Here is a 144,179-nt window from a genome sequence, read left to right as displayed (position 1 = left end):
GTTGAAGGACTTCTGCTTGAACTGTTCTTTTACAAGACTTTCATTTGTTTATTATCAGTTTGGAATATAACCTCAATGTGCTTTACCTCTTGTTTTCCTTGCATTACCTTAGTAAAGTTACTTTAACAAAAGCCCTTCTTTGTTCTGTGTTTCCATTCTGGTATACTGAGTCCTACTCACCTCTTCACATCCTCTCCTTCTTTGTTCTGTGTTTCCATTCTGGTATACTGAGTCCTACTCACCTCTTCACATCCTCTCAGCTTAACTCAGCCATCACCTTGCACATGCTCCAAACTCCTGAACCTACTCAGCCGAGCATGACAGATTAAACTGCTAAGAATAGTAATACTTAACACACCACTCATATTTGGTGGCACAGTAGATTGCACGCGCAGTGCCCCAAATTTGAAGTAGGAGGACCGACCAAGCATCTTTTTCCATCTCCCGGTTCCTAAAAATTATCTCCGGGTTTCTAAAAACGATGCCATACCTGTACTTGATTGTGCAAAAGGAAGTCATGGCATATGGGGTCTTTCATGCTGTCGTGCCTGTTGATGGTCGGGGACCCTCGTATAAAAAGGCTGAAGGAGAACGACCTGTACTGGGTGTCCAAGCATCTTTTTCCATCTCCCGGTTCCTAAAATCCATGCCATATACACGTCCCCTGATAGGGGACACCGCAGTGGAAAATACCTGGCCACAATTTCTTTGCACAAAAGGCAATCCCGGACCCCAACCTGTACTCGATTGTGCAAAAAGAAGTAACCTTACCATGGGTAACAGACCGCACGTCTTGTAATTCTCTGTCTGTGAAATTATATATCTATCAAATCTATCTCTTTATCTATCAAATCTATCTAACTATGAATCGTATCTATCAAATGTATATTGCATCTATTGATCTATGTAATTTGTATCTATCAAATGTATATTGCATCTATTGATCTATGTAATTTGTATCTATCAAATGTATTTTGCATCTATTGATCTATGTAATTTGTATCTATAAAGGATCCTTTTGACTGATTTGAAGCAGCACCGGGAGAAACCAGCCCTGCACACGGGGAAAAGTGTTTTTTTGCCTATATTGCATCTATTGATCTATGTAATTCGTATCTATCAAATGTATATTGCATCTATTGATCTATGTAATTCGTATCTATCATATGTATATTGCATCTATTGATCTATGTAATTCGTATCTATCAAATGTATATTGCATCTATTGATCTATGTAAAAGAAAAAGAAGCGAACCAGGGTACGATTCAAGTGAAGATTTATTAACATAAAACACACGCAACTTACAATGTTGCACTTACTAGATTAAAAACAATAATGAGCCTGTAGATTTTGATTATCTTTGTGTGCGCTGGAACAGGAGATGACAAACGGTTCCTATCCGCCGGCCCAGGTAACTGCAAGGCGTCCGGACTGCCCTCTGCAATACCACACTGACCGTCCACAAAGAAAGACCAGGAGCAGTGTCCTTTTCCTCAACGCGTTTCCCCCGAACCTCGGTCGGGCTTTATCAAGAGGTGAATAAGTGCTGTTTAGTTTTGGCGCCCTTCGGCTTTTTAAATGTCTATACTTGACGAACACCCCCCCAGTCTTGCCGTGATCTGTATCATTTCGCTATATGACATTAAGCATGCAACAATATGGACAAGATGCATAACTTTGCAACATTGTATTTCCATTATGATATTATGCAGAATATGTCATTACGCAAGGGATAGTGTGTAAGTAATACGTATATTATTTTGCTTTGGCCTGTCACGAACCATTCACCAATCAAATGGGCAGGATACGTCACACCCACGGCAAGTCCTGGGGGTGTGTTCGTCAAGTATGGACATTTAAAAAGCCGAAGGGCGCCAAAACTAAACAGCACTTATTCACCTCTTGATAAAGCCCGACCGAGGTTCGGGGGAAACGCGTCGAGGAAAAGGACACTGCTCCTGGTCTTTCTTTGTGGACGGTCAGTGTGGTATTGCAGAGGGCAGTCCGGACGCCTTGCAGTTACCTGGGCCGGCGGATAGGAACCATTTGTCATCTCCTGTTCCAGCGCACACAAAGATAATCAAAATCTACAGGCTCATTATTGTTTTTAATCTAGTAAGTGCAACATTGTAAGTTGCGTGTGTTTTATGTTAATAAATCTTCACTTGAATCGTACCCTGGTGCGCTTCTTTTTCTTTTCTTTTACATATGGTCATGCAACAAGTCAAATAAGGATCCTTTTGACTGATTTGAAGCAGCACCGGGAGAAACCAGCCCTGCACACGGGGAAAAGTGTTTTTTTGCCTACATCAGCAAACAAGTTGTCAACAGACATTTGGATACTTTCAAAGGTACTGTTCCTAATTTCAAGGGTATTCTGAAAATTTGTTACCCCAACAGACTACTATTTTGGATTTTTTTTTTATCACCCACGGGTGAATTTGGACATTTTTTTTCAGTGGTGACAGTATTAGGATGTATTAGCATACTAGTAGTTACTATTGCAAACCTCTGTTTTAAGCGTGTAGCAGAACACTAAGATATTAACATTACTGTGACAATACCAGTCAGTTCTGCATGAGTGGCATATTTTGAAGCATTCACCGGTTTTGATTTGTTTTGTATTATTAATTGTTAGCTGTAAGCATCAACATTGTAAATTGTTATTTATGGACATCAACCTCTTGTCAAATTAGAAGGTAACATTAGTACTAGGAAAATATATATACAATATAACTTAATACAGGCACAGATAGTTAAGAGCAATATCATCATTTTTTAGTTATCTATTGATCTATGTAATCTATGTATCTATCTATCAAATCTTTCTATCTCGTGGCCGGACTGTTTTGTAACAGCCACTTGTGTTTCGGCCAAATTTGAAGTAGGAGGACCGACCAAGCATCTTTTTCCATCTTCCGGTTCCTAAAATCCATGCCATATACACCTCCCCCGATAGGGGGAGTAACAGGTATTAAACTGATCAGAATAGTACTACTTAACACACCACTGATATCTGGTGCCACAGTAGATTGCACGCGCAGTGCCCCAAATTTGAAGAAGGACCGACCAAGCATCTTTTTCCATCTCCCGGTACCTAAAATCCCTGCCATATACACGTCCCCTGGCGCCACAACTGCCTCTGGGAACCTTACCATGGGTCCCAGACCGCACGTCTTGTAATTCTCTGTCTGGGAAATTATATATCTATCAAATCTATCTATTTATCTATCAAATCTAACTATCAATCGTATCTATATTGCATCTATTGATCTATGTAATTCGTATCTATCAAATGTATACTGCATCTATTGATCTATGTAATTCGTATCTATAAAATGTATATTGCATCTATTGATCTATGTAATTCGTATCTATCAAATGTATATTGCATCTATTGATCTATGTAATTCCTATCTATCAAATGTATATTGCATTTATTGATCTATGTAATTCGTATCTATCAAATGTATATTGCATCTATTGATCTATGTAATTTGTATCTATCATATGTATATTGCATCTATTGATCAATGTAATTCGTATATATCAAATGTATATTGCATCTATTGATCTATGTAATCTATGTATCTATGTATCTATCTATCTATCTATCTATCTATCTATCTATCTATCTATCTATCTATCTATCTATCTATCTATCAAATCTATCTATCTCGTGGCCGGACTGTTTTGTGACAGCCACTTGTGTTTCGGCCAAATTTGAAGTAAAAGGACCGACCAAGCATCTTTTTTCATCTCCCGGTTCCTAAAAATTATCTCCGGGTTCCTAAAAACGATGCCATACCTGTACTCGATTGTGCAAAAGGAAGTCACGGCATATGGGGTCTTTCATGCTGTCTTGCCTGTTGAGGGTCGGGGACCCTCGTATAAAAAGGCTGAAGGAGAACGACCTGTACTGGGTGTCCAAGCATCTTTTTCCATCTCCCGGTACCTAAAATCTATGCCATATACACGTCCCCTGATAGGGGACACCGCAGTGGAAGGTACCCGGCCACAATTTTGCACAAAAGGCAATCCTGGACCCCAACCTGTACTCGATTGTGCAAAAGGAAGTAACCTTACCATGGGTCCCAGACTGCACGTCTTGTAATTCTCTGTCTGTGAAATTATATATCTATCAAATCTATCTCTTTATCTCTAACTATCAATCGTATCTATCAAATGTATATTGCATCTATTGATCTATGTAATTTGTATCTATCAAATGTATATTGCATCTATTGATCTATGTAATTCGTATCTATCAAATGTATATTGCATCTATTGATCTATGTAATCTATGTATCTATCTATCAAATCTATCTATGTCGTGGCTGGACTGTTTTGTGACAGCCACTTGTGTTTCGGCCAAATTTGAAGTAGGAGGACCGACCAAGCATCTTTTTCCATCTCCCGGTTCCTAAAATCCATGCCATATACACCTCCCCTGATAGGGGGAGTAACAGGTATTAAACTGATCAGAATAGTACTACTTAACACACCACTGATATCTGGTGCCACAGTAGATTGCACGTGCAGTGCCCCAAATTTGAAGTAGGAGGACCGACCAAGCATCTTTTTCCATCTCCCGGTTCCTAAAATCCCTGCCATATACACGTCCCCTGGCGCCTCAACTGCCACTGGGAACCTTACCATGGGTCCCAGACCGCACGTCTTGTAATTCTCTGTCTGGGAAATTATATATCTATCAAATCTATCTATTTATCTATCAAATCTATCTAACTATCAATTGTATCTATCAAATGTATATTGCATCTATTGATCTATGTAATTCGTATCTATCAAATGTATATTGCATCTATTGATCTATGTAATTTGTATCTATCAAATGTATATTGCATCTATTGATCTATGTAATCTATGTATCTGTCAGGAATATAGCCATTTCCTTATTCCAGTTACTGTATCTTTAACTATGGGATAACCTTCAGCTCCTCTCCTATAAAAGAACAGACTGACCTAGTACACATTGCTTGTTATTGAAACGTTTACCTCCCACTGGTAGCTAAACGTACTTGCCATTTCCGGATCTCTATCCTCCAGTGTAACTGATCTTTTTGCAACTGCAGTCTGCTTAAGCTTACAGCCGGATCTACACCGGATCACTCCGCGGTGACGTCACACGCCAACCACGGATCAACTGAGCTGCCGCTCTCCCCTGAACCACTCCGGTAATCTACCTGCTCTCTGGCTAAAACCTTGAACCGGATTCCTACTCCTCTCCAACAAGGGGTATTCACCCCATCCAGGTACTTCCAATTTACTAACTCCATACTCCGGTAAATTGTATATGTCAGCTATAGGAACTGGGACTTTAACTTACTTAACATGTTTGCTTAAAAGATGGAAAACACACTAAACTTATGTATACTTATAGTTTGAAGTTATGAGCTCAGTACTAAGTCTGCTATATCATACAATACTGTTAATGGTTAATGTGTGAGAACACTGCTACGATTATTTGGTGTATATTTGCACATGTGGTAGCTATAGTGTTACCTCACTAAGGCCTAGATTTGGAGTTCGGCGGTAAAAGGGCTGTTAACGCTCCGCGGGCTTTTTTCTGGCCGCACCATAAAATTAACTCTGGTATCGAGAGTTCAAACAAATGCTGCGTTAGGCTCCAAAAAAGGAGCGTAGAGCATTTTTACCGCAAATGCAACTCTCGATACCAGAGTTGCTTACGGACGCGGCCGGCCTCAAACGTGCTCGTGCACGATTCCCCCATAGGAAACAATGGGGCAGTTTGAGCTGGAAAAAAAACCTAACACCTGCAAAAAAGCAGCGTTCAGCTCCTAACGCAGCCCCATTGTTTCCTATGGGGAAACACTTCCTACGTCTGCACCTAACACTCTAACATGTACCCCGAGTCTAAACACCCCTAACCTTACACTTATTAACCCCTAATCTGCCGCCCCCGCTATCGCTGACCCCTGCATATTTTTTTTAACCCCTAATCTGCCGCTCCGTAAACCGCCGCCACCTAAGTTATCCTTATGTACCCCTAATCTGCTGCCCTAACACCGCCGACCCCTATATTATATTTATTAACCCCTAATCTGCCCCCCTCAACGTCGCCGACACCTGCCTACACTTATTAACCCCTAATCTGCCGAGCGGACCTGAGCGCTACTATAATAAAGTTATGAACCCCTAACCCGCCTCACTAACCCTATCATAAATAGTATTAACCCCTAATCTGCCCTCCCTAACATCGCCGACACCTAACTTCAATTATTTACCCCTAATCTGACGACCGGAGCTCACCACTATTCTAATAAATGTATTAACCCCTAAAGCTAAGTCTAACCCTAACACTAACACCCCCCTAAGTTAAATATAATTTTATTCTAACAAAATAAATTAACTCTTATTAAATAAATTATTCCTATTTAAAGCTAAATACTTACCTGTAAAATAAATCCTAATATAGCTACAATATAAATTATAATTATATTATAGCTATTTTAGGATTAATATTTATTTTACAGGCAACTTTGTATTTATTTTAACCAGGTACAATAGCTATTAAATAGTTAAGAACTATTTAATAGCTAAAATAGTTAAAATAATAACAAATTTACCTGTAAAATAAATCCTAACCTAAGATATAATTAAACCTAACACTACCCTATCAATAAAATAATTAAATAAACTACCTACAATTAACCTAACACTACACTATCAATAAATTAATTAAACACAATTGCTACAAATAAATACAATTAAATAAACTATCTAAAGTACAAAAAATAAAAAAGAACTAAGTTACAAAAAATAAAAAAATATTTACAAACATAAGAAAAATATTACAACAATTTTAAACTAATTACACCTACTCTAAGCCCCCTAATAAAATAACAAAGCCCCCCAAAAGAAAAAATTCCCTACCCTATTCTAAATTAAAAAAGTTACAAGCTCTTTTACCTTACCAGCCCTGAACAGGGCCCTTTGCGGGGCATGCCCCAAGAATTTCAGCTCTTTTGCCTGTAAAAGAATAAATACAATACCCCCCCCCCAACATTACAACCCACCACCCACATACCCCTAATCTAACCCAAACCCCCCTTAAATAAACCTAACACTAAGCCCCTGAAGATCTTCCTACCTTGTCTTCACCATCCAGGTATCACCGATCCGTCCTGGCTCCAACATCTTCATCCAACCCAAGCGGGGGTTGGCGATCCATAATCCGGTGCTGAAGAGGTCCAGAAGAGGCTCCAAAGTCTTCCTCCTATCCGGCAAGAAGAGGACATCCGGACCGGCAAACATCTTCTCCAAGCGGCATTTTCGATCTTCTTCCATCCGGAGCGAAGCGGCAGGATCTTGAAGACCTCCAGCGCGGAACATCCATCCGGACCGACGACTGAACGACGAATGACTGTTCCTTTAAGGGACGTCATCCAAGATGGCGTCCCTCGAATTCCGATTGGCTGATAGGATTCTATCAGCCAATTGGAATTAAGGTAGGAAAATTCTGATTGGCTGATGGAATCAGCCAATCAGAATCTAGTTCAATCTGATTGGCCGATCCAATCAGCCAATCAGATTGAGCTCGCATTCTATTGGCTGTTCCGATCAGCCAATAGAATGCGAGCTCAATCTGATTGGCTGATTGGATCGGCCAATCGGATTGAACTAGATTCTGATTGGCTGATTCCATCAGCCAATCAGAAAATTCCTACCTTAATTCCGATTGGCTGATAGAATCCTATCAGCCAATCGGAATTCGAGGGACGCCATCTTGGATGACGTCCCTTAAAGGAACAGTCATTCGTCGTTCAGTCGTCGGTCCGGATGGATGTTCCGCGCTGGAGGTCTTCAGGATCCTGCCACTTCGCTCCGGATGGAAGAAGATCGAAGATGCCGCTTGGAGAAGATGTTTGCCGGTCCGGATGTCCTCTTCTTGCCGGATAGGAGGAAGACTTTGGAGCCTCTTCTGGACCTCTTCAGCACCGGATTATGGATCGCCAACCCCCGCTTGGGTTGGATGAAGATGTTGGAGCCAGGACGGATCGGTGATACCTGGATGGTGAAGACAAGGTAGGAAGATCTTCAGGGGCTTAGTGTTAGGTTTATTTAAGGGGGGTTTGGGTTAGATTAGGGGTATGTGGGTGGTGGGTTGTAATGTTGGGGGGGGGTATTGTATTTATTCTTTTACAGGCAAAAGAGCTGAAATTATTGGGGCATGCCCCGCAAAGGGCCCTGTTCAGGGCTGGTAAGGTAAAAGAGCTTGTAACTTTTTTAATTTAGAATAGGGTAGGGAATTTTTTATTTTGGGGGGCTTTGTTATTTTATTAGGGGGCTTAGAGTAGGTGTAATTAGTTTAAAATTGTTGTAATATTTTTCTTATGTTTGTAAATATTTTTTTATTTTTTGTAACTTAGTTCTTTTTTATTTTTTGTACTTTAGCTAGTTTATTTAATTGTATTTATTTGTAGCAATTGTGTTTAATTAATTTATTGATAGTGTAGTGTTAGGTTAATTGTAGGTAATTGTAGGTAGTTTATTTAATTATTTTATTGATAGGGTAGTGTTAGGTTTAATTATATCTTAGGTTAGGATTTATTTTACAGGTAAATTTGTTATTATTTTAACTATTTTAGCTATTAAATAGTTCTTAACTATTTAATAGCTATTGTACCTGGTTAAAATAATTACAAAGTTGCCTGTAAAATAAATATTAATCCTAAAATAGCTATAATATAATTATAATTTATATTGTAGCTATATTAGGATTTATTTTACAGGTAAGTATTTATCTTTAAATAGGAATAATTTATTTAATAAGAGTTAATTTATTTCGTTAGATGTAAATTATATTTAAGTTAGGGGGGTGTTAGTGTTAGGGTTAGACTTAGCTTTAGGGGTTAATACATTTATTAGAATAGCGGTGAGCTCCGGTCGTCAGATTAGGGGTTAATAATTGAAGGTAGGTGTCGGCGATGTTAGGGAGGGCAGATTAGGGGGTTAATACTATTTATGATAGGGTTAGTGAGGCGGGTTAGGGGTTAATAACTTTATTATAGTAGCGCTCAGGTCCGCTCGGCAGATTAGGGGTTAATAAGTGTAGGCAGGTGTCGGCGACGTTGAGGGGGGCAGATTAGGGGTTAATAAATATAATATAGGGGTCGGCGGTGTTAGGGGTAGCAGATTAGGGGAACATAGGGATAACGTAGGTGGCGGCGCTTTGCGGTCGGAAGATTAGGGGTTAATTATTTTAAGTAGCTGGCGGCGATGTTGTGGGGGGCAGGTTAGGGGTTAATAAATATAATACAGGGGTCGGCGGGGTTAGGGGCAGCAGATTAGGGGTACATAAGTATAACGTAGGTGGCGGTCGGCAGATTAGGGGTTAAAAATTTTAATCGAGTGGCGGCGATGTGGGGGGAGCTCGGTTTAGGGGTACATAGGTAGTTTATGGGTGTTAGTGTACTTTAGGGTACAGTAGTTAAGAGCTTTATGAACCGGCGTTAGCCAGAAAGCTCTTAACTCCTGCTATTTTCAGGCGGCTGGAATATTGTCGTTAGAGCTCTAACGCTCACTTCAGAAACGACTCTAAATACCGGCGTTAGAAAGATCCCATTGAAAATATAGGCTACGCAAATGGCGTAGGGGGATCTGCGGTATGGAAAAGTCGTGGCTGAAAAGTGAGCGTTAGACCCTTTAATCACTGACTCCAAATACCAGCGGGCGGCCAAAACCAGCGTTAGGAGCCTCTAACGCTGGTTTTGACGGCTACCGCCGAACTCCAAATCTAGGCCTAACTAACCTAAAATCAATTTAGCTACCTGAATTATTTATTGCTTGACACTATCCTACTGGATATTCATGTTAAGTAATAGTAAGTCACTTGCTACAAACCAAATATTTAATTATAAACACATAGATAAATCTCAGCAGCTGAGGCTCCACTCTCACTCTATGATTTCTTATTTGAATATTTAGTGAACCAAACAGTTCCTGACAGAATAACAAGCCGTAAAACTACAATGGACCCAGCTGAGATGTCTGCTCACATGCAGACCTTGAGTCAAAGGGTAGATTTACTTACAGAGGGGTTAACTTCGCTAAAAGCTGAAAACGATGCCCTTAAGGCTTATATTAAGGACCATGTTGAACCTAAAATACATACACCTGAACCCCAAATAAGCTTGCCTGAGAAGTTTTCTGGGGACAGGTCCCAGTTTAGAGACTTTAAAAATGCCTGCCTTTTACTTTTTACACTTAGACCCCAATCATACCCCAATGATAGGATACGTGTGCTAACTGTAATTTCTTATCTAAGAGGGGAGCCCCGTACATGGGCCAATACTTTCTTTGAAACGAATGAAGTCATACTTAATTCACTGAATGATTTCTTTTTAGCAATGGGTCAGTTGTATGAAGATCCATTTAAGCAACAAACTGCTGAGACAGCACTTAGGGCTTTAAAACAAAAGAAACGAATTGTAGAGGAATACATCAGTGATTTCAAGAGATGGGCAAAAGATTCCCAGTGGAATGATGTATCTCTTAAAAACCAGTTTAGACTCGGCCTCTCAGACCCTATTAAGGATGAGTTGTCCCGCACAGAGATACCTCCCACTTTAGAAGGCCTTATCAATCTCAGTATCACAATAGATAGACGCCTTAGAGAGCGAATACATGAAAGATCCTATCAGGACACTCATTACAAAAAACACAGTACAAGCATTTCCCCTCATGCTCCCAGTAAGGCAGTAGTAGAACCCATGGACATAGGGTTCTTAAAGGGGCCTCTGACTACTCAAGAGAAAAACAGAAGAAGAGAGAACAACCTCTGTTTATACTGTGCCTCTGATGAGCATACCGTGAGGGACTGTCCTTCTCTGCAAAGACAACGAAAGGGTAAGATGGATTCTACCATATCCTGTTGTAATACCTATGATTCAACAACTGCATACTGTAAACTCGCTCTTCTATTACAGTGGATCTTCAACGAGTCAACGTTCCAGCACTTATTGACTCTGGTGCAACAGCCTGTTATATTGATAAAGAATTCACAAATAAAAATAAAATACCACTTGTGCAGAAAAAGTCTCCTATTCTTTTGCGTGGTATTGATGGTAAGGTTATTACATCAGGACCGGTTGAATATCAAACCATACCACTATTGGTTACCACAAGTGACCATCATAGAGAATATATCTCTTTTGATGTCATAACCTCACCAGTTTCTCCAATAATTCTAGGGTTAACTTGGTTAAGCTTACACAACCCTCACATCTCATGGTCCACCCTGTCGCTCACTTTTAACTCAGAATACTGCTCCACTACATGTTATCCTATAGGCATACTTCTTACCTCACAGTCTACAGCAGACATTCACATCCCCACTGAATATAGTGACTTTTCTGATTTATTCAATAAAACTGAATCTGAAAACTTGCCTCCGCACAGGAAGTATGACTGCCCTATAGACATACTTCCTGGAGCTGAGATACCCTGTGGGCACATTTTTCCCCTTTCCAAAACAGAACTCGAGCATCTAAAAACCTATCTTGAGGACAATCTCAGGAAGGGGTTTATACGTCCTTCTACATCGCCCGCGGGAGCCGGTATCTTTTTTGTGAAAAACAAAGACGGCTCCCTAAGGCCCATTATAGACTATAGACAACTGAATAAAATAACTGTGAAGAACAGGTACCCGTTGCCTCTAATTCCAGAGCTAATCGAGAGACTGGAAGGGGCAAAGTTCTTTACGAAGTTGGACCTCAGGGGGGCGTATAATCTGATCAGAGTAAGAAGTGGGGATGAGTGGCTGACGGCGTTCCGGACCCGATACGGCCACTATGAGTACACTGTTATGCCGTTCGGGCTCTGTAACGCCCCAGCCACCTTCCAACATTTAATTAATGATCTATTCAGAGACATTCTGGATATCTTCATTGTAATATATCTTGACGACATACTGATATATTCCAAGACACTTACCAAACACGTGCTACATGTCAGACAAGTCCTCTCTAGATTAAGAGATAACCACCTTTACCTCAAGCCTGAAAAATGTATATTTAATACACAGAGCATAGCTTTTCTTGGCTATATCATCACCTCTTCTGGAATCCATATGGAAGAGACAAAAGTGCAAACCATCAAAGATTGGCCTGCCCCTAGATCGCGAAAAGAAGTTCAACGATTTTTAGGTTTCGCGAACTTCTATCGAAAATTTATAAAAAACTTCTCTAAGCTTGCCAAACCTCTAACCACTTTAACAAAAACCACAGTACCATTTGTTTGGAATCAAGAGTCACAAAAAGCATTCGATTTTCTGAAAGTACAATTCACAACCGCACCAATACTTAGGTTCCCTAACCCCGAATGCCAATACATTCTGGAGGTGGATGCCTCAGATGTCGCCATTGGTGCAGTTCTCTCACAACGAGAAGCAATCAAACAACCACTACATCCAGTAGCTTTTTTTTCTCGATCCCTAAATGCAGCCGAACAGAATTACCCTATTGGGGATAAAGAACTGCTCGCCATTAAGATGTCCCTTGAACATTGGAGACATCTCCTAGAAGGTACTACTCTCCCGGTATTGATTTATACGGATCATAGAAACTTGCAGTACCTCAAAAGCACAAGAACTCTCTCCGCGAGACAAGTTCGCTGGAATTTGTTCCTCACAAGATTCAATTACCAAATAGTCTACCGACCAGCAAGCAAGAACCACAAAGCAGATGCTCTCTCTAGGTTACCCATTTTTGAACGTCATCGCACTCCTGACCGGAGCTTGATACCAGAAGAAAGATTTGTATTCTTTATCTGTAATTTTAAGTCACAATTCCTGCAGGAACAAACAGTGGATCAAACAAAACCGCTAACTCTTTTAAAAAGAAAAGAGGATGGGTTATACTACCATCAGGATCTATTGTACATCCCTCCTACCTGTAGACAGATGGTATTACAGACCTCCCATGACTCCTTGTTAGCTGGACACCCTGGGTTTAAAAAAACTCTAGAACTCATAAGAAGATCATACTGGTGGCCCACCATGTGTTCGGATATAAAGGATTATATCATGTCGTGTCATACATGCACAGTTTCAAAGTCCACAAAACAAGCACCTTATGGGCTACTGCTACCACTTACCACTCCATCAAAACCATGGTCTGAAATCGCTATTGATTTTATAGTCGATCTACCAAAATCAAACAACAACACCACCATTCTGGTAGTAGTAGACCTATTCAGCAAGATGTCTCATTTTATTGCATACCATAAATTACCCACTGCTATGGAAACCATACAACTACTTATAACACATGTATTCAAACTCCATGGTCTTCCAACTTCTATTCTTAGTGACAGAGGAAGTCAATTCTCTAGTAGATTATGGACAGAGTTCTGTAAAATATTTAACATCAACAAAAAACTTACAACAGCCTATCATCCTCAAAGTAACGGACAGACAGAGAGATGTAATCAATGGATCGAACAATATTTAAGACTCTATTGTTCAACCCAACAACATCTATGGTCCATACATCTCCCTTATGCTGAATACTCTTTTAACAATACTGTCCACTCAACAACTAAAACCACACCATTTTTTTCCAACTACGGTTTCCACCCCAGGTTTCACCTACTTCCAGATAAACAGAGTCTTTTTCCCAACATATCTGATCTCACAGATACTATATCATCCAACTTTGCTATCATACAAACAGCAATAGAAGAATCCAAGAAAACACAGAAAATCTACTATGACCGGAAAAGAAGGAAACCACCAACTTATGCTATTGGAGACCTTGTCTGGTTATCCACCAGGAATCTCAAACTTAATACACCCACAAAGAAGTTCTCACCCCTGTATATCGGACCCTATCCTATAACTCACGTCATAAATGTAAATGCAGTAAGACTCAAACTACCCGACACCATGAAAGTACATCCTACTTTCCATGTCTCCCTACTTAAGCCATACAAATCCTTGAGAGACATTCCTTCAGTTTCTGGTCCCCAGGTTTCCATAGATCCAAACACCGAATATGAAGTTCAAAGCATCCTGGACTCTCGGCGATTCCATGGAACCCTACAATATCTTGTTAGTTGGAAGGGTTACTCTTCAGAACACGATTCCTGGGAACCCGCTACTAACATCTCAGCCCCCAGATTGCTCTCATTGTTTCATCGCAGGAACCCAGATCGTCCTCGACCGTGAGCAGCGGTGTTGCTCTTTGAAGGGGGGATACTGTCAGGAATATAGCCATTTCCTTATTCCAGTTACTGTATCTTTAACTATGGGATAACCTTCAGCTCCTCTCCTATAAAAGAACAGACTGACCTAGTACACATTGCTTGTTATTGAAACGTTTACCTCCCACTGGTAGCTAAACGTACTTGCCATTTCCGGATCTCTATCCTCCAGTGTAACTGATCTTTTTGCAACTGCAGTCTGCTTAAGCTTACAGCCGGATCTACACCGGATCACTCCGCGGTGACGTCACACGCCAACCACGGATCAACTGAGCTGCCGCTCTCCCCTGAACCACTCCGGTAATCTACCTGCTCTCTGGCTAAAACCTTGAACCGGATTCCTACTCCTCTCCAACAAGGGGTATTCACCCCATCCAGGTACTTCCAATTTACTAACTCCATACTCCGGTAAATTGTATATGTCAGCTATAGGAACTGGGACTTTAACTTACTTAACATGTTTGCTTAAAAGATGGAAAACACACTAAACTTATGTATACTTATAGTTTGAAGTTATGAGCTCAGTACTAAGTCTGCTATATCATACAATACTGTTAATGGTTAATGTGTGAGAACACTGCTACGATTATTTGGTGTATATTTGCACATGTGGTAGCTATAGTGTTACCTCACTAACTAACCTAAAATCAATTTAGCTACCTGAATTATTTATTGCTTGACACTATCCTGCTGGATATTCATGTTAAGTAATAGTAAGTCACTTGCTACAAACCAAATATTTAATTATAAACACATAGATAAATCTCAGCAGCTGAGGCTCCACTCTCACTCTATGATTTCTTATTTGAATATTTAGTGAACCAAACAGTTCCTGACAGTATCTATCTATCAAATCTATCTATGTCGTGGCCGGACTGTTTTGTGACAGCCACTTGTGTTTCGGCCAAATTTGAAGTAAAAGGACCGACCAAGCATCTTTTTCCATCTCCCGGTTCCTAAAAATTATCTCCGGGTTCCTAAAAACGATGCCATACCTGTACTCGATTGTGCAAAAGGAAGTCACGGCACATGGGGTCTTTCATGCTGTCTTGCCTGTTGAGGGTCGGGGACCCTCGTATAAAAAGGCTGAAGGAGAACGACCTGTACTGGGTGTCCAAGCATCTTTTTCCATCTCCCGGTTCCTAAAATCTATGCCATATACACGTCCCCTGATAGGGGACACCGCAGTGGAAGGTACCCGGCCACAATTTTGCACAAAAGGCAATCCTGGACCCCAACCTGTACTCGATTGTGCAAAAGGAAGTAACCTTACCATGGGTCCCAGACTGCACGTCTTGTAATTCTCTGTCTGTGAAATTATATATCTATAAAATCTATCTCTTTATCTCTAACTATCAATCGTATCTATCAAATGTATATTGCATCTATTGATCTATGTAATTTGTATCTATCAAATGTATATTGCATCTATTGATCTATGTAATTCGTATCTATCAAATGTATATTGCATCTATTGTTCTATGTAATCTATGTATCTATCTATCAAATCTATCTATGTCGTGGCTGGACTGTTTTGTGACAGCCACTTGTGTTTCGGCCAAATTTGAAGTAGGAGGACCGACCAAGCATCTTTTTCCATCTCCCGGTTCCTAAAATCCATGCCATATACACCTCCCCCGATAGGGGGAGTAACAGGTATTAAACTGATCAGAATAGTACTACTTAACACACCACTGATATCTGGTGCCACAGTAGATTGCATGCGCAGTGCCCCAAATTTGAAGTAGGAGGACCGACCAAGCATCTTTTTCCATCTCCCGGTTCCTAAAATCCCTGCCATATACATGTCCCCTGGCGCCGCAACTGCCACTGGGAACCTTACCATGGGTCCCAGACCGCACGTCTTGTAATTCTCTGTCTGGGAAATTATATATCTATCAAATCTATCTATTTATCTATCAAATCTATCTAACTATTAATCGTATCTATCAAATGTATATTGCATCTATTGATCTATGTAATTCGTATCTATCAAATGTATATTGCATCTATTGATCTATGTAATTCGTATCTATCAAATGTATATTGCATCTATTGATCTATGTAATTTGTATCTATCAAATGTATATTGCATCTATTGATATATGTAATTCGTATCTATCAAATGTATATTGCATCTATTGATCTATGTAATTCGTATCTATCAAATGTATATTGCATCTATTGATCTATGTAATCTATGTATCTATCTATCAAATCTATCTATGTCGTGGCCGGACTGTTTTGTGACAGCCACTTGTGTTTCGGCCAAATTTGAAGTAGGAGGACCGACCAAGCATCTTTTTCCATCTCCCGGTTCCTAAAATCCATGCCATATACACCTCCCCCGATAGGGGGAGTAACAGGTAAGCTGCTAAGAATAGTACTACTTAACACACCACTCATATCTGGTGGCACAATAGATTGCACGCGCAGTGCCCCAAATTTGAAGCAGGAGGACCGACCAAGCATCTTTTTCCATCTCCCGGTTCCTAAAATCCATGCCATATACAAGTCCCCTGGCGCCGCAACTGCCTTCGGGAACCTTACCATGGGTCCCAGACCGCACGTCTTGTAATTCTCTGTCTGTGAAATTATATATCTATCAAATCTATCTCTTTATCTATCAAATCTATCTAACTATCAATCGTATCTATCAAATGTATATTGCATCTATTGATCTATGTAATTCGTATCTATCAAATGTATATTGCATCTATTGATCTATGTAATTCGTATCTATCAAATTTATATTGCATCTATTGATCTATGTAATTTGTATCTATCAAATGTATATTGCATCTATTGATCTATGTAATTCGTATCTATCAAATGTATATTGCATCTATTGATCTATGTAATTCGTATCTATCAAATGTATATTGCATCTACTGATCTATGTAATTCGTATCTATCAAATTTATATTGCATCTATTGATCTATGTAATTTGTATCTATCAAATGTATATTGCATCTATTGATCTATGTAATTCGTATCTATCAAATGTATATTGCATCTATTGATCTATGTAATTCGTATCTATCAAATTTATATTGCATCTATTGATCTATGTAATTTGTATCTATCAAATGTATATTGCATCTATTGATCTATGTATCTATCTATCAAATCTATCTATCTCGTGGTTGTGCAAATGGACTGTTTGCGGTTGTTTGCGGTGCGTTACACGGGGAGTTTGGTCTGTCACTGTGAAGCGGGCGTAACCCTTACACTACCTGATGTTTTAAAGCACGTTATTCCAAACAATTTAGGAATGTTAGGTGATTTATGCTCTTTATGGATTAAAACCAGACTCTGCATCAACTATGTAATTTTCCATGGGAGTTTTGCCATGGATCCCCCTCCGGCATGCCACAGTCCAGGTGTTAGTCCCCTTGAAACAACTTTTCCATCACTATTGTGGCCAGAAAGAGTCCCTGTGGGTTTTAAAGTTCGCCTGCCTATTGAAGTCAATGGCGGTTCACGAACAGTTACGGAAGTTCGAGTCCGCCGTTCGCGAACCGAAATTTTTAGGTTCGCGACATCACTATCTATTAGGTGGGGGATTTAGAGTGGCTACACTATCCAACCTCTAAATGTTAGGGCGTCCAAGGCTTTCTCTCGAGCGCTACCATTTTACTTGATACTTGTAATATGAACGCAAAAATGAGAGCGCTATTGATTTAACTTGAGCGGTGTTAGCGCTTATATTTTTGTGCTTCACTTGTAATCTAGGCCTAAAACAGGAGATTCATTTTTCTTTTATGTGAACATATTTGTATGCTGTTAAACACATGACATTATAGATGCTGTGTTATTGCACAGACTGTGATAAAATGTTTAACTTGATTTTATACTTTCATGGCATTGCACCTGAACCTACATCAACTGTGAAAACTCCATATAACAATTCCACTTTATTTTAAGTATTTACTTATCTAGGAATTGCACACACACACTCACACATGGTAAGACACATGAATAAAAGTCACTTACCCAACAACCATCCATAAATGTATCTGCCTTATACCTGACAATAGGCAAAAGTAAAGCGGGATATATGATTCTTGAGTACTTCCAAGGAATGCTGCATAAACATCAATAATGTACATAAAATCTCCTTTCACACACACACACAGCCATATGGTTTAGAGGGAAAGGAAAGTAATGGCTGGCAGATTGCCTTTACATCAAACAACTCAGTGACTTCCAACAAAGTGGACTAAACCATTCAACTGACAAGCCCCTCAGACAACTGAAAACTGGCAGAGAATATAATGTGTAGCTAGGCCAATATTTTTGCAAACCGAAATAAAGTCATATAAGTCAGTTCATACAGAGCAGGAGGACTTTCTACAAGTTTCTGATCCCTTTCCACTATGAGACAGTCAAAAGATGATCCTTCTTTTGATTCTAATCAAACACAGAGGTTCATTGTCAAAATTCCTAACTTTGGGCTAGATTATGATTGCAGTGCTAAGTGTATCATGCAAGCGGCTCTTTGTGCGTGTCGTAAATAGCATTCATATTAAGAGTTGAAAGTAAACGCATTCGCTTGAGCGCAATCAAATTTAACGCATGTCAGGTTAGTTCTGGCTAACTCTTACACGATACAAAACAGTGGCACAAAAAACATCAAAAATGCATTTAAAGGGACACTAAACCCAATTTTTTTCTTTCATGATTCAGGTAGAGAACACAATTATAAACACATTTCCAATTTAGTTCTATTATCTAATTTGCTTCATTCTTTAGATATTCTTTGCTGAAGAAATAGCAATGTACACGAGAGAGCCAATCACACGAGGCATCTATGTGCAGCATCCAATCAGCAGCTTCTAAGCCTATCTGGATATGCTTTTCAGCAAAGTATATCAAGAGAATGAAGCAAAATAGATAATAGAAGTAAATGAGAAAGTTGTTTAAAATTGCATGCTCTTTCTAAATCAGGAAAGAAAAAATTAGGGTCTCATGTCCCTTTAAGAGTAAAGTTACACTCATAATAACACTGTCAGATAAAAAAAAATATTTTTAAAAAATATTGCATTAAAAATTGCAAAGGGCTCAAAGATATGAGGTCTCAGGTGTTAGAAAAAAAAGGCATGCAAAGGACTTTAACATAGAGATGTATGCATATACAGTATGTGTGTACATATTTAGTCATGTATTTATATATTTTACTGTATATTTATAATACGTATTTCACATTCCAATGTTCTTTATATATATATATATATATATATATATATATATATATATATATATAAATGTAAATATTTGCATAGGAAATTAGCACATCTAGGCAAGTATCCCCGCTTGCTTTTCCCCAGAAATTCTTAATATGCAATGTTACCAATGCACAAAAGAATTGTGGGTAAGATATGCAAATTAGATATGCAAATTCTCTGTTTTTTTGCTTCAAAATACTGTTTTGACACAGCGATCCTTTTAACAGGATTATTACAGCAAACCAGAAATCACCAGAAGTAATGAGTGATTTCTGGTTTGCTGTAATAATCCTGTTAAAAGGATCGCTGTGTCAAAACAGTATTTTGAAGCAAAAAAACTGAGAATTTGCATATCTAATTTGCATATCTTACCCACAATTCTCTTGTGCATTGGTAACATTGCATATTAAGAATTTCTGGGGAAAAGCAAGCGGGGATACTTGCCTAGATGTGCTAATTTCCTATGCAAATATTTACATTGATTTAATTTTGAGACATGGAGGATTTTAATTTCAGTTTTTTATCTCCCCCCATAATTTTAATGAATTTTATATATATATATATATATATATATATATATATATATATATATATATATATATATATATATATATATATATATACTGTATATATAACATAAACAGTATCAGATGTATATAGAATTATATATTTAATAATAAAAAAGTTCATTATTTTCTATGTGAAGAACATAGGACGGGAGTGTAAAATATATGAGTTATTGAAATATTACATATAATAACATACTGTAAAATATTCTAATCAATATAATATGTCTATATATTTATATAGTGCAGTCTCATTGTATTTTTATTCATACCACAAACCACTTATTGTTCTATATGCATGATATCATCCAAACAATATGAATAAATAATATTCATTGTGCTCCCCACTAAATTCACATATCTGCAGATATTGCTAGCCTAAGGTTAGGAACTGTCACACCCAAAATTAGTCAAGTTGCCAGTTAGCATACAGCAACCTACCTAAAAAATATGAAAAAAACCAAACATTTTTTGTTCATTATCCTTTCCTACACTTGCATACACCTCTCTCTAAACCATGATGATGTAAATTATATGACCTCTTTGACGAAGTGTGCTTGCACACACGAAACGCGTAAGAGGACACTTGTTGCATATGTTTGGGTTATTTCACGTTTTGCACCACCCTAATATCAAACCAGCACCATTAAATTGCATTTCAACTGCCTCAAACCTGGTTTAATGTCTTCGTTTTTATTGTAAAAACTATATACAGAAGCACATAAATGTTGATCTGTATCCCCAGTATAATTTTTTCTTGCAGACTCTTCAAAGTGTATGGATTCAGTCTCTTTGTTTAGACATCTTCAAGGAGGATAGTAGCTGTTTACCAACTTCTGCCTAGACTAGGGATGCCCAAATGATGTCTCTAAGCCCAAATCCAGGCCTCCAAGTTTTTTTTTAGTGTGTCGTCCTCAGCACCACTAAGCAAAAAACGCCCACTTATCGAAAAATCGGTTCCATGCATCTTATCTGGTAATTAAACATGTATTTGTATCACATTTTGAAAATGTAATTAGTATACACAGATTCAGATAATGATGCAATTTAAAAAAAAAATCCAATATTACTTCCATTATCAAAAGTACATATTATTTTATATGCACACTTTCTGAGGCTCCAGCTCCTACTAATCATGTGCACAAGTGCACAGTATATAGGTTTATGCCTTTTGTGATTGGCTGATGGTTGTCACATAATACAGGGGGGTGGGGGAATTGGATTAACTTTAAATAGTGCCAGACAATATTCAAATGCTCATTTCAAATTCAAAGTAAGTTCTAATGTGTTTTGTTTTATTGTATATTTATCAATTATTTAATTCTACTGTATTTAGTGGTGCTTTAAATTTATAATAGGAACTAATTTCCTATGTAATCATAAAACTGTGATTATAATCTAATTTTATTGTGAGGAGTTATTTTTAGAGAACATAAGGAGTGATGTCATGTGCCCTCAGCCAATCCTAACATTAGTGACAGACTCTACATATAAGTTTGGATGTACCTGACCTAGATAGTGATAAGCCACAGCCTACATAACTGCATGGAATGATAGCAAAATTATAGCACAACATTCTAACAGGCAATCACTTGAATTAGTGTAAATGGCATATATAAGAAGGTACAAGAAGAAGTAGAATCACTGGTATATACTGTGTAGCTCAAGCTCCGTAAGTTTATCCCTAACATTGATCCCAATCAGCTGAGCAACAGTGATAACGATTATCTAACATACTTTGCAGCAATCCTGTAACTGTTCTTCTTTGAATGGAATTTGGGAAATGTGGGGATTTTGCCTATAGTGAAATGCTTTGTCAATTAAACAATATCTCTGTTAACTAATTTCTTGCCTTTTCCCAACTACACCATTTTTTCCCATTTATCACAACCACCCAATTTCTCTGTTTAAACTCCAATATTTCCATTAATTTTCTCTTTTTTTTTCTATTTTTTCCTAAACCCAAACATCTCTTTAACCTTTTTGTATGTCCTCAATAATTGGACTCGGTGGTTGAGTGTCAATCATGTCTATCAAGCTCTCATTGTTCATTACATCATGCATCAATAATGTCTCAGCGTGTATCTCATTTAATGGAGGCGCCTCACTGAATGGCATGTGATCGCTTGGAAATGCTGTCTCAGTGACCGCTTGACTGGGGTCGCCTCCATATAATTTTTTCTGGGATGCCTCATGCAGAAATAGCGCTTTCTCACTGTTTCTGGTGGGACACACGCTATTAAAGCCCTGGGAGTGTCGGCCATTGTCCTTAAGGGTTTAGAGACCACAGTGGCAATCACTAATGGGTCAAATCATAAATAATACAGATGATCATATTATATTTCTGAACATGTTTCAAAAAGTGTGATTTGATGATTTTTTTTTCTAATATTTTTTATTGAGGTTTAAAACAAAAAGCTACAGAAGTAAATAAAGCAGAACATTACAATCTTGTACATATGAACTATGCCACATATATCAGCACAGCTAAATCCAACATCAAAGATCAAACATATGCAAATATTTGTAGATCGATACAATCTTATACACATGTACCAAGCCATATACAGTCGCATGTCAATAGCTAATAGCAAAGCTCAAAATTACAAAGATTAAGGTTACTTTACAAGTACAACTGCGATATTAAAACAACGAAGGAGTGGAGCCAGCAGCGAACATGAATGATCGCACATCTTCAGAGCTCCCATTCTAACTACGCTAAAATCAGCTTAAATCAAGATTCCACTATGAAGTTAGTTTTCTTTTATTAGGGGATTGCATGATTGACTCATTATCAGCACTTGGAGATTGCTAATTGGTGCCGCAAATACACCAGATTTAAACAGAGACCGAAGACCTGCTTTAAATCGGAGAAGATGGTAGCCACCTTGTCACCCTCGTGGGTTTACAACAGATATGAAAAATGCTCACCAGATATTAACTGAACTCAGCAAACTCCTAACTTCTCACCAATTTATATTTATCACAGCTTTAAATAAAGGTATTGGCTATACAGAGGACAACAGGACCCAGGCAGAGGTTTATTTAAGCCCAGCTGATGTGAACACTGTTGGCAGGGATGCTTTGGGGCCCCAGCATCCACGGCTCATCCCTGATATAGTAACTGCTGAGGAGACGTTATACTAAGAGGCGGAAGGGATTACCAACGAGCTCCTGTCACTGAGTGCTATTGCTAGGAACCCAACCGGAGCTCATATAGATAACCCAGGAGGAGTTGGTGATTTGGATTCCCTGGTGCTCTCGGAATAGATGAATCCTGTTGACACAAACCATCGGCTGAGAGATTATAGTGTTTCTCACATAGTCCTGGTAGGAAGAATAATAAAGCCGGAGCGAACAGGGACAGCACCAGAGCGATCCCTCCTTTTTGTGGAAGCAATTTTGCCTGAACCACGCAGCCCTATACAAGAACAATGAGACAACCAGCACAGGGCTAGATCTTATGGATGTGGTGAATTCACAAAGGATGGGCATAGGATAGGGAATGGTATGTTACCACTTATGCTTTGCTGTTTGGACAGAATATGAAGGAACTCTACAACAATTTTAAAGCTGGACTTTCCGGATAAGTATTATGTGAACTTTTTCTTTTTGCCACACTAGTTATATTAGAGGCAATCCAGATTATTAACCGTTGCATATGAAGGCATAGCGCTAGAAACCAAACAACGGTCCTACAAGGACTTGCCTAAAGCCCAATTGCAAGTTAGATGCTTACTACTCTGTCTATACTTTACGACTCAAGAGCTTCATTAGCATTATGTGTTGAGTTTCATATTGACATTTGTTTATATGTTCCCCCAATAGCAGCATAGGTTAGTAAGTGCTTCTCCCAGTTTGGTTTAGGACTAAAATGTTGGGTGTTTTACTTATCCTTTTGATTGCACTTATGCTCCCTTTTCGTTTACCAGACGGTCACCGAGCGTAATCTTTATTTCAGTTACAGCAGTGAACCAGAATATGTTAAACCTCAATTGTGAGTGGTTTCTTGTCCAGTGGGTTAAATTTGTGCTAAGTTATATATTGTAAAATATATTTACAACAGCGACTCATGTTATGACAAACCCATCTCTCTCACTACCTATTTAGAGCACTTTAAATTAAACGTGCCTTGTTTATTAAGGTCACAATTATTATGCTCTATATACTGCCAATCCGACTGGAACAAAAGTTTATAGTTAAAATACAATGACAAAATTAAACACTATTTTTTATCATAACAATTAAAAAAGTTTGCAACAGTTCAGATAATTACTCCTACGTTTAATTGAAACTATTACTTAGTTTGAATCTTACTAATGCAACATATTCAATACCCAGGGTAGTTACCCTAAACTGCATTTAAAACCAGGATACACAACAGCCTATCCCTCAGGAGAATATTTAGCAGCCCTAATCTCCTATATATTCCAACTCTAGAATATTTTTCGCCCTAATTTAGTAACTCTCATTGTTCTATTAAAAACTGTATCTCAAAATTCAATCTCACTTTGTAAAGCTGCCTATAAAACTATCTTACTATAGGTCAGGTCTATTCTACAATAAGATTGGTACATATATAACCTAGCTACTTTTTTTAATATGCTCCTACCCCCCCCCCAACTATTAATATGCTCTGACACATTTATTTGTGCTTAGAGTATTATTTTGCGGTTCTCTTGTAACATACCGCATTTATAATTTTAACTATTCTCATAATTAAACAACTGTACATCAAACTTAGCGTTTCATTATAATAATAGATCTCATCATACTCAAAATATCAATCTAAGGTCTCACTTGCATACACTACCATTGCTATTCCATGGAGTATAGTGTGACCTTAATATGTATCTCTGGAGCAGAATGGAAAACTATAAGTACATTACTATACTGCAAAATATCTTAATCTACTTTTTGTGTTCTTTATACATGTGAATTATGTTTTCAAGTTGTTTCTTGTTCTAGAGCTCAATGAGGCTTTTTGTACGAGTTTGTCTATATGAACATTTTTGTGAATACTAACAATGCGAAAAATAGAGTTTTATAATGTTTGTAGATCCTTTTGTAACATCTGACAGGTAATCTGATTTGCATTGATTGTACCTGCATTGGCAATTTCATATATGTATTGATCTACCTTTTTCTGTACTCTGGATTATACTACCTCAATAAAAATATAAAAAAAAGAAAATAAAAAAAAAGGAAAAAAAGCAGCGCTAATGACATAAACAAAAAGTAAATAAATGAATAAATACAGATTAAATCCTACAATAAAATATAAAAGTAAAACAAAGACAAAGGAAATTAATCACCATATATCCATACTGTGGCCCCTAGTTATCAAGCCATCAACCTCAAATACGCTGGAATTCCGCAGCGTATTTGTGGCAAGGCTGATTCGCTGTAGTTATCAAGCACTACAGCCCGGCAAAAGTAGAATTTAGTGACGTAAGCTTCGATCCGCCGGACTCAGTCCGAGCTGATTCCTTTGGGGCATGCCCCCCAAAAGGCCCTTTTAAAGGCTGGTAAGGTAATAGAGCTGTTAACTTTTTAATGTAGAATAGGGTAGGGCATTTTTTTTATTTTGGGGGGCTTTGTTATTTTATTAGGGGGCTTAGATTAGGTGTAAGTAGTTTCAAATTGTTGTAATATTTTTTAAATGTTTGTAACTTATTTTTTTTTATTTTTTGTAACTTAGTTTTTTTTATTTTTGGTACTTTAGTTAGTTTATTTAATTGTATTTAATTGTAGTTATTTGTAGGTAATTTATTTAATTAATTTAATGATAGTGTAGTGTTAGGTTTAATTGTAACTTAGGTTAGGATTTATTTTACAGGTAATTTTGTATTTCTTTTAGCTAGGTAGTTATTAAATAGTTAATAACTATTTAATAACTATTCTAACTAGCTAAAATAAATACAAAGTTACCTGTAAAATAAATATAAATCCTAAAATAGCTACAATGTAATTATTAATTACATTGTAGCTATCTTAGGGTTTATTTTACAGGTAAGTATTTAGTTTTAAATAGGAATAATTTAGTTAATGATAGTGTAGTGTTAGGTGTAATTGTAACTTAGGTTAGTTTTTATTTTACAGGTAAATTTGTCTTTATTTTAACTAGGTAGCTATTAAATAGTTAATAACTATTTAATAGCTATTGTACCTAGTTAAAATAAATTGAAATTTGCCTGTAAAATAAAAATAAATCCTAAAATAGCTAGCTATATTAGGGTTTATTTTAAAGGTTAGTATTTAGTTTTAAATAGGATTAATTTAGTTAATAAGAGTTATAATATTTATATGTATTTAATTAATATTTAAGTTAGGGGGGTGTTAGGGTTAGACTTAGGTTTAGGGGTTAATAATTTTATTATAGTGGCGGCGGTGTAGGGGGGGCAGGATAGGGGTTAATAAATGTATAATAGGTGGCGACGGTGTAGGGGGGGCAGATTAGGGGTTAATAAGTTTAATATAGGTGGCGGCGGGGTCCGGGAGCGGCGGTTTAGGGGTTAAACAATTTATTTAGTTGCGGCGGGGTCCGGGATCGGCAGGATAGGGGTTAATAAATTTATTATAGGTGGCGGCGGTATAGGGGGGGCAGGATAGGGGTTACTAGGTATAATGTAGGTGGCGGTGGGCTCCGGGAGCGGCGGTTTAGGGGTTAATACATTTATTATAGTTGCGGCGGTTTAGAGGTTAATAACTTTATTTAGTTGCGGGGTGCTCCGGGGAGCCGGTATAGGGGGTAGAACAGTGTAGTTTAGTGTGGGTGCTTAGTGACAGGCTAGCAATAAAGCTGGGAAAAAGCCGAAGAGCAGCGAGATCGGATGAGTGATAACTATCACAGTCCGCTGCTCAACGCCCCGTACTTGGTGCACGGCTTTTTGACAGCTTTATTGATAACTTTGGCGAGATTATTCAGGTCCGCGGCGGTGATGGTAGGCGAGCTTAGGCTGGCATATTGGGCTGGCGAAGGCAGGTAAGTAGACACGTTGATAACTAGGCCTCTGTATGTCCTCTTCATATGTGCCACTGCTCCGTGTGGTAATGTTAGACATAGGAGAGCTACTGGTCTGTAACTTCAGGTTGCTGAAACCAAAGTAGTCGAGAGGCTGTAATAGAAATAGAGAAAAAAGACAGCGTGTCTCTGATTCAAGGGGAATTTCAAGGGGAATTTATTAACATTGGGTTAAAATGTGTATAAATATTACACGTACAAGATAAAACTGTATATTAGCATATACCAATCCACCCTACCGGTCCCTTATTACGAACATGTCCCACATTCCTCTCCTGCGTCCGAAGATGGTCGTACTGGACTACAAACCCCAGCAACATGCTGCTGCAGAGGAGAGTTAGGAGGAGCCGAAGATCATTTACGGGATAGGGGAGCAGACAAACACACTCTACGTGTTTCGTCTGGTAAACGTCCAGGCTTTTTCAAGAGTATCGTGTCTTCAGACGCAGGAGAGGAATGTGGAACATGTACGTGATAAGGGACCGGAAGAGTGTATTGGTATATGCTAATATACAGTTTTATCTTGTAAGTGCAATATTTATGCATATTTTAACCTGATAAAAAAATAAATTTCTCTTGAATCGGAGAGGCGCTGTCTTTTCCCCCTTTTTCTATTACAACTGTGATATTAAATCAATAATATTAACTACATTTTCAAACATTTGATGCAACTACAAGTTCAATAAACCTCTTTTTTATTATTATTTTAAGCAAAATGAGCTCCCCTAACAGCAGGAAATGGTCACTCATGGACCTCTTACAGAAGCATTTTAAACATAGAGGGGGTAACATAAATGAATGGTCTAATGTAGGCCCCACAGGGACCCTTAAAATATAGTTACCTTTATATTTTCATTTAGAAAAATTTAAATAAGAACCTCCTTGGTCCTATATGTATACACAGAGTTTGAAAGAGAATATTTATTATGTCTCAGGGCCACTCAAGGGCATTATTATTATTATTATCAGGTATGTGTAGAGCGCCAACAGATTCCGCAGAGCTGTAAACATAGTCGGTGTACAGGATGGCTTTTGTAGGGGTCAAGTGGGTAGAGGGCCCTGCCGAGAGTATCACTGTTGTAGTCGGCTCTTATGAAGCGATCTGTAAACAGCTGGGCCCATAGGCTTACAATCTAAGGGGTTCAAGGGGAAAGCAATGGCGTTAGGAAAGGTTAGTGTTGGTTGTATGCATCCCTGAATAGTAAAGTTTTTAGGGAGTGCTTGAAACTAGGGGAGAGTCTTATGGAGCGAGGCAGGGAATTCCACAAGATGGGGGCCAGTCTGGAGAAGTCCTGTAAACGTGAATGTGAGGAAGTAACAAGAGAGGAGGAGAGGAGGAGATCCTGAGCTGATCGAAGGGGACAGGAGGGAGAGTATATAGAGACAAGTTCTGAGATGTAGGGGGGAGCAGTGCAGTTGAGAGCTTTATATGTCAGGGTGAGGATTTTATGTTTAATCCTAGAGGCAAGAGGAAGCCAGTGAAGGGAATGGCAGAGAGGTGCAGCAGATGAAGAGGGACGAGTAAGGAAGATGAGTCTGGCAGAGGCATTCATAATGGATTGTAAAGGAGCTGTGCGGCAGCTAGGTAGACCAGAGAGGACGGAATAGCAGTAGTCGAGGCGGGAAAGGATGAGAGAGAGTGGATTAAAATCTTGGTTGTATCTTGTGTAAGGAAATGTCTAATTTTAGCAATGTTTTTAAGGTGGAAGCGGCAGGCTTTAGCCAAGGACTGGATGTGAGGAGTGAAGGAAAGATCTGAGTCAAGTGTGACCCCAAGACACCGGGCGAGCGGGGTAGGGGTAATGGTGGAATTATCAACAGTTATAGAAATTTTGGGGGTGGAGACATTGGAAGAAGGGGGAAAAATAAGGAGTTCAGTTTTGGAGAGATTTAACTTAAGGTAGTGAGAGGACATCCAAGATGAGATGTGAAAAAGACAGTTAGTGACACGGGTTAGTAAGGAAGGAGGTAGGTCTGGTGCAGAGAGGTAGATTTGGGTGTCATCGGCATACAAATGGTATTGAAACCCATGGGACTTTATTAAGGAACCTAGTGACGACGTGTAGATTGAGAAGAGAAGGGGACCAAGGACAGAGCCTTGAGGTACCCCAACAGAAAGTGGTAACGGGGCAGAGGATGCTCCGGAGAAGGCTACACTAAATGTAAGGTTAGTCAGATAGGAAGAGAACCACGAGAGAGCTGTGTCACAGATGCCAAAAGGATTGGAGGGTTTGGAGTAGAAGAGGGTGGTCAACAGTGTCAAAGGCTGCAGACAGGTCAAGGAGGATAAGCAGAGAGAAGTGGCCTTTGGATTTTGCTGCAAGTAGGTCATTGGTAACCTTGACAATTGCCGTCTCTGTAGAGTGATGGGAACGAAATCCAGATTGCAGTGGGTCAAGAAGAGAGTTTAGTGTAAGGAAATGCGATAGACGTGCGTAAACTAGCTTTTCGAGGAGCTTTGAGGCAAGAGGGAGTAGGGAAATAGGGCGGTAATTTGAAACATATAACATATTTAACTAGCATATATTCTAAACTAGACCCATGTAAGGTTCTTTTATATTTTAGAACATGTATTTGGATATCTAGAAGTATGAGCTCATCATTATCCTCTGTAATGGCCACATGTATTAGCAATAGCGTACACATAAGAGCTCTATAAATTATATAGTTGCTATTGCAGATATGCACAAGAGTATACTTTCACCTGGCATATGTCTATAATATCAGACTAGACAAGACTGAGCAGTATAGCAGTCAGCTCAAAATAAAATATATTCTTCTATATAAGTATTAGAAAAGATATTTTCCTAAATTGATTTTGGCTTATTATATAGATAGGTTGTAACATGCTGCCCCGGCCACAGATAGTACATCATTTATATATAATAAATTAGTACAACCAAACAATATAGAGTAAGTATAGTTGCTACATCTGATGCTTAAATGTCAGAGACCTAGCATGGATAAGAGTTTGGTGCATTAAATATACTCAAGACTGTAGTAGAAACATACATTGGGCACCATGTATTAAGCGGAGTGCAAACAAGCTTTTCAAATTGAGAAGTTGTCCGCACACCTTCGCTGCATACGGCATATGCTGCTTTGTACATGGAGCCAAATGAACTAAGTAGGAACAAATGAACTGGTAATCACATTTATGGAAATAAGCAAAGAAAAAAATCAGTGTATTTTAAAAGAATAAGTACAAGATTGTGCCAAATAATAAATATTAATGGCGTTTCGTTATTCAGCCACAGACTATGTAACAATAGCCCTTACAATAGCAATAACTCACTAGCTATGAAGTAAAGAGAGAATTTATGTAGAGCAAATGCTATTGGTCTAAACCAGTGGGGGACCAATAATGACCCACTGAAAGCTATATAGAAGCCCTGAACTGACTGTATTACTACTTATTAATCAGCTAGGTCAAAGCAGTTGTAATTAATAATTATACAGAGCTGGACAAAAATACTGTAGTTCTTATAAGCTCACCTAAAAGTAAACAATATCAGGTAATTACATTACTCTGTTACTCTGAGTCAAGCAGTATTAGCCATGGAATAATTATATATCAGATCTCTGGATCATTATGGAGATGGAGGCTTAAAGGGACATGAAACACAATTTTTTTTCTTTCCTGATTTAGATAAAGAAAATTAGAGAATGTGATTTAAAACAACTTTACAATTTTCTTAGTAGCGTTTGTAGAAGAAACAGCAACACACATGGGTGAGCCAATAGCATGAGGCATACATGTACAGCCATGAATCAACAGCTTCTGATATGCTTTTAAACAAAGAATACCAATAGAACAAAACAAATTAGATGATAGAAATTAGGGTTGCACCGATACCGATACTAGTATCGGTATCGGTACCGATACCAAGTACTTGCATGAGTACTTGTACTCGTGCAAATGCACCGATACTTAAACCGATACCTTCACTTACTACCCATATGCTATCTTGTGGTGTTTTTTTCAATCTGCATGTTCCCATTTCATTTAAAGCTGTAGTGGAGACTAAACTAAAAATTGTTTACTACTGTTCTGCCAGTACAAATTGCTTTTATTGTAGGAGAGATCACTGTACTGCGTTCAGACAAACCCCTGAAGTACTGGGCAGTTAATAAACTGAGATTTCCAGCTCTGGCTAAAATCGCCCAAAAATATCTTTCTGCCCCATGCAGTAGTGTGGAAAGTTGAACCTCCTTACTGATAGCAAAAACAGACTTATAGCTGAACATGCAGAGATGCTTCTGTTCTGTTCTGTTCCTTACATAGAACTTGCCACTAACTTTTGAAACATTATTCTAATTGCTAGATTGCCTTTTATACTGCTAGTTCTCATCTTGCACAATTATGTTCAAAACATACTGTACTCTGAGGAACATCTTATCTTATAAAATTGCAGGAAGAGTACTCATAGGAAAAATTAAGTTAAATCCAATGAATACTCATCCTGCAATTATAGGACTAGATTTAGATTACATTTGATTGGTAAGCTTTACCAATGCTCTGTTCACATTTCCAACTCCATAGCCTTTAATGGAGTAGGACAAGTAATGAGAGCATTGGTAAAGCTTACCAGTCAAATGTAATCTAGCCCATAGTGTTGTTCACCATGATTAAACAATATTCTGTTCTATTTTTTACTGTATGGCACTTTTAGTTGGTTGCAATTTTATATTTGTTATTTATTGTTGTTGTTAATATATTTTATTGTAATATTTTTATTTCTAAACATGTTCTGTGAACTTTGTGACAAATAAAACCTGTTTTATTATTTCATAATGTCTTTTGAGCTACAGTCCTTCATAATTATAAAGAAGGAATCTTAAATAATTAGTCCGTATTGTGCTTGGTAAACTGTCACATGACATTAAAAAAAAAGTATCGGTAATTGGTATCGGCGAGTATTTGAAAACAAGTATCGGTACTTGTACTCGGTCTTAAAAAAATTGTATCGGTGCAACCCTAATAGAAATAAATTGGAAAGTGGTTAAAATTGTATGCTTTCACTAAAACACAAAAGAAAAAAAAATGTGCTTCATGACCCTTTAAACTAAATCCAAGCACAGCTTATAATATCAATAATTCCATCTACAATTAACAGATTCCCAACTTGTGAAATGAAGTAGCCATATGTTATCCACAGTAGTTCCTACAATTGGATTGTTTAATCAAACAGGCTGCGATATCATCCAGTCAAAAATGGCCCAAAACAGAGCACTTTAATACACTGTCAACTCCAAGGGATAAAAGTAGAGCAGGCTTTTAACTTCTGGCAGCACCACAGAGCACTCACCCTCCAGCAGAGCTCCAGATATTGTGTAGGATGGTCAGCCAATTGTACAATCAGAGCTTGCGAGTTCAGTCCCATCTTGCATGTCTGCTCAGTCGCTGGGGCACTAGAATCAAGCTGTGGTGGGCCCATGATTATTGATAACCTCAGTATAGAACACTCCATCCTTGGCTCGTCATCAAAAACAGCCCTATCATGCCTCCTCTCTTCCTTTTATCTAATCTTTTCCTGTGAACAAATGTGAGAGTGTACGGCCATGTGTAAATCTCTGCCGATCACTGACATAGGAGTGGGGTTACTTTGGACAGAGCAAGTCCATCATGCTAGTCTCCAGTTCATTAAAACGTTGGAGCAGTATATTCTCTAAGTCCTTAAATAGGATTAATTTTATAGTCTCCATAGTTATAGATGTTACTCTTTATTCCTGCCCCCCCAACACTTTTCTCAATGATAAATAAGTATAGCTTGTCAAAACAGCACTATACCCTATTTACTAACCCAGTATACTGGGGGGGGGGGTTGTGCAGAAGCCCAGACACTACAAACAGCCGACTTCACAGAGTAAGCTACCACGCCATGCAATCAAACGTTGTGCCTCTTGGAGAACATAGGTAGGCCCTACGAACATGAAACAATCTCCCAGGCTCCCTTAAAGTCTCTCAGGGTATTTTAGCTCAAATTAATTCATCCAAAAATCAGACAAAAACTGGTTTGGAAAGTGTTTTCTACTGGATTGGAATACACCAAGGGATACTTTTCTTAAAGCACAGAAATTCCCTTTATTACCCATTCCCCAATTTTGCACAGCCAACACAGATAATACACTTTTTTACCTCTGTGATTACCTTGTATCTAAACATCTTCTGACAGCCCCCTGATAACATTTTATTTATTATCCATTGACTTGCAGTTAGTACTGTGTTGTGCTAAATCTTAAATAACTCCTCAGGTGTGAGCACAATGTTATCTATATGTCCCACATGAACTGTTGTGAAAAGCAAATAAAAAAGCATGTGATTAAGAGGCTGTCTATAGTGGCTTAGAAACAGGCTGAAATTTAGAGGTTTAAAGGTTATAAAGTATATTAATATAACAATGTTGATTGTGCAAAGCTGGGGAATGGGTAGTAAAGGTGTTACCTATCTTTTTAAACAATAACAAATTTAGTGTAGACTGTCCCTTTAATGCCTTCTGCTAACAGAAAAAGAGTTGTTACCATATTGGTCCTACAGAGAATGTTCTTTAAGTAGATTGTGATAACTTCTAATGATCCAACAAAATCAAGGTTTGTTTTATTCCATAAGCTTTCAAGACCTCACGGGTCTCTTCAGATGTAAAAGTTTGAAAAGGCAGCAGTAAAACATTACTTTTTGTAGTCCTATCTAGGCTCTTCCTAGGCTAGGAATGGCCAAGCATTACACAGAATTCTCAACTGAAGCTTGCAAGTATTAGCAATAATCACCTATTCTTATGCTGGTTATGTTCAGAGTAACTTTTGCCCAAACTAAACCTGAAGATGCAGCGTCAATTCAGGGCTAGACTTACTATTTAGCCCAAGTAGATTGCAGGTTATGGTCATGTAATTATTTTATGAGGTATGAAAGCAAACATGGATTGGTCAGCTTATATTTTTCACTGTTGGTTATATCCCTCTTAATAAATATATGTGCAATATTAAACTACACCAATGTATAGATTAAAGAGACTTGAGACCCACACTTTCATTCATGTAGAGCATACAATTTTAAACAACTTTCCAATTTACCTTTATTATAAAATTTGAGTTATTCACTTGGTATCCTTTGTTGAAGGTGCAGCAATGCACTATAGAAAATCAGGTGAGCTAATGACAAGAGGAATATATGTGCAGCCTGCAATCAGCAGCTCGCTCCCAGTAGTGCATTGCTGCCCTGAGCCCAGCTAGGTAAGAGAACAAAGCAAATTAGTAAATAGAAGTAAATTGGGAATAAGTTTTAAACTGCATTCTCTATCTGATTCATAAACATTTCATTTTGACTTTACTATCCCTTTAATTTCTGGATTTAAGTTCTAACACTGGATCCTACAAAACATAATTTATGCTTACCTGATAAATTCCTTTCTCCTGTAGTGTGATCAGTCCACGGGTCATCATTACTTCTGGGATATTAACTCCTCCCCAACAGGAAGTGCAAGAGGATCACCCAGCAGAGCTGCTATATAGCTCCTCCCCTCTACGTCACACCCAGTCATTCGACCAAGAACCAACGAGAAAGGAGAAGCTAAAGGGTGCAGTGGTGACTGGAGTATAATTTAAGAATTTAGACCTGCCATAAAAAACAGGGCGGGCCGTGGACTGATCACACTACAGGAGAAAGGAATTTATCAGGTAAGCATAAATTATGTTTTCTCCTGTTAAGTGTGATCAGTCCACGGGTCATCATTACTTCTGGGATACCAATACCAAAGCAAAAGTACACGGATGACGGGAGGGATAGGCAGGATCTTTATACAGAAGGAACCACTGCCTGAAGAACCTTTCTCCCAAAAATAGCCTCCGAAGAAGCAAAAGTATCAAATTTGTAAAATTTGAAAAAAGTATGAAGCGAAGACCAAGTTGCAGCCTTGCAAATCTGTTCAACAGAGGCCTCATTCTTAAAGGCCCAAGTGGAAGCCACAGCTCTAGTGGAATGAGCTGTAATTCTTTCAGGAGGCTGCTGTCCAGCAGTCTCATAGGCTAAACGTATTATGCTACGAAGCCAAAAAGAGAGAGAGGTAGCAGAAGCTTTTTGACCTCTCCTCTGACCAGAGTAAACGACAAACAGGGAAGATGTTTGTCGAAAATCCTTAGTTGCCTGTAAATAAAATTTTAGGGCACGAACTACATCTAGATTGTGCAGAAGTCGTTCCTTCTTTGAGGAAGGATTAGGACACAAGGATGGAACAACAATCTCCTGATTGATATTCCTGTTAGTGACTACCTTAGGTAAGAACCCAGGTTTAGTACGCAGAACTACCTTATCCGAGTGAAAAATCAGATAAGGAGAATCACAATGTAAGGCTGATAACTCAGAGACTCTTCGAGCCGAGGAAATAGCCATTAAAAATAGAACTTTCCAAGATAACAATTTTATATCAACGGAATGAAGGGGTTCAAACGGAACGCCCTGTAAAACGTTAAGAACAAGGTTTAAACTCCATGGCGGAGCAACAGTTTTAAACACAGGCTTAATCCTGGCCAAAGCCTGACAAAAAGCCTGAACGTCTGGAACTTCTGACAGACGTTTGTGTAACAAAATGGACAGAGCTGAGATCTGTCCCTTTAAAGAACTAGCGGATAAACCCTTTTCTAAACCCTCTTGTAGAAAAGACAATATCCTAGGAATCCTAACCTTACTCCAAGAGTAACCTTTGGATTCGCACCAATATAGATATTTACGCCATATTTTATGATAAATCTTTCTGGTAACAGGCTTCCTAGCCTGTATCAGGGTATCAATTACTGACTCAGAGAATCCACGTTTTGATAAAATCAAGCGTTCAATCTCCAGGCAGTCAGCTTCAGAGAAATTAGATTTTGATGTTTGAAAGGACCCTGAATCAGAAGGTCCTGTCTCAGAGGCAGAGACCAAGGTGGACAGGATGACATGTCCACTAGATCTGCATACCAGGTCCTGCGAGGCCACGCAGGCGCTATTAGAATTACTGATGCTCTCTCCTGTTTGATTCTGGCGATCAATCGAGGAAGCATCGGAAAGGGTGGAAACACATAAGCTCTCCCGAAGGTCCAAGGTGCTGTCAAAGCATCTACTAGGGCCACTCCCGGATCCCTGGATCTGGACCCGTAACGAGGAAGCTTGGCGTTCTGTCGAGACGCCATGAGATCTATCTCTGGTTTGCCCCAACGTCGAAGTATTTGGGCAAAGACCTCCGGATGAAGTTCCCACTCCCCCGGATGAAAAGTCTGACGACTTAGGAAATCCGCCTCCCAGTTCTCCACTCCCGGAATGTGGATTGCTGAGAGATGGCAAGAGTGAGACTCTGCCCAACGAATTATCTTTGATACTTCCATCATCGCTAGGGAGCTTCTTGTTCCTCCCTGATGGTTGATGTAAGCTACAGTTGTGATGTTGTCCGACTGAAATCTGATGAACCCCCGAGTTGTTAACTGGGGCCAAGCCAGAAGGGCATTGAGAACTGCTCTCAATTCCAGAATGTTTATTGGCAGGAGACTCTCCTCCTGAGTCCATGATCCCTGAGCCTTCAGGGAATTCCAGACAGCGCCCCAACCTAACAGGCTGGCGTCTGTTGTTACAATTGTCCAATTTGGCCTGCTGAATGGCATCCCCTTGGACAGATGTGGCCGAGAAAGCCACCACAGAAGAGAATTTCTGGTCTCTTGATCCAGATTCAGAGTGGGGGACAAATCTGAGTAATCCCCATTCCACTGACTTAGCATGCACAATTGCAGCGGTCTGAGGTGTAGGCGTGCAAAGGGGACTATGTCCATTGCCGCTACCATTAAGCCGATTACCTCCATACATTGAGCCACTGACGGGTGTTGAATGGAATGAAGGACACGGCAGGCGTTTTGAAGTTTTGTTAACCTGTCTTCTGTCAGGTAAATCTTCATTTCTACAGAATCTATAAGAGTCCCCAAGAAAGGAACTGTTGTGAGTGGAACGAGAGAACTCTTCTTTTCGTTTACCTTCCACCCATGCGATCTTAGAAATGCCAGTACAAACTCTGTATGAGACTTGGCAGTTTGAAAGCTTGAAGCTTGAATCAGAATGTCGTCTAGGTATGGAACTACCGAGATTCCTCGCGGTCTTAGTACCGCCAGAAGAGCCCCCAGAACCTTTGTGAAGATTCTTGGAGCCGTAGCCAACCCGAATGGAAGAGCTACAAAGTGGTAATGCCTGTCTAGGAAGGCAAACCTTAGATACCGGAAATGATCTCTGTGAATCGGTATGTGAAGGTAAGCATCCTTTAAATCCACTGTGGTCATGTACTGACCCTTTTGGATCATGGGTAGGATTGTCCGAATAGTTTCCATTTTGAACGATAGAACTCTTAGGAATTTGTTTAGGATCTTTAAATCCAAGATTGGTCTGAAGGTTCCCTCTTTCTTGGGAACCACAAACAGATTTGAGTAAAACCCCTGTCCGTGTTCCGACCGCGGAACCAGATAGATCACTCCCATTAGTAAAAGATCTTGTACACAGCGTAGAAACGCCTCTTTCTTTATTTGGTTTGTTGACAACCTTGACAGATGGAATCTCCCTTTTGGGGGAGAGGATTTGAAGTCCAGAAGATATCCCTGAGATATGATCTCTAACGCCCAGGGATCCTGGACATCTCTTGCCCAAGCCTGGGCGAAGAGAGAAAGTCTGCCCCCCACTAGATCCGTTCCCGGATCGGGGGCCCTCAATTCATGCTGTCTTAGGGGCAGCAGCAGGTTTTCTGGCCTGCTTGCCCTTGTTCCAGGACTGGTTAGGTCTCCAGCCTTGTCTGTAGCGAGCAACAGCTCCTTCCTGTTTTGGTGCAGAGGAAGTTGATGCTGCTCCTGTCTTGAAATTACGAAAGGAACGAAAATTAGACTGTCTAGCCTTCGGCTTGGCTCTGTCTTGAGGTAGGGCGTGGCCTTTACCTCCTGTAATGTCAGCGATAATTTCCTTCAAACCGGGCCCGAATAAGGTCTGCCCTTTGAAAGGTATGTTGAGTAACTTAGATTTAGAAGTAACATCAGCTGACCAGGATTTTAGCCACAGAGCTCTGCGTGCCTGAATGGCGAATCCGGAATTCTTAGCCGTAAGTTTAGTTAAATGTACAACGGCATCTGAAACAAATGAATTAGCTAGCTTAAGTGTTTTAAGCTTGTTTGAAATTTCCTCTATAGTTATTGAGTCAAGAGTCTCTTCCAGGGACTCGGACCAAAAGGCTGATGCGGCCGTGACAGACGCAATACATGCAAGAGGTTGTAATATAAAACCTTGTTGAACAAACATTTTCTTAAGGTAACCTTCTAATTTTTTATCCATTGGATCAGAAAAAGCACAGCTATCCTCCACCGGGATAGTGGTACGCTTAGCCATAAGTCCCGTGTGGTGGCGTCTATTGGAAACATTTTTCTAAATACAGAAGGGGGGGAAAAGGGCACACCGGGCCTATCCCACTCCTTAGTAATTATCTCTGTAAGCCTCTTAGGTATAGGAAATACGTCGGTACTCGCCGGTACCGCATAGTATCTATCCAGCCTACATAATTTCTCTGGAATTGCAACGGTGTTACAATCATTCAGAGCCGCTAATACCTCCCCTAACAGTACGCGGAGGTTTTCAAGCTTAAACTTAAAATTAGAAATGTCTGAATCCACTCTAATGGGATCAGAACCGTCACCTGCGGATTGAAGCTCTCCGTCCTCATGTTCCGCATACTGTGACCCAGTATCTGACATGGCCCTAGTATTATCAGCGCACTCTGTTCTCACCCCAGAGTGGTCCCGCTTCCCTCTAAGTTCTGGTAATTTTGACAAAACCTCAGTCATAACATTAGCCATGTCCTGCAATGTGATTTGTAATGGCCGCCCTGAAGTACCCGGCGTTACAATATCACGCACCCCCCGAGCGGGAGATGCAGGTACTGACACGTAAGGCGAGTTAGCCGGCATAACTTTCCTCTCGTTGTCTGGTGAAAGCTGTTCAATTTGTACAGATTGACTTTTATTTAAAGTAGCATCAATACAATTAGTACATAAATTTCTATTGGGCTCCACTTTGGCTTTAGCACATATAGCACAGAGATATTCCTCTGAGTCAGACATGTTTAACACACTAGCAAATTACCAGCAAACTTGGAAATACTTTTCAATTCACTTTTATAAATAGCATGCAAAAACGCACTGTGCCTTTAAGAAGCACAGAAAGATATGACAGTTGAGTACAATAAAACAGATAATTTTATGAAAACAAACTTTTTTCTCAGTAAAAATACAATTTTAGCAAAGGATTGCTCCCATTAGTAATGGATAACTAGCCCTTTAATAGCAGAAAAAAAGAACAGAATGTAACATTTTTTATCACAGTCAAGCACAAACTCACAGGTCTGCTGTGAGTGATTACCTCCCTCAAAATAACTTTTGAAGACCCCTGAGCTCTGTAGAGACGAACCGGATCATGCAGGGAAGAAGAACAGACTTGTGACTGAATTTCTGATGCGTAGTAAAAGCGCCAAATTCAGCCCCTCCCCCTCACACACAACAGTGAGGGAGATCAGTAAACTGTCATAAATCAAACAAAATGCCCGCCAAGTGGATAAAACTAATGCCCAAATAAGTTTTCACCCAGTACCTCAGAAAAATAAACGATTTCACATGCCAGCAAAAACGTTTAACATCAATAAATGTATTTGTCATAAAAAGCCTGCTGCAAGCCGTTTTAACTGCAAAATAGGCTAAAGTTTTATGTAAACAGTATTATTTCAGTGAAATGCCATTCCCCAGAATACTGAAGTGAAAATATACATACATGACAGCCTGATACCAGTTGCTACTACTGCATTTAAGGCTGAACTTACTTTATATAGGTATTTGCAGTATTTTCTAGTCAATTCCATTCTCAGAAAATAATATGCTGCTACATACCTCTTTGCAGGTGAACCTGCCTGCTGTCCCCTGATCTGAAGTTTACCTCACTCCTCAGATGGCCGAGAACAGCAACATGATCTTAACTACTCCGGTTAAAATCATACAGAAAAAACTCAGGTAGATTCTTCTTCAAATTCTCCCTGAGAAGGAACAACACACTCCGGTGCTGTTTTAAAATAACAAACTTTTGATTGAAGTTATAAAAACTAAGTAAAATCACCACAGTCCTCTCACACATCCTATCTATTAGTTGGGTGCAAGAGAATGACTGGGTGTGACGTAGAGGGGAGGAGCTATATAGCAGCTCTGCTGGGTGATCCTCTTGCACTTCCTGTTGGGGAGGAGTTAATATCCCAGAAGTAATGATGACCCGTGGACTGATCACACTTAACAGGAGAAATATATATTAATTTATAGCCATAGGTACAGGAGTTGTCCCCAAAGTCTATATAAGATCAAATAAAGGATGAAAATTGCTGGGGGGATAGTTCAGTTTATGCCCCATGGATATAATAGACTGATTCTATCTCTACCCTGCTATTTAATTATTCTGGCATTTAATTTAATTAGGTGAAATGTGCTGCATAAGGGCCATACAAATATGTTTATTAATAGAGCAGGCAAACTACATGTTGTATTGAGTTAGTTACATTAAAGGGACACTGAACCCAAATTATTTCTTTCGTGATTCAGATAGAGCATGCAATTTTAAGCAACTTTCTAATTTACTCCTATTATCAATTTTTCTTCATTCTCTTGCTATCTTTATTTGAAAAAGAAGGCATCTAAGCTTTTTTTTGGTTCAGACCTGTGGACAGCATTTTTTTATTGGTGGATGAATTTATCCACCAATCAGCAAGAACAACCCAGGTGTTCACCAAAAATGGTCCGGCATCTAAACTTACATTCTTGCATTTCAAATAAAGATACCAAGAGAATGAAGAAAATTTGATAATAGGAGTAAATTAGAAAGTTGCTTAAAATCTCATGCTCTATCTGAATCACAAATGAAAAAAAATTGGGTTTAGTGTCCCTTTAAGTTCATTCTATAATAAAACTAGTTGCAGGTGTATCTTTATTAACTAACTAGTGATAATACCGTGCTTCCATCATACTTTTCCCAGTCTATACACTGATCATTCTAGCTGTTCCTTCTGCTTTTCTTAAACAAGCCAGTTTTAAAATGTATGTACCTTGTAGTTTTTTTTGTATTTATTGTACAATATTGAACAATTGATACTTTGAAGATAACACTAGCGCCCTCTAGTGGTGTTTAACCAAAAGTACATGCAAACTTCAAAGACTTTTTGAGATGAAGGGTGGCACTGTATTGTTTTAGTCAATATGGTTCTTTATATTGCTAAATGGAATGGCTGAAAATGAAAGCCTTCATAATCGAAAATATAAAAAGGAGATTTTCTTTTAAGTACCACGGGCAAAATACAGGATTAAGGGATAGGTTTTGTCATTAATTGTGGAGTAAAAGTATAAGATCTAGATTAAACAAGTTTAATCATTTCTGCTAAAAGATAAAGACAAATATCTATACTTATGTGGATGGCTATATCAAAATATAAGTAAGAATTGATAATTAACAGATGTATCAGCTATTTTGTCTTAACTAATATTTGATTTAAAGGGACAGTCTACACCAGAATTTTTATTGTTTTAAAAGATAGATAATCCCTTTATTACCCATTCCCCAGTTTTGCATAACCAACACAGTTATAATAATATACTTTTAACCTCTGTGATTATCTTGTATCTAAGCCTCTGCAAACTGCCCCTTTATTTCAGTTCTTTTGACAGACTTGCAGTTTAGCCAATCAGTGCCTGCTCCCAGATAACTTCACGTGCACGAGCACAGTGTTATCTATATGAAATACGTGAACTAACACCCTCTAGTGGTGAAAAACTGTTAAAATGCATTCTGAAAAGAGGTGGCCTTCAAGGTCTAAGAAAACATAATTTATGCTTACCTGATAAATTTATTTCTCTTGTGGTGTATCCAGTCCACGGATCACCCATTACTTGTGGGATATTCTCCTTCCCAACAGGAAGATGCAAGAGGATCACCCACAGCAGAGCTGTCTATATAGCTCCTCCCCTAACTGCCACTACCAGTCATTCGACCGAAGACAAGCAAGAGAAAGGAGAAACTATAGGGTGCAGTGGTGACTGTAGTTTAAAAATAAAAAACACCTGCCTTAAAATGACAGGGCGGGCCGTGGACTGGATACACCACAAGAGAAATAAATTTATCAGGTAAGCATAAATTATGTTTTCTCTTGTAAGGTGTATCCAGTCCACGGATCATCCATTACTTGTGGGATACCAATACCAAAGCTATAGGACACGGATGAAGGGAGGGACAAGGCAGGCGCTTAAACGGAAGGCACCACTGCCTGCAAGACCTTTCTTCCAAAAATAGCCTCCGAAGAAGCAAAAGTATCAAATTTATAGAACTTTGAAAAAGTATGAAGCGAAGACCAAGTCGCCGCCTTACAAATCTGTTCAACAGAAGCCTCATTTTTAAAAGCCCATGTGGAAGCTACCGCTCTAGTAGAATGAGCTGTAATCCTTTCAGGAGGCTGCTGGCCAGCAGTCTCATAAGCTAAGCGTATTATACTCCTTAGCCAAAAAGAAAGAGAGGTTGCCGAAGCCTTTTGGCCTCTCCTCTGTCCAGAGTAGACAACAAACAATGCAGATGTTTGACGAAAATCTTTAGTAGCTTGTAAATAAAACTTTAAAGCATGAACCACGTCAAGATTGTGTAAAAGACGTTCCTTCTTTGAAGAAGGATTAGGACACAGTGACGGTACAACAATCTCCAGATTGATATTTTTATTAGATACCACCTTAGGTAAAAAAACAGGTTTGGTACCCTTGAAGAACCTTAATGTCATATCAGAGTTTGTTAGCAGTTGTTGTTGGAGTGGAATCATTGACAAGAGGCCACACCATAGGAAACTGCAATTTGATTTAACTATCAGTAGCAGTCTGAGTCTGAGAGAACAGACAAGACTGCTAGCAATAGTTGGTTAATTAAGGGTTAGCTGGCTAGCAGCTGATACCAATGTTGTGGGTAGATGTGAAAACATTATCTGAACACAGGGGCTGCCTTGAGATTAATGGAAAAATAAACAAACAATCTCTGTTTTAGATTAGTAGTTCATCAATAACAGTTAGAGACAAAGTTTGTTAATTGCAGTCCATTTAAGCAACAGGTTATAACAAGTTGATGATTAGTGTGTGTGCTGTTAGCAAAAAGAACTAGTAAGATTTGTTGTATTACATATTATAGCAAGCACAGACTTTGTGAGAGTTAATGAGCAGCACACATAAGCATAGATTGTAAGGGAAACAACTTATCTTATGGAAGGAATGCAGTCCTGTATAGGAGATCATAAGAGCAGTGATTGCCAGCAGTAATTCAGTAGTTAAGGTTAAAGGCTTTTCCAGACAGCAGGAGAGGAACAATGCAGCTTCAGTGTGGAGTGTCCTGCTGTTATAGAGAAACTGAAAGTGAATCCAGAAGCAGTGAAAAAGGCTGCAGCTCCTTTAAGTTAGCAGCTGATACAGACTGAGGAGCAACAGCAGTCTGTAGTTGATTGGCTTCAGTAAGTTGCACAGGAAGGAAACTCTCTGCAATTGAAGATACCTAAGCAGAGTGTTAGAGGAAGTGCTGGCTTAAATAGGCTGAAGGAGGAGGGCCATACTTAAAGGGGCAGTAAGTTAGAGCATTACAGGACCCCCCGAGTAAGGCAGACCTCAGGGCTGCGAGGGCTTGAGAGGGTAACGTTTGTGGAAGTCAGAACGAAGACGAGGGGCTCTCAGGTCAGAGACGGGAATCCAAGAATCTTCAGACGAGTCATAACCCTTCCATCTGACTAAGTATTGGAGTCTCCCTCTACACAATCTAGAGTCCAATATTTGATCAACCTCATATTCCAAATCACCATCTATCACAACTGGAGCAGGAGGAGGAAGAGATCTCCCAGGAAACTTGTTCTCTAGGTATGGTTTAAGGAGAGAAACATGGAAGGTTGGATGAATATGGAGATGTGCTGGGAGTGTCAAGCGTACAGCATTTTGGTTTATCACCTTAGCGATGGAGTAAGGACCAATGAATAAGGCGCTGAGTTTCTTTGAAGGAGTTCCAAGTTTTAAGTTCTTGGTTGATAACCAAACCCTGTCACCAACCTTAAAAGTTGGCGGATGGCGTCGATGTAGGTCAAAGTATCGTTTTTGTCTTAACTGTGCTATTTTAATATTTGAGCGTATAACTTCGAATCCGGATTTGATGTGTCAGAATATTACCATTATGCTGCTTTTCCTTTAAGGTGTTCTAACCAATCACAGGTTCACACCCCCTTTATATCACCTGCTCACACCTCTAAGCCTTGCTTAGTAATTTGTAAAACTCCCTGAGAGACATACTTGTTCCTGAGCTATCTACCAATTTAACTTTACTTTGAACAACCTAAGAATTTCAAAGTACTATTCAACTTTTTCTATCTGTGTGAGCAAACCTAATCTAATCCTTTCAGAGTGTTTAATTTTATTTCAGACTGAGTCAGCCTTTCTCTCTCATTTCTCCCTGAACCGGATGCCTGCAGTTTACACAGACTTCCAGCTGCACTCAGCTAATCAGACTGCAGCCTGTTCCACATTTTCACAGACTGATTTACCTAACTAAGGAGTGTAATATCCATTCTCATCTAAGGATCTCATCTCTGCATGTCAGCTGCAGCTTCAACTGAAGGGAGACAAGCATATCTGATCCGGTTAGTTAACTAAAGTATAAGATTTCTATGTCTAAAGACTGTATGACTACTACTTGCATTTATTCCTAAACTGCAAAGTACCTTGCTAATTTCCTGTGCTGTTTGTATCTGACTGTTAGCTAAACTGTTCAGATTCCTACCAATATTAAAAGGCTTAATTTACACCAAATCAACCTGGTGTCACTTCACATAGTGTTCACTTTCTGATTTGGTGTCACAAAACACAATTTTATTCTCATTAAAATTAACAGTTTCTCTAATTAATACGGTTATTGTTACATATTACTAAGCCTGAAAAAAAAAACAAAAAAAAACTGGTTACAGTTATGGATCCAGCTGAATTACCCCAGGTTGTTTATAATTTGAGTCAGAAAATCGACCAGATGGGGCAAGCTATTAGAGACTTACAAGTGGAGAATAAAGTGTTAAAGGATATGTTCAAGGACAATAGAGAACAAAGATTTCCTACACCTGAACCACAAGTGAGTTTGCCGGAAGCATTTTCTGGTGACAGAAGGAATTACAGACAGTTTAAAAATGCATGTTATCTATTGTACAACCTAAAGCCTCTCACTTATCCCACTGATAGAGTGAAGGTTCTTACCACTGTATCATATTTAAGAGCAGAGCCTAGGAAATGGGCTGATCAATTATTTGAAACCAATTCACCTATCCTAAATTCATTAACAGATTTTTTTAATGCATTGGATGAATTGTATACAGATACAGATGTACAACTAACAGCTGAACATAAAATGAGACAACTAAAGCAAGGGAAGAAGCCTATTGAAGATTACACCACAGAATTCAAGTTGTATGCTTCTGATTCCTCTTGGAGTATGATTTCTCTAAGAAATCAGTACAGGTTAGGATTATCCGAAAGTATTAAGGATGAACTCTCTCGTATAGAAATGCCCAATACTTTAGAAGCTATGATTAAGGTAGCCACACAGATAGACAGAAGACTGAGAGAAAGAAAGGCTGAAAGAATGCAGACAGAAACAACACCACAATCTCATGCATCTTCTTATTCTCCAACTACTACTATCAGTTCAGAAACCAGTACTCCTATGGAAATTGGAGTGATTAAAGGGCCGCTTACCCCAGAGGAAAGGATGAGAAGAAGATCTAAACAACTGTGCATGTACTGCGCCAGCCCTAACCATACAGTTTCTGAATGTCCAATTCTTCGCAAGAACAAGAAGAGTAAGTTAATCTTGTTACATAACTCACACTATAGTAACAATTCAACAGCTTACTGTAACCTCCCTCTTTTACTACAGTGGGACCTTAGAAGATTGGAGACAACCGCTATCATTGATTCGGGCGCTTTTGGCAATTTTATTGATGCTACTGTAGTAACCAAAAATAAAATTCCAACTGTATTGAAAAAGATACCAGTGTCCCTCAAAGTTATTGATGGTTCAACACTAACAGAAGGTCCAGTCACACACCATACTATCCCACTACTTGTACTTACACAGGAAGGACATACAGAATGCATCACCTTTGATGTCATACCTTCTCCTCATTTCCCAGTTATTTTAGGGGTTCATTGGTTACAACTTCATAATCCCACAATAGATTGGTCTACATTCAAATTATCATTACACTCTTCATATTGTAAGAATACTTGTTATCCACAACAATCTATCATGCTAACATCCACAGAAGAAGTTAACATTCCTAAGGTTTATAATGAGTTTGCAGATGTCTTTAGCAAAACTGAGGCTGATTCTTTACCTCCCCACAGGGTATACGATTGCCCTATAGAACTAATACCAGGTTCCACTTTACCAGTAGGCCATTTATACCCGTTAAGTCAAGCCGAACTCGATCATTTAAAACAGTACCTACAAGATAACCTTAAAAAAGGTTTCATCCGACCATCTTCATCACCAACAGCCGCAGGTATGTTTTTTGTGACAAATAAGGATTCCAGTCTAAGACCAATAATCGATTACAGAGAGCTAAATAAACGAACCGTAAAAAACCGATATCCGTTACCATTAATACCGGAATTAATTGAAAGACTTACCAATGCCACCATATTCACAAAACTCGACCTGCGCGGCGCATACAACCTAATTCGTATAAGAGAAGGCGACGAATGGCTCACTGCTTTCCGAACCAGGTATGGTTTATATGAATATTTAGTAATGACATTCGGCCTTTGTAATGCGCCCGCAGCGTTCCAACATTTTATCAATGACATTTTTCGTGACTTACTGGATATATGCATTGTCGTGTACCTAGACGACATTCTCATTTACTCTAATAATATTACAGATCACATCAAACATGTACGTTGGGTCCTTGCCAGACTAAAAGTACACAAACTGTATGCAAAATTGGAAAAATGTTCATTCCACAAATCTACAATTTCATTTCTTGGGTATACAATTTCCTCTTCAGGAGTTCAGATGCAAAGTGAAAAAGTGGATTCTGTTAAAGACTGGCCTGTACCAACGACTAAAAAAGAACTACAGAGATTCTTAGGCTTTACTAACTATTATCGCAAATTTATTAAAGATTTTTCTGGGTTAGTAAAACCACTCACACAACTCACAGGTTCCACAGTACCATACAATTGGACCCAGAAGCACACTGACATATTCCAACAATTAAAAAATCGATTCATTTCAGCTCCAATCTTAAAATTCCCAAATGAGAATTTACAATATGTGTTGGAGGTAGACTCATCAGACTACGCAATCGGAGCCATACTATCACAACGTACTTCTGAAAGTTCCCCACTTCACCCTGTATCCTTTTTCTCCAAGATTATGTCTCCTGCTGAAAAGAACTACACAATTGGTGACAAAGAACTATTAGCCATTAGGAGAGCATTAGAATTCTGGAGACATCTCTTGGAGGGAGCCCAGCATCCCATATTAATTTATACGGATCACAAGAATTTACAATACCTCCAAAACAATAAAACACTTTCCTCACGACAAGTGCGATGGAGTTTATATTTTTCCAGATTTGACTTCCACATCATGTATAGACCTGCTAACAAAAACGGAAAGGCTGATGCCCTCTCAAGACAACTACCCAAGATCGAAGACTCTCCAACCCCAACCACTATTATACCAGCAGAAAAATTCATTGGGCTCACTTCAGATTTTCTTACAGAAATAAGAAATTCCTCAACACCAGTTGAACCATCTCATAATAAAAACATCAAGCAACAAAATGGTGTTTTCTACTATAAGGATCGGATATTCTTACCATCTGACTTACGTTTAAGGATTTTAAGTGAACATCATGACAGTCCATTAGCAGGTTATCCAGGGGTAAAACGGACTTTGGAACTAATTACTAGGAATTACTGGTGGCCACACATGAAGGATACAGTTAAAGAGTACATCAAAAGTTGTGTAACATGTCAGATTTCAAAAACTGACAGATCAACACCATATGGACTACTTATGTCCCTCCCAATTTCAAATTCTCCTTGGCAACAGATCGGTATAGATTTTATTGTAGAGTTACCACCTTCGAATAACCAGACTACCATCATGGTTGTTATTGATACATTCACCAAAATGGCACATTTTTTACCATATCACAAAATTCCATCATCATCTGAAACTGCTACTCTCTTCTTGAATCACATTCTAAAATTACATGGGGTACCCTCCGTAATTATTTCTGATAGAGGCTCTCAGTTCACCTCCCGTTTCTGGAAAGACCTATGCAAAGTTCTAAAAATTCAGCACCATTATACAACATCATATCACCCTCAAGCAAATGGACAGACTGAGAGAGTAAATCAGTGGATTGATGAATACCTCCGCTGTTTCTGCTCAAGTCAACAACAAGATTGGATAACATTTTTACCTTATGCAGAATTTGCATATAACAACCTAACAAACACCTCTACAAATATGACACCGTTCTATGCAAACTATGGGTACCATCCCAGTTTCACTTCTTTATCATCAACACCAGCAGATTCACCTATGGTGGATGAACTAAAGAATACACTATTGGAAAATTTCCGAATCATCAAAGAAAACATTGAGAAGGCCCAAACCTCTCAGAAATTTTATTATGATCTGAGACATAGGAAACCACCAGATTATAGAATAGGTGATCACGTGTGGTTATCGACAAAGAATTTGAAGTTTCATCTGCCAAGTAAAAAGTTCACTCAGAAATTTTGTGGTCCATTCCCTATCACAAAAGTGGTAAATAGCAACGCTGTCATGCTACAGATGCAGACGACCATGAAAATTCACCCAACTTTCCATGTATCCTTATTGAAACCCTATCTTCCTACAAGATCTACAGTTCCACTGATACCCACGACGTTGGTACCATCTGAAAATGATGTCTTTGAAATTGAACGGATCCTGGATTCCCGAATGTCCAAAGGGGTTCTCCAGTATCTAATTCGATGGAAAAACTTCACGGAGGAGGAGGATAGTTGGGAACCATCTGCCAATCTCTCTGCACCTAGATTGGTATCCCTTTTCCATCGTCGCAACCCGGATCGTCCTCGACCTCAAGCTGAGGATCAGCTTGCTTGAGGAGGGGGTCCTGTCAGAATATTACCATTATGCTGCTTTTCCTTTAAGGTGTTCTAACCAATCACAGGTTCACACCCCCTTTATATCACCTGCTCACACCTCTAAGCCTTGCTTAGTAATTTGTAAAACTCCCTGAGAGACATACTTGTTCCTGAGCTATCTACCAATTTAACTTTACTTTGAACAACCTAAGAATTTCAAAGTACTATTCAACTTTTTCTATCTGTGTGAGCAAACCTAATCTAATCCTTTCAGAGTGTTTAATTTTATTTCAGACTGAGTCAGCCTTTCTCTCTCATCTCTCCCTGAACCGGATGCCTGCAGTTTACACAGACTTCCAGCTGCACTCAGCTAATCAGACTGCAGCCTGTTCCACATTTTCACAGACTGATTTACCTAACTAAGGAGTGTAATATCCATTCTCATCTAAGGATCTCATCTCTGCATGTCAGCTGCAGCTTCAACTGAAGGGAGACAAGCATATCTGATCCGGTTAGTTAACTAAAGTATAAGATTTCTATGTCTAAAGACTGTATGACTACTACTTGCATTTATTCCTAAACTGCAAAGTACCTTGCTAATTTCCTGTGCTGTTTGTATCTGACTGTTAGCTAAACTGTTCAGATTCCTACCAATATTAAAAGGCTTAATTTACACCAAATCAACCTGGTGTCACTTCACATAGTGTTCACTTTCTGATTTGGTGTCACAAAACACAATTTTATTCTCTTTAAAATTAACAGTTTCTCTAATTAATACGGTTATTGTTACATGATGGTATTTAGGGTTTCTGTGACAGTCGGATTATAGCTGGAGTCAGGTTTTAAGAAATGAAAAGTTGGATGATAGCCATAGTTGGCATAGAAAGGCGTAAGTTTAGTAGTGGAACTGAGAGTGTTATTGAAGGAGAACTCCGCCAAAGGCAAGAATGTAGACCAGTCATCTTGTAAATGAGAACAGTAACAACGCAAGAACTGCTCCAACCACTGATTAGTCCTTTCTGAAAGTCCATTTGATTGGGGATGGTAAGCACTAGTGAAGTTGTTCTGGATGGAGAGGAGTCTACATAGCTCTCTCCAAAATTTGGAGGTAAATTGTACGCCCCTGTCAGAAGTGATGGTGCTAGGTAAACCGTGCAGACGTACAATATTTTCAATGAAAATGTGTGCAGTTTTTAGAGCAGTTGGAAGTTCGGTTAAAGGAACAAAGTGTACCATCTTAGTAAAGTGATCAATAACCACCAGGATGGTGGTGTAATCTGCAGAAGGGGGTAAGTCAACCACAAAATCCATTGAAATGGAGCTCCAAGGTTTCTCTGGAATAGGTAAAGACATAAGAAGTCCATATGGAGGAACTCTGTCGTTTAGAGGTTGCACAAACTGTACATGTATTGATATAGTCATAAACTATTTTGTACATATTTGGCCACCAGAAGTTCCTTTTTAGGAGTTCTAGGGTTTTGTAGTGTCCAGACAATGGGTTGTCATGTATTGTTTGGAGAATTTCAAGACGTAGCTCAGTTGGGATATATAATTTATCTTCCTTATAGAGTAACTGATCAGATCCTTTTGTAAGAGTATGTGAAGACGGAAGGGAGTGGTCATTGAGCAAAGCTTGTTTTATCCTTGAGGGAAAATCAGCTACGAGAGCTATAATCCGTTCTGTGGGTATTATAGTAGTTGTGGTGGCACAATGAGGCCTGGGAAACATCCTGGAGAGCGAGTCAGCTTTACCATTGGCACTACCTGGACGGTAGGTAATTAGATAGTTAAACCTATCAAAAAAAAGACTCCCCCTAACTTGTCTAGATGACAAAGTTTTGGTGGTTTTGAGGTATTCTAGGTTACGATGGTCAGTGTAAATTAAAATGGGCAAGTCAGTGCCTTCCAATAGGTGTCTCCAGTTCTCAAGAGCGACCTTAATAGCCAGCAACTCCTTTTCAGCGATAGGGTAGTTCATTTCGGCTGATGTGAGAGTTCTAGAGTGATAGGCGACGGGATGCACTGGAGTACTGATGGAAGTCCTTTGGGAAAGTATAGCACCAATTGCGTAATCAGAGGCATCTACCTCTAATATGTACTGTAGAGTAGGGTCAGGTAATTTAAGTATAGGCTCAGAGGTGAAGGCATTTTTAAGTTTGTCAAAGGCATGTTGGGCTTCAGAGTCCCATGTGAATCCTGTAGTGGTACCAGTGAGTCTTGTTAAAGGTTTAACAATGTGCGAGTAGTTCCTTATGAATTTTCTATAGAAATTTGAGAAACCAAGGAAACGTTGTAGTGATTTCTTATCGATAGGAGTAGGCCAGTTGAGTATGGATTTAATCTTATCATCCTCCATTCAGATCTCACCCGGTGTAAGCTTATAACCTAGGACACTGATATTTTGAGAGTGGAATGTACATTTCTCTAGCTTTGCATACAGACGGTGTGTTTGAAGCCTGGCAAGGACCCATCGGACGTGTTTAATGTGTTCTTCTTCTGAAGATGAATAGATGAGGATATCATCTAAATAGATGACAACACAAATATCCAATAGGTCTCGAAAGATATCATTAACAAAAAAACTGAAAAGTGGCGGGGGGATTGCAAAGCCCAAAAGGCATCACCAAGTACTCATAGAGGCCATATCTAGTGCGGAAGGCTGTTTTCCATTCATCACCACTCTTGATTCGCACTAAGTTGTAGGCACCCCGTAGATCAAGTTTTGTGAAAATTCTGGCCTTTTGTAACCTCTCCACTAGGTCAGGAATGAGTGGAAGTGGGTACCTATTTTTTATAGTTATTTTATTCAGAAGCCTGTAATCTATAATAGGGCGAATGGTGGCATCTTTATTTCTCACAAAAAACATACCAGCCCCAGCTGGAGAGGTAGACGGTCTTATAAATCCCTTGCGTAGATTATCATCTATGTAGGTCTTGAGTTGAGCGAGTTCTGGTTCGGACAAGGAGTAGACATGCCCGTAAGGAACACTAGAGCCGGGTAATAGGTCGATAGGGCAATCATAAGGACGATGGGGAGGCAGGCTTTCAGCTTCCTTTTTACTGAACACATCATGGAAATCTTGGTACTGTTCAGGTAATACATTAGTAGAAGGCTGTAGTAGTAGGTGGTGCCGTAGACAGGTTTTACTGCAGTAGTCAGAGTTAAATTCACATGTAGGCTATCCCAAGATATGGAAGGGCAATGTAGTCTTAACCAGGGTAAACCAAGAATTAAAGGGTAAAAAGGCGAAGAGATAACGTCAAAAGTTATATGTTCAGTATGTCCAGAGGTAGAGCACATTTGTAATGGTATTGTGTTATGTGTAATAGGACCATTAGGGACAAGGGAGCCATCAAAGATTCTGAGAGACACAGGAGTAGATTTCTTAACAGAAGGAATTTCATTAACTTGTAACACAGATGAATCTATGAAGTTAGCAGAGGCTCCAGAGTCAATAATTGCTTCTAGATGTAGCAGCTTTTTGTCCCACTGTACAGACACGGGAAGTGTACAATAAGCAGAATGTGGGGAGTGTGTAGAGAAACAAGATACTGAATGGAGGCAAGTACCAATAGTTTTTTTATTTAGGACTGGGCATGAGCGGACTTCATGGTCACTTGCAGCACAGTATAGGCATAGGTTTTGGAGCTTTCTCCTACGCCTTTCTTCAGATGTGAGAGGACCACGGATAACACTTTTTTCCATAGGTACAGGCGGATTGGCTTGAGGGGTTGAATCCTGGTGTGGTCTTCTCTTTCTCTTATAGGACTGTTCCAAATGGGAATGTTCTGCTCTTCTTTCCCTGAGTCTTCTATCGATGATGGTAGCTGTTTTAATAAGTTCTTCAAGAGTGGGGGGTAGCTCTGTCCTTGAGAGTTCATCCTTGAGGTTCTCAGAGAGGTTAAGTCTAAACTGATTTCTCAGACTAATGTCATTCCACTGTGAGTCACGGGCCCATTTTTTAAATTCTATAACATAATCTTCAACGGGTCTTTTCCCTTGTTTGACTGCCCTTAGAGCAGTTTCTGCTGTGAATTGACTATCCATATCCTGGTATAATGATGACATTGCTGAGAAAAATTGTTGCAAAGAATTTAGGATTGGCTCTTGGTTTTCAATAAAGGCGTTAGCCCAGGTTCTGGCATCCCCACGTAGGTATGATATGACTGTACAAACTTTAATGTGCTCAGAATGGTAAGTTTTTGGTTTCATCATAAACAATAGAGTACATGCAATTTTAAAATCTTTAAATTGGGATCTGTCCCCAGAGAATGTATCTGGGGGGCTAATTGAGGGTTCAGGGGCCTCTGGGATGTTGTGAGTAGAGGTTAATGTAGTAAGAGTTGCTTTTAAATGTTGAAACTCATGTTGTAGGCCCTGCAGGCCCTGGGTAAGTATGTCAACTGTGTGAGTCAAATTCAGAATGTGTGTGTTCATTTCAGCAGGTTCCATGTTGCTTAAATATAAATTAAGAAAACACAATCCAAAAGTTTTTTTTTTTTACACAATGTATATATATAGAAATATATATATATATTTTTTTTATTATTTTGTGCTTAGGTATTCTGTCATATCAGAGTTTGTTAGCAGTTGTTGTTAGAGTGGAATCATTGACAAGAGGCCACACCATAGGAAACTGCAATTTGATTTAACTATCAGTAGCAGTCTGAGTCTGAGAGAACAGACAAGACTGCTAGCAATAGTTGGTTAATTAAGGGTTAGCTGGCTAGCAGCTGATACTAATGTTGTGGGTAGATGTGAAAACATTATCTGAACACAGGGGCTGCCTTGAGATTAATGGAAAAATAAACAAACAATCTCTGTTTTAGATTAGTAGTTCATCAATAACAGTTAGAGACTTAGGCCTAGATTTAGAGTTCGGCGGTAGCCGTCAAAACCAGCGTTAGAGGCTCCTAACGCTGGTTTTGGCCGCCCGCTGGTATTTGGAGTCAGTGATTAAAGGGTCTAACGCTCACTTTACAGCCGCGACTTTTCCATACCGCAGATCCCCCTACGCCATTTGCGTAGCCTATCTTTTCAATGGGATCTTTCTAACGCTGGTATTTAGAGTCGTTTCTGCAGTGAGCGTTAGAGCTCTAACGACAAGATTCCAGCCGCCTGAAAAAAGCAGGAGTTAAGAGCTTTCTGGCTAACGCCGGTTCATAAAGCTCTTAACTACTGTACCCTAAACTACACTAACACCCATAAACTACCTATGTACCCCTAAACCGAGGTCCCCCCACATCGCCGCCACTCGATTAAAATTTTTAACCCCTAATCTGCCGACCGCCACCTACGTTATACTTATGTACCCCTAATCTGCTGCCCCTAACCCCGCCGACCCCTATATTATATTTATTAACCCCTAACTTGCCCCACACAACGTCGCCGCAAGCTACTTAAAATAATTAACCCCTAATCTTCCGACCGCAAATCGCCGCCACCTACGTTATCCCTATGTACCCCTAATCTTCTGCCCCTAACATCGCCGACCCCTATGTTATATTTATTAACCCCTAATCTGCCCCCCACAACGTCGCCGACACCTACCTACACTTATTAACCCCTAATCTGCCGAGCGGACCTGAGCGCTACTATAATAAAGTTATTAACCCCTAATCCGCCTCACTAACCCTATCATAAATAGTATTAACCCCTAATCTGCCCTCCCTAACATCGCCGACACCTACCTTCAATTATTAACCCCTAATCTGCCGACCGGAGCTCACCGCTATTCTAATAAATGTATTAACCCCTAAAGCTAAGTCTAACCCTAACACTAACACCCCCCTAAGTTAAATATAATTTTTATCTAACGAAATAAATTAACTCTTATTAAATAAATGATTCCTATTTAAAGCTAAATACTTACCTGTAAAATAAATCCTAATATAGCTACAATATAAATTACATTTATATTATAGCTATTTTAGGATTAATATTTATTTTACAGGTAACTTTGTATTTATTTTAACCAGGTACAATAGCTATTAAATAGTTAAGAACTATTTAATAGTTACCTAGTTAAAATAATTACAAATTTACCTGTAAAATAAATCCTAACCTAAGATATAATTAAACCTAACACTACCCTATCAATAAAATAATTAAATAAACTACCTACAATTACCTACAATTAACCTAACACTACACTATCAATAAATTAATTAAACACAATTGCTACAAATAAATACAATTAAATAAACTATCTAAAGTACAAAAAATAAAAAAGAACTAAGTTACAGAAAATAAAAAAATATTTACAAACATAAGAAAAATATTACAACAATTTTAAACTAATTACACCTACTCTAAGCCCCCTAATAAAATAACAAAGACCCCCAAAATAAAAAATTCCCTACCCTATTCTAAAATACAAAAATTACAAGCTCTTTTACCTTACCAGCCCTGAACAGGGCCCTTTGCGGGGCATGCCCCAAGAATTTCAGCTCTTTTGCCTGTAAAAAAAACCATACAATACCCCCCCCCAACATTACAACCCACCACCCACATACCCCTAATCTAACCCAAACCCCCCTTAAATAAACCTAACACTAAGCCCCTGATGATCTTCCTACCTTGTCTTCACCATGCCAGGTTCACCGATCCGTCCTGGCTCCAAGATCTTCATCCAACCCAAGCGGGGGTTGGCGATCCATAATCCGGTGCTCCAAAGTCTTCCTCCTATCCGGCAAGAAGAGGACATCCGGACCGGCAAACATCTTCTCCAAGCGGCATCTTCTATGTTCTTCCATCCGATGACGACCGGCTCCATCTTGAAGACCTCCAGCGCGGATCCATCCTCTTCTTCCGACGACTAGACGACGAATGACGGTTCCTTTAAGGGACGTCATCCAAGATGGCGTCCCTCGAATTCCGATTGGCTGATAGGATTCTATCAGCCAATCGGAATTAAGGTAGGAATTTTCTGATTGGCTGATGGAATCAGCCAATCAGAATCAAGTTCAATCCGATTGGCTGATCCAATCAGCCAATCAGATTGAGCTCGCATTCTATTGGCTGTTCCGATCAGCCAATACAATGCGAGCTCAATCTGATTGGCTGATTGGATCAGCCAATCGGATTGAACTTGATTCTGATTGGCTGATTCCATCAGCCAATCAGAAAATTCCTACCTTAATTCCGATTGGCTGATAGAATCCTATCAGCCAATCGGAATTCGAGGGACGCCATCTTGGATGACGTCCCTTAAAGGAACCGTCATTCGTCGTCTAGTCGTCGGAAGAAGAGGATGGATCCGCGCTGGAGGTCTTCAAGATGGAGCCGGTCGTCATCGGATGGAAGAACATAGAAGATGCCGCTTGGAGAAGATGTTTGCCGGTCCGGATGTCCTCTTCTTGCCGGATAGGAGGAAGACTTTGGAGCACCGGATTATGGATCGCCAACCCCCGCTTGGGTTGGATGAAGATCTTGGAGCCAGGACGGATCGGTGAACCTGGCATGGTGAAGACAAGGTAGGAAGATCATCAGGGGCTTAGTGTTAGGTTTATTTAAGGGGGGTTTGGGTTAGATTAGGGGTATGTGGGTGGTGGGTTGTAATGTTGGGGGGGGGGGTATTGTATGGTTTTTTTTTACAGGCAAAAGAGCTGAAATTCTTGGGGCATGCCCCGCAAAGGGCCCTGTTCAGGGCTGGTAAGGTAAAAGAGCTTGTAATTTTTGTATTTTAGAATAGGGTAGGGAATTTTTTATTTTGGGGGTCTTTGTTATTTTATTAGGGGGCTTAGAGTAGGTGTAATTAGTTTAAAATTGTTGTAATATTTTTCTTATGTTTGTAAATATTTTTTTATTTTCTGTAACTTAGTTCTTTTTTATTTTTTGTACTTTAGATAGTTTATTTAATTGTATTTATTTGTAGCAATTGTGTTTAATTAATTTATTGATAGTGTAGTGTTAGGTTAATTGTAGGTAATTGTAGGTAGTTTATTTAATTATTTTATTGATAGGGTAGTGTTAGGTTTAATTATAACTTAGGTTAGGATTTATTTTACAGGTAAATTTGTAATTATTTTAACTAGGTAACTATTAAATAGTTCTTAACTATTTAATAGCTATTGTACCTGGTTAAAATAAATACAAAGTTACCTGTAAAATAAATATTAATCCTAAAATAGCTATAATATCAATGTAATTTATATTGTAGCTATATTAGGATTTATTTTACAGGTAAGTATTTAGCTTTAAATAGGAATCATTTATTTAATAAGAGTTAATTTATTTTGTTAGAATAAAATTATATTTAACTTAGGGGGGTGTTAGTGTTAGGGTTAGACTTAGCTTTAGGGGTTAATACATTTATTAGAATAGCGGTGAGCTCCGGTCGGCAGATTAGGGGTTAATAATTGAAGGTAGGTGTCGGCGATGTTAGGGAGGGCAGATTAGGGGTTAATACTATTTATGATAGGGTTAGTGAGGCGGATTAGGGGTTAATAACTTTATTATAGTAGCTCTCAGGTCCGGTCGGCAGATTAGGGGTTAATAAGTGTAGGTAGGTGTCGGCGACGTTGTGGGGGGCAGATTAGGGGTTAATAAATATAACATAGGGGTCGGCGATGTTAGGGCAGCAGATTAGGGGTACATAGGGATAACGTAGGTGGCGGCGGTTTACGGAGCGGCAGATTAGGGGTTAAAAGTGTAATGCAGGGGTCAGCGATAGCGGGGGCGGCAGATTAGGGGTTAATAAGTGTAAGGCTAGGGGTGTTTAGACTCGGGGTACATGTTAGAGTGTTAGGTGCAGACGTAGGAAGTGTTTCCCCATAGGAAACAATGGGGCTGCGTTAGGAGCTGAACGCTGCTTTTTTGCAGGTGTTAGGTTTTTTTTCAGCTCAAACAGCCCCATTGTTTCCTATGGGAGAATCGTGCACGAGCACGTTTTTGAGGCCGGCCGCGTCCGTAAGCAACTCTGGTATCGAGAGTTGCATTTGCGGTAAAAATGCTCTACGCTCCTTTTTTGGAGCCTAACGCAGCATTTGTTTGAACTCTCGATACCAGAGTTAAATTTATGGTGCGGCCAGAAAAAAACCCGCGGAGCGTTAACAGCCCTTTTACCGCCAAACTCCAAATCTAGCCGAAAGTTTGTTAATTGCAGTCCATTTAAGCAACAGGTTATAACAAGTTGATGATTAGTGTGTGTGCTGTTAGCAAAAAAAACTAGTAAGATTTGTTGTATTACATATTATAGCAAGCACAGACTTTGTGAGAGTTAATGAGCAGCACACATAAGCATAGATTGTAAGGGAAACAACTTATCTTATGGAAGGAATGCAGTCCTGTATAGGAGATCATAAGAGCAGTGATTGCCAGCAGTAATTCAGTAGTTAAGGTTAAAGGCTTTTCCAGACAGCAGGAGAGGAACAATGAAGCTTCAGTGTGGAGTGTCCTGCTGTTATAGAGAAACTGAAAGTGAATCCAGAAGCAGTGAAAAAGGCTGCAGCTCCTTTAAGTTAGCAGCTGATACAGACTGAGGAGCAACAGCAGTCTGTAGTTGATTGGCTTCAGTAAGTTGCACAGGAAGGAAACTCTCTGCAATTGAAGATACCTAAGCAGAGTGTTAGAGGAAGTGCTGGCTTAAATAGGCTGAAGGAGGAGGGCCATACTTAAAGGGACAGTAAGTTAGAGCATTACACTTAAGAACTAAATTTAAACTCCAAGGCGGAGCAACAGGTTTAAACACAGGCTTGATTCTGACTAAAGCCTGACAAAACGCCTGCACGTCTGGAACCTCAGCCAGACGTTTGTGCAAAAAAATAGACAGAGCAGAAATCTGTCCTTTTAAGGAACTAGCTGACAAACCCTTCTCCAATCCTTCTTGGAGAAAAGATAATATCCTAGGAATCCTGACCTTACTCCATGAGTAACCCTTGGATTCACACCAATGAAGATATTTACACCATATCTTATGATATATTTTCCTGGTGACAGGCTTTCGCGCCTGTATTAAGGTATCAATGACCAACTCGGAGAAACCACGCTTTGATAAAATCAAGCGTTCAATCTCCAAGCAGTCAGCCGCAGAGAAATTAGAATTGGATGGTTGAAAGGACCCTGAAGTAGAAGGTCCTGCCTCAGAGGCAGAGTCCATGGTGGAAATGATGACATGTCCACCAGATCTGCATACCAAGTCCTGCGTGGCCACGCAGGTGCTATCAAAATTACCGATGCTCTCTCCTGTTTGATCTTGGCAATCAGACGAGGGAGCAGAGGAAACGGTGGAAACACATAAGCCAGGTTGAAGGACCAAGGCGCTGCTAGAGCATCTATCAGCGCTGCCTTGGGATCCCTGGACCTGGATCCGTAACAAGGAAGCTTGGCGTTCTGGCGAGATGCCATGAGATCCAGTTCTGGTTTGCCCCAACGTTGAATCAACTGTGCAAACACCTCCGGATGGAGCTCCCACTCCCCCGGATGAAAAGTCTGACGACTTAGAAAATCTGCCTCCCAGTTCTCTACTCCTGGGATATGGATAGCTGATAGATGGCAAGAGTGAATCTCTGCCCATTGAATTATCTTTGAAACCTCCAACATCGCTAGGGAACTCCTTGTTCCCCCTTGATGGTTGATGTAAGCTACAGTCGTGATGTTGTCCGACTGAAATCTGATGAACCTCACTGCCGCTAGCTGAGGCCAAGCCTGAAAAGCATTGAATATCACTCTTAGTTCCAGAATGTTTATTGGAAGGAGTGCCTCCTCCTGAGTCCACGACCCCTGAGCCTTCAGAGAGTTCCAGACTGCACCCCAGCCCAGAAGGCTGGCATCTGTTGTTACTATTGTCCAATCTGGCCTGCGGAAGGTCATACCTTTGGACAGATGGACCCGAGATAGCCACCAGAGAAGAGAATCCCTGGTCTCTTGATCCAGATTTAGTAGAGGGGACAAATCTGTGTAATCCCCATTCCACTGACTGAGCAAGCAGAGTTGCAGCGGTATGAGATGTAGGTGGGCAAACGGAACTATGTCCATTGACGCTACCATTAAGCCGATTACTTCCATACACTGAGCCACCGAAGGGCGAGAAGTATAATAAAGAACACGGCAGGAATTTAGAAGTTTTGACAACCTGTCCTCTGTCAGGTAAATACTAATTTCTACAGAATGTATCAGAGTTCCCAGGAAGGAAACTCTTGTGAGAGGGGATAGAGAACTCTTCTTTTCGTTCACTTTCACCCCATGAGACCTCACGAATGCCAGAACAATGTCTGTATGGGACTTGGCAATTTGGAAATTCGACGCCTGTATCAGAATGTCGTCTAAGTAAGGGGCTACTGCTATGCCCCGCGGCCTTAGGACCGCCAGAAGTAACCCCAGAACCTTCGTAAAGATTCTTTGTGCCGTAGCTAACCCAAAGGGAAGAGCCACAAACTGGTAATGCCTGTCTAGGAAGGCGAACCTGAGAAACCGATGATGATCTTTGTGTATCGGAATGTGAAGATAAGCATCCTTTAAGTCCAGGGTAGTCATGTATTGACCCTCCTGGATCATAGGTAGGATGGTTCGAATAGTCTCCATCTTGAAAGATGGGACCCTGAGAAATTTGTTTAGGATCTTGAGATCTAAGATTGGTCTGAAGGTTCCCTCTTTCTTGGGAACCACAAAGAGATTTGAATAGAAGCCTTGCCCCTGTTCCTCCTTTGGAACTGGGTGGATCACTCCCATAAATAGGAGGTCTTGAACACAATGTAAGAATGCCTCTCTCTTTATCTGGTCTGCAGATAATTGTGAGAGGTGAAATCTTCCTTTTGAGGAAGAAGCTTTGAAGTCCAGAAGATATCCCTGGGACACAATTTCCAACACCCAGGGATGCTGGACATCTCTTGCCCAAGCCTGGGCGAAGAGAGAAAGTCTGCCCCCTACTAGATCCGTTACCGGATCGGGGGCTGATCTTTCATGCTGTCTTAGAGGCAGCAGCAGGCTTCTTGGCCTGCTTACATTTGTTCCAGGCCTGGTTAGGTCTCCAGACCGGCTTGGACTGGGCAAAATTTCCCTCTTGTTTTGCATTAGAGGGAGTTGATGCCGCGCTCGTCTTAAAGTTTCGAAAGGCACGAAAATTAGTTTGTTTGGTCCTTAATTTATTAGACCTATCCTGAGGAAGGGCATGACCTTTTCCTCCAGTAATATCAGAAATGATCTCCTTCAGTCAAGGCTCGAATAGGGTCTGCCCCTTGAAGGGAATGTTGAGAAGCTTAGACTTTGAAGTAACGTCAGCTGACCAGGATTTAAGCCATAGCGCCCTACGCGCCTGTATAGCAAAACCTGAGTTCTTAGCCGTTAGTTTGGTTAAATGAACAACGGCGTCAGAAACAAATGAATTGTCTAGCTTAAGCGCTTTAAGCTTGTCAAGTATATCATCCAATGGAGTTTCTACCTGTAAGGCCTCTTCCAGAGACTCAAACCAGAAGGCCGCAGCAGCAATGACCGGGGCAATGCATGCAAGAGGCTGGAGAATAAAACCTTGTTGAATAAACATTTTCTTAAGGTAACCCTCTATCTTTTATCCATTGGATCTAGGAAAGCACAACTGTCCTCAACTGGAATAGTTGTACACTTAGCTAGGGTAGAAACTGCTCCCTCCACCTTAGGGACCGTTTGCCATAAGTCCCGTGTAGCGGCATCTATTGGAAACATTTTCTTAAAAATAGGAGGGGGAGAGAACGGTACACCTGGTCTATCCCATTCCTTAGTAATAATTTCTGAAAACCTTTTAGGTATTGGAAAAACATCAGTGTAAACAGGCACTGAATAGTATTTATCCAATCTACACAATTTCTCTGGCACTATAATGGTGTCACAGTCATCCAGAGTAGCTATAACCTCCCTGAGCAAAACGCGGAGGAGTTCAAGCTTAAATTTAAATGTAGACATATCAGAATCAGGTTGAAGCATCTTCCCTGAGTCAGAAAAATCACCCACAGAAAGAAGCTCTCCTGCCTCAGCTTCTGCATATTGTGAGGGGATATCAGACATAGCTACTAAAGCGTCAGAGAGCTCTGTATTTTTTCGAGTCCCAGAGCTGTCTCGCTTTCCTTGTAACCCTGGTAGTTTGGACAATACCGCTGTAAGGGTATGATCCATAACTGCCGCCATATCTTGTAAAGTAAACGCCATGGGCGCGCTAGATGTACTTGGCGCCCCTTGAGCGGGAGTCAAAGGTTCTGACACGTGGGGCGAGTTAGTCGGCATAACTTCCCCCTTGTCAATTTCCTCTGGTGATAAATCTTTTAAAGACAGAATATGATCTTTATAACTTAAAGTTAAATCAGTACATTTGGTACACATTCTAAGAGGGGGTTCCACAATGGCTTCTAAACATAATGAACAAGGAGTTTCCTCTATGTCAGACATGTTTAAACAGACTAGCAATGAGACCAGCAAGCTTGGAAAGCACTTTGATAAATGTAAACAAGCAAAAAATAAAAACGGTACTGTGCCTTTAAGAGAAACAATTTTTGTCAGAAATTTAAAAACAGTGATAAAAAGCAGTAAATCTTACGAAATTTTTACAGTGTGTATAATAGACTAACAGAGCATTGCACCCACTTGCAAATGGATGATTAACCCCTTAGTTTCAAAACTGGATTAAAAAAAACGATATAAACGTTTTTTAACAGTCACAACAAACTGCCACAGCTCTGCTGTGGCCCTACCTGCCCATACAACGACTTTTGAAGGCACAAAAACCCTTTGTAGAGGTCCTAAGTGTTCAGGGGACTCCTTCAGGGAAGCTGGAAGTCTAAAGCTGCAAAAACTACTGCACGATTTAGGCCTGAAATTAGGCCCCTCCCAACCTGTACTCACAGTGAGAGGGCCATAAAAAACTATCCCTAGGCAAAATCTAGCCAGCCATGTGGAAAAAACTAGGCCCCAATAAAGTTTTATCACCAATATGTAGAAAAAAACGTTTAAACACTTCCAGCAAACGTTATCTTATTTTCAGTAATGTGAGAAAGTAATAAGAATATTACCTTTTACAGCAAGCATGATACTAGTAGTATTATTAAATCACTGTAATCAGGCTTACCTTAAATAAATCCGGTATTAACAGCATTTTCTAGCATATTCATTTCTCTAGAAAAATTTAAACTGCACATACCTCATAGCAGGAGACCCTGCACGCCATTCCCCCAGCTGAAGTTACCTCATCTCTTCAGTTATGTGTGAGAACAGCAATGGATCTTAGTTACAACCTGCTAAGATCATCAAAAAACAACTTTCTGCCTGAGGCTAAAACAGTACAACTCCGGTACCATTTGAAAATAATAAACTTTTGATTGAAGATAAACTACATAAATTCACCACATCTCTCTAGCTACTTCCTATGTTGTCGAGAGCTGCAAGAGAATGACTGGTAGTGGCAGTTAGGGGAGGAGCTATATAGACAGCTCTGCTGTGGGTGATTTTCTTGCAGCTTCCTGTTGGGAAGGAGAATATCCCACAAGTAATGGATGATCCGTGGACTGGATACACCTTACAAGAGAAATTAGCATATGAACCTCCTAGGTTAAGCTTTCAACTAAGAATACCAAGAGAACAAAGCAAAATTGGTGATAAAAGTAAATTGGAAAATTGTTTAAAATTACATGCTCTATGTGAATCATGAAAGTTTATTTTGGCCTAGACTGTCCCTTTAACCTTTAAGCACATATTTCTACTTCTCTCTTCTTAAAGGGACACTCTACACAAATTTTTTATTTCGCAATTCAGATAGAGCATGCAATTTTAAGCAACTTTCTAATTTACTCCTATTATCAAATTTTCTTCATTCTCTTGGTATGTTTATTTGAAAAGCAAGAATTTAGGTTTAGATGCCGGCCTATTTTTGGTGAACAAACTGGGTTGTCCTTGCTGATTGGACAGCACCAATAAACAAGTGCTGTCCATGGTTCTGAACCAACAATTTGCTGGCTCCTTAGCTTAGATGCCTTCTTTTTCAAATAAAAATAGCAAGAGAACGAAGAAAAATTGATAATAGAAGTAAATTAGAAAGTTGCTTAAAATTGCATGTTCTATCTGAATCATGAAAGAAAAAAAATTGGGTTCAGTATCCCTTTAAGGTCATGACATAGTTAACCCCTTAACGACCAAGGACGTATGCCACACGTCCTCAAAAAAAATACAGTTAATGACCGAGGACTTGTGGCGTACGTCCTTGGTCTGGAAAGCAGCTGGAAGCGATCCTGCTCGCTTCCAGCTGCTTTCCGGTTATTGCAGTGATGCCTCGATATCGAGGCATCCTGCAATAACCCCCCTTGGCCATCCGATGCAGAGAGAGCCACTCTGTGGAGGGGGGCGGGATCGGGGGCGGGACAGACGGGGGTGTGCACGGGAGCGCGCGCGTGCATGGGGGGCGGCGGGTGCGTGCACGGGGTGGGAGCGGGAGGGAACCGCTACACTGCAGAAAAAAAGTTAAGAAACGTTAAAAAAAAAACAATATTAAAAAAAATAAATGATCATCTAAGGGTTCTGGAAGGGGTGGGGGGTTGGTCTTGGGGGGGGGGGAAGCTACACTACAGAAAAGAGCAATAAAAAAAACAAAATACATACTTTTTGTTACTAAACTGGGTACTGGCAGACAGTACCCAAGATGGTGCCCATTAAGGCAGAGGGGGAGGGTTAGAAAGCTGTTTGGTGGGGGATCAGTGAGGTTGGGGGCTAAGGGGGGATCCTACACAGCAGCATATGTAAATATGCCCCCCCCCCCAAAAAAAAAGACCAAATATAGCTTTTATTTTAGTACTGGCAGAGTTTCTGCCAGTACTTAAGATGGCGGGGACAATTGTGGGGTGGGGGAGGGAAGAGAGCTGTTTGGGAGGGATCAGGGGGGCTGATGTTTTAGGTGGGAGGCTGAGCTCTACACTAAAGCTAAAATTAAAGCTCCCTGCAAGCTCCATCACTGCTAGCCATAATACACGTGTGATGCGCAGCGGCATTTGGCGGCCTTCTAATTACCACAAAGCAACGCCAAAGCCATATATGTCTGCTATTTCTGAATAAAGGGGATCCCAGAGAAGCATTTACAACCATTTGTGCCATAATTGCACAAGCTGTTTGTAAATGATTTCAGTGAGAAACCTAAAATAGTGAAAAATTTAACGTTTTTTTTAATTTGATCGCATTTGGCGGTGAAATGGTGGCATGAAATATACCAAAATTGGCCTAGATCAATACTTTGGGTTGTCTACTACACTACACTAAAGCTAAAATTACCCCTAAAAGCTCCCTACATGCTCCCTAATTAACCCCTTCACTGCTGGGCATAATACACGTGTAGTGTGCAGTGGCATTTAGCAGCCTTCTAATTACCAAAAAGCAACGCCAAAGCCATATATGTCTGCTATTTCTGAACAAAGGGGATCCCAGAGAATAATTTACAATAATTTAAGCCATAATTGCACAAGCTGTTTGTAAATAATTTCAGTGAGAAACCAAAAGTTTGTGAAAAAATTAGTGAAAAAGTGAACAATTTTTTGTATTTAATCGCATTTGGCGGTGAAATAGTGGCATGAAATATACCAAAATGGGCCTAGATCAATACTTTGGGATATCTACTAAAAAAAATATATACATGTCAATGGATATTCAGAGATTCCTGAAAGATATTAGTGTTCTAATGTAACTAGCGCTAATTTTGAAAACTAATGGTTTGGAAATAGCAAAGTGCTACTTGTATTTATGGCCCTATAACTTACAAAAAAAGCAAAGAAGATGTAAACATTGGGTATTTCTAAACTCAGGACAAAATTTAGAAACTATTTAGCATGGGTGTTTTTTGGTGGTTGTAGATGTGTAACAGATTTTGGAGGTCATAGTTAGAAAAAGTGTGTTTTTTTCCATTTTTTCCTCATATTTTATAATTTTTTTTATAGTAAATTATAAGATATGATGAAAATAATGGTATCTTTAGAAAGTCCATTTAATGGCGAGAAAAACGGTATATAATATGTGTGGGTACAGTAAATGAGTAAGAGGAAAATTACAGCTAAACACAAACACCGCAGAAATGTAAAAATAGCCTTGGTCCCAAACGGACAAAAAATGGAAAAGTGCTGTGGTCATTAAGGGGTTAATGTTCTGATCTTATATAATAAATTCCTATACTGGTGTTTTCTGACAGATATCCTGCCTAAGGACGGGTGATGTAAAGGGGAAGTTTGTCACCATGTGATATTTGAGATTAGAAAATCTATTGTCACATATTGGGTATGTGCTAATATATTTTAACCTTAGATATTTTTGCTGTATATGCAAGTAATGACGTGCACAGTATTCTGTATACAGTATATGAATTGTCATGTGATTTTCAGATGTGTCTGTTTTCTATTTAGCAGCATATCTCCGGATTCATTTGTGAATAAACAGCATTATTCTCACTTTGGGATTGTTTTTCTTTATTTCTGAATTGTAGAACGACACTTGTATATAAAAATAAATGTGCTGCCTTTTTAGGTCTGTGAGGTTTCTTTCAGAATTCATAATGAATAAAGCTCCTTTGAAAAATCAGAGACTTATGCTGGGGTTTTAACTATGTTTCTGGAGTGAGAGGGTGCGTACAGTCTTATTCTTTGTAAAATGTATCCTGCAGTGCTGAAGAGGAGGCAGAACTTAAAGGGACATGAAACCCAAAATCTTTCTTTCATCATAGAGACAGAACATACAATTTTAAACAACTTTCCAATTTACTTCAATGATCTTATTGGCTTTGTGTTCTTGGTATCCTTTATTGAAGAAGCAGCAATACACTACTGGGAGCTAGCTGAATGCATTAGGTGAGCTAATAACATGAGGTATATAGGTGAAGCCACCAATCAGCATTTCCTTAGTCTACCTAGGTATCCATTTCAACAAAGGATATCAAGAGAAAAAAAAACAAATTAGATAATAGAAGTAAATTAGAAAGTTGTTTAAAATCACATGCTCTATCTGAATCATGAAAGGAAAAAAAATAATAATTTTATATCCCTTTAACCCCTTCGTGACCAGACCACTTTTCCATTTGTTGACCGGTTGGGACCAGGGCTATTTTTACATTTTTGCGGTGTTTGTGTTTAGCTGTAATTTCCCTCTTACTCATTTACTGTACCCACACATATTATATACCATTATTTTCATCATATCTTATAATTTACTATAATTTTTTAATATAAAAAAATATGATGAAAAAATGTAAAAAAACACACTTTTTCTAAATTTGACCCCCAAAATCTGTTACACATCTACAACCACCAAAAACATCCATGCTAAATAGTTTCTAAATTTTGTCCTGAGTTTAGAAATACTCACAGGCCCATTTATCAAAGGGCTTGCGGACCTGATCCGACACTGCGGATCAGGTCCGCAAGACCTCGCTAAATGCGGAGAGCAATACGCTCTCCGCATTTAACATTGCACCAGCAGCTCACAAGAGCTGCTGGTGCAACGCCGCCCCCTGCTGACTCGCGGCCAATCGGCCGCCAGCAGGGAGCTGTCAATCAACCCGATCGTATTCGATCGGGTTGATGTCCGGCGATTCCTGTCCGCCTGTTCAGAGCAGGCGGACAGGGTTATGGAGCAGCGGTCTTTAGAACGCTGCTTCATAACTTGTGTTTCTGGCGAGTCTGAAGACTCGCCAGAAACACGGCCCTTCAAGCTCCGTACGGAGCTTGATAAATGGGCCTGTCAATGTTTACATGTTCTTTGCAAGTTATAGGGCAATAAATACAATTAGCACTTTGCAGTTTCCAAACCAATTTTTTTTTTCAAAATTAGCGATAGTTACCCTTTACATGTATATATTTTTTCTTAGTAGACAACCCAAAGTATTGATCTAGGCCCATTTTGGTATATTTCATGCCACCATTTCACTGCCAAATGCGATCAAATAAAAAAAAATTGGTACCTCATGGGGGGGGGGGGGCTAACTTTTTCACAAAAAATAGGTTTCTCACTGAAATTATTTACAAACAACTTGTGCAGATATGGCACAAATAGTTGTAAATGCTTCTCTGGGATCCCCTTTGTTCGGAAATAGCAGACATTTATGGCTTTGGCATTACTTTTTGGTAATTAGAAGGTTTTAATTGGGTAGCTTGTAGGGAGCTTGTGGGGTTAATTTTAGCTTTAGTGTAGTAGACAACCCAAAGTATTGATCAAGGCCAATTTTGATATATTTCATGCCACCATTTCACCTCCAATTGCGATTAAAGTAAAACAAAATTGTTAACTTTTACACTAACTAGGTTTTTCATTGAAATTATTTACAAACAGCTTGTACAATTATGCACAGATGGTTGTGAATGCTACTCTGGAATCCCCTTTGTTCAGAAATAGCAGACATATATGGCTTTGGCATTGCTTTTTGGTAATTAGAAGGCCGCTAAATGCCACTATGCACCACACTTGTATTATGCCCAGCAGTGAAGGGGTTAATTAGGTAGCTTGAGGGGTAATTTTAGCTTTAGTGTAGAAATCAGCCTCCCACCTGGCACATTCCACTCCTTGATCCCTCCCTGGCCCCCACTCAAATAGCTCTCTTCCCTCCCCCACCTCACTATTGTCACCGCCATCTTTAGTACTTGCATAAAGTCTGCCAGTATAAAAATAAAAAGGTTTTGTTAGGTTTTTTTAAACTTTTCTTTTTAAATTATATATTTTCTGCAGTGTAAGATCCCCCCTCACCACCCAACCTCCCTGAGCCCCCCCCAAACAGCTCTCTAACTCTCCCCCCTTTCACTATTTGCTGCCATTTTGGGTAATGGCCGCTGTCTGCCAGTACCCATTTTTCAATAAAATGTGCCCATTTTTTATATATATTTATATTTTTCTGTAGTGTAGCTGCCCCCCTAAAAAAACTACCCCCCTCCTGTATCCCTTTCCTAACATTATTTTCCACCACTTCCTATGTGCACATATGTGCAAGATCGCGGGCGCACACGCTCACACACGCACCCCGTGGGCGCGCTCCGGCAAGTGATTTCCCTTTCCTGGCCAGAAGTTCGTCAGCGATGGGCCACCCACCCGCCTCCTTGCAATGGCTCCCACGCACCAACGATTGGCACCATCGCTGGCAGATGCAGAGAGGGCCACATAGTGTCTCTCTCTGCATTGGTGTGCAAAAAGAAAATGTATACTTACCTGATTTATTTATTTATTTCTGGATACGGTGAGTCCACGGATTCATCAGTTACTGTTGGGAATATCACTCCTGGCCAGCTGGAGGAGGCAAAGAGCACCACAATTAAACTGTTAAGTATCACTTCCCTTCGCACAACCCCCAGTTATTTGACCAAAGGAAAATGGAGAAAAAGGAAGAAACACAAGGTGTAAAGGTGCCTGAAGTTTAGTCAAAAACAACTGACTGGAATAAAAGGGCAGGGCTGTGGACTCATCGTATCCGGAAATAAATAAATTTATCAGGTAAGCATATATTTTCTTTTCTTTCCTAAGATACGGTAAGTCCACGGTTTCATCAATTACTGTTGGGAATCAATACCCATGCTAGAGGACACAGATGAAAACCTTTCTCCCAAAAAAAAAAAAAAGGAAGCCAAAGCCAAAGGATCCCATTTAAAAAATTTGGAAAAACACCAAGAAGACCAAGTTGCAGTCTTGCAAATCTGATCCAGAGAAACTTCATCTTCGAAAACCCAAAAAGAAGAGACAGCCCTCGTGTAATGAGCCATAACTCTATCAGGAGACTGCAGCCCCGCAGTCTGAAAAGCAAACAAATTAAACTTCTCATTCAGAGAAAAGAGAAGTAGCAGCAGTTTTCTGACACAGAGAAAACAAACAAAAACAGAAGCCTGCACAGCATCCAAATTGTGCACACACGTACCTCAAAAGTTAAGAATGAGGACATAGAGAGGGAACCACAATTCCCAGACAATATTTCCACTTAGGATAAAAAAATTGCCTTATCCGAAATAAGATAAAGCGAATCACACTGCAAAGCTGAGAGTACCTGAACTCTCCAAGCAGAAGATATAGCGAAAAAGAAAATTCCAAGAAAAAGATTTAAAATCTTATGGAATGCTAAGGCCCATATTTATCAAGCTCCGTACGGAGCTTGAAGGGCCGTGTTTCTGGCGAGTCTGAAGACTCGCCAGAAACACAAGTTATGAAGCAGCGGTCTAAAGACCGCTGCTCCATAACCCTGTCTGCCTGCTCTGAGCAGGCGGACAGGAATCACCGGAAATCAACCCGAACGAATACGATCGGGTTGATTGACACCTCCCTGCCGGCGGCCGATTGGCCGCGAGTTAGCAGGGGGCGACGTTGCACCAGCAGCTCTTGTGAGCTGCTGGTGCAATGTTAAATGCGGAGAGCATATTGCTCTCCGCATTTAGCGAGGTCTTGCGGACCTGATCCGCACTGTCGGATCAGGTCCGCAAGACCTTTGATAAATAGGGGCCTAACACTCAAACTGAGCCTGCTGCAAACACCTTAAAACAAGGTTAAAGCTCCAAGAAGAGCAACAGACTTAAACACAGGCCTGATACTAACCAGGGTCTGACAAAAGTATACACGTCTGGCACATCCGCCAGACACTCGTGTAAAAAACAACGACAACAAAAAAACTTCACCACCTCCTTGCACCGCAGGCAAAGATAATGACTGGGGGTTGTGGGAAGGGAAGTGATACTTAACAGTTTAATTGTGGTGCTCTTTGCCTCCTCTTGCTGGCCAGGAGTGATTTTCCCAACAGTTATTAATGAAACCGTGGACTCACCGTATCTTAGGAAAGAAAAAAGGTATTGCAGTGAAGCCTCAATATCGAGGCATCACAGCAATACCTTGAAAGCAGCTGGAAGCAATCAGGATCCCTTCCACAGCTTGAAACCCCAGAGGATGTGTCAGGCACGTCCTTAAGGTTTTTTTTTGTAGGACGTGTCTGACACGTCAACGGTCGTTAAGGGGTTAAAGGGACAGTCAAGTCCAAAAAAAACTTTAATGATTTAAATAGGGCATGCAATTTTAAACAACTTCCCAATTTACTTTTATCACCAATTTTGCTTTGTTCTCTTGGTATTCTTAGTTGAAAGCTAATTTCTTAGACCTTGAAGACTGCCTCTAATCTGAATACATTTTGACCACTAGAGGGCATTAGTTCACATGTTTCATATAGATAACGTTGAGCTCATGCACGTAAAGTGACCTAGGAGTGAGCACTGATTGGCTAAACTGCATGTCTGTCAAAAGAACTGAAATAAGTCAGTCAGCAGAAGCTTAGATACAAGATAATTACAGAGGTAAAACATGTATTATTATAACTGTGTTGGTTATGCAAAACTGGGGAATGGGTAATAAAGGGATTATGTTTCTTTGTAAACAACAAAAATTCTGGTGTTGACTGTCCCTTTAAGGATGGTTAGGATTTCTAAAAGGTGAGAGTGAAAAGTAAAGAACCTGACACAGTTCTGCGTAAGGGAAACTTGTGATTGCTGTTCACTATTTCAAAGCTGGGAAGTTAGAATAAATATAATTTTTTATTTAAATTTAACTCAAACAATAATGTATATTAAAATACAAACAGTTTTATATTTTTTCATTTATCATTTCTATTTTGAAATAATATTTAAAGTAATGTTAGGTGTCTCGTCTAAAAAGAAAAGGCGAATCCTTGTGCAGATTAATGCTATAAAGCTGGTGATAAGAGCTAATTCACTTCCCAATTTAGCACTCCGTTGTGCTGATAGAAGCAAGCACAGATCATGCAGTGTCTCTGCTCACTGATTCAAAACAACTGGAAACCTGGTAATCTTCCTTGGAGCACAGTCTGCTAACTGCTGTGGGGAAAACTGCAGCAATCAAGTCCTAAACTCATTAAAGACCATAGACTTACCCTGTATGTCGCTGGTCTATCACTAATAAACACTAATAAAGCGATCTTGCCACCAGCGGCAACACCGTGCTATTTTCAGTGACCAGAAGGGTGGAGGGAGGGTACAATAGCTTGATTCCGCCACTTGGGGCATGACCCGCATTATTGTTAGCAAGGAAACCCTTAAAGGGACAGTAAAGTCAAAATAAAACTTAAAATTAAATGGATAGAGCATGCAATTTTAAACAAATTTCCAATTTACTTCTACTATCAAATTTGCTTTGTTCTCTTGGTATCTTGTATTAAAGTGTGAAACTAGGTAACCTCATAAGAGCTGAGGAGTGTGCGCATGTCTTAAAGGGACAGGGAACCCCACCATTCAGGATTTGGATAGAACATAATTTTAAACAGCTTTCAAATTTACTTTTATTATCAAATTTGCTTAATTCTATTGTTATCCTTTACTGAAGGAACAGCATTGCACTACTGGCAGATAGCTGAACGCATCTAGTTAGCCAATCACAAGAGACAAATGTGTGTAAGTACCAATCAGCAGCTAGCTCTCACTAGTATAGGATTTGTGCGTATTATTTTTCAACAAGGGACACCAAGAGAACAAAACAGATGTGATTTTAAACGTTTCTTAAAATGACATGCTCTATCTGATTCTTGCAAGTTTCATTTTGACTTTCCTTAAGTACTCTTAGTATTATAAACTCATTACCTCTATTAAGTGAAACATAATTAGAATTCCTTTAAAGTTAAATCAGCTGTTTATATGTATTTTTGTAGATATAGATTGTGTTGATTTAGTATACGTTCTTAGTAGGTTTACAACTGCTTTTTAAAGTAATACAATCTGGTTTTCATTAGCTCTCATTTTCATATAGTCATATTAATGTGTATTCAAAAGTTATTATTATATGCACTGTGTTGGATTTAATTGATTTTCAATATTTACCGATTTTAGTAATATTTAATCTTACCATGTTTTTTTTTCAAACTGTATTAGATATAAATTTTATTTAATAAGGTTACTCCTTACTTTTGGCTAGATTTAGAGTTTTGTTGGTAAAGACCCACGTAGCTAACGCTGCTTTTTTTCCCAACGCACCCTTCCAACAACGCTGGTATTTAGAGTTGTCTGAGGGGCTGCGTTAGGCTCAAAAAAGGGTGCGTTGAGCCTAACTTAGCTCCACTTCAACTCTCAATACCAGCGTTGCTTACAGTAGCGGTAAGCTGGGAAAACGTGCTCGTGCACGATATCCCCATAGGAAACAATGGGGCTGAGCTGGCTGTAAAAAAACCTAACACCTGCAAAAAAGCAGCGTTCAGCTCCTAACGCAGCCCCATTGTTTCCTATGGGGAAACACTTTCTAAGTCTGCACCAAACACCCTAACATGAACCCCGAGTCTAAACACCCCTAACCTTACACTTATTAACCCCTAATCTGCCGCCCCCGCTATCGCTGACCCCTGCATATTATTAATAACCCCTAATCTTCCGCTCCGGACACCGCTGCAACCTACATTATCCCTATGAACCCCTAATCTGCTGCCCCTAACACCGCCGACCCCTATTTTATATTTATTTACCCCTAATCTGCCCCCCCCCAACGTCGCCGCTACCTTACCTACACTTATTAACCCCTAATCTGCCGACCAGACCTCGCCGCCACTATAATAAATGTATTAACCCCTAAACTGCCGCACTCCCGCCTCGCAAACACTAGAATAAATAGTATTAACCCCTAATCTGCCCTCCCTAACATCGCCGCCACCTACCTACAATTATTAACCCCTAATCTCCCGCCCGCACCGTCGCCACTACTATAATAAAGTTATTAACCCCTAAACTCTAACCCTAACCCTCTCTCTAACATAAATATAATTTATATTAAACAAAATAATATTCCTAAAATTAACTAAATTATTCCTATTTAAACTAAATACTTACCTATAAAATATATATAATTACATTGTAGCTATTTTAGGATTTATATTTATTTTACAGGCAACTTTTATTTATTTTAAATAGGTACAAAAGCTATTAAATAGTTAATAACTATTTAATAGCTACCTAGTTAAAATAAATACAAAATTACCTGTAAAATAAATCCTAACCTAAGTTACAATTAAACCTAACACTACACTATCATTAAATAGAATGCAAGTTCAATACGATTGGCTGATTGGATCAGCCAATCGGATTGAACTTCAATCTGATTGGCTGATTGCATCAGCCAATCAGATTTTTTCTACCTTAATTCCGATTGGCTGTAGGAATTCTATCAGCCAATCGGAATTGAAGGGACGCCATCTTGGATGACGTCCCTTAAAGGAACCTTCATTCATCGTTAGTCCATTGGGGAAGAAGGATGTTCCGTGTCGGCGGGATGAAGATGGATCCGGAAGAAAGAAGATAGAAGATGCCGCTTGGAAGAAGACATCGCCCGGATGGAAGACCTCTTCATTGCCGCTTGGATCAAGACTTCGCCCGGATGGAGGACCTTTTCTTTGCCGCTTGGATCAAGACTTCGCCCGGATGGAGGACATCTTCTTGCTCCGCTTGGATGAAGAATTCGGCTCGGCTGGGTGAAGACGACTCAAGGTAGGGAGATCTTCAGGGGGTTAGTGATAGGTTTATTTAAGGGGGGTTTGGGTGGATTAGAGTAGGGGTATGTGGGTGGTGGGTTGTAATGTTGGGGGGGGGTATTGTATTTTAATTTTTATGCAAAAGAGCAGATTACTTTGGGGCAAGGCCCCGCAAAAAGCCCTTTTAAGGGCTGGTAAAAGAGCTGATTACTTTTGTATTTTAGAATAGGGTAGGGAATTTTTATTTTGGGGGGCTTTTTTATTTTATTAGGGGGCTTAGATTAGGTGTAATTAGTTAAAACTGCTTGTAATTCTTTTTTATTTTTTGTAATTTAGTGGGGGGTTTTTTTGTATTATAGAATAGTTTATTTTATTGTATTTTATTTTAGGTAATTGTAGGTAATTTATTTAATTAATTTAATGATAGTGTAGTGTTAGGTTTAATTGTAACTTAGGTTAGGATTTATTTTACAGGTAATTTTGTAATTATTTGAACTAGGTAGCTATTAAATAGTTATTAACTATTTAATAGCTATTGTACCTAGTTAAAATAAATACAAAGTTGCCTGTAAAATAAATATAAATCCTAAAATAGCTACAATGTAATTATTAATTATATTGTAGCTATATTAGGGTTTATTTGATAGGTAAGTATTTAGTTTTAAATAGGAATAATTTAGTTAATTATAGGAATATTATTTCGTTTAATATAAATTATATTTATGTTAGGGGGGTGTTAGGGTTAGAGTTAGGTTTAGGGGTTAATAACTTTATTATAGTAGCGGCGACGGTGCGGGCTGGAGATTAGGGGTTAATTGTATGTAGGTGGCGGCGATGTTAGGGAGGGCAAATTAGGGGTTTAATAAAATGTATTATAGTGTTTGCGAGGCAGGAGTGCGGCGGTTTAGGGGTTAATACATTTATTATAGTGGCAGCGAGGTCCGGTCGGCAGATTAGGGGTTAATAAGTTTAGTTAGGTAGTGGCGACGTTGGGGGGGGGGGGCAGATTAGGGGTTAATAAATATAATATAGGGGTCGGCGATGTTAGGGGCAGCAGATTAGGGGTTTATCGGTATAATGTAGGTGGCGGCGGTGTCCGGTCGGCAGATTAGGGGTTACAAATTTTTATTATAGTGGCGGCGATGTGGGGGGGCCTCAGTTTAGGGGTACATAGGTAGTTTATGGGTGTTAGTGTACTTTAGAGCACAGTAGTTAGGAGTCTTATATTCCGGCGTTAGCCCATTAAGCTCTTAACTGCTGACTTTTTTTGCGGCTGGAGTCTTCTCGGTAGAGGGTCTACCGCTCACTTTTCCCAAGACTCCAAATACCGGCGTTAGGCAGATCCCATTGAAAAGATAGGATACGCAATTGGCGTAAGGGGATCTGCGGTAGCCTGGAATCGCGGTAGGGAAGTGAGCGGTAGACCCTTTCCTGGCTGACTCTAAATACCAGCGGGCGGCCAAAAGCAGCATTAGGACCCCTTAACGCTGCTTTTGATGGCTAACGCAAAACTCTAAATCTAGGCGATAGTTTTTAAAGTATTAGTTAATCTTTACAGTTTTAAATGGATTTATGTAGAATTTGTATTGCTAATTGTCACCATTCTCATTGATTACTTATTGAACTATTAAATATGAAAATTACCAAAACTGTGGCAGCCATCCCTAACCTATATGTATATACTAATGGGTTTTATAGCAATTATGAGAAAATGTAGCATAAAATGTCATCTTAAGGCATTGGGAGAAATGCTAGAACCAGAACTATGTGCAAACTATGTCCCATACCTACAATCCATTTGAATCTGTAGTTCTAAGTGATATAGTTAAAAAAATATATATATATATAAATTAAGAAATTTGCATCCATTGTATCAACATAAATCCATATCATACATACAAGTTTAAGTGATATCTCTTCATTTTCAATCAAAGTATATTTTAATGCAATAAAAAAATAAAAATATATGAAACATAGTAGGTGACAAATGAAAATAATAAATAGGATGTACCAAAATTATTAAAAACAAACAGTTATTGAAAATATGATTTGCAAATGGGATTAAATAAAAGTTAAAAATGTAAATCACTTTCTTTAAAATAGTAAAAATAAGCGTAATCATTCTGTCTAAAGTTTAAAGAAAACTTACAGAAAGTGCACCTGACGCATTCCATTTTTAAATAACCGTAAGGCTGAGACCACTCTAATTGAGATCAAAGCCGCATTAAATAATCTTCGTAAAATTAGCTACACCAAATATTGAAAATTTCTTCTCCATCACTTAAATCCCTGAAAAAATTCACTTGTCTCGCTTTTCGTATGTACAGTAAAATCAACGCTGGGACACCACTTTCTTCCACCCCCTGCTGCAGTCACCGCCCTCCCACCCCCTGCAGCAGGGGAGAGTGGATTGTTGAATATGTTGAAAAACTTTAAAGTTTGGCTGAAGTACATCAACTGATCTGACAAATAAATGAATTGAAGATAGTAGAAAAGGAAGTATGTCTTTCTTTAACATTGCTAAAATAAGCATAAGTATTCTGTCTTCGTTATATGGCAACTTTACAGCAAACAACGCACCCATTTTTAAAATCACAGAAAGTCTGGGAGCACACTTTGAGGAACACAGTCGCATGAAAAAATCCTGTCAAAATGACCAGCAGACCCAATCTTAAAAAATCAATTTCTCATCCTTAAGTCGACTGGCTGTAAAAAATAGCACCTTTTCGTTTTTAGCACTTGCAGTTACGTCAATGCTGAGGCACCACTTTCTTCCTCCCCTGCTGCAGTCACCTCCCTCCCACCCCCTGCAGCAGGGGAGAGTGGATGGTTTAGTATGTTGAAAAATTTGAAGATTTCTTTCTCTTATTTTTGACAGCGATTAGAAACGGTGATATAAATTGCCGTAACAAGCATGAGAAGAAAAAGACGTTCAAATTTATGCTTAGTATTCCCATTAATAAAAAAAAAAATCTAAGTTCTTGTCAATTCTAACAGAGGATTTATCATGTTTGAATAAATGTATGTATTATCTAAAACTGTTTATTATAACTTACAGGGAGTGCAGAATTATTAGGCAAATGAGTATTTTGACCACATCATCCTCTTTATGCATGTTGTCTTACTCCAAGCTGTATAGGCTCAAAAGCCTACTACCAATTAAGCATATTAGGTGATGTGCATCTCTGTAATGAGAAGGGGTGTGGTCTAATGACATCAACACCCTATATCAGGTGTGCATAATTATTAGGCAACTTCCTTTCCTTTGGCAAAATGGGTCAAAAGAAGGACTTGACAGGCTCAGAAAAGTCAAAAATAGTGAGATATCTTGCAGAGGGATGCAGCACTCTTAAAATTGCAAAGCTTCTGAAGCGTGATCATCGAACAATCAAGCGTTTCATTCAAAATAGTCAACAGGGTCGCAAGAAGCATGTGGAAAAACCAAGGCGCAAAATAACTGCCCATGAACTGAGAAAAGTCAAGCGTGCAGCTGCCAAGATGCCACTTGCCACCAGTTTGGCCATATTTCAGAGCTGCAACATCACTGGAGTGCCCAAAAGCACAAGGTGTGCAATACTCAGAGACATGGCCAAGGTAAGAAAGGCTGAAAGACGACCACCACTGAACAAGACACACAAGCTGAAACGTCAAGACTGGGCCAAGAAATATCTCAAGACTGATTTTTCTAAGGTTTTATGGACTGATGAAATGAGAGTGAGTCTTAATAGGCCAGATGGATGGGCCCGTGGCTGGATTGGTAAAGGGCAGAGAGCTCCAGTCCGACTCAGATGCCAGCAAGGTGGAGGTGGAGTACTGGTTTGGGCTGGTATCATCAAAGATGAGCTTGTGGGGCCTTTTCGGGTTGAGGATGGAGTCAAGCTCAACTCCCAGTCCTACTGCCAGTTTCTGGAAGACACCTTCTTCAAGCAGTGGTACAGGAAAAAGTCTGCATCCTTCAAGAAAAACATGATTTTCATGCAGGACAATGCTCCATCACACGCGTCCAAGTACTCCACAGCGTGGCTGGCAAGAAAGGGTATAAAAGAAGAAAATCTAATGACATGGCCTCCTTGTTCACCTGATCTAAACCCCATTGAGAACCTGTGGTCCATCATCAAATGTGAGATTTACAAGGAGGGAAAACAGTACACCTCTCTGAACAGTGTCTGGGAGGCTGTGGTTGCTGCTGCACGCAATGTTGATGGTGAACAGATCAAAACACTGACAGAATCCATGGATGGCAGGCTTTTGAGTGTCCTTGCAAAGAAAGGTGGCTATATTGGTCACTGATTTGTTTTTGTTTTGTTTTTGAATGTCAGAAATGTATATTTGTGAATGTTGAGATGTTATATTGGTTTCACTGGTAAAAATAAATAATTGAAATGGGTATATATTTGTTTTTTGTTAAGTTGCCTAATAATTATGCACAGTAATAGTCACCTGCACACACAGATATCCCCCTAAAATAGCTAAAACTAAAAACAAACTAAAAACTACTTCCAAAAATATTCAGCTTTGATATTAATGAGTTTTTTGGGTTCATTGAGAACATGGTTGTTGTTCAATAATAAAATGAATCCTCAAAAATACAACTTGCCTAATAATTCTGCACTCCCTGTATTAAGAGCGAGATTTTATAGTATTATAAACTTATTACCTTATTAATTGAAACATAATTAGAATTTCTTTAAAGTTAAATCAGCTGTTTATATGTATTTTTGTAGATATAGATTGTGCTGATTTAGTATATGTTTGTAGTAGGTTTACAACTGCTTTTTAAAGTAATACAATCTGGTTTTCATTAGCTCTCATTTTCATATAGTCATATTAATTTGTATTCAAAAGTTATTATTATATGCACTGTGTTGGATTTAAATGATTTTCAACATTTATCGATTTTAATAATATTTAATATTACCATGTTTTTTTAAAACTGTATTAGATGTCCATTTTATTTAATAAGGTTAATCCTTATTTTGTTTTTAAAGTATTACTTAATCTTTACAGTTTAATATGGATTAATGTAGAATTTGTATTGCTAATTGTCACCATTCTCATTAGTTACTTATTGAACTATTAAATAGGAAAATTACCAAAACTGTGGCAGCCATCCCTGTACTATATGTACATAGTAATGGGTTTTATAGCAATTATGAGAAAATGTAGCATAAAATGTCATCTTAAGGCCATTGGGAGAAATGCTAGAACCATAACTATGTGCAAACTATGTCCCATACCTACAATCCATTTGAATCTGTAGTTCTAGGAGATATAGTAAAAAATAAATATATATATATATAAATTAAGCAATTTGCATCCATTGTATCAACATAAATCCATATCATACATACACGTTTAAGTGATATCTCTTCATTTTCAATCAAAGTATATTTTAATGCAATAAAAAAATAAAAATATATGAAACATAGTAGGTGACAAATGGAAATAATAAATAAAATGTACCAAAATTATTAAAAACAAACAGTTATTGAAAATATGATTTGCAAATGGGATTAAATAAAAGATGAAAATGTAAATCACTTTCTTTCAAATAGTAAAAATAAGCGTAATCATTATGTCTAAAGTTTAAAGAAACCTTACAGAGAGCGCACCCGATGCATTCCATTTTTAAATAACCGAAAGGCTGAGACCACTCTAATTGAGATCAAAGCCGCATTAAATAATCCTCGTAAAATTAGTTACACCAAATCTTGAAAAGTCAATTTCTTCTCCATCGTTTAAATCCTTGAAAAAATTCACTTGTCTCACTTTTTGTATGTACAGTAAAATCAACGCTGGGACACAACTTTCTTCCACCCCTGCTGCAGTCACCGCCCTCCCACCCCCTGCAGCAGGGAAGAGTGGAATGTTGAATATGTTGAAAAACTTTAAAGTTCGGCTGAAGTACATCAACTGATCTGCCAAATAAATGAATTGAAGATAGTAGAAAAAGAAGTATGTCTTTCTTTAACATTGCTAAAATAAGCATAAGTATTCTGTCTTCGTTATATGGCAACTTTACAGCAAACAACGCACCCATGTTTAAAATCACAGAAAGTCTTGGAGCACACTTTGAGGAACACAGTCGCATGAAAAAATCCTGTCAAAATGACCAGCAGACCCAATATTAAAAAATCAATTTCTCATCCTTAAGTCGACTGGCTGTAAAAAATAGCACCTTTTCGTCTTTAGCACTTGCAGTTACGTCAATGCTGAGACACCACCTTCTTCCTCCCCTGCTGCAGTCACCTCCCTCCCACCCCCTGCAGCAGGGGAGAGTGGATGGTTTAGTATGTTGAAAAATTTGAAGATTTATTTCTTTTATTTTTGACAGTCATTAGAAACGGTGATATAAATTGCCGTAACAAGCATGAGAAGAAAAAGACGTTCAAATTTATGCTTAGTATTCCCATTAATTAAAAAAAAATATATAAGTTCTTGTCAATTCTAACAGAGGATTTATCATGTTTGAATAAATGTATGTATTATCTAAAACTGTTTATTATAACTTATTAGGAGCGAGATTTTTTAGTATTATAAACTTATTACCTCTATTAATTGAAACATAATTAGAATTCCTTTTAAGTTAAATCAGCTGTTTATATGTATTTTTGTAGATATAGATTGTGTTGATTTAGTATATGTTTGTAGTAGGTTTACAACTGCTTTTTAAAGTAATACAATCTGGTTTTCATTAGCTCTCATTTTCATATAGTCATATTAATGTGTATTCAAAAGTTATTATTATATGCACTGTGTTAGATTTAATTGATTTTCAATATTTATCGATTTTATTAATGTTTAATCTTACTATGTTTTTTTAAAACTGTATTAGATGTCCATTTTATTTAATAAGGTTACTCCTTATTTTGTTTTTAAAGTATTAGTGAATCTTTACAGTTTTAAATGGATTTATGTAGAATTTGTATTGCTAATTGTCACCATTCTCATTAGTTACTTATTGAACTATTAAATAGGAAAATTACCAAAACTGTGGCAGCCATCCCTGTACTATATGTACATAGTAATGGGTTTTATAGCAATTATGAGAAAATGTAGCATAAAATGTCATCTTAAGGCCATTGGGAGATATGCTAGAACCATAACTATGTGCAAACTATGTCCCATACCTACAATCCATTTGAATCTGTAGTTCTAGGAGATATAGCACAATATATATATATATATATATATATATATATATATATTCATTAAGCAATTTGCATCCATTGTATCAGGGTCGGCTCCAAGGGGGGACATTGGGGGGCAATGCCCGTCCAAATGGAATGCTGTGCCCCCTCCCCAGCCCACTGGCACTGCTGACATTATAAATACAGAAACTAACACTTCATTAATGTTTACAGAAACACTTCATTAATGTTTTGTTTATTTATTTTTTAAGCTGGGTTGTGCATGGCCCCGTGCCCGATCAGATCTGCTCTGTATCTATGACTATGACATCAGTGATTCAGTGAGTCTGTCTCCAGAGTCTAAGCTCCGCCTACCATAGCATGCACCACTGCACGGGAAGGAAGTCGGGACTACTTGCCAGGCAGCTGCAGACAGTACTGCATGTCAGGCTCCCCTCAGCTCACACCAAGGCGCCAGAAAGAACTAGTGACAGTGAGTGTCAGCGACACACGACAGCCGACAGCGTTCCGCAGTGGACTGTGGACAGTGTCAGACTGTCAGTGACTGATCTGATGATCTTAAGTTTTTTCATGCTAGTGCTGCTGCTGCCCTGCTAGTAGCCAGAATCTACATCAACCGTTACCAGGTAATAAGTGCAGCAGCATCAAACTCATGATCAAAATATATATAATATTGCCGCCAAAAATAACTCATCATTCTTGCGGAACACTGGCATCTAATGTCTCAGATTTCATATGTAATGTTTTTTTTTTTTTTGGTGTTTTCAATTCTGAACCCATTCCAATACAATAACCCTTTAGGTTGTCAAATGAATTTGTAGCGTGACAATATACCGCCTATACCTTGCATGAAATTTCAGCATCAGTGGTGGCGGGAAAACACTTTTCCAGCACTTTGTTTTCAGGATTTTCACAGAAGAATAATTTAAAAAATACACCCTTGACCTATTGAAAATCGATGTTGGTCTGTTTTGAGTGTGGCAATTCACATGGCCTTTTTTCAATTATAAAATGATAGGGCATACATACTCTAATTATAGCCTAATAAACACCATTTGTAAATAAAGTTTAAAAAAATCAATTAAAAGGTAAAGTCAAAATGAAACTTCCATGGTTTAAATAAAATATAATTTTTTTTAAAACATATTTACAATTTACTTGCTACCAAATTTGGTTTGTTCACTTGGTATCCTTTGTTGAAAAGTAAATATAGGTTGCTGATAGGAGGGGCCCAAGAGCATGCATCTGTGTTTTATAAGTTATGGCAGCAGTGATTGAAAAACAATGTATAACATTTCTACAAACAATGTTGTAAAACACTGCTGTCTGACATTAAATACTAAAAACACCTGCATGCTCCTGAGCTCCTATCAGCCTACATAGGTTTACTATTTAACAAAGAGGACAAAGCAAATTTGGTACTAGAAGTAAAGTGGAAATTTGTTTAAAATTATGAAAATGTAATTGTGTCTTTACTGTTCCTTTTAGTTAATTCTCACTAATAAGCTATAAAAACTAGTATACAGTTTAAATATGATTATGGGGTTTAATTATTGCAATAAAGTGTTTGGATATTTAAACATGTTAATTGTAAAATGAATGAGCATGATGTGAAATTGTAGGTTTCTGGCATAATAGATTGCTTGGCATGGGTGCATTTTGGCATGGGTGCATTTTGGCATGGGTGCATTTAGGATTTAGAGGGGATGATTTATTTTAGTTTTATAGGGCAGTTCTATGGCATTCATTTTTACCACTCTTTTGCTCTTCAAATATTTAATTTACAAATTTTATTAAAACATGAATTAGCTCTGTCTTGTGGGAAGTGCAGATAGCAAGACACTGCCTATAAATATTGCGTGCATCAGGTCAGGACCGTCAGGACCAAAATGCCAAGACTTGATGGTAGTTATGGCAGATAACAAGCTATCTAACAATTCTTAGAAGTGCTCACTAATGTACATTGTGCATATGGTATAAAATAAGAAGATACAAATCAATTTCTGTTATCTGTATACATTTCCTATGATGAGTTAAAAGCTTAACTGAGAAGAACATTTGTGACTTTCTAGTATTCTTTACATAATATATATGCAGGTCAAGCCGAAGAAACACTAGAGACAGCCAGTCACACCACCTCTGTTTCAGTGACCAGAAATAATACAGGGGTCCTGTGCTGTAACTTTTAATGTATTTGTTTAGTTGGTTAATATCAGACATAGGTTTCCAAAATGTTATACTATTATATATATATTTTCTTCACATGTTTTATAAAATTATCTTATTGAGCATTGGGTCTACCTTGCATCTCTCTAGGAAGTCTATATTCCTGTTTGTATAATTATGGTGCATTTTCTGGTGTTACATATAGCCAGTCTTGACACAGTGCTGGGCTTAAAGTGAATGTAAATTTTGAGGAATGAGTGCACGGTTTATAATAATCCTATTAAAAACATGGGCACTTTCATTCATCAAAATTTAAATTACACTGCTTTTGTTAAAATACTTACCTTTTCGTTCTGCAAGCCGCTCCATCGCTTCCTCAACCCGTCGCAAGCCTCTGCTGATGTCAGAAATGATGATTCCGGCCTTCCACCAATCACGGCATTGCTTTAGGCAATGATTCCCCCGGGGGGAAAGCCGTGATTGGAGTATGCCGAAATCGTCATTCCTGACGTAAGAAGAGGCTTGCGACGGACTGGAGAAGCTTGCAGAAAGAAAAGGTAAGTATTTTAACAAAAGCAGTGTAATTTAAAGTTTGATGAATGAAAGTGCCCCTGTTTTTAATAGGATTATTAAAAACCAGGCACTCATTCCTCAAACTTTACATTCACTTTAAGATGCGGTGGCAGCTTTAGAGCGTTGAGGAGCAGGTTTGCTCCCCCTAATCTCACCACCAACTCAGAGGTGGAAGACTTAAAGGGACATTAAACTCAAGCATTTTCTTTCATGGTTCAGATAGAGAATACAATTTTAAACAACTTCCCAATATACTTCTATTATTAATGTACTTCCTTTTCTTGTTATGCTTTGCTGAAATGTTTATCTAGGCAAGCTCAGGAGCAGCAGAGAACCTAGGTTCTAGCTGTTGATTGGTGGCTGCATAATATATATATTGATTGTGATTGGCTCACCCATGTGTTCAGTTAGAAAGCCTGGACTGATTGACAAGCCTGAGAGCAGGGTAAAGGGCTGAACAAGGAAATCGTGAGTGAGCGCAATTTAGTAAAAGCTTCATCAGCTCCTATGTTATTCTAGGAAGCTGATTCACTAATCAATGGGGAGATAAGTGAGCTGTACTATTGAATCAGCTGCTTAGAATAACACTGTTGAAGCTGGAGAGGCGTTTAATAAATATTTGCCCAGTAAGAGGGTTTTAGGGCAATAGGTCAAGTCATTGGGCTGGATTCAAAGGCAGCTGAAGTACTTCTATGTTAAAGGGACATGAATTAAACTTTCTTGATACAGATAGAGTATGTCATTTTTTTTTTAATTTTAATTTTTATTGATATTTCATTTTGGATACAGAAAAAAAGAAAAAGGGTGAGGGGACAATTTCTTTAAATTTACATGCTTGGGGATTAATGCAAAACCATAATTTGGCAACTATGAACCACAAGTCCCCAGGCTATATTGAATCAGTTTAACACCTTATTGATTAACTTAATAAAAAAATACTTTATTTACAGGATTATCCCCTCTGTCTTAAGCAACCAGCTGTTCTTACAGCCTTAAAGAAAAAAAAAAAAAAAAAAGGAAGGAAGGGGGAAGGGAAGAAGAAAGGGGAGGAGGGACAATTACCTCTAATTACCAGATTCCTAGTAGAATTAATTCTGAATCTCTAAACGGGAAGATTATATATTCAATTTCACTGTCAGGGAGAGATTTTATAAATATGGACCACTTTGAGAAAAAACCTCTTTATATCTTCGTCGTTTTTTATATCAGTATCCACTTGCTCGATAATAGATTGTTTCTTTAAACAGTTTTTAATTTCTTTTATAGTCGGGATTGTTTTTGTTTTCCATTTCTTCAAAATTAAGGGTCTACCAGCCAAAATAGTCAAGTTAACAATTTTGACTTCCTTAGAGGATAAACCCTCATCCTGAACAAGAAAAACTACATTTGTTGAGGAGAGAGACAGAGAGGGAAGGCCTAAGCTGGTATTTAACCAGTACTGTGTCTTGAGCCAAAAATTTCGAATTTTTGGACAATCCCATAACATGTGCAATAAGCTAGCTGAGGGGAGAGAGCATTTTGGGCACTTATTAAAACTGGAAGGGTGTTTGGTTTAAGGAGTGAGTGGCGCAATTTAATGCTTATACCCTTATGTTTTTTATCTGAACAGAATAGAGTTTAGAAAAATGATCAGGTAATATAACAAAAGAAACTTTTTTGTTGCTATTTTATTGTATCAAAAAAATTCTATACATATACATTTGAAAATACACATTAAAACCATATTAAAACCATATATATGTCTATAATTTAAAATGTGGGGTATACGAGAGGCCCTGTGTATAGTATGTGTATTTTTGTTTGGTTGTTGGGTCTTTATGCAGTTTCAAAAGTTGTGCTATTTATTTTTTGTATTCTGCTCCGTTTTGCGGGGGATCTAAGTGTCAACAGCTAATTTAAGAGTTTGTACCTAGTACATAGAATACCTAGTCCAATTTCCTAAGATAGTCTAGACACATGAAAAATTATTATGTTAATGCTGCATAATTTTGTGTGGTTTGTGTGCTGTGAAAAGCTTATAGGAAGTAAATCAAAGGATAAAATGACAAATATATACAATACAATAAAGCGATGGAATTGCAAAATAAAAATACAAAATAGATAAGTATGCCTAAAAAAAGATAAGTGAGCCTAAAAAATGCAATGCTATAATGATATTATGCAGGAATATAGTTTGAGGTAAAAAATATTCCCCTTGTACTGGTCGGCCGACACTTTACAAATTGGTATATTTAAAAGTATTATTCCCAAACTCTGGGTTTCTTTAAAAACCACCGGTGGATTTTATGATTCAAAATTCAGGACGATTTTTAACAGTATTCGTCAATATTTTGCAACTTGTTTGGTATTATACTTTGTTTAAAAAAAGATTTGTTGCAAAGATAAATTATGTTGCAAAGTCTGTTATTTTGTCTTTCTGTAGATGTGGCTGTGAGGTCCGTGTGTAATTTAAATGTTGCCAGAGCTCTACGGTCTATAGAGGTGTTGCAGTAAGGGGCGGTTTTTGTTACTTACTGTACTCTTTAGCCGATGGTGGAGCCTGGATGTTGCCGCCCAGGGTGGTCTTCTTTATCTGGTTTTTGGATCTTATGTTGACGGTGGTTGGAAAAGGTTAATCACCTCTGTAGTTCCAGTCCTCAGTTCAGAGAGCAGTTTTTTGGAGGGGGCAAAATAAAACTGCCAATGTATTTTCTTTTCTCCGGTCTTTTTTTCGCTTAGAATTAGAAGCGTGTGTAAGATGATTAGTTTAAAGTCCAATGTTGCTTAAAGCGGAAGAGTTGAAGTTTTGTTTTTTGTCACAGTGGGTTTTATTTGTGACCCAGTAGTGGATTAAAGGAGTTTGTCACAGTAGTTCGCTACGCGTTTCGGCCGTTACATTGGCCTTTTTCAAGCTGTACTACTGTTAAGGATTTTGGCGGTCTTTTTATTTGTTTTTTAAAAATTCCACTTTGATTAGATCAATTATTCAATTAGCCTACAATACTTGCATGGATATTTGTGTTCATGTATTTTTCTTGTTTTTGTATATTACAGGCATTATTGTGTCAAAAATAATAATAATAAAACAATACAAATAATAAAACATAAAAGTTTATAAAAGTTCATCATTCCCAAAGTTTTTCATTTGCAGACAATATTGTTTTAAGGTTAGTAAACATCAGTGTTCATAAAAAATTCCTAGTTCATAACATAAGTGTACAGAAAATATAAGTAAATGAGAAATATGAGTAAAAAACTTCATAAGATACATTGCATAAGAAATATAGCTAAAAAACTTCATAAGATACATTGCATATATGAGAAACGATTTTAGGTAGAGAAGTGTAAAATAACGGTGCTAAAAAAACGGTGCTGAAAATTTTTTTTGCGATTATCTTTGTTCTTCTAAGATCATTTGTAACTAGGTTTTGGAGATTTTTAGTACTATATCTACTTGGTTTCATTATTTGTGGGATTTGTGTTTAGTTTAGGAAAAAACTTCTTGATAGTACATTGCATACAAGAACAACGATTTGGATAGGAAAAATAAAAGAAAGTTGTGTTTGTTCTTTTAGGATCGTTTGTTGAAAAAGTTTATATGATTTTTGTTTTTTTCGGATAAATCTATTTGGTTTCTTTTTGGTTTATGATTCTGTATAAAGAAAAAGTTTTATTCTCTATTTTTGGTCTTTCATTCTTTGAGGAAACTGTTTAGGTTGAAGTCTATGTTCAAACCCTTTGGTTGTAGTGTTTGAAGTTTGAAAATCCATTTTGCTTCTGCTTGTAGTAATGTTCTGGAGTGATTCCCCCCTCTAACATTTTTGTTTATTTTTTCTATAGCTGTAAAATTAAAGTATTTTAAGTTGCTATTATTGCATAGTCTGAAATGTTTTGGGACAGGTAGTTCTAAGTTTCTTTTTTCTTCAGATTTTTCTATGGACAGAATATGTTCTCTTATTCTTTCTCGTATAGTTCTTTCTGTTTCTCCTGTGTATTGTAAATTGCACTTTTTACACTCTATAAGATAGATTATATTTTTGTCCATACATCTTATAGTGTTTTTAATTTTGTATGAGTGTTTGGTATTGTTGGATGTAAAGGTATTTGTCTTTTTTTAATGCCTACAGGCTTTGCATATATGACAGGGGTAAAAACCCCTAAGTTCTGTTCCTAATATTCCTTTTTCAATGTTTTTGCTCCTAGTGTTCTTCATGGATGGTGCTAATCTATTTTTTATTGTGTTCGCTCTTCTGTAAATAAATCTGGGTTTGTTAGGTAATAGTGGCCCCAAATCAGGGTCATAGCTTAGGATATTCCAGTGTTTTCTGATAATCTTTTCAATGGAGTGCTTGTCTTCTCCATACTGTGTAATGAATGGTATATTTATTCTATCGCTAGTTGTTTTGGCAGGTCTATTTTTCTTAGTGTTGTGGTTTAGAATATCATTTCTGTCTATATTTCTTACTTCTTCTATATCTCTTTCTATTTTTGATATGTTATATCCTCTATCTATGAATTTTTGTTTAAAAATATCGCTTTGTTTTTCGAAGATTTCTGGGTCACTGCAATTTCTTTTAAGTCTTAGGAATTGACCCTTCGGGATATTCTGTTTCCACCTATTTAGGTGGCAGCTTTCCCAGTGGATATAATTGTTCGCGTCAACTTCCTTTATAAATGTCTTGGTGTCTAGTTTCTCTCCATTTGGTGAGATTTCTAAATCTAAGTAGCTGATTTTGTCTTTACTAAAAGTGTATGTAAAAGTTAGGTTTTGGTTGTTATTGTTCATGGATTGTATGTATTTTATCAGGTCTTCCTCGTTGCCTTTCCATATGAAGAAAAGGTCATCTATATATCTTTTGTATACTATAATGTTGTTTTTATATTCACATAGGTCTAGAAAATTGATTTCCCATAGGCCCATGAACAGGTTTGCGTAACTGGGTGCAAATTTAGTACCCATTGCAGTTCCGCAAACCTGTTCATAGAAGATGCCCTCATATAGAAAATAGTTGTGTGTTAAAATAAAATTAATTCCATCTAAAATAAAATCAATTTGGTTCATTGACATTTCTCCTCCATTAGTTAAAAAGTGTTTTACTGCGTCTATTCCATCTGTATGTTGTATGCACGTATATAATGATGAAACGTCGCATGTTACTAGTAGATAATCTGATTGCCATTTTATGTCTTTCAAAATTGTTAGTAGACTGGAAGAGTCTCTGAGATAGGAGTCTAACTTTTTACGTGAGTTTGTAGGAATTTATCTATGTATGCAGATAAATTTGATGTTAGGGAATTTATCCCCGATATTATCGGGCGGCCTGGGGGATTTTCAATGCTTTTATGTATTTTGGGTAATCCATATATAATTGGAATTTTTGGATAGGTAGGGTATAAAAAGTCATATTCTTTCTCTGTTATGATTCTACAGGTTCTTGCTTTTTCTAAGTGATGTTTAAGAAAGATTTGATATATTCTAGTAGGGTTCGCAATCATCTTTTTGTAGGTATTAGTGTCGTTCAATAGTCTAAGGATCATGTCATTATACTGTGATTTGTCTAGAATAACTATCCCCCCCCCCCTTTATCTGCAGGCTTAATGATTATTTCATTATTCCTTTCTAGTTCTGTTATGAGTTGTTTTTGTTTGTTGGTGAGGTTCTGTTTGTTTGTCCAGGCTCCACCATCGGCTAAAGAGTACAGTAAGTAACAAAAACCGCCCCTTACTGCAACACCTCTATAGACCGTAGAGCTCTGGCAACATTTAAATTACACACGGACCTCACAGCCACATCTACAGAAAGACAAAATAACAGACTTTGCAACATAATTTATCTTTGCAACAAATCTTTTTTTCAACAAAATATAATACCAAACAAGTTGCAAAATATTGACGAATACTGTTAAAAATCGTCCTGAATTTTGAATCATAAAATCCACCGGTGGTTTTTAAAGAAACCCAGAGTTTGGGAATAATACTTTTAAATATACCAATTTGTAAAGTGTCGGCCGACCAGTACAAGGGGAATATTTTTTACCTCAAACTATATTCCTGCATAATATCATTATAGCATTGCATTTTTTAGGCTCACTTATCTTTTTTTAGGCATACTTATCTATTTTGTATTTTTATTTTGCAATTCCATCGCTTTATTGTATTGTATATATTTGTCATTTTATCCTTTGATTTACTTCCTATAAGCTTTTCACAGCACACAAACCACACAAAATTATGCAGCATTAACATAATAATTTTTCATGTGTCTAGACTATCTTAGGAAATTGGACTAGGTATTCTATGTACTAGGTACAAACTCTTAAATTAGCTGTTGACACTTAGATCCCCCGCAAAACGGAGCAGAATACAAAAAATAAATAGCACAACTTTTGAAACTGCATAAAGACCCAACAACCAAACAAAAATACACATACTATACACAGGGCCTCTCGTATACCCCACATTTTAAATTATAGACATATATATGGTTTTAATATGGTTTTAATGTGTATTTTCAAATGTATATGTATAGAATTTTTTTGATACAATAAAATAGCAACAAAAAAGTTTCTTTTGTTATATTACCTGATCATTTTTCTAAACTCTATTCTGTTCAGATAAAAAACATAAAAAACATAAGGGTATAAGCATTAAATTGCGCCACTCACTCCTTAAACCAAACACCCTTCCTGTACACCACAACCAGATATTTTTTGGGGAAAATATCGTAGGAGTTAGGGCACACCCGAAACAAGGCAGCGCAGAAAAGTTTTAAAAACTATCCTACCAAGACTTACCAAAAAATCCCCAGTAAAATGAGTACTGCAGCAGCCACAGGAAACTATTCAAGAAAAGATTCAATAGATGAAGCAACATATAAAGAACACACAAAAAGTAAAACTAAAAGCAATACATATAAAAAAGAAAATATTTTTGATCTAAGGTCCGAAATTTATGACAATATACATAACATTTTTGAAGAAGGCAGAAAAACAATAGAACCTGAAAACAAAGATATAAACAAAATGAAAGAATACCTCAATAGCTTAGAAGAAAAATTGATTATTGAAATGAGACACAAAACTGAGTGTATTTTTCTAAACGAATATCTAACAAACAAAAGGGTCCCAAGAGGATTAAGAATAAAAAAAGAGTGCTTTTTCAAAAATATTGACTCCACTTTTAAAAAGAAATGGAGAGAGATACTAGAAGAAACATCCTTCAAACTAATGAACCTAATAAAAGATTATAGGGAAGAACAACTATTAAAATTAGGGAATGAAATAAATGACATAGAAATCAAAATACAGGATTTTAAAGAATTGAATGAATATAAAAAAAGAGAAGAAGAAATAAAACAGCTATTGATTAAAACCAAACGAGAACTAGTAGATAACAAATTTAAGAAATTTGAAAGAGATAAAAATGATTATTCCGCCTTTGAAAAAAACCCTAATGGAGATGAATACATAAGCCACAAATGGAGAGGCAATAAAACAGAAATAAATAAAGAAACTGTAGAGCACATATCACAAAATGGACAACTAAAACAACAACACTATAGGCCACACCCAAACGAAATAGAAAACAAAGAACAGAAGGGCTACAATTTGAGGCCATCATGGCAAAGAGTAGAATATAGAAAAGGGAAAACTAATTACAACTATCCCCAGACGGACTCTAGACAATACAGCAATTATAATAGAAATGAACCTTATAATAGAAATGAACCCTACAATACTTACAACAATTACTATAATAGGGATCATCAGTGGAGAAACACAAACAAAAGACCTCAAGACCAATACAAACAAATTAATCACTACAATGAGTATCAGAATACACACTATAATAAAACAACACATGACCAACGCAGAATTTACTACCAACCAACCAACACCATTTATGAACACCAAAATCCACACAATAAACACTCAAGCGACTACAACAGATTTCTGCCTCTCGAAAACTATGAATCACAAAACAGGGTTGATACACTAGAACCAATAAGAACAGATGAAAGAAATACAGCACATATAGCAAAAGAAAAACAACACTCCTCTTTTTTAGAAATAGGCCCAAACCAAAACTCAGGGAGAAGAAAAAGGAGAAATTCAGAAAGAGAGGAACTAGAGGAGGTAGACCAAAGAGATCAGAAAGAACACCACTACCAACAGAGGGCACAGTTTCAGGAAACGAAAAGAAATAAATAAATGAAAAACAACATGGGATTTACAATCTAAGTAAACTCCAGTTAAATGACGCACAAAAACAAATATTGAATAAAGGGCTATCATTTGCACCGACGCAACCAATAGACAAATTCAACACATTTATCGATGCACATAAATTTATTCGAAATCTGACACTAAAGAAATATTTTATAAAAAATCCAGTGGAAAAACCAAAAACTGAACAAAACAGCGAAAATAATACAATAAGAGAAAACAACACAAAAACTTTTTTCAAAGATGATAAAGGTTTTATACACACTGACCTGAAAAGAAAATCCAATTTCTACCCAAAAAATGAAAAAGGAAAATATATAGACACCTTTGAAAAACTAATCACATCCGACATAACAAATTTAAAAAGCAAAAAGACAAACAAACAGAACCTCACCAACAAACAAAAACAACTCATAACAGAACTAGAAAGGAATAATGAAATAATCATTAAGCCTGCAGATAAAGGGGGGGGGGGGGATAGTTATTCTAGACAAATCACAGTATAATGACATGATCCTTAGACTATTGAATGACACTAATACCTACAAAAAGATGATTGCGAACCCTACTAGAATATATCAAATCTTTCTTAAACATCACTTAGAAAAAGCAAGAACCTGTGGAATCATAACAGAGAAAGAATATGACTTTTTATACCCTACCTATCCAAAAATTCCAATTATATATGGATTACCCAAAATACATAAAAGCATTGAAAATCCCCCAGGCCGCCCGATAATATCGGGGATAAATTCCCTAACATCAAATTTATCTGCATACATAGATAAATTCCTACAAACTCACATAAAAAAGTTAGACTCCTATCTCAGAGACTCTTCCAGTCTACTAACAATTTTGAAAGACATAAAATGGCAATCAGATTATCTACTAGTAACATGCGACGTTTCATCATTATATACGTGCATACAACATACAGATGGAATAGACGCAGTAAAACACTTTTTAACTAATGGAGGAGAAATGTCAATGAACCAAATTGATTTTATTTTAGATGGAATTAATTTTATTTTAACACACAACTATTTTCTATATGAGGGCATCTTCTATGAACAGGTTTGCGGAACTGCAATGGGTACTAAATTTGCACCCAGTTACGCAAACCTGTTCATGGGCCTATGGGAAATCAATTTTCTAGACCTATGTGAATATAAAAACAACATTATAGTATACAAAAGATATATAGATTACCTTTTCTTCATATGGAAAGGCAACGAGGAAGACCTGATAAAATACATACAATCCATGAACAATAACAACCAAAACCTAACTTTTACATACACTTTTAGTAAAGACAAAATCAGCTACTTAGATTTAGAAATCTCACCAAATGGAGAGAAACTAGACACCAAGACATTTATAAAGGAAGTTGACGCGAACAATTATATCCACTGGGAAAGCTGCCACCTAAATAGGTGGAAACAGAATATCCCGAAGGGTCAATTCCTAAGACTTAAAAGAAATTGCAGTGACCCAGAAATCTTCGAAAAACAAAGCGATATTTTTAAACAAAAATTCATAGATAGAAGATATAACATATCAAAAATAGAAAGAGATATAGAAGAAGTAAGAAATATAGACAGAAATGATATTCTAAACCACAACACTAAGAAAAATAGACCTGCCAAAACAACTAGCGATAGAATAAATATACCATTGATTACACAGTATGGAGAAGACAAGCACTCCATTGAAAAGATTATCAGAAAACACTGGAATATCCTAAGCTATGACCCTGATTTGGGGCCACTATTACCTAACAAACCCAGATTTATTTACAGAAGAGCGAACACAATAAAAAATAGATTAGCACCATCCATGAAGAACACTAGGAGCAAAAACATTGAAAAAGGAATATTAGGAACAGAACTTAGGGGTTTTTACCCCTGTCATATATGCAAAGCCTGTAGGCATTCAAAAAAGACAAATACCTTTACATCCAACAATACCAAACACTCATACAAAATTAAAAACACTATAAGATGTATGGACAAAAATATAATCTATCTTATAGAGTGTAAAAAGTGCAATTTACAATACACAGGAGAAACAGAAAGAACTATACGAGAAAGAATAAGAGAACATATTCTGTCCATAGAAAAATCTGAAGAAAAAAGAAACTTAGAACTACCTGTCCCAAAACATTTCAGACTATGCAATAATAGCAACTTAAAATACTTTAATTTTACAGCTATAGAAAAAATAAACAAAAATGTTAGAGGGGGGAATCACTCCAGAACATTACTACAAGCAGAAGCAAAATGGATTTTCAAACTTCAAACACTACAACCAAAGGGTTTGAACATAGACTTCAACCTAAACAGTTTCCTCAAAGAATGAAAGACCAAAAATAGAGAATAAAACTTTTTATTTATACAGAATCATAAACCAAAAAGAAACCAAATAGATTTATCCGAAAAAAACAAAAATCATATAAACTTTTTCAACAAACGATCCTAAAAGAACAAACACAACTTTCTTTTATTTTTCCTATCCAAATCGTTGTTCTTGTATGCAATGTACTATCAAGAAGTTTTTTCCTAAACTAAACACAGAGTAGTATCCCACAAATAATGAAACCAAGTAGATATAGTACTAAAAATCTCCAAAACCTAGTTACAAATGATCTTAGAAGAACAAAGATAATCGCAAAAAAAATTTTCAGCACCGTTTTTTTAGCACCGTTATTTTACACTTCTCTACCTAAAATCGTTTCTCATATATGCAATGTATCTTATGAAGTTTTTTAGCTATATTTCTTATGCAATGTATCTTATGAAGTTTTTTACTCATATTTCTCATTTACTTATATTTTCTGTACACTTATGTTATGAACTAGGAATTTTTTATGAACACTGATGTTTACTAACCTTAAAACAATATTGTCTGCAAATGAAAAACTTTGGGAATGATGAACTTTTATAAACTTTTATGTTTTATTATTTGTATTGTTTTATTATTATTATTTTTGACACAATAATGCCTGTAATATACAAAAACAAGAAAAATACATGAACACAAATATCCATGCAAGTATTGTAGGCTAATTGAATAATTGATCTAATCAAAGTGGAATTTTTAAAAAACAAATAAAAAGACCGCCAAAATCCTTAACAGTAGTACAGCTTGAAAAAGGCCAATGTAACGGCCGAAACGCGTAGCGAACTACTGTGACAAACTCCTTTAATCCACTACTGGGTCACAAATAAAACCCACTGTGACAAAAAACAAAACTTCAACTCTTCCGCTTTAAGCAACATTGGACTTTAAACTAATCATCTTACACACGCTTCTAATTCTAAGCGAAAAAAAGACCGGAGAAAAGAAAATACATTGGCAGTTTTATTTTGCCCCCTCCAAAAAACTGCTCTCTGAACTGAGGACTGGAACTACAGAGGTGATTAACCTTTTCCAACCACCGTCAACATAAGATCCAAAAACCAGATAAAGAAGACCACCCTGGGCGGCAACATCCAGGCTCCACCATCGGCTAAAGAGTACAGTAAGTAACAAAAACCGCCCCTTACTGCAACACCTCTATAGACCGTAGAGCTCTGGCAACATTTAAATTACACACGGACCTCACAGCCACATCTACAGAAAGACAAAATAACAGACTTTGCAACATAATTTATCTTTGCAACAAATCTTTTTTTAAACAAAGTATAATACCAAACAAGTTGCAAAATATTGACGAATACTGTTAAAAATCGTCCTGAATTTTGAATCATAAAATCCACCGGTGGTTTTTAAAGAAACCCAGAGTTTGGGAATAATACTTTTAAATATACCAATTTGTAAAGTGTCGGCCGAACAGTACAAGGGGAATATTTTTTACCTCAAACTATATTCCTGCATAATATCATTATAGCATTGCATTTTTTAGGCTCACTTATCTTTTTTTAGGCATACTTATCTATTTTGTATTTTTATTTTGCAATTCCATCGCTTTATTGTATTGTATATATTTGTCATTTTATCCTTTGATTTACTTCCTATAAGCTTTTCACAGCACACAAACCACACAAAATTATGCAGCATTAACATAATAATTTTTCATGTGTCTAGACTATCTTAGGAAATTGGACTAGGTATTCTATGTACTAGGTACAAACTCTTAAATTAGCTGTTGACACTTAGATCCCCCGCAAAACAGAGCAGAATACAAAAAATAAATAGCACAACTTTTGAAACTGCATAAAGACCCAACAACCAAACAAAAATACACATACTATACACAGGGCCTCTCGTATACCCCACATTTTAAATTATAGACATATATATGGTTTTAATATGGTTTTAATGTGTATTTTCAAATGTATATGTATAGAATTTTTTTGATACAATAAAATAGCAACAAAAAAGTTTCTTTTGTTATATTACCTGATCATTTTTCTAAACTCTATTCTGTTCAGATAAAAAACATAAAAAACTTAAGGGTATAAGCATTAAATTGCGCCACTCACTCCTTAAACCAAACACCCTTCCTGTACACCACAACCAGATATTTTTTGGGGAAAATATCGTAGGAGTTAGGGCACACCCGAAACAAGGCAGCGCAGAAAAGTTTTAAAAACTATCCTACCAAGACTTATTAAAACTGACCTGACACTGAGCACCTTTTTTTGGTGTAAAATGTGACATATGCAGGATCTTAATGTGCGATTCCCTCCAAGTTGTGGACAGGGTTACCCGAGAGACCTCTTGTATTGAATGAGTAAGTGTAGTAAGGGTGAGAGAATCTTGTCTTAACATATCAGCCCATTTGTGCCGATTTTTTTCCAATGCCTCTGGGCCTTTAAGTGAAACTAATGTTTGATAAATATAGGAAATTGAGGTGAGCCCGTTCTTTACTAAAAGAATCCAGTTATCAATACTTCCGAATGACCAATCCCAACCATGCTCACTTGTTAACTTAGTAGCATAGTGTCTTGCTTGAAGGTAAGCAAAGAAGTTTTTATTGGGGATACCAAATTCCTCTTTTAGAGAGTTAAATGTTCTGATACATCTAGTTACGGGGTCTATTAACTGGTGAACCTGGCTTAGACCTTGAATCTGCCATTGTGCGAATAGAGTCGATTGCATCCTTGCTGGAAACTGTGGGTTGTTTAAGAGCGTGTTATATCTTGATACCTTAGACTAAATAGATAATTGTTTACACGTCCTCTTCCACATTTGGATTGGGTTACAGATCGAACTTATTTTTTTTAGTTCAAGAGGATAAAGATTGTTATTACAATGTATTAGAGCCGTGAAAGAATGAAAATGAGGAGAAGCGCTAAAAAAGCTAAAGGTGCTAAACAGTTTAAAAATAATTGCTATACAGACAAAATAGAAATAAATAGGATCAGTTTACTAGTTATAATTTAAAACAAACAATCACATTGATATATGTCCTAAAAAAGGAAAAAACATAGATCATTTAAGAATCGGACGTCTCCGATGTATAAAAAACACACAATAAAAACTGTTGTTGCCAATATACACCTTATCTCAGTATTATGAGGGAGAAGTCAGCATCAAATCTGAAGTCCTCAGATGATTCAAAGGAGAACCAGAGCCGAGTTAGTGTAGACCCGTTTTACCTTTAGGTGTACCGTCCGTGTATCAAGAGGCACCTCCGTGAGGCGTGTACGTGTCCCGTGGCGTCACAAATCGGGAGGCGTCGTCTCTGTATGGGCAATCCTATTGGTCAGGATAGCTTGAAGGTGAAATATAGCGGCCGCTATAATAAAGATGGTGAACTCCGCTCTTAGTGCAGGATCGCACGCAGGGTCACAAAATAACCAGATTTCCTCTGTAGATCTAATAATAAAAGGACCATTAGTGTGTGACTTGAGACCGGCTTCAATTTAAGCGCCTGGCCCTTCACAGTGTAGTCCTCGTTTTGTCCGTGGGTAGCTGAAGAATCCTTCACTCCAAAAAAGAGAAATACAGTCCTTTTAGACAAGATGTGAAGTGTAAGGCAGCTGTAACTATCATCAACACGTTTCTCCCTCTTACAGGGCTTTCTCAAGATGAATTAGCTCCAGTTACAGCCTCCTTTTAAACAGTGTGGACTCATAACCATTGGTCAGGTGAGATTAATTTTGGTGACAGGTGTGTTAAAATTGGTCTATTGGCAACAGTACTGGCAACTAAGAAAAAATATATACATCTAAATATAATAGAAAACAAGCCACTTATATCTAGTTAAATATGAGAATGTATACAGAGATGCTATCATTTGGGGCATTTTGACGTAATTTGCAGTTAAAAAGAGTAAAGAAAATAAAAATAAAGGTTTAACTTAGGTTCAAAGATGTTTTCACAAAGTGCTGAAAGGAGGATTTAAAAGAGCGACAAAACATCCTCACTAGAGTGGTCATAAAGTGTGACTATGTGCTAAAAGTCATTATAGACTAGTGTGCTTATAGTAAAAAAATATAGGTAAAAAATTATTATTTACACTACAGACTAAGGTGAAATTTTTTTATATATATATGACTGCATTTTTTTGCCGTAATGAGAAATTATGTAGGTGCTTGCAATGACACAGTTAAGCTAATCGAGTTTAAAAATAGTGAACAATATTAAACTATGAATGAGTAGCAAAAATAGAAATTGAAAATTATATACCCCATAAAAATAAGAATATAGTTACCAAAAAATATATTGTGAGGTTAATTAGAAACTATTTGAAATAGGATAGTGCAAAGTCGTACTAAACCAAAATTAGTCTAAAACGAAAGGTGAGATGTCGAGTTCAGAGTTCAGACCAGCTGGATGTAAAGTGTTGTATTTGTATATGTACTCTGCTTCTTTTATACATAGTAATTTATCTATGTTCCCTCCTCTCCAGTGACACTTAATGTGTTGTATTCCCCAGAAAGTTAAATCCTTTGTCTGCCCTTTATGTACTTCTTTAAAATGTTTGTAGAGTCTAGTATCTTCTCTTTCTTTCTCTATACACAACAGGTGCTCCCTGATCCTATCCTTTAACATCCTTTTTGTTTCTCCAAAGTATATCAAATTGCAAGAACATTGGAGTACATAAATGACTTCTTTTGTCGTGCATCTTATAAGTTCTTTTATTTGAAATACATCACCTTTAGGTGGAATTATTACAGAATTTTTCTTACAGCTATGCTGGCAAGCCTTGCATGTATAACAGGGGAAAAACCTGCCACTTTCTTTCCTGCAATATCTAATTGTGTGTTTAGACTAATTTTTTCTTGAAAAGTACTAGGGACTAGTATTTGTTTTAAATTTCTTGATTTTCTAAACACTAATCTTGGTCTATCAGTCAAATTCTTCCCTATGATGGGGTCTGCTTGTAGGATGTGCCAGTGTTTATTAAGAATTTTTCTTACAGTACCATGATCATTACTGTAATCAGTGATAAATGGTGTATCAATAGTATCTTTTTCGTTAAGATTGTCTTTTTCTTTATAGGTGAGCAGTGTTTTCCTATTAGATGATCTAGCTCTACTTGTAGCACTTTGGACTAGCTCCTCATCATAGCCCTTATCCTTAAATTTCTCCATTAGTGTCCCTATTTGCTCCTCAAAGTCCATTAGTCTAGAGCAGTTCTTACGTATCCTTAAAGCTTGACCTACAGGGATATTTTCCTTCCACCGTTGAAGGTGACAACTATCTGAATGTATAAAGCTGTTAGAATCTACATCCTTAAAGTGTGTTCTTGTCTCAATAGAGTCATTTATCACCATGATCTCTAGGTCAAGGAAAGTAACTTTTTCTTGACTATAATTAGATGTAAATTTTAGGCCTTTATCATTGGTATTCATGTTCGTGAGCATGTTATTCAACTCCATTTCGGAGCCCCTCCAAATCATCAGCATATCGTCTATATATCTGCCATAGAGCACGAGGTTTGCACCAAAGCCACTCTTCATGAAGAAATTTTCTTCCCAGTGGCCTACAAACAGATTGGCATAACTTGGTGCAAACCTCGTGCCCATGGCGGTCCCCTCAACCTGGAGATAGAAGTTTTTATCAAACGAAAAATAATTATTGTGTAATATGAAAGATATACTCTTTAACAAAAAGGAGTTTTGTTCTAATTCAATGTCTGGGTCTGCATCCAGATATTTTTTTACAGCTGATAAACCTTGTTGGTGATCAATCACCGTATACAATGAGGTGATGTCACAGGTTACTAGAAACCAGTCTTTCTCCCATTTGATTGTATCGAGTATGTTTAAAACCTGAGTTGAATCTCTTAAATAAGAGTTCAATTGCCTTACATACTTCTGCAAGAATACATCCACATACTGTGAGAGATTAGATGAAAGAGATCCCACTCCGGAGATAATTAGCCTTCCAGGGGGGTTCCTAAGATCCTTATGGATCTTTGGAAGGAAATAGAACACCGGGACCCTAGGGAATTTCGGGTCCAGGAAATCTACCTCCTTATTATTCAGAATTCCTAAAGTCTTTCCTTCCATAATAATCTTTTTAAGATTGGCTGCGAAGACTAATGGACTTTGAGGAGCAAATAGGGACACTAATGGAGAAATTTAAGGATAGGGGCTATGATGAGGAGCTAGTCCAAAGTGCTACAAGTAGAGCTAGATCATCTAATAGGAAAACACTGCTCACCTATAAAGAAAAAGACAATCTTAACGAAAAAGATACTATTGATACACCATTTATCACTGATTACAGTAATGATCATGGTACTGTAAGAAAAATTCTTAATAAACACTGGCACATCCTACAAGCAGACCCCATCATAGGGAAGAATTTGACTGATAGACCAAGATTAGTGTTTAGAAAATCAAGAAATTTAAAACAAATACTAGTCCCTAGTACTTTTCAAGAAAAAATTAGTCTAAACACACAATTAGATATTGCAGGAAAGAAAGTGGCAGGTTTTTTCCCCTGTTATACATGCAAGGCTTGCCAGCATAGCTGTAAGAAAAATTCTGTAATAATTCCACCTAAAGGTGATGTATTTTCAAATAAAAGAACTTATAAGATGCACGACAAAAGGGGTCATTTATGTACTCCAATGTTCTTGCAATTTGATATACTTTGGAGAAACAAAAAGGATGTTAAAGGATAGGATCAGGGAGCACCTGTTGTGTATAGAGAAAGAAAGAGAAGATACTAGACTCTACAAACATTTTAAAGAAGTACATAAAGGGCAGACAAAGGATTTAACTTTCTGGGGAATACAACACATTAAGTGTCACTGGAGAGGAGGGAACATAGATAAATTACTATGTATAAAAGAAGCAGAGTACATATACAAATACAACACTTTACATCCAGCTGGTCTGAACTCTGAACTCGACATCTCACCTTTCGTTTTAGACTAATTTTGGTTTAGTACGACTTTGCACTATCCTATTTCAAATAGTTTCTAATTAACCTCACAATATATTTTTTTGGTAACTATATTCTTATTTTTATGGGGTATATAATTTTCAATTTCTATTTTTGCTACTCATTCATAGTTTAATATTGTTCACTATTTTTAAACTCGATTAGCTTAACTGTGTCATTGCAAGCACCTACATAATTTCTCATTACGGCAAAAAAATGCAGTCATATATATATAAAAAAATTTCACCTTAGTCTGTAGTGTAAATAATAATTTTTTACCTATATTTTTTTACTATAAGCACACTAGTCTATAATGACTTTTAGCACATAGTCACACTTTATGACCACTCTAGTGAGGATGTTTTGTCGCTCTTTTAAATCCTCCTTTCAGCACTTTGTGAAAACATCTTTGAACCTAAGTTAAACCTTTATTTTTATTTTCTTTACTCTTTTTAACTGCAAATTACGTCAAAATGCCCCAAATGTTAGCATCTCTGTATACATTCTCATATTTAACTAGATATAAGTGGCTTGTTTTCTATTATATTTAGATGTATATATTTTTTCTTAGTTGCCAGTACTGTTGCCAATAGACCAATTTTAACACACCTGTCACCTAAATTAATCTCACCTGACCAATGGTTATGAGTCCACACTGTTTAAAAGGAGGCTGTAACTGGAGCTAATTCATCTTGAGAAAGCCCTGTAAGAGGGAGAAACGCGTTGATGATAGTTACAGCTGCCTTACACTTCACATCTTGTCTAAAAGGACTGTATTTCTCTTTTTTGGAGTGAAGGATTCTTCAGCTACCCACGGACAAAACGAGGACTACACTGTGAAGGGCCAGGCACTTAAATTGAAGCCGGTCTCAAGTCACACACTAATGGTCCTTTTATTATTAGATCTACAGAGGAAATCTGGTTATTTTGTGTCAGGGATTTATCTCTTTTCCTGCTGTGCCTTTAAGGATGTCAACTCACTACCACTATTTAAGGCTCCTCCCAACAGAACTCATTGCTTGGTAATTTGTTGCTCAGTGTGAAGCTGCTTCAGAAGAGACCTAGCCGTTTATACTACTTTGTATTCTCAACTTATTGCTCCCCAGGAGTATCTGCCTATTTGAATCAACTTGCAGATTCTCTTCTGTGCTTGAAGATTTACCCCGTTTGTTCACTAAGAGATTTCTCAGTCTCTCTCCTGTAGTGAGGTTGTTCCCCTGCAGCGTGTGACGTCACGCTCCTGATTCTCCCGCCGCGGATCTCTGCCAGGCTTACTGCGATACTCCTAGGACTTGTTGCTGTGTGGTAACTGTATCGCTATGTGCTAATATCATCTACAATATTTCTAGTCAATATATATTGCATTCTATGAACTGTGTGTATTGCTGCAACCTCATTTTTTCCTTCACTTGCTATATATTTTGGAACGCTCATTTGCTGCATTTCCATATTCACTTCAGATATCAAATATGCACTAAACCTTTTTACTGCTATTTACCATATTACAAACAAATAACTGTGACAAAGATTATTACAAAGTACCATTATTCATTATCGGATTGCATAAGCATAATTCAAACTTTACGCAATTAACCTCTATTGTGCTTGAAATGAACTGTTTGCTCTAACTTAAACTATATCAGTTTCCTCAAGTTTACCACAGCTTATATTACTCTGATTGAACAACTCTGCAAAGTATTAATATTCATTATCAAAGTATGGTTTGCAAAATGACCAGAGGTTGATCTATTCACTTATCAAAGTACTGTGTTAATTTCAGTGTGTTTGTTAAAGCCTGCTGCATAAACTATTTCCATTGCAACTCTGTTTGAATTAAGGCACCTGCACTAATTAACTCTTTCACTACTGCTGCAGTCAATCCTATAAGACTTACTCTCTTTTCTGCTTTAAGCATTTATTGTTGCGTGAAGGTTCCGGTTTCACTCAGCAACCCTGCTGTAGTGACCCTCAGATCAATGAGCATATCAGGGTTCCCTTAAGTTAAATCTGTGGGAATCCGAGGTAAGGTGTGAGACTGAGTGGTCCTGCATAAAGCAGGGGCTGAAATTGTAGTGTTCTCTAAAAACAACTAAACATATCCTTACATATTACCAAGCCTTAAAAAAAAAAAAAAAGGAATACTACTAACAGCTAAAATCATGGATGTAAGTGAACTGTCCAGGAGAGTTGGTTCTTTAGCTCAGAGTATGGATCACATGATTCAAGGCTTAAGGGATATACAACTAGAGAATCAGAGTATAAAAATTTTTATTAATGATCATCTTGCAAACAAAACTACTAATGTTGAGTCATGTCCAGAACCCATTGTTAGTCCACCGGAAAAGTTCTCTGGGGACAGAGCTATGTTTAGGGATTTCAGGAATTCCTGCACTCTGCTTTTTACTTTGAAACCTAAGTCATACCCAACTGACAGGATTAGAGTTCTAACTGTAATTTCATTTCTCAGAGGTGAGGCCAGGTCTTGGGCCAATGCTTTCTATGAAAAAAATGATCCTATCCTAAATTCACTAGAAGATTTTTTTTTCTGCAATGTCACTTTTATATGAAGATCACAATAGAAAAAATACTGCTGAAACTGCCATTAGGTCTCTAAGACAGGGCAAAAGAATGGTAGAAGACTACATTACTCAATTTAAAAGATGGGCTCCTGACACCCTGTGGAATATTCCTGCTCTACGCAATCAGTTCCGTTTGGGACTCAATGATGCAGTTAAGGATGAATTGGCAAGGGGTGTGATTCCAGAGGACTTGGATGAATTGATGACTCTCTCTATTGGCATAGATTGTCGGCTTAGGGAAAGGAAGTCAGAGAGATCCCATTCAGAGACTACCCCCAGAAGAAACCCCAATTATCATCACTCAACACCTTCCACAGCATTCACTAGACCCATAGAAGAACCCATGGATGTTGCAGTTATTAGGGGACCCTTGAGACCTGAGGAGAAAGCTAGGCGTAAGCTACTAAACCTATGTCTATACTGTGCTGAAAAGAACCATGCTGTTAGGGACTGTCCCTCTCTGATTCGACAAAAGAAGGGTAAGACTTCGTCCAATGACCATACTGTTAATTTGGTTGACAGCATAAAATCTCATCTATCTATTTATGTCTCCCTACAGTGGTCCCATCAGAAGATAAACGTTCAGGCCATAATTGACTCTGGGGCTTCTGGGAATTTTGCTGATAACACTTTTGTTGTTAATAATCACATCCCACTAATAAAGAAGAGTGTTGCTTTAGCTATTCGTCTGGTTGACGGTTCATTCTTTAGCTCTGGTCCCATAACTCACCACACTATCCCACTCAAAGTTGTTACCCCTTCAGGACACACAGAGCTTATTTGTTTTGATGTTCTTCCATCTTCTGTCTATCCATTAATCCTTGGACTGAATTGGTTAATAAAGCATAATCCCACTATATCGTGGTCCACAGCATCAGTAGTTTTTGATTCAAACCACTGTAAACAATCCTGTTTTGGGGTACACACACTTTGTCATATCACTGAACATAAGTTACCAGAATGTTATAGTGAATTTGCTGATGTTTTTGATAAAAAGGAGGCTGAGTCTTTACCTCCACACAGAGACTATGATTGTCCTATTGATCTTATACCTGGAAGCTCCATACCATATGGTCATATATATCCATTGTCACAGCCAGAATTAAATCATTTAAAAGAATATTTAGATGATAACTTGAAAAAAGGCTTTATTAGACCTTCCACATCCTCTGCAGCTGCAGCAATGTTCTTTGTAAAAAACAAGGATGGCAGTCTTAGACCCATCATTGATTATAGGCAGTTGAACAAATGCACAAAAAAGAACAGATACCCCCTGCCCCTCATACCTGAACTTATTGAACGTTTACAAGGTGCCACAGTTTTTACTAAACTTGACCTCAGAGGTGCTTACAATCTGATTAGGATGAGGGCAGGGGATGAATGGTTAACTGCATTTCGTACTAGATACGGTTTATATGAATACACTGTAATGCCCTTTGGGTTGTGCAATGCCCCAGCAACTTTTCAATGTTTTATAAATGATGTCTTTCATGATTTGTTAGATATCTGTATTGTCGTATACTTGGATGACATCTTGGTTTACTCAAATTCTCTACAGGATCACATTTTACATGTCAAACAAGTGTTGGCACGTTTAAGGGCACACCGTCTTTATGCAAAGCTTGAAAAGTGTATTTTTAATACAAACACCATATCATTCCTTGGTTATTGCATCTCACCAGCTGGAATTTCAATGGAGTCAAGCAAAGTAGAAGCTATCACTAATTGGCCTATTCCTCGTAATAAAAAAGATATTCAAAGATTCCTTGGCTTTGCGAACTTTTATAGAAAGTTCATTAAAGACTTTTCACTTATTGTTAGACCTCTCACTACGTTAACACGTAAACAAGTTAAGTTTGTATGGAATCAAGATGCTGATCATTCCTTCAATACTCTAAAAACTAAATTTGTTTCAGCCCCTATTTTACAGTTTCCAGATCCCACATGTCAATTTACGCTAGAAGTCGATGCTTTTGAGTTTGCTGTGGGGGCTGTTTTATCTCAAAGACGCTCTGAAAAAGAACCTTTACATCCTGTCTCCTACTATTCTAGAACTATGAGTTCAGCAGAGATTAACTATGGAATCGGTGATAAGGAACTTCTTGCAATCAAATCGGCTTTGGAGTTCTGGCGACACCTCCTAGAGGGTGCAACATATCCAATCACCATCTATACCGATCACCGTAATTTAGAATATTTAAAATCAAACAAGACCCTCACTGCTCGTCAGGTTCGATGGAGTTTGTTCTTCTCTCGTTTTGACTACGTCATTACTTATAGACCAGGTTCAAAAAATATGAAAGCTGATGCTCTTTCTAGAAAAGACCCTCGTCCTACTGATGTCGTTTCTCCTTCATCTATCATACCTCCGGATAGAATTATTTGTTTAACAACTGAGTTTAAAACCATCTTACAAGAACATCTGAAGGATGATTCATCTTTGGGTCATTTGGATGTACTAAAACATTCCGACAACTTATACTATCATGGCACTTTATTGTATATACCTCCTTCTCTCAGGAATGAGATACTTACCTCTGCTCACGACTCTTTATTGGCTGGTCATCCTGGAGTTCATAGAACTGCTCATTTGATTAAAAGGAATTACTGGTGGCCAAAGATGAATGATACTATTAAACAATATATTGATTCCTGTATGGTATGTACAACTAAGAAACATCAGCATAAGAGTCCTTATGGTTACCTTCTCTCTTTACCAGTACCAGACAAACCCTGGGCAGCGATTGCTATGGATTTTGTTGTTGATCTGCCCTCGTCAGCTAATTATAATACCATATTGGTAGTAGTGGACTTATTCTCTAAAATGGCTCATTTCCTTCCACATAGAGGATTGCCTACGTCTTCAGAAACTGCTTCACTATTTTTGAATCACATTGTAAAACTACATGGTTTACCTGAAACAATCACCACAGATAGAGGTACGCAATTCACCTCGAGGTTTTGGAATCAATTGTGTTCCTCTCTTAACATTACTAAACGCTTGAGTACCGCTTATCATCCACAAACGAATGGTCAAACAGAAAGAACAAATCAAACATTAGAGCAGTACCTTCGTTGCTACTGCACTCAACAACAAGATAACTGGCATTCTCTACTTGCTACTGCTGAATTTGCTCATAATAATGCCGTAAATTCATCAACTAAAATGACACCATTTTACATCAATTATGGATTTCATCCCTCATACTATCCAAATCAGATCAACAATTCCGATATGCCTATAGTTAATGATCTTGTTAATACCATTGCTACCAATTTCTCAACATTGAAACAAGTTTTACTAGAAGCCCAGGCTGTTCAGAAACATCACTACGACCTACGTAGATCCAAGCCTCCAGATTACAAGATTGGTGACAAAGTTTGGTTAAGCACTAAACATTTACGCTTACAAGTTCCATCTAAAAAACTAGCTTCCCTATATTTAGGGCCTTATCCGATACAAAAGATCATCAATGTTAATGCTGTAACACTTAAACTACCAGATTCCATGAAGATACATCCCACATTCCACGTTTCTCTTTTGAAACCTTACAGTGCAATCAGAGATTCAACTCAAAATGAGACGGTGGATCCTACAGTCATTGATGGCATGGAATATGAGATTGAGTCTATCATAGACTCTCGTTACCATCGTAATCAACTTCAGTATCTTGTCAGTTGGAAGGGATTCGGTCCTGAGGAGGACTCTTGGGAGCCTTCCAATAATGTCTCTGCACCACGTCTTGTCTCTTTGTTTCATCGTAGACATCCTGATCGTCCTGGTCCTTGATCCGCGGAGCGGCTCCTTGGGGGGGGTGTCCTGTCAGGGATTTATCTCTTTTCCTACTGTGCCTTTAAGGATGTCAACTCACTACCACTATTTAAGGCTCCTCCCAACAGAACTCATTGCTTGGTAATTTGTTGCTCAGTGTGAAGCTGCTTCAGAAGAGACCTAGCCGTTTATACTACTTTGTATTCTCAACTTATTGCTCCCCAGGAGTATCTGCCTATTTGAATCAACTTGCAGATTCTCTTCTGTGCTTGAAGATTTACCCCGTTTGTTCACTAAGAGATTTCTCAGTCTCTCTCCTGTAGTGAGGTTGTTCCCCTGCAGCGTGTGACGTCACGCTCCTGATTCTCCCGCCGCGGATCTCTGCCAGGCTTACTGCGATACTCCTAGGACTTGTTGCTGTGTGGTAACTGTATCGCTATGGGCTAATATCATCTACAATATTTCTAGTCAATATATATTGCATTCTATGAACTGTGTGTATTGCTGCAACCTCATTTTTTCCTTCACTTGCTATATATTTTGGAACGCTCATTTGCTGCATTTCCATATTCACTTCAGATATCAAATATGCACTAAACCTTTTTACTGCTATTTACCATATTACAAACAAATAACTGTGACAAAGATTATTACAAAGTACCATTATTCATTATCGGATTGCATAAGCATAATTCAAACTTTACGCAATTAACCTCTATTGTGCTTGAAATGAACTGTTTGCTCTAACTTAAACTATATCAGTTTCCTCAAGTTTACCACAGCTTATATTACTCTGCTTGAACAACTCTGCAAAGTATTAATATTCATTATCAAAGTATGGTTTGCAAAATGACCAGAGGTTGATTTATTCACTTATCAAAGTACTGTGTTAATTTCAGTGTGTTTGTTAAAGCCTGCTGCATAAACTATTTCCATTGCAACTCTGTTTGAATTAAGGCACCTGCACTAATTAACTCTTTCACTACTGCTGCAGTCAATCCTATAAGACTTACTCTCTTTTCTGCTTTAAGCATTTATTGTTGCGTGAAGGTTCCGGTTTCACTCAGCAACCCTGCTGTAGTGACCCTCAGATCAATGAGCATATCAGGGTTCCCTTAAGTTAAATCTGTGGGAATCCGAGGTAAGGTGTGAGACTGAGTGGTCCTGCATAAAGCAGGGGCTGAAATTGTAGTGTTCTCTAAAAACAACTAAACATATCCTTACATTTTGTGACCCTGCGTGCGATCCTGCACTAAGAGCGGAGTTCACCATCTTTATTATAGCGGCCGCTATATTTCACCTTCAAGCTATCCTGACCAATAGGATTGCCCATACAGAGACGACGCCTCCCGATTTGTGACGTCACGGGACACGTACACGCCTCACGGAGGTGCCTCTTGATACACGGACGGTACACCTAAAGGTAAAACGGGTCTACACTAACCCGGCTCTGGTTCTCCTTTGAATCATCTGAGGACTTTAGATTTGATGCTGACTTCTCCCTCATAATACTGAGATAAGGTGTATATTGGCAACAACAGTTTTTATTGTGTGTTTTTTATACATCGGAGACGTCCGATTCTTAAATGATCTATGTTTTTTCCTTTTTTAGGACATATATCAATGTGATTGTTTGTTTTAAATTATAACTAGTAAACTGATCCTATTTATTTCTATTTTGTCTGTATAGCAATTATTTTTAAACTGTTTAGCACCTTTAGCTTTTTTAGCGCTTCTCCTCATTTTCATTCTTTCACTTATCTTTTTTTTCCCTAATTTGAGGGACTTTAGGGTTGGAGTAGCCTGGTGCCTCTTGCGCACACTTTAACACACTTACACACAATGTATTAGAGCCCTCAACTCAATTGGATGAAGAATATCGGCATCAAGTTCAAGATTTGTGATATAATCCCTGTTAGTTATCCAATCTACTATGATCCGAGCTAAGAATACTTGATTATAACTCCTTAAGTCAGGGAGAGATAGACCTCCTAGTTTTGAAGGTAGTGTTAATTTAGCTAGTGAAATTCTAGGCTTCTTGCTCGGCCATATAAATGAGCGCAGAGCTATATTAAATGATAAAATATCTTTCCTTTTGAGGATCAATGGGGTATTCTGAAGCACATAGAGTATTTTCGGCAGAAGAGTCATTTTATATAAGGCAATACGTCCTGACATAGAGAGAGGAAGCTTCTGCCAGTTTTTAAAGGCTTCTTTGACAGTCTTAAGTACTGGAAGTATATTCAAAGAATACCAGTCATCAGGGTTATAAGATATCCATATACCTAAGTATTTAACTGAGTCTTGTACTATACTGAAAGGAATTTCTGTTGCTGAGTCCTTTGTCTGTTTGATCCAAAGTAACTCTGACTTTGCTGTGTTTACCTTATAACCAGAGAACGACCCGAACTGACCTATTATCATGAGGAGCTTAGGTATATTATTAGCCGTGTTTGATAAATATATTAGAACATCATCAGCACAGAGTGCCATACGCATCTCTTTTTTTTTTACCTTAATTCCTTCCAGTTGTTGGCGAATTGAGATAGCTAGAGGTTCGATTGCCAGGTCAAATAGTAGGGGGGAGAGAGGACACCCCTGCCTGGTTCCCCGCTCTAGTTTTATGTCCTGAGTGAGATCTCCATTTACTATGATTTTCGTAGAGGCGTTTTTGTACAGACTGTTGAAAAAAACGAAGAAAGTTACCACCTAGGCCAAATTTCTTCAAAGTATAGGAAAGATGATCGTAATGTACAGAGTCAAATGCTTTTTCAGCATCAATAAAAATGATCACCATATCAGGGGTCTCCTCTCTCCTCCCAGTCCGCATCTCCTCTATTATCTTGAAGTATTCAATTGTAAGGAATAATTCCCTAATTTTAGCTGAGTAGTTCCGTTTCAATATAAACCCTGCTTGATCTTTATGAATAATGGAGGGGAAAAAGGATTGCATCCTAGTTGCCAAAATAGTTGCTAAAAGTTTGTAATCAGTGTTCAGAAGTGCTATAGGTCTATAAGATTCTTTCCTCGTTGGGTCCTTCCCTGGTTTTAAAATAAGAGTTGTGTTAGAGGCAACGAAATCTGGTGATGGCGTACTCCCTTTAAGATAAAGATCATTAAATAAAGAAGTTAAGTGCTTTGTTATTTCAGATGAAAGTATCTTGTAAAATTCATTCGGGAGGGAATCAGGTCCTGGGGCTTTATTATAAGCTAGTTTATGAATTGCTGTAAGGGTTTCTTGCTCGGTAATAGAAGAGTTTAAGCGATCAGTTACTTCATGCGAAAGCGCTGGGTACGTGATTTTTTTTCCAGAATTCTTCACGCTGTGCAAGATTTGACGTCTTACCATTATAAAGAGTTCTGTAATAATACTCAAACACTTGGAGAAGTTCTACTGGTGTTTTGAATTTCCTACCTTCCGATAATATAACTTCTATTATAGGAGATGCTTTCTCACGTTTGACCAAGTTTGCCAGAAGTTTGCCTGTTTTATTACCGTAATGGTATAACTTAGCCTGTAATCTAAGGTTCTTTTGTGATGTTTTATGAAGGTAGAAAGAATCTCTGTGTGCTAGCGCAGAAATATATCTGGACCATGTTACTGCAGTTTGTTGGTAAATGTGCCTGTTGTATGCGTTTGTTACTGCTCTAAGCAGCTCTCCTTCCCTCTTCTTATATGTTTTAGTCCTGGCTATAGTGTATGCGAGTATTTCCCCTCTTAACACAGCTTTGGCTGTTTCCCAGAATAGTGCTGGTCGTGAGATATGTTCCTGGTTGAGCTGGGCATAATCACGAAATTTTGCAATCAGACAGTTTTTAAATTTATTGTCAGTGGTTACATACTGTGGAAATTTAAACCCTCTTTTCCCTCCCTCTGGATAGTTAGACTGAAATACTAGAGAAATAGGGGCATGGTCAGATGTTGTAATTGGAAGAATTCCAGCTATAACTTTAAATTTACATAATCTCTCATCAATTAGAAAAAGGCCTATCCTAGAAAGTGTCTTGTGTGCACGAGAGTGGCATGTATACTCCCTTACTTTCCGTATTTTGTGTCCTCCAAATGTCACAGACCTTCAAATTATTAGTTAGTTTAATGAATAGTTTTGATTCTAAATTATCTCTCTTCGTTTTTCGAGAGGTGGAATTCTGTCTCAGTCTATCGAGTGGGTATTTGGGTGCCATGTTATAATCCCCCCCCCCCCAAAAATCAGGTATCCCTCTGTGAGTAACATAAGTTTGTTTTGTAAGTTTTCCCAAAACGGGAGACTAAAAACATTAGGAGCGTACACATTGCAAAGTGTATACATTGTTTTCATTATTTTGATTTTTACAATCAAGTACCTTCCCTCTCTGTCTGTCTCTGTGTATATGACTTCGTATGCAAGCTTCTTCCCTAAGAGGATTGCTACCCCACTTTTCCTCTTAGTTGTGGACGAGAATAATACTTCTTTAACCCATGTAGTTTTGAGTTTAAGCACTTCTTCAGATTTTAGGTGGGTTTCTTGAAGAAAAGCAATATCTGTACTATTTTTCTTTAGGTGGGATAATACTGTTTTTCGCTTAATAGGGGATGTTAGGCCACCTATATTCCAAGATATCAATTTAAAAGTATTCTTTATGTCCATCTAAACAACATTAAGGAGGGGAGGAGAAAAAGACAGATAGGGAGAAGAAAAGAAAAAAAATTAAAATCAGTAACCCAATTAACCCATGTAAGGCAAGTTGTAAGAGGAAGTTTCGCCTTCCTTCCTCCTTTAGCCCTCATTATAAATTCATCTTTATTGATCCAATAGTGAGGAAAAGAAGATAAAAAAAAAAACGAAAAAAGAAAACATATATCTTACATTCCTGTCTATCCTTCCCGCTGTTCTAACTTGGTACTGTGGGATACGTTTCAAGGTAAAATTTTTCAGCTTCCTGCGCTGATTCAAAGGTATGAGAACAGCCTTCTATCACAATTTTTAGTTTCGCAGGATATAATAATGTAGCCCATGCCCCTTGTTTTATGAATTTTGTGCAGTGTGGGGCAAGTTCTTTTCTTTTAGCAGCTGTTTCTGCAGAGTAATCTTGAAATATCATAATTTTTGCACCGTCTAACAATATGGGTTGGTGTTTGCGGTATGCTTGAAGCAGTGTGACCTTGTGCTGAAAATTTTAAATTTTTGCGATAATTGGTCTGGGTCTTGTATTCATTCTGCTTGCATTAAATGATCCTATTCTATGTGCCCTTTCAATGATTATCTGAGGGTGAGATTCAGGAATTTGGAGTACCCGGGGTAAAATGTTTGACATAAAATTTTCTAAGTCCTCATATTTTTTTCCCTCTGGGACCCCAATAACCCTTAAGTTATTTCTTCTTGATCTGTCTTCCAAATCTTCGATTTTACTCTGCATTTTTAGTACTAAACTATTTGTAGAATCAAGGATAGATTTATAAGATATATTCTGGTCCTCAAGATCTGAGATTCTTTGTTCTGCTTCATCAATTCTATGCGCAAATTGTTTGACTTCATTAGACAAGGATGCAATATCCTGTTTTATTTCATCTTTCAGTAACTCAAATTTAGGGGTTAGGGCTAGCGAGATGCTGTTAACCAATGTTTGAATATCAAAAGTTTCCAATGTGGTAGGGGGTTTATCGTTAATGATTGTGACTCTGTTAGAGTTTCAGGAAGAGGTTTATTCTTCTTCTCTCTCTGCCTCCCCGTCATAGTTAAAGGAGGTGTTTTGGGGTGACCATGCAGATATTTATCCATGTGCGGTTTGAGAAAAAAAAAAAAAAAAAAAAAAAGTGCTACGTGAACTTAATAAAAAAGAGAGGGGGAGAAGGGGAGAGTGAAGGGAGTGGGGGAAAGTTTTGTGAAGTGATCTCGTGTATTTTGAGAAAGAGGGTCAGTGGGAAAAAAAAAAGAAAAGTTATATGGGGTGTTAACCACCCAGCTGTTTCAATAATATTGTGAAAAGATGGTGAAGAATGATTTCGTGATGTGAGTGAAGGTTGTGAGGTTATGTGCGTATTGTCTCCTTTGATCCTATGAGGGGAAGCAGACTTTTAATTGTATTAAGTCCAAATTTATTTTTATTATTCTCTTTTTTTTTTAAGTTTTCCACTTGGTGAACCCCTACCGACCTTTTTATTACAGTGAAAAGGAGTCTTTAACTCTTATTTAATCCAACTAAACTTAGTTAAACCCTTTAGTTTGCTTAATACTATTTTCAGTACAGTTCTCTTATAACCTTGGCACAAAGTATACAACAAGAAAGAAAGAAAAAAAAAAAAGAATAAAAGAAAGAAACACAAAAACCCCTCACAGCTTAGATAATTTCTCTCTATTCTATGAGAGGTAGATTACTTTTCTTATTTAAAAGTAAATAATTCCCTTACCATTGTTTTACCCTCCCTCTCAGCTATTTCCCTCCCCTCTCCCCACTCTGGCTCCCCTTCCCTTTCTGTTACAGTGAAATTATAGCTCTTGGCAGCTAAACAATCGTTCTACAAAAACATGCATTAGTATCAAACAATTTAGCCAGCAAGCTACAATATTGCTTTTAGTGTCCTTTCAGTCCTGTATGTACAGAGAAAGAGAAAACTCGTGTTGTGAGCTGTGCAGATAGGGTTGCTGATTTTTGTACAAATGTTCACAGTGAGAGTTGGGAGTGATTATTCCAAAGTTTTTCAATATTTCTAAGAGGTTGTTTTATCCTTTATGAGGGGAATGTCTTTTTCCTGTGTTGTGCTTAGTGTAGAGAGAGTGTTCAAAACCACCGCTCCCCCCTATGTGCTAGCTTTTCAACTTTAACAATGTCTCTGTTAAGGGACTGTAGGTTATCCGAACTCACCTCAGCTTCAACTGCGATCTGCCGCAAACCATTTACGGGGAGCGTTACCTCTTCTTACAGGTGTGCAGTGTAGTCCGCTTAGGGAGAAGGCTGCCTCTTGCCGCAGTTATTCGTGCTTTAGATAGTTGGTTGGAGCCCTTAAAATTCTCTCCTCCTCTCATGCAGCATCGGTGGGAGAGGGGAGAGAGGAGAATCTGCTGCCTGCCTGTTGTAAATGCGATCTCCAAAATTTGTGCCCCCCGCTCTTGTGTCCACAGCCCCCCAATCCCTCTCTCGCAACACCGGTGGGAGAGGGTGGGGCCGCGCAAGTACCTCTGTCTTTGCTGAAGTGACCTCACAGGAGACACCGGGGCCATGCAAACTCTGAAACTATCCAGCGGGGGGGAGGTCCCAATCCGTCCAGGCAGCGCCGGCCGCAGTCAGAGACCCTCCAGAAGCGGGCCCACTTCCCTCTGTTGGTTGATGCAGTCCTCCACTCCGTCGCGTCAGCAGATCTGTTCCCCACCTCCTGACAGCACCTGTCAGCCGGAGGGGGTAGAGGAGGCCGCTCCGTCTGGACTGAGGAGAAGAATCTTGAACAGGTAGTGGTTATATCATCACAAACATTGTGAGGTGAGTTTCGTATTCCTCCCGGTGGGAGCCTAAAAAAGGAGCCGCAGCTGATGTAAAGGAAACCGGAGACCAGGTTTCTCAGTACCTTATTGCTTATTTATGGGGGGAGCAGGGAGGTATTCCTACTTTGGTAAAGGAGCGAATTATATCCTGTTCTCCAGCTTTCTCTCTTTGCCGGCAAATAAGTGGTGTTTGCTCGGAGCATTAAATTGTTTTCCAGATAAAACTTTACAGTTACTAGCAGACAGGGTACGTGGACTTATGAGTTTTCAGGCAAAATAGTTTACTTTTACTTCCCCTTTTCCCTTTTCCCTTGTCTTGACTTGGCTTGCTATTACAGCGAGATGTAAAAACGCTGTATTGGTTCCAGTAGCGTTGTCTCAGGCTAACCAGGTAGCTATCCCAGTGATTGGGGTATGGCGCGAAGGTAACCGCCAGCAGCTGTAGGGCAGGAGCTGGAGCTCAGCAGCACTTACTATGCTCCTCCTCCACCGGAACCCAGAGCATGCCTCCAGAGTATGTCATTTTAAGACACTTTTAAATGCACTTATTTAGTCAAATCTGCTTTGTTTTCTTGGGATGCTTTGTTGAAAAACATTGGTACATATTTTCATCAGCAGCAAAGCACTACTGGTTGCTAACTGATGATTGGTGGCTACAAACATATGCTTCTTGTAATTGTCTCACCAGATGTTTACAGCCAATTCCCAGTAGTGTATTGCTGACCAAGAGCTGACTAACTATGTGTTTAATCTCTTTGCAGGGATTGAATACATAGTTATATGCAAGTAACAGTGCAATAATAGAATGCTCTAACGTAATAGACAGAACATTTAGTTTTTGCACTTTAATGTTCATTTAAGCTGAAATCATGTTCAAACTTTAAGAAGTTTACTTATCTATTTTTAGCTTTTCATCCATTAACATAATATAGTTATGTTCAAAACCTAAATTCTCTTTAGGGTGCATTTGCCAGTAGCCAGTATGAGAGTTGATTAAGCATAGACAGTGTTTATTAGAAAGGGTACATTATTTACACCGAGGGCTACTCTTACTTAAAAATATAACATTTATTTAGATTATTGAGTAAGTGAATGAAAGATTGAGTAGTTTCCTCCCTGATTGATGTAATAGTATTTCTGTCTGAGAACCAATTGCCTTTAAGAGGTAAACTGGATGCTTTTGATGACATGTCAGAGGGAGGCAGTGGCCTTTTCCTCTCACTACTAGACTACACAATTAAGAAGGACTCACAATTGGCCGAAATATTGAAGTCTATCCCGCGAAATGCTACATATACATGTCACAGCATACAGAACTAACTAATTGGTATACTCAGCAGTGTGGTGACAGAAGCTATAGTGGGTGAAGTAGGCAATTCATGGTATACCATAAAGGTTGATGGCACCCGGGACCCGACTGGCTGTGAAAACATTTCAATTGTAATTCGATATGTCTCTGAAGAAAACCAAGCTACAGAGCGCCTTCTTACTATAGCAACTGCCAGTGCAGGAGATGCTAAAACACTGGCAGACACTATAATAGCAGAGCTAACAAAAAATGGCCTGAAAATCACCAAGATCTTAAGCCAAGTGTATGACGGAGCCTTACTCATGTCTGGAAGTCATGGTGGAGTGCAAAAAAATCTTACAAGAAAAACTAGAACGAGAAATACCATATGTGCACTGTTTTAACCACCCGCTACATTTAGTTGTAGTACATGCAATGTCATCATTTTTTTCTGTGTGTAATACTCTCTATAAATTCTTTAAAAAACCCACAATCGCTGTTCAATACCAGGATGTGCGACTCAAGCGATTACTTGATCAGCGCTGGACAGGCCATCTTGCCACCGTTTCAGTAATTCTTTCCTCGTTACAAGACATTATTTCACTACTGACGAAGTTAGAAACTGTACGTGCCCATGGAGCAGAGGTTAGGATGGAGGCAGTTGGGCTTTTGAGGGAGGTGACCAAGCCAAGCTTCGTATTTATTGCACACCTTATGTGCAAAGTGCTTTTATTACTGGACCCGCCAAATAAGCTTCTACAGGGAAAAGACACAGACCTGCTTACAGGAATGGGCCTTGTGGCTAGTGCAATAGAGTGCATTCGCAAACTACGATGTGATGAGACGTTCACCGACTTGTGGAACACTACCACAGCTGCCAACAAAACATTGACACCCGTACCACCTAAACGAAGACGCACATTAAATAAGAACATGGATCAATATGTGGTTGAAGAGACCGTCGGACAGGGGGACAAAGACGACAAATTGGAACTGAAGAGGCTGTTCTTTAATACACTCGATGTAGTGTTATGCGAAATGGATGAACACTTCAGTGAGCGTAACACGCAGTTGGCTACAGCGCTTGCAGCGCTGGATCCAGAGAGAGATACCTTTCTTGATACAGATGCTATCAAGCACATCATGGAGTTGACACATTCAAATATGGTTGGAGCTGAATACGCAGTTACAAAACAGTTCTTGCTAACACAAATGAATAAGGACACACAAGGAGAGAAGTGGACAATTACACGTATCCTCAAAACACAACAAAAAACATTGAAGGCCATGCCAAGCGTACTGACTGCTTTCAAACTCGCGTTAACTTTTGGTGCCTCCACTGCCATGTGCGAGAACTCGTTCTCGACTCTTAAAAACGTTTTCACAGATCATAGACATGCTATGCTTCATGTACGCAAAGCCCAGTTGGTACAGCTGGCATTTGAAAGGGATCTCACTCACAAGTGCACAAATGAGTGGAAAGACATTATTTTGAAGAGGTTCCATTCGGACACTCGTCGCCTTCCACTATACTAATAGTGAGTCGAGCTTTGTTTGATTTTGCATTGATGCCATGTTTGAATGTAAATGCATCACAGTGCTCACAGGAAAAATAAGGCTGGAGTTGACATTCCGCAAGTCATCTTCCCCACACGTTTATAAACTTATAGGGTAATATCTACTTAAGAGTTTTAACTCTAATCTACATTTCTAACCTAGTTTATACCCCACTGGTTTACATAATACGTTCAGATAACATAGCAGTATACGCTGAAAAAAGGGGGGAAAAAATAATCCTTATAGTTCCATGGGCTTGTGGTTGTGTCACCTGCGGCCGGGGTGGCATGATCATAGGCCCAGATAGTCCTGACAGTTAAAACTCAATAAATATCACTATAACTGCAAAGGAAATCCTATAGTTGAATAATATGTCCTTGCTGGTTGTTTGATATGATGCTGTATAATGCTCTACTTATATTGTCTGTCTGATGTTCTGACTAATTTCCTTGCTTTGACCTTTACACTTTAATTACAGAAACTCATAACACTGTTATTAAGAGAGGCCTCATTATTAGGGCAACCTCTATAGCATCTTATTCTTCTTTCATGTTTGCTGCAGGCCCATGTGTATTCATACTCTCCACGGAGAAGTTACAGATAGGTACACCCTGTTTTTTGTATGAGAGAAGACCCTATTGTACAACGGATGCCCCTTTCTTAGGTTTCTTCTATTATTGGATCCGCCCCCCACATTTAGATCTGTTTACTGGATAAACAGAGGATTCCATTAAACCTTTTCCCCAAACTCCAAGTATGTGATTTAATTCTAGGAAGCATAGGTTTCCAGTAAGTAATCTAGGTACTACAAGACCTTGGACAGGTACATAGAGTATCCACTTATAGGTTGATAACGCACACCTCATAGAGAAAACACTGGTTCTTCTACTCTAGTCTGCTGGATTAATGTAGTTTCTACCCTTCAAAGAATATGTAAGGCAAAACTCCTAGGTATCATGGGATATTACTTATTTGAACTTATCCTATTTTATATTTCTATTGTACCTGCTATTTTAATACAGAAATCATTATATGCTTCTTATTTAAATTTTTTCTTTAAAAAAAAAAAAAATACTCATTCCCCTATATTAGTGATCCTAAGAGTGAACTTATGCTCATTCATTCCAGATAGTCATTATATACTGCTGTGAGACGTATCTGCATATACTTTTAACTCATGGGGATATCCTGTGGGCTTTTAAAAGGGAAAGGTAAATTATTATGGTGTGTAAGACTGTGAGTCAGAGTATAGGTCTTGATCTGGATTCATTGCTGCCTGTTAGTGGTTACAAGTTAATGCAGTTCTAGTTTATAACTTGTCTGTTTTTCTATATGCTTGTTTGTTTTAATGTGACAAGGGTTATACTGCGATATGCGATATTGCCACACAAAGTTATCTTGCACTGTAAATTTTATTGTTGGTATGGCTTACTACATGTAATTGGCTGTGTAGCCCATATTCTCTCCTATACAGTATCTCTGCTAACCTGTCCAAAATAATTATATGGGTATGCATTTTTTTTTACAAAACATGCAGGATGTCCCTCAATTGTCTCTCTCCTTCCATTCAAAATATAAGATAAATAAGTTGACTGTCGACCCTCTTCCACCATAGTTTCAGTTGACTAGTTTTACTCTGAGATGACAAGCTCCGTTTTCCCCCCCTAAGGGTCTTCCCTTAGTATCTGTTTACTATAGTAAACGTAGGAACATAGATTCCATAGTACTCCCTGTTCTTCATCATATGCTTGATGCTCATAATATTCCCTCTTTCCATACTTTACTCAATTATATATGTGCTATTCTAGTTACAAGGGCTTAAATCTGGCCCTATATGTTACTCACCTGTGAATCCTATTTATATATGGGCAACTATAGTCACAAGGGTTCAATAGTGGCCTTATATGTTAACTTGAAAAAAAAAAGTGGTCCTATATATTAACTTGAAAATATGAGACTGATTTTTTAGTTATCACCAGCCGCATAGGTAGCACTTCAATACTTGAATTTTCTTTGACCCTCAGTCGTTTATATTCCCTCTAGGTATTGAATTGAAAGCTTTCATTTATGCTGTATAATACTGTGGTGATGCTTGATTTATGTACAGTGTTGTATATTACTAAGCTTGTGTAAGAGACTATTCTGTACTGTTTTATTCTTTGCCTCAAAAATTATTTTAAAAAAAAATCTGTATGTTTACTTTTACTGTAAGTGGTCATATATACTGTAATGTGAATTAAACGACACACAAGTTTGTGTGCCAAAAGAGAAAAGATGTCAAGACTCAATTATTCCCATCTCCTCTACAATATATTCCTTTAATAATGGCATTGACTATACATTAAATATCAAGATGGCTACAGTTTCCTGCAGAATATGTAGGTCTGCTCTTATATTGACTCTCATACATACTTTGTAAATGTGTGCCCCCTCGTGAAAAAAATGCCCCCCCATTTCATTTGTTCTGGAGCCGACTCTGTATTGTATCAACATATATCCGTATCATACATACAAGTTTAAGTGATATCTCTTCATTTTCAATCAAAGTATATTTTAATGCAATAAAAAAATAAAAATATATGAAACATAGTAGGTGACAAATGGAAATAATAAATAGAATGTACCAAAATTATTAAAAACAAACAGTTATTGTAAATATGATTTGCAAATGGGATTAAATAAAAGATGAAAATGTAAATCACTTTCTTTAAAAAAGTAAAAATAAGCGTAATCATTCTGTCTAAAGTTTAAAGAAACCTTACAGAAAGCGCACCCAACACATTCCATTTTTAAATAATCGAAAGGCTGAGACCACTCTAATTGAGATCAAAGCCGCATGAAATAATCCTCGTAAAATTAGTTACACCAAATCTTGAAAAGTCAATTTCTTCTCCATCGTTTAAATCCCTGAAAAAAATCACTTGTCTCGCTTTTTGTATGTACAGTAAAATCAACGCTGGCACACCACTTTCTTCGACCCCTGCAGCAGGGGAGAGTGGATTGTTGAATATGTTGAAAAACTTTAAAGTTCGGCTGAAGTACATCAACTGATCTGACAAATAAATGAATTGAAGATAGTAGAAAAAGAAGTATGTCTTTCTTTAACATTGCTAAAATAAGCATAAGTATTCTGTCTTCGTGATATGGTAACTTTACAGCAAACAACGCACCCATTTTTAAAATCACAGAAAGTCTGGGAGCACAATTTGAGGAACACAGTCGCATGAAAAAATCCTGTCAAAATGACCAGCAGACCCAATATTAAAAAATCAATTTCTCATCCTTAAGTCGACTGGCTGTAAAAAATAGCACCTTTTCGTCTTTAGCACTTACAGTTACGTCAATGCTGAGGCACCACTTTCTTCCTCCCCTGCTGCAGTCACCTCCTTCCCACCCTCTGCAGCAGGGGAGAGTGGATGGTTTAGTATGTTGAAAAATTTGAAGATTTCTTTCTCTTATTTTTGACAGTCATTAGAAACGGTGATATAAATTGCCATAACAAGCATGAGTAGAAAAAGACGTTCAAATTTATGCTTAGTATTCCCATTAATTAAAAAAAAAAATCTAAGTTCTTGTCAATTCTAACAGACGATTTATCATGTTTGAATAAATGTATGTATTATCTAAAACTGTTTATTATAACTTATTAGGAGCGAGATTTTTTAGTATTATAAACTTATTACCTCTATTAATTGAAACATAATTAGAATTCCTTTAAAGTTAAATCAGCTGTTTATATGTATTTTTGTAGATTGTGTTGATTTAGTATATGTTCGTAGTAGGTTTACAACTGCTTTTTAAAGTAATACAATCTGGTTTTTATTAGCTCTCATTTTCATATAGTCATATTAATGTGTATTCAAAAGTTATTATTATATGCACTGTGTTGGATTTAATTGATTTTCAATATTTATCGATTTTAGTAATATTTAATCTTACCATGTTTTTTTAAAACTGTATTAGATGTCCATTTTATTTAATAAGGTTACTCCTTACTTTGTTTTTAAACTATTAGTTAATCTTTACAGTTTTAAATGGATTTATGTAGAATTTGTATTGCTAATTGTCACCATTCTCATTAGTTACTTATTGAACTATTACATAGGAAAATTACCAAAACTGTGGCAGCCATCCCTAACCTATATGTACATAGTAATAGATTTTATAGCAATTATGAGAAAATGTAGCATAAAATGTCATCTTAAGGCCATTGGGAGAAATGCTAGAACCATAACTATGTGCAAACTATGTCCCATATCTACAATCCATTTGAATCTGTATTTCTGAGTGATATAGTATAAAAAACTATGTATTAATTAAGAAATCTACATCCATTGTATCAACATATATCAGTATCATACATAGAAGTTTAATCTCTTCAATTTCAATCAAAGTATATATAAATGCAATAAAAAAATAAAAATATATGAAACATAGTAGGTGACAAATGGAAATAAAAATAAATAGGATGTACCAAAATTATTAAAAACAGACAGTTATTGTAAATATGATTTGCAAATAGGATTAAATAAAAGTTGAAAATGTAAATCACTTTCTTTAAAATAGTAAAAAACTAAATTTATGCTTACCTGATAAATTGATTTCTCTTGTGGTGTATCCAGTCCATGGATTCATCCATTACTTGTGGGATATTCTCCTTCCCAACAGGAAGCTGCAAGAGGATCACCCACAGCAGAGCTGTCTATATAGCTCCTCCCCTAACTGCCACCTCCAGTCATTCGACCGAAGACAAGCAAGAGAAAGGAGAAACTATAGGGTGCAGTGGTGACTGTAGTTTAAAAAATAAAAAACACCTGCTTTAAAATGACAGGGCGGGCCGTGGACTGGATACACCACAAGAGAAATAAATTTATCAGGTAAGAATAAATTGTGTTTTCTCTTGTAAGGTGTATCCAGTCCACGGATTCATCCATTACTTGTGGGATACCAATACCAAAGCTATAGGACACGGATGAAGGGAGGGACAAGGTAGGCGCTTAAACAGAAGGCACCACTGCCTGTAAGACCTTTCTCCCAAAAATAGCCTCCGAAGAAGCAAAAGTATCAAATTTGTAGAATTTAGAAAAAGTATGAAGCGAAGACCAAGTCGCCGCCTTACAAATCTGTTCAACAGAAACCTCATTTTAAAAGCCCATGTGGTAGCCACCGCTCTAGTGGAATGAGCTGTAATTCTTTCAGGAGGATGCTGGGTAGCAGTCTCATAAGCTAAGCGGATAATACTTCTTAACCAAAAAGAAAGAGAAGCTGCTGAAGCCTTTTGGCCTTTCCTCTGTCCAGAGTAGACAGCAAACAATGCAGATGTTTGACGAAAATCTTTAGTAGCTTGTAAATAAAATTTTAAAGCACGAACCAGGTCAAGATTGTGTAAAAGACGTTCTTTCTTTGAAGAAGGATTAGGACACAGTGACGGAACAACAATCTCCTGATTGATATTCTTATTAGATACCACCTTAGGAAGAAACCCAGGTTTGGTACGCAAAACTACCTTATCTGCATGGAAGATCAGATAAGGGGAATCACACTGCAAGGCAGATAACTCTGAAACTCTTCGAGCCGAAGAGATAGCTACCAGAAACAGAACTTTCCAAGATAAAAGCTTGATATCTATGGAATGCAGAGGTTCAAACGGAACCCCTTGAAGAACTTTAAGAACTAAATTTAAACTCCATGGCGGAGCAACAGGTTTAAACACAGGCTTGATTCTAACTAAAGCCTGACAAAACGCCTGAACATCTGGAACATCCGCCAGACGCTTGTGCAAAAGAATGGACAGAGCAGAAATCTGTCCCTTTAAGGAACTAGCTGACAATCCCTTCTCCAATCCTTCTTGGAGAAAAGATAATATCCTGGGAATCCTGACTTTACTCCATGAGTAACCCTTGGATTCACACCAATGAAGATATTTACACCATATCTTATGATAAATTTTCCTGGTGACAGGCTTTCGAGCCTGAATTAAGGTATCAATGACCGACTCGGAGAAACCACGTTTTGATAAAATCAAGCGTTCAATCTCCAAGCAGTCAGACGCAGAAAAATTAGATTTGGATGGTTGAAAGGACCCTGAAGTAGAAGGTCCTGCCTCAGCGGTAGAGTCCATGGTGGAAGGGATGACATGTCCACCAGATCTGCATACCAAGTCCTGCGTGGCCACGCAGGTGCTATCAAAATCACTGAAGCTCTCTCCTGCTTGATCTTGGCAATCAGACGAGGGAGCAGAGGAAACGGTGGAAACACATAAGCCAGGTTGAAAGACCAAGGCGCTGCTAGAGCATCTATCAGCGCTGCCTTGGGATCCGTAACAAGGAAGCTTGGCGTTCTGACGAGACACCATGAGATCCAGATCTGGTTTGCCCCAAAGTTTAATCAACTGTGCAAACACCTCCGTATGGAGTTCCCACTCCCCCGGATGAAAAGTCTGTCGACTTAGAAAATCTGCCTCCCAGTTCTCTACTCCTGGGATATGGATAGCTGATAGATGGCAAGAGTGAACCTCTGCCCATAGAATTATTTTTGAAACCTCCAACATTGCTAGGGAACTCCTTGTTCCCCCTTGATGGTTGATGTAGGCTACAGTCGTGATATTGTTCGACTGAAATCTGATGAACCTGACCGCAGCTAGCTGAGGCCAAGCCTGAAGAGCATTGAATATCGCTCTTAGTTCCAGAATGTTTATCGGAAGGAGTGTCTCCTCCTGAGTCCACAAGCCCTGAGCTTTCAGGGAGTTCCAGACTGCACCCCAGCCCAGAAGGCTGGCATCTGTCGTTACTATTGTCCAATCTGGCCTGCGGAAGGTCATACCCTTGGACAGATGGACCTGAGATAGTCACCAGAGAAGAGAATCCCTGGTCTTTTGATCCAGATTTAGTAGAGGGGACAAATCTGTGTAATCCCCATTCCACTGACCGAGCATGCAGAGTTGCAGCGGTCTGAGATGTAGGCGGGCAAACGGCACTATGTCCATTGCCGCTACCATTAAGCCGATTACTTCCATACACTGAGCCACTGAAGGGCGAGAAGTAGAGTAAAGAACCCGGCAGGAATTTAGAATGTTTGACAACCTGGCCTCTGTCAGGTAAATCTTCATTTCTACAGAATCTATCAGAGTTCCTAGGAAGGAAACTCTTGTGAGAGGGGATAGAGAACTCTTTTCTTCGTTCACTTTCCACCCATGCGACCTCAGCAATGTCAGAACAATGTCTGTATGGGACCTGGCGATTTGAAAATTTGACGCCTGTATTAGAATGTCGTCTAGGTAAGGGGCAACTGCTATACCCCGCGGCCTTAGGACCGCTAGGAGTGACCCCAGAACCTTCTTAAATTCTTGGTGCCGTAGCTAACCCAAAGGGAAGAGCCACAAACTGGTAATGCCTGTCTAGGAAGGCGAACCTGAGAAACCGATGATGATCTCTGTGTATCGGAATGTGCAGATAAGCATCCTTTAAGTCCACGGTAGTCATATATTGACCCTCCTGGATCATAGTTAGGATGGTTCGAATAGTCTCCATCTTGAAGGATGGGATCCTGAGAATTTTTTTTAGGATCTTGAGATCTAAGATTGGTCTGAAGGTTCCCTCTTTCTTGGGAACCACAAACAGATTTGAATAGAAGCCTTGCCCCTGTTCCTCCTTTGGAACTGGGTGGATCACTCCCATAACTAGGAGGTCTTGAACACAATGTAAGAATGCCTCTCTTTTTATCTGGTTTGCAGATAATTGTGAGAGGTGAAATCTTCCTTTTGGAGAAGAAACTTTGAAGTCCAGAAGATATCCCTGGGACATGATTTCCAACGCCCAGGGATCCTGGACATCTCTTGCCCAAGCCTGGGCGAAGAGAGAAAGTCTGCCCCTACTAGATCCGTTACCGGATCGGGGGCTGATCTTTCATGCTGTCTTAGAGGCAGCAGCAGGTTTTTTGGCCTGTTTTCCTTTGTTCCAAGCCTGGTTAGGTCTCCAGACCGGCTTGGACTGGGCAAAATTTCCCTCTTGTTTTGTATTAGAGGAAGTTGATTGAACATGAAGGTATGGATAGATCCCAAACACAACGTAAGAAGCCTCTTTTTATCTGGTCGACAGATAATCTTGAGGGAAAAAAAAATTTGCCCCTGGGGGAAAGGTCTTGAATTCTAGTTTGTATCTTTGGGACACAATGTCTATCGCCCAAGGATCCTGAACATACAGAACCCAAGCCTGAGCGAAAAAGGAAAGTCTGCCCCCCATAAGATCCGGTCCTGGATCGGGGGCAGACCCTTCATGCTGACTTTGATTCATTAGCGGGCTTCTTGGATTGCTTTCTCTTATTCCAGGATTGGTTGGGTCTCCAGGCAGGATTGGACTGTTCCTGTTTTGTAGAGGGAGAAGGTTTACCCTTTAAGTTTCAAAAGGAACGAAAATTACTCTGAAGTCCCTTCTGCTTATTTCTCTTATCCTGAGGAAGGAAATGTCTTTTTTCTCCTGTAATGTCAGAAATAATCTCAGCCAAGGCTGGGCCAAACAAGGTCTTACCCTTGTAAGGAATAGCCAAAAGCATAGACTTAGACGACACATCTGCAGACCAAGATTTCAACCATAAAGCTCTGCAAACCAGAATGGCAAAACTAGAAATCTTTGCTCCCAATTTGATAACCTGAAGGGAAGCATCAGAAATAAAAGAATTAGCCAATTTAAGAGCCTTGATCCTGTCCTGGATCTCTTCAAGGGGAGTGTCTATTGGAATGGAATCAGACAGAGCATAAAACCAGTATTCCGCCACACTACAAACAGTAGCAATACACACCGCAGGTTGCCATTGTAACCCTTGGTGAACATACAGTTTTCTTATCCATAAAATCCTTAAAAGAACAGCTATCCTCTATTGGATTAGTAGTTCTCTTAGCTAAAGTGGAAATTGCCCCTTCCACCTTGGGGACTGTTTGCCAAGACTCCTTAATAGAGTCATCAATGAGAAACAACATCTTAAAAATAGGAGAAGGAGAAAAACCTTTCTCCCTTCCTTAACAATAATTTCTGTAGCCCGATCTGGTATGGGAAAACATTCCAGGTACATCATAGTACTTGTTAAGTTTGCTAGAGTTTTTAGGGTTGACAATGACAGTAGTGTCAGAGTCGTCCAGAGTAGCCAAAATCTCCTTGAGTAGTAAACAGAGGTGCTCGAGCTTAAACCTGAAGGATACAACTTCAGCATCAGAGGAAGGAATTACACTGTCAGAATCTGAGATCTCACCCTCAGATGCTACCGAAGAATCCTCCCCATCAGATCTATGAGAGGGAATATTCGGAATAGCCACTACCGAGTCAGACACCTTACGCTCTGATTCTTTAGACTTCCTCTTGCGCGTTCCCTGTAGCATGGGAAAAGCAGACAATGCATCAGAAACTGCAGAAGACATGAGAGAAGCAATGTCTTGCAAGGAGACCCCAGCCGGAGCTTGAGAGGAAGTGCAGGGCACTGAATTAATGGGTAATAACATTTGGGACACCTGAGGAGAAAAATTTTGAACATTGTCAGAAGACTCCTGGACAGCATCTGTCTTAGACAATATTGGCTCAAAAAGTCTATCCTTAAAATTTTAAGTTCTCTCCACACATAAGGAACAAAAAGATATTGGTGGTTCAATATTAGCATTCAAACATAAAGGACATCTGTATTCTACAACAGAGTCTTTGTCCATCTTAACAGAATAAATATAAATAATTAAATAATTAAATTATGAATACATTTAATAAAGAAAAAAACGCTACTGTCTCTTTAAATTTAAAAAAGAAACTGCTTTATTTTTGATGCAATGCAAAAAAGAAACTGCTTTATTTTTTAATAAAAACAAAAACGTTACTGCTTTATTTTTCAAGATAAGTGAAATAAAAATGTCTTAATAACACCTCAAACAGCCTCTACACTTCAGCTATAGCTTTGCTGAGGTGCCTATCCTAGCAGGATAACAAAGTAACTGATTCTTAAATTCAAAATGGAGCTGTTTCAGAAATGTCAGGCTGGCAAATAACCGTTTGATTTGAAAAACGTTAAGATGCAGATATCTCTCCATATGCAGGAAGTGAGAGAAAAATAAGTGTGCAGCAGATACATTTTTAACTCACACAAACCCTAATAAAACCACCAAAATGAGCCAAGTTCTCCTCAAGTCCCCAGTGCCTGCAAAACTGCAATACATAATCCCCCTTACAACACTAGGAGTAATGTATTAAATATTCCTGTTAGGGAAATAGTAAAGTGCCATGTTTTTTCCTTAAAGCTGCTTAAGAAAATAAATTGGCACTTACCTCAATAATCTGCCTGGCAACAAGGCAGCTCACTAGGTTTGGAGAGGTCCTTTCCCTCACATTGACCTGTGGAAAATAATAATAAGGGCAGCAACTTTTATTTAAATATGAGGGAGGCGCAGTTAGAATTATGTCTCACAAGTAGCCTTTGCTTAAAAGCCACCAATGCTCTACTGAAGAGACTAAAATGGACTACAGCTACACCCTGGAGTAAAAACAGCACATACTTGTACTGCAAATAAAATAATAAAATCTTGATTGAAGAATCTTTCCAGCACCTAACTTTACCACTTCCTTACTCTAACGTAGGCAAAGGGAATGACTGGGGTTGGAGGGAAGGGAGGTGATATTTAACAGCTTTGCTGTGGCGCTCTTTGCCACCTCCTGCTGGCCAGGAGGTGAATATCCCAACAGTAATTAGATGAAATGTGGACTCACTGTGTTATTAGAAAGAAATAGCACCTTTTCATCTTTAGCACTTGCAGTTACGTCAATGCTGAAGCACCACTGTCTTCCTCCCCTGCTGCAGTCACCTCCCTCCCACCCCCTGCAGCAGGGGAGAGTGGATGGTTTAGTATGTTGAAAAATTTGAAGATTTCTCTTATTTTTGACAGTCATTAGAAATGGTGCTATAAATTGCCGTAACAAGCATGAGTAGTAAAAAGACATTCAAATGTATGCTTAGTATTCCCATTAATTAAAAAAAAACAAAATGTATGCTTACCTGATAAATTTCTTTCTCTTGTGGTGTATCCAGTCCACGGGTTCATCCATTACTTGTGGGATATTCTCCTTCCCAACAGGAAGTTGCAAGAGGACACCCACAGCAGAGCTGTCTATATAGCTCCTCCCCTAACTGCCACTCCCAGTCATTCGACCGAAGACAAGCAAGAAAAAAGGAGAAACTATAGGGTGCAGTGGTGACTGTAGTTTAAAAATAAAAAACACCTGCCTTAAAGTGACAGGGCGGGCCGTGGACTGGATACACCACAAGAGAAAGAAATTTATCCGGTAAGCATAAATTTTGTTTTCTCTTGTAAGGTGTATCCAGTCCATGGGTTCATCCATTACTTGTGGGATACCAATACCAAAGCTTTAGGACACGGATGAAGGGAGGGACAAGGCAGGAACTTAAACGGAAGGCACCACTGCCTGCAAGACCTTTCTCCCAAAAATAGCCTCAGAGGAAGCAAAAGTATCAAATTTGTAGAATTTAGAAAAAGTATGAAGCGAAGACCAAGTCGCCACCTTACAAATCTGTTCAACAGAGGCCTCATTTTTAAAAGCCCATGTGGAAGCTACCGCTCTAGTGGAATGAGCTGTAATTCTTTCAGGAGGCTGCTGGCCAGCAGTCTCATAAGCTAAACGGATTATGCTTCTCAGCCAAAAAGAAAGAGAAGATGCCGAAGCCTTTAGGCCTCTCCTCTGTCCAGAGTAGACAAAAAACAATGCAGATGTTTGACGAAAATCCTTAGTAGCTTGTAAATAAAACTTTAAAGCATGAACCACGTCAAGATTGTGTAATAGACGTTCCTTCTTTGAAGAAGGATTAGGACACAGTGACGGAACAACAATTTCCTGATTGATATTCTTATTAGATACCACCTTAGGAAGAAACCCAGGTTTGGTACGCAAAACTACCTTATCTGCATGGAAGATCAGATAAGTTGAATCACACTGTAAGGCAGATAACTCTGAAACTCTTCGAGCCGAAGAGATAGCTACCAAAAAAAGAAGTTTCCAAGATAAAAGCTTGTTATCCATGGAATGTAGAGGTTCAAACGGAACCCCTTGAAGAACTAAATTTAAACTCCATGGCGGAGCAACAGGTTTAAACACAGGCTTGATTCTAACTAAAGCCTGACAAAACGCCTGAACGTCTGGAACATCTGCCAGACGCTTGTGCAGAAGAATAGACAGAGCAGAAATCTGTCCCTTTAAGGAACTAGCTGACAATCCCTTCTCCAATCCTTATTGGAGAAAGGATAATATCCTAGGAATCCTGACTTTACTCCATGAGTAACCCTTGGATTCACACCAATGAAGATATTTACACCATATCTTATGATAGATTTTCCTGGTGACAGGTTTTCGAGCCTGAATTAAGGCATCAATGACCGACTTGGAGAAACCACGTTTTGATAAAATCAAGCGTTCAATCTCCAAGCAGTCAGCCGCAGAGAAATTAGATTTGGATGTTTGAATGGACCTTGGAGTAGAAGGTCCTGCCTCAGCGGCAGAGTCCATGGTGGAAGGGATGACATGTCCACCAGATCTGCATACCAAGTCCTGCGTGGCCACGCAGGTGCTATCAAAATCACTTAAGCTCTCTCCTGCTTGATCTTGGCAATCAGACGAGGGAGGAGAGGAAATGGTGGGAACACATAAGCCAGGCTGAAGGACCAGGCACTGCTAGAGCATCTATCAGCGCTGCCTGGGGATCCCTTGACCTGGACCCGTAACAAGGAAGCTTGGCGTTCTGACGAGACGCCATCAGATCCAGTTCTGGCTTGCCCCATAGTTGAATCAGCTGGGCAAATACCTCCGGATAGAGCTCCAACTCCCCTGGATGAAAAGTCTGCCGACTTAGAAAATCTGCCTCCCAGTTCTATACTCCTGGGATATGGATAGCTGAGAGATGGCAAGAGTGAATCTCTGCCCATAGAATTATCTTTGAAACCTCCAACATTACCAGGGGGCTTCTTGTTCCCCCTTGATGGTTGATATAGGCTACAGTCGTGATATTGTCCGACTGAAATCTGATGAACCTGACCGCAGCTAGTTGAGGCCAAGCCTGAAGAGCATTGAATATCGCTCTCAGTTCCAGAATGTTTATCGGAAGGAGGGCTTCCTCCTGAGTCCACGAACCCTGAGCCTTCCGGGAGTTCCAGACTACACCCCAGCCCAGAAGGCTGGCATCTGTCGTCACTATAGTAAAATCTGGCCTGCGGAAACTCATTCCCCTGGACAGATGGACCCGAGATAACCACCAGAGAAGAGAATCCCTGGTCTCTTGATCCAGATTTAGCAGAGGGGACAAATCTGTGTAGTCCCCATTCCACTGATTGAGCATGCAAAGTTGCAGTGGTCTCAGATGTAGGCGGGCAAACGGAACTATGTCCATTGCCGCTACCATTAGGCCGATTACTTCCATACACTGAGCCACTGACGGCCGAGAAGTGGAATGAAGAGCACGGCAGGAAGTTAGAAGCTTTGATAACCTGACCTCTGTCAGAAAAAAATTAATTTCTACTGAATCTATCAGTGTTCCTAGGAAGGAAACTCTTGTGAGAGGGGAGAGAGAACTCTTTTCTTCATTCACCTTCCACCCGTGAGACCTCAGAAAGGCCAGAACAATGTCCGTATGGGACTTGGCGATTTGAAAAGTCGACACCTGTATCAGAATGTCGTCTAGGTAAGGAGCCACCGCTATGCCCCGTGGCCTTAGAACCGCCAGTAGGGACCCTAGAACCTTCGTAAAGATTCTTGGTGCCATGGCTAACCCGAAAGGAAGAGCCACCAACTGGTAATGCCTGTCTAAGGAGGCGAACCTGAGGAACTGATGATGATTTCTGTGAATCGCAATGTGGAGATAAGCATCCTTTAAGTCCACAGTAGTCATATATTGACCCCCCTGGATCATAGGGAGGATGGTTCGGATAGTCTCCATCTTGAAGGATGGGACCCTGAGAAATTTGTTTAGGATCTTGAGATCCAAGATCGGTCTGAAAGTTCCCTCTTTTTTTGGGAACTATAAACAGATTTGAATAGAAGCCCTGCCCATGTTCCTTCCTTGGAACTGGGTGGATCACTCCCATAACCAGTAGGTCTTGAACACAACGTAAGAATGCCTCTCTCTTTATCTGGTTTACAGATAATTGTGAGAGATGAAATCTCCCCTTTGGAGAAGAAGCTTTGAAGTCCAGAAGATATCCCTGGGAAACAATCTCTAATGCCCAGGGATCCTGGACGTCTCTTGCCCAAGCCTGGGCGAAGAGAGAAAGTCTGCCCCCTACTAGATCCGGTCCCGGATCGGGGGCTACTCCTTCATGCTGTCTTAGAGGCGGCAGCAGGTTTTTTGGCCTGCTTCCCCTTGTTCCAAGCCTGGTTCGGTCTCCAGACTGGTTTGGACTGGGCGAAATTTCCCTCTTGTTTTGCATTAGAGGAAGCTGAAGCTGCGCCACTTTTGAAGTTTCGAAATGAACAAAAATTATACTGTTTGGTCCTTAATTTATTGGACCTATCCTGAGGAAGGGCGTGACCTTTTCCTCCAGTAATATCAGAAATGATCTCCTTCAGGCCCGGCCCGAAAAGGGTCTGTCCTTTGAAGGGGATGTTAAGAAGCTTAGACTTTGAAGTAACGTCTGCTGACCAGGACTTAAGCCATAGTGCCCTGCGCGCCAGAATGGCAAAACCTGAATTCTTAGCCGTTAGTTTGAGTTTTAATCCTGTGTAAAATATCATCTAACGGGGTCTCCAACTGTAGAGCCTCCTCAAGAGACTCGAACCAAAAAGCCGCTGCAGCAGTAACTGGGGCAAGAGAATAAAACCTTGATGGATAAAAATTTTCTTAAGGAGACCCTCCAATTTTTTATCCATAGGATCTAAGAAAGCACAACTGTCCTCAACGGGGATAGTTGTACGTTTAGCTAGGGTAGAATCAGCACCCTCCACCTTAAGGACTGTCTGCCACGAGTCCCGTATAGCGACATCTATGGGAAACATCTTTTTAAAAGCAGGAGGGGGAGAGAACGGAACACCTGGTCTATCCCATTCCTTAGTAATAATTTCCGAAAACCTCTTAGGGACTGGAAAGACATCAGTGTAAACAGGCACTGCAAAGTATTTGTCCATTTTACACAATTTCTCTGGAACTACAATGGGGTCACAGTCATCCAGAGTCGCTAAAACCTCCCTGAGAAATAAGCGGAGGTGTTCAAGCTTAAATTTAAAGGCTGTCATTTCAGAACCGGACTGAAGTAACGTCTTCCCTGAATCTGAAATCTCACCCTCAGATAGCAACTCCCTTGCCACGGCTTCGGAGCATTGTGAGGGTATATCGGACACAGCTACTAAAGCGTCAGAAAGCTCTGTATTTGTTCTAGCCCCAGAGCTGTCTCGCTTTCCCTGTAACCCTGGCAGTTTGGACAATACCTCTGTGAGGGTATTAGTCATAACTGCCGCCATGTCTTGTAAGGTAAAAGCATTGGATGCGCTAGATGTACTTGGCGTCATTTGAGCGGGAGTTATAGGTTCTGACACGTGGGGAGAGCTAGATGGCATAACCTCCCTTTTGTCAGTCTGAGAAACCTCTGGTGATAAATCTTTAAATGCCATAATATGGTCTTTATAATTTATAGAAATTTCAGTACATTTGGTACACATTCTAAGAGGGGGTTCCACAATGGCTTCTAAACATATTGAACAAGGAGTTTCCTCTATGTCAGACATGTTTAACAGACTAGTAATGAGACCAGCAAGCTTGGAAAACACTTTAATAAATGTGAAAGAGCAATTAAACAAAAACGGTACTGTACCTTTAAGAGAAAAAAACTATCACATAAACTGCAAAACAGTGTTAAAAAGTAGTAAACTCTTCGAAATTTTTACAGTGTGTATAAGGGACTAAAGCAGCATTGCACCCACTTGCAAATGGATGATTAACCCTTTAGGCCCCAAACCGGATTAGAAAAACGTTAAAAAACGTTAATAAACAGTTAAACACCTTGCCACAGCTCTGCTGTGACTCCTACCTGCCCTCAAATACGATTTAGGGAAGAAATAAGCCCTCTATAGTGGTCCTCAGATGCCAGAGGACTCCTGTAGGGAAGCTAGATGTCTCAGTCTGAATAAGAACTGCGCATCTAGAGTGCAAAAATAGGCCCCTCCCACCATGCACTCGATGTCAGAGGGCCTTAAGAAAATACTCCTAGGAGTATCTGACTAGCCATGTGGAAACTAGGCCCCAAAAAACGATTTATCACCCTCAGAAAAAACATTCTTTCTATATAACATGTAAACGTTTTGTCACTAAGAAATAGGAGTATTAACATGAATATTACCCTTTTTTGTAAGCATGATCCCAGTCGTTGTTAAATCACTGCATCAGGCTTACCTCAATTATACAAGGCTCTGTCAGCATTTTCTAGATCTTATCATCTCTCTAGAAATAAATATACTGAACATACCTCAAGGCAGGTAATCTGCAAATCGTTCCCCCAACTGAAGTCTTTCCCATACTCTTCATTTATGTGTGAGAACAGCAATGGGCCTTAGTTACAAACCGCTAAGATCATCAACCTCCAGGCAGATTCTTCTCATTTCTGCCGGTACCGTTTAAAAATAACAAACTCTTGATTGAAGGTAAAAACTACACTAAGTCACCACATATCTCTTGATACTTCCTATCTTGTCGAGAGTTGCAAGAGAATGACTAAGAGTGGCAGTTAGGGGATGAGCTATATAGACAGCTCTGCTGTGGGTGTCCTCTTGCAACTTCCTGTTGGGAAGGAGAATATCCCACAAGTAATGGATGAACCCGTGGACTGGATACACCTTACAAGAGAAAAATATTAAATAATAAAATTAATAAAAATATTAGTGACCCCAGGACAACTGCCATGTATATGGGCACGGGTCTCTGCTTTGTGGTTGAAGGGAGCTGCAGCAGACAACTTTTAGATGAAATGATCATCACAGCAGGATTAACACCCTCCCTCCCACCCTGCAGTAATTCTGTGCCCCCAGATTAACTCACTTCCACCCTGCAGTCATTTTTTGCCCCAAGAATAACACCCTCCCTCCCACCCGCAGTCATCCTGTGCCCACAGATTATCTCCCTCCCACCCTGCATTTATCCTCTGCCCCCAGATTAACTCACTCCCACCCTGCAGTCATCCTGTGCCCCTAAATTAACACCCTCCCTGCCACCCTGCAGTCGTCCTGTGCCACAGATTAACTCACTACCACCCTGCAGTCGTCCTTTGCCCCTAGATTAACACACTCCCTCCCACCACGCAGTCATCCTGTGCCCCCAGATTACCTCCTTCCCACCCTGCAGCATATAACACCTGACCACCCCTTTTTTTTATATTACAGCTGAAAATAAAATCCCATAATTAAAATGGCAGAGGGTGCTGAGGTGACCGTGGAAAAAAAAAGTGTGCGACCCAAGTCGTCTAAGGCATTGGAGAATTTTACGCTTAATGCCGCAAAGAAGGTGGTCACTTGCAGAATTTGCAAAACAGAGCTTATGTGGCACAAAAGCACCACAGTGATGCATGGGCACATGAAAAGAAAACACATAAGCTTCACAGAGGAAGGGAAAACATCAGGACAGTAAGTTAAACCAAATTATATAGTAGCTTTTAGTATTAGTATTAGATACTAATCATCATAACTTATCTTTTTCATTTAAGAAATAAACAGCTCACCATGACAGACTTTGTGCAGTGAAACCCCCTGTGCACTCCACAACAAGCAGCAGTTACTCTGTTTTGAAAATGCTAGTCACTCACATGCGGCCACTGTTCATGGTCGAAGACCATAGATTTAAAAACATGGTCAGTGTACTAACCTTGGATATACTCTTCCGTCAAGAACTCATTTCACAAAACTGGTGGAGAGAAAGTATCAGAAGGCACTTCAAAATGTAAAGGATGCCATCAGCGATGCTGCTAATGAAAGCAGGATTGCCCTTACTGCGGACATATGGACAAGCATAGTGACTGAGGCTTACCTTGGCATTACATGCCACTACATTGGGGATGACTGGAAGATGACTTCTATCTGCCTCACTACCATGCCTTTGGAAGACAGGCATACAGAAAAAAACATTGCAGAATGGTTGGAGGAGGTCACTGCAAAATTTCAAATTACAGCACAAAAAATAATTGCCATTGCGCATGATAATGGTTTAAATATTGTGGCTGCTGTGAACATTCTAGTAAACATGGATGGACCAGTATCCACTGCACTGGCCACACCTTGCAGCTGGTGATCAATGCTGCATTAAAGAATTCCTGGAATTGAGAGAGCTGTCAGTGCTGCAAAAGAACTAGTTGAACATTTTTAAAAAAAAGTGAACTTGACAGCCTCAAGTTGAAGGAGAGGCAGAAGCAAATGAGAACATCTGAGCACAAGCTTCTTCAAGATGCTAGCACAAGGTGGAATGTCACTTTCTATATGGTTGAGAGACTCATTGAGCAAAGGTGGTCGGTAACAGCAACTCTATCAGATCCATCAGTCACTCAAAGAGGCAAACACTATCTGGACTTAAAACCAGAGCAGTGGAGTATTCTTGAAGAACTCTCCACTATGCTCAAGCCATTTGAGTGTGCTACCGTATTCATGAGTGACCAAGAATATGTTACTCTGTCTTACTGCCTGCTGCGGTCCAATGAGGGTGCTTCTTTTGAATCACATGCTCTGAAGAGTTTCCAAGCCACTGCAGCAGACCAGCTCCAAACCAGATGGAAGGGGATCTATTTTGAACAGGTCCCAAATTCTGTAATTTTTGCCTCTGCCCTGGAACCAAGATTTAGACGACTGAAGCTTTTAACAACAGAGCAAATTATAACTGTAAATGAAAAAGTGCAGACAGGGGTGCTTGCTGTAAGTAGAGAGATGGTGCGCCAGTTAAAGAACATTTCACCTGCAAATACAGTTGCTGAGCCCTCAATATCTGCAGCATCTTTACTTGACTCCCTCCTTGAGTCTGGGTGCAGCAGTGAAGATGAGACTATTGAGGGGCAACATGAGGAGGAAATTAATACACAAGTAAAGAATGAAGTCCAGGCTTATTTTGCTAAGAAGCCCTTTGCCAAGGAAGGTAAAACCTTTGAGTTGGTGGAAGGGAAACCAAGAAAAATATCCTGACTTGGCAAAACTAGCGAAAACCTACTTGTGTTTACCAGGGACTTCCACATCATCAGAGTGCCTCTTCTCTGCAACATAACTTGTAAAAAGAGAGCCAGCTTTAGTCCAGAGTGGATATGTTGTTATTTTTACATTCCAAAGCAACGTTTCTGGAACAGTGATAGTCCACCCCATGTTTTTTTTCTTTCTGCTTTTTAAAAATTTCATTTGTAAGTTGTGTAATTTAAAGTTTAAGTGTTGTGTACAGTATAGTGAACTCACTGTAAGGTAAAAAGCTTAAATTTTTATTTCTGCAGTTAGTTTGTAATACTCGGCTTGTTCATTAAATTATTTTTTCTAAGAATGATATACTGTATTGTTGTGTATTTTTTGTTTTTTTATGGGTGTTTTAATTATTATTTTTTTAACCAGTTAATCGAAAAAATAATCAACCAAATAATTGATTATGAAAATAATGATTAATTGCAGCCCTAATATTTAGTAAGGGGATGCAGAGTATACACACACACACACCTGTAAAGGAAACTTACAAGTTTGAAAACCTGCACTGTCTTAATGCACAGCTAACACATACATATATCACTTTATGTATAGAAAATATTACAAAATAAAAAGTGGCCATTTAAATATCACAAAATTTCAACAATTGTTAAATGTTGCTAATGAAAAGAATGTTAATCCAATTAAGTTTTCATGATTCTTTGCTATCATATTTATCAGTCAAATGGTTATCTATTACTAACACAGCTACCTTACATTTATTTAACTTCTTGGTTGCCTGAACCATTCCCTAACCCTAACGTACAAATAAATGTAGTGAAGTACTTCTCTTATAATAAATGCATTTATATAGCGTAATAACTTCACAAAAGTTTCCAACATAGGTAAGTGCACTTGTGTGGTTCTGAGGTTTAGACTGGCTCCATCATGTGATTGCAGTATTGTAATTTTTGGCTCATAACCTGCCAACACACCAGTGGATAAACTTTTAAGTATTTTTTATTTTAAACAAGCACATAAAAAGATCACTTGATTATGCTGGTACCAGATCTTTTTATGCAATTCCTTATTTGTTACATCAAATATATAAACACCCTCAACCTGCCTCAGTCTCTATATGTACCTCTCAAGGGTCAGTAGTCATCAAATGGATTTCACATCTAAAAACAAGTGGCTTGTTCAAGGATTACATAGCTATGCTGCCTATTTACATTTTGATGTTTTCGAAATGTGACCAGTACAAACCCTAATAAAACTAAAAAGAAAACTGATTTGGTGCTTGGAGGGTCCAGTAGAAGCTGATTCCCCAAATCTTAGACAAGAAACCTACTGTCTATTTAGCTTTGCTGTCCCCAATGCTCCCCCATTTCTTAGTCTCTGTGCATTGCTACTAAGTGGAACCATGAAAGAACAAGAATATCAGTTTTAGCTACTAGCACAACTAAGCTGTTTCATAAACAAACCAGTGCATGAACTGGATGTGCAAAACACAGTATCTTCTTATGCCCATGAAAGGTATAGTAGTTGCAGGGGTTATGTATCTAGTTGTTGGTTCTGATCTGAAACACTGGGGGATTATCATACTTGGCAAAGACATTTAAGGGAAAACACATGGTCTGGAATGGTCATGATCTACTACCCTATGGGGTTATTATATCTTGAAAATGAATTAAAGAGACAACATGCTATTTTTATACCCCATTATAGTCTTTCAATTGCCATCTCAATGCTCCTACACTTTCTTTTTAGGTATAACACCCCACCCCGGTGCTGCAATCTAACCCTCCACACTGGCCACCCCACAGCATAAGCTGTTTTTTTCTTGTACATGTGAGGGGTCATTAGGCCCCCCAGAAGCATGCTCCCTGCAACATTGCGTTTAACCAGGACACACAACAGAAATCAGAAAAAGTATTTATGCACTAAGTTGATGGATACCTTAGAGAAATAATATACATTAAAAAATACTTTTTTTAATGTACCTTAGGAATCAAGTCAAAAGGATTCCACACATTGAAATAAACACCCCTTTCAGGAATAATCTACATAAAAAAATCATTGCATATACTTCAAATGTACATTTAAATACCAATAGTAATTTCAGATGGTTTACATATTTGGAAATAGCAAACCTGAAAGGGAAGGTGAGAGCACACAGAAAGAAATAATAAAGTTATAAAAGTAAATGGATATCTGAACTAGACACACTGGCGTTCAGTTCTTCCACCAAGACGCTATCAGGATAATGAAGAAGCTGGAAAGACAAAGGAAAAGATAAGTACACAGAAAACATTTACTGATGATTTAGACTATATCCTTCCTACACAAAATCAAGCTGTTGTTGTGGCCCAAGTTCATGCAGCCCCTTCTCAGGAGCAAATCACTGAAGTTAGGGAAAATGTAGTAGATTTGGTACCGGAATCACAGTTTGTGAGAGAGGAGGTTCATTCCCCTATATCTAATTTGCAACAGCAACAGCACTTTAATCCTAACCAATTTGCAAACCTACTACATGCTGTGCCATCTGCAGATGTTCCGGCTGTTTCTAATTTCTTGAGCTACATCGCAGCAGCAATGTCTAATGATGCCTTTGCACAGCCTCCCACTGGCCATGTGCAATTGCAGCATGTGGCTACACAAATTCAGCAAATTGGGCCTGGCCTATCCAGGGATCCCCATATTGCTGAAAATGTGTCTCCAGGCTCAGTTTTGCAAATACAGGCCCCTGGGCCTCATTTGCAATTGCAGCCTGACTTGTCCCTGCAGGCTCCTAGGCCCGTTTTGCAGCAACTGTCTCCCCAGGCACCTAGGCCCGTTTTCACAATACAGGCGGATCAAGCCCCTCAGGCTCCTAGGCTAGTTACAAATCAGCCCCCTTTACCGGTTTCACAACCGCTGCCGCCAATGCACGACTTATCTCAAAGGGCCCCTAGGCCGACTTGCCCCCATTGGTCTCATCTACACGGGCCTCCACGCCCGACTTGCCCCCTTTAGTGGCGTCACAAATTGTTTCCAGGCCCGATTACCAGGCCCGACTACCACCTTACCAGCTACCTCCCGCATCCTTACTGACAGGGCCGAGTCCTTTACCGGAGCCTCCGGTAACGCGTCTTCAGGCTTTAGGGCCTACTTCTGGTTGCGCATTAACATTAGCCACGCGACCGGAAGTACGCGCGACCGGAAATAGGCGCGGGTACTTCCGGTGCGGCCATTTCATACATCAGCGGCACCGGAGCAGCAGCGGACCCTCAGGAGCTTGAAGGTGAGCACCATGAGGGAACGTTGCTTCAAGGGGGACTCTTAGCGGGCGGGGAAGGAGGGCAGCAGGCGGTAATCTCACCCGGTGAGGGAACAACAGGCCATGTGAACAGATCCTCAAAACTGCAAATTATTCACAGAGGGAGAGGCAGGGGGGCAAAGGCATTAAGGAGAGGAGGTAGGATTTCAAACCCTGCTCGTAGGAGTTATGTTAGAAGGGGGGGGGGGTCAATGCAGTATTAACAGGGGTTTCAGGCCACTACAATTCATTAACACTGCACAAGCCATGAACATGCATGAGCAGCAAGCTCCTAATGTTGTGAGTGATATTGGTAATACGAATAATGCTGCAGGCATGCATGCTATTGGAATGAATGCTGTGGAAATTAATAACTCTGTGGGAATGTCTAATGTTGTTGGACTCAACAATGCTTCTGCTGCAGGAATGTCTAATGCTGGGAGAGCAAATCAGGCTGTGGGAATGCATGATCTTGAACGAATGAGTAGGGATGCAGGCTGTGCACAACCTAGTTTTAGCTCAGCAATAGGTAGGCAGGAGGGGGCTACCATTAATTTAAATGCATTAGTTGAGCCAATTAGGCAACAGTTAACTTCATCCCTGACTGCTAATGTGTCTGCACCTTTAAACAACTTCCAAAGTGCTCGCGAATTGGTTTCTCTTTTACAGGGAGTACTTGCAACAGCTCCAGCATCGTCAGACACACCAGTCGCCATGAGTACAGCGGACGTGGTCATGCCGGATACATCTGCAACGCAGACATCTTCCACCCCTCAGCAACACCAGCAGCCGGGGGCGGATCGCAGCACCCAGATCGCACAGCCGGGAGTGTCACATGGTGAGTGTTCTGTTTTTGTACATGAACAGCAAGAAACTACTGACACTTCACACACAGACACAGGCTCTGATAGCGATACATCGTTAGGCTTATAGGGTAGGGGACAGAAAAAAATGTTCCGCATGATAAATAAAATTTTAAGGGAGGGTGTAGGCGCAGCGAAACAACAATCAAAGAAAAATAGTGCGCCTGATGCGTTAACCACCCCCCAACAGGCAAATGCCAATGTGGATTTGCAAGCCCTACCCCCCCATCAGAGCAAGCAAGTGGCTTCGTGGTACGGCACGAAGCCATCTCAGCCGACAGAACTGAGCTCTATCGTAGAGATAAAGTCCATCTATCAGACATAGGGCTAGATATTTTTATAAAGGATATCCAGGGAGCTATTTCACCCTTCCTGTAAGTCAGGTTGTGGTGGTGGCGGCAAGAGCATTATTAATGCTCCTTGTGGCGGGAGGTCACGGTCCTGTTGCGCAGGAATAGGTCGCTAGGGGTGAGTCGTGGCCATAAAGGGGAGGGGTGGTAGGCCTCAAGTGCACGTGGGGTAACCTCCCTCTCTCCCCATTGGGCGATGGTCACGTGATCTCAGCAACCCCTCAGCGTCATTTCCTTTGAGCAGAGACCCCTCTGCTGCCCGTTCCCGTTGGGCCGTTTACCTCCTTGCTGTTCTGGGCTTATATAGCTCTATGCCGCCATTTCCGGTTCTGTTGGATAAAAGTTATTAAGTTAGTTTTAATAAAAATTTGACCTGTGACGGTCAAAATTTTCCCATTAAGAAGTGTCTGTGTCTTTATTTATGATGGTTCATGGTTATACAAGTTACTAAGTTAAGTTAATATTTAAGTTAAGTTAAATTGTTCCCCTACACTCCTGGAAACGCCCTGGTAAGCATTTAATCCCTTAAGTTCGTGTAGGGCCCAGTATGGGCCTGTAGCAGGCTAAGGGTTAAGGCTGTAGGAAAGTGGGATAGGAGATAGAGGGTTGGGTTCTAGGTGCAACATTGTTGCAGGTTAGGGCAGGCCCCTCCTTACCTTGTAAAAGCTGAGGTTCCCCTCCCAACTTCCTCTTATCCATCCGATCCAGGCTGTGAAGTGTTTCCCCTCCCTCCCGATTCCCTTGTCCTATTCAATGGCGGCTCTCGTGCTAATGGCAGGGCTATGGCTAGTCAACCTAGGCCTCTGATAAGTCCATAGCGGTAAATTTAGTAATCTCCCATCTCTGACTATGCGGCTAGATCGCTTGGTAGCTGAGATTCCTTCTTAGGTGGAGACTGATAAATTACACCCTGGCAGCGGGAGGTCACGGTCCTGTTGCACAGGAAAAGGCCGCTAGGGGTGAGTTGTGGCCATAAAGGGGAGGGGTGGTAGGCCTCAAGTGCACGTGGGGTAACCTCCCTCTCTCCCCATTGGGAGATGGTCACCTGATCTTTGCAACCCCTCAGCGTCATTTCCTTTGAGCAGAGACCCCTCTGCTGCTCGTTCCCGTTGGGCCGTTGACCTCCTTGATGTTCTGGGCTTATATAGCTCTATGCCGCCATTTCCGGTTCTGTTGGCTAAAAGTTATTAAGTTAGTTTTAATAAAAATTTGACCTGTGACGGTCAAAATTTTCCCATTAAGAAGTGTCTGTGTCTTTATTTATGATGGTTCATGGTTATACAAGTTACTAAGTTAAGTTAATATTTAAGTTAAGTTAAATTGTTCCCCTACACTCCTGGAAACGCCCTGGTAAGCATTTAATCCCTTAAGAAATGATAAAGTTATAAAAGTAAATGGATATCTGAACTAGACACACTGACACCCAGTGGTCTGAATCTGAAATTGGACCTCTCTAGTTTTATAAAATAAAGTTGTTTATAAAATAGGTAGTGTTTTTAGACATGGTCATATCATTTGTATTACAACCTTTTTACAGATGAGTCATTTTGCACCATCTTTTTTACAGTTTCTTGAGCTTGGCATTTTTACATCTTCCTGTACTTGGTTATTTTATACCTTAATATTTTAATTACATAACATAAGTGTCATAATGGTTTTAATCCAATTGGATGCTTATAAATTAGTGTATGGACATGTATTTTACTTAATAAATAG

This window comes from Bombina bombina, chromosome 8, assembly GCF_027579735.1.
Source record: "Bombina bombina isolate aBomBom1 chromosome 8, aBomBom1.pri, whole genome shotgun sequence".
NCBI lineage: Eukaryota > Metazoa > Chordata > Amphibia > Anura > Bombinatoridae > Bombina > Bombina bombina.
Note: the sequence above shows the minus strand (reverse complement) of the source record.